Source organism: Camelus ferus, chromosome 4, assembly GCF_009834535.1.
Source record: "Camelus ferus isolate YT-003-E chromosome 4, BCGSAC_Cfer_1.0, whole genome shotgun sequence".
In the NCBI taxonomy this organism is placed as follows: Eukaryota; Metazoa; Chordata; class Mammalia; order Artiodactyla; family Camelidae; genus Camelus; species Camelus ferus.
Genome location: NC_045699.1, coordinates 72,585,887 through 72,707,782, shown reverse-complemented (window position 1 = coordinate 72,707,782; position 121,896 = coordinate 72,585,887). Strand labels below are relative to the sequence as shown.

General features: G+C 58.9%; 5 protein-coding genes and 1 long non-coding RNA gene across 31 annotated transcripts; 4 read left to right on the top strand and 2 right to left on the bottom strand.

Annotated features, from left to right (window-relative positions):
- Window positions 1-4,414: 4,414 nt before the first annotated feature.
- Window positions 4,415-51,717, top strand: CCDC187 (coiled-coil domain containing 187). 18 transcript variants are annotated; one of them, XM_032478773.1, is made up of 23 exons: window positions 4,415-4,650; window positions 10,933-11,438; window positions 12,714-12,812; window positions 15,116-15,211; window positions 19,429-20,588; window positions 20,816-20,910; window positions 23,928-24,493; window positions 24,853-24,940; window positions 29,174-29,286; window positions 34,488-34,540; window positions 34,924-35,037; window positions 36,197-36,321; window positions 36,427-36,521; window positions 40,506-40,591; window positions 40,918-41,387; window positions 42,283-42,370; window positions 43,509-43,655; window positions 44,597-44,769; window positions 48,791-48,879; window positions 49,073-49,148; window positions 49,579-49,666; window positions 50,545-50,681; window positions 51,032-51,141. In XM_032478773.1, the coding sequence occupies exons 2-22, from the start codon at window positions 10,973-10,975 to the stop codon at window positions 50,596-50,598; spliced, it is 4,341 nt and encodes a 1,446-aa protein (XP_032334664.1). In that variant the 5' UTR covers window positions 4,415-4,650; window positions 10,933-10,972; the 3' UTR covers window positions 50,599-50,681; window positions 51,032-51,141. The 18 variants fall into 18 exon arrangements, with proteins under 18 accessions (XP_032334664.1, XP_032334673.1, XP_032334674.1 ...); XM_032478782.1 differs by lacking the exon at window positions 10,933-11,438 and having other exon boundaries at window positions 4,416-4,650; XM_032478768.1 differs by lacking the exon at window positions 4,415-4,650 and having other exon boundaries at window positions 10,827-11,438; window positions 36,200-36,321.
- Window positions 8,010-11,623, bottom strand: LOC116663303. 7 transcript variants are annotated; one of them, XR_004319542.1, is made up of 6 exons: window positions 11,414-11,623; window positions 10,455-10,809; window positions 9,966-10,063; window positions 9,373-9,644; window positions 8,798-9,188; window positions 8,010-8,135 (listed from the first exon to the last, which is right to left on the bottom strand). XR_004319542.1 is itself a non-coding variant. In XM_032478785.1 (6 exons), exons 2-6 carry the CDS (start codon window positions 10,560-10,562, stop codon window positions 8,030-8,032), a joined length of 717 nt encoding a protein of 238 aa, XP_032334676.1. In that variant the 5' UTR covers window positions 10,563-10,809; window positions 11,414-11,623; the 3' UTR covers window positions 8,015-8,029. The 7 variants fall into 7 exon arrangements, 3 of the variants coding, with proteins under 3 accessions (XP_032334676.1, XP_032334677.1, XP_032334678.1); XR_004319543.1 differs by having other exon boundaries at window positions 8,798-8,955; XR_004319544.1 differs by having other exon boundaries at window positions 8,798-8,955; window positions 9,503-9,644.
- Window positions 22,627-31,489, bottom strand: LOC116663304. Its single transcript, XR_004319546.1, has 3 exons — window positions 31,479-31,489; window positions 26,295-26,300; window positions 22,627-22,771 (listed from the first exon to the last, which is right to left on the bottom strand). It is a non-coding gene; the product is annotated as an uncharacterized LOC116663304 (long non-coding RNA).
- A 651-nt stretch (window positions 51,718-52,368) lies between the features above and the next one.
- Window positions 52,369-56,989, top strand: LOC116663376 (rho GTPase-activating protein 33; the record flags this gene model as incomplete). Its single annotated transcript, XM_032479143.1, has 1 exon — window positions 52,369-56,989. A coding segment is annotated over one exon (1,551 nt), but the record flags the coding sequence as incomplete, so codon positions are not given.
- A 5,408-nt stretch (window positions 56,990-62,397) lies between these two features.
- QSOX2 (quiescin sulfhydryl oxidase 2) lies at window positions 62,398-88,946 on the top strand. The gene is given in 14 exon segments (XM_032478784.1): window positions 62,398-62,759; window positions 71,862-71,962; window positions 73,434-73,482; window positions 74,122-74,227; window positions 74,368-74,458; window positions 75,546-75,691; window positions 76,546-76,680; window positions 76,870-76,999; window positions 79,145-79,267; window positions 80,442-80,592; window positions 83,848-84,036; window positions 86,228-86,493; window positions 86,495-86,619; window positions 86,621-88,946. Coding segments are annotated over 14 exon segments (2,094 nt in total). The 5' UTR covers window positions 62,398-62,425; the 3' UTR covers window positions 86,769-88,946.
- A 1,326-nt stretch (window positions 88,947-90,272) lies between these two features.
- LHX3 (LIM homeobox 3) lies at window positions 90,273-98,224 on the top strand. Of its 3 annotated transcripts, none has more exons than XM_032477371.1 (6): window positions 90,273-90,360; window positions 94,606-94,777; window positions 95,414-95,616; window positions 96,338-96,489; window positions 96,587-96,758; window positions 97,757-98,175. In XM_032477371.1, the coding sequence occupies exons 1-6, from the start codon at window positions 90,273-90,275 to the stop codon at window positions 98,173-98,175; spliced, it is 1,206 nt and encodes a 401-aa protein (XP_032333262.1). The 3 variants fall into 3 exon arrangements, with proteins under 3 accessions (XP_032333262.1, XP_032333261.1, XP_032333263.1); XM_032477370.1 differs by lacking the exon at window positions 90,273-90,360 and adding an exon at window positions 92,252-92,428 and having other exon boundaries at window positions 97,757-98,224; XM_032477372.1 differs by lacking the exon at window positions 90,273-90,360 and adding an exon at window positions 93,146-93,286.
- Window positions 98,225-121,896: the final 23,672 nt, after the last annotated feature.

The window sequence follows — 121,896 nt, the reverse complement described above, 5'->3', positions numbered from 1 at the left end:
GCCTCAGACACTGGCACCCCTAGCTAGGCCCAAGCAGCCAGGCAGACTGGAGGGGGACTGTGCCAGCCCCAAGTCTGAGGCCAGGGCTGCAGGAGTGCCGAGCAGTGTCCAGGGAGAGCAGAGGATGCTCAGGGGATGTGTGGCTGCTTCAGGGGAAGGACTAGGGCAGGGGACAGGGAAGGCAACGGGCAGGGGACCCTGTTCAGGTCTGCCTGGCACTGAGAAGTGGTGTGGGGAGGGCTGGGGGGCACAGGACTCCGGGCAGAGCGGGGAGGTGGCCAGCTGCTCAGGGCACAGCAGGATCTGGAAGCTTCACCACAGGAGGGCTCGAGAGGCGCTAGTCACCCCTCCCCCTTCGCCGCGTCTCAAGGTCCCCCCTAGACCTGCCAGCCAGGTGGGGCTGAGCCCTGAGACAGGCACGCAGCAGCAGAAAGAGATGCCTGCCCCAGAGGGGTCCCCAAGCAATGTCCATCTGTCTGTCCGGCAGCAAGGAAGCGGAAGGAAAGCAGGAGAGTGGGACCGTGCCCCCTACGGACCTTTGCTCACACAAAGTCTCTTCCTTGAGCCTCGGCCCAGTAGTTCCCAGCCTAGGCAGCTGAGAGTTGCCATGGAAACCCCGCATCCTCCAGGGCGCCCTCTCCTGGCCCTTGCTGCTCAGCCAGTGGCCTCCTCTCCTAGGCCCGTGCGGCGCTGGGCGCTGGCTGAGCAGGGCAGGTCCGCAGATGACATTCCTTGTTGGTTAATCCTGCTCTGGGACAAGGATAGCAGGTCTTTTCCCTAATTTCTGAGTCATCTGGGAATGCTGGGCTCTGGGGTTTTCAGGTTGTTCTTGGTGTGGGGTCTCTGTGTCTGTGGCCCTAATTAGTCCAGGGGCAATGGTTGAGGTGTACGGGAGCAGCAACCTTAGTGGAGCAAAGCGAGGGGCCACGTGAGACCCTAGGGAGTCCCTCGTCTGGAGAGAGTCTGAGTCCTACTCTTCCTACCTGTGGTTAGCGCTGCCCTCCTTCTGACTGCAAATCTCCCAGAATAGGGTATTTCCCAAAAGAGCTGTGTCTGGCCCTGGACAGCTTGAGGGGAAGCTGTAAGGAGGAAGGAGAGGTGGGAGTTGGGGCCTCCCTCCCCAGACACAGGACCCCAGGGCCAGGGTCCGTCCCTCTCCCTGCAGGACTGGTCAAAGCTCAGAGCCAGATTCACCAGGAATTAGGGAAAGAAGCTACTGTGAACCATCAAAAGCCCCCTTGGGCCCTGGTGGCCAACTGGACCCAGCTCGTGATGGACAGTCCTTGGCACGTCATGCTTGGTATCTGTCCAGGCATCCGTCTCAGGGCCCAGTAGCACTCCAGGACTTATTCAACAGGCATGTGTCTCAGTCAGGTCAAGCTGCATAACAAAACACCACAGACTGGAGAGCTTAAACACAGACATTTATTTCTCACAGTCCTGGGGGCTGGACGTCCAAGGTCAAGGCACCAGCCTGATTCGGACCTTCTGGCTTGCAGACAGCTACCTTCTCATCATGTCCTCTCGTGGTCTTTCCTCTACCCATGAACAGTGGCGGGGAGAGAAAGTGAGCTCTCTCGTGTCTCGTCTGGTCAGGACACCTATCCTATCAGGTCAGCCCTCTCCCCCATGACCTCATTTAAACTGAATTACTTCCTCACTCCAAATACAGCCACGCTGGGCCTTAGGGCTCCATGTATAGATTTGGGGAGGACACCAACATTTGGACCCTAGCAGGTTGAAACTCTCTTCCTCAGATGGCGAGGCCTCCGTGCAGAGTGAGGCGCCAGGAACGCCCCTTTCCCCTGGCCCTGTAGCACCTTCACAGATGCAGCAGGCTTTGGACTCTTTCCGGGGCCTGGCCATTGCCTCTGCTGCTGCCCGAGGCCCCGCCTTTAGTGCCCATGCCCCCACTGCGTCTTGTTCTGCCAGCCTAGCAACACTGCGCCACTGATGAGATGGATGGATGGATGGGTGCCTGTGACTCAGGGCTGAGGGGTGAAACAGCCTTGGGCAGACCTGCACAAAGGCCTCCCACAAAGAGAAGATCGTCTACAGAGAGGATGAGTAACCCACACCGTGGGGCCTCATGTCCCCGGGGCCACGGCACCCTGCCCCAGAGACTGGCCGGCTCTCTGGTCTGGAGTCACCCTCCAGGATTTAGTCTCTTCTGGCAGAGACTGGACTGGAGAATGAGGTAGAGAGGTGCTGGGGACCAGCCCCCTGCCTCCTTCAGCTGCTCCAGGCAGGCACCCGTCTCTCCGTCTCCCTCCCCGGGAGGTGACGTCGTGTTTGCTTTACTCTCTTGGCCACAGGAAGCGGGGAAGCTTCACAGAATCCCCTTGACCTTCCCATGATGATCACGACGCTAGCTCTGACCCCCCAGAACAAGTAGGGGTGTGTCATTTACACCTCCACAGACTGGGAAGTGACCGCTGGGTGGGACTGGACCCAGTGGACCCACTGTAAGCTGGACTTTGGGCAGAACCCTGTTAGTTGCCTCTCTGATGGGAGTCGCTGGGCATCAGTGTCAACCCTGGCCCTGTGGCTTGTGGTCATCCCAGCACACTTACTCTAGGTCCCCTGGAGAAAGGACTCTCACATTTGTCAGAGGAAATTGAGGACGAAGGGCTGAGAAGTAGAACATGGTTGCCCAGTGAAAAGCCACGACCCCTGGCTTGGTGGTTTTGGCCAGGAGCCGGTTCTCAGACCTGGGACCCACGGACTGAAGAGGTGGCCCGTCAGCTGGGAGAGTTGCTTCAAAGGGTCTGCATTGGCTCATTTCCTTTTAACAAAGAAAATAAATTAATTTGTTTTCAATTGTGGTGCTCTTTGGATCTGAAGTCTCCACCTCAGAATTCCAGTTTGAGATGCTCCTGGCCCTTCACGCTGCACAGGCTGGTGTGGTCGCCTGGGACAGCGACCGGGCCGAGGCACCCGGCACCCACGGGGCAGTGCCAGGCGCCGGGGGGCAGGGAAGGCTGAATCTGGACGGCGGATGCACTGTCACCGCCCCCTGGGGGTGCTGGGATTGTTTTCGGCCAGCTTGCGGTGGGGGTGGTGGTCCAGAAAGTCTCAGGGAGGAACTCCAGCCCCCTGCAGGCTCCAGCCTCCACATTCAGCCCTCAGACCAGGTGGACGTCTCCCTGCATCTCTGAACATGATGGACAAAGCCAACCTGGGTGCACGCCCTGAGGCCGTCCATCTTTTGGTGATGGATGCCTCCTGGCTCGAGGTGGCGGAGGCAGACCTGGGCAGGTGTGCCGAGTACCGACACCACACCTGCCGACCGTGGAGGTGGGCCCCCTTTGGACCCTCTGGCCCTTGAGCATTGTCTTACTTGGAGGGCCCAGCTTTGGTCTGAGGTCTCTAGGTGTCCGGCTCTCCTGGGATGATGTCCAACAACTTCCCAGGGGCTGAGGGGCTGCTGCCCCACCATTCGGCCTCCAGGGGGCAGATATACCTCTCAGTATTTAAGAGCCCAGGCTGCTCCAAGTCTCTGTCCCCGAATCCCAATTTCCTGAATGCTAAGAACGGTTTCCTGGCAAAAGATGGTTTTTCTAGTTTTTTGGGGGAGGGGACAGAACTCTGGAGATAGGGTGGTGGCAGAAACAGCAGAGGCTTATGGGACCCCCTCAGCTTCCCTTTGTGGGGCTGGCTCCCCAGCCATGACGGGGAGAGGGCGCCACCTGCCGGCGTTGCCCCCGTGGTTGGTTGGCAGGACCGGATCTTTGTGGGGCCAGCTGCCTGCCCCCAGGACTCCTGGGCCCCCAGCCTGCCCGCTGAGCCGGTGGCTGGTGCTGGGCAGGGAGTGGAGGCAGCACGCTCTCCCCTGTACACTCACCAGCATTTCTTGTTGGAAAACTAGCTGAGAGCCACGGGGAAGCGTGCAGATCCCAAGCCCAGCACCCCAAGACCTCCCTGCGAACTCCAGCGAGGCCGCCCCACCGGCCCCGAGGAAGCACGCGAGGGGCTTCACCAGAGGGAGTTTGGTGTGACCGAACCTTGCAGCGCTTTGTGCCTGCCTTCCCCCGACCTCCGCCTGCCCAGAGGGCTACTCTGGAGGCGTGAGCTGTCCCAGTGACCTGTGCTTCACACCGTGTCAGAACAGCCGGACGGCACCCATCTGCCTCCAGCCCCCTGGCTCCGAGCCACCACAGCCCCGGGTGGGAGGGTCTCTGGGGAGGAGGGTGAATTCAGGGGGCAGCAGCTAGAGGGGCCCAGAGGCCCACGAGGACACGAGGGCTGGGCTCTGGATGCCCTGGAGACCCTCCCCTTCACCTTCTCTGCCGAGTGCGCATCTGCCCGCTCCGGCTGGGGCGGGGTTCTGGGCCGTGCCCGGGGCCAGTGGGGAGGAGTGCCCCAGGTGTGCGCCTCCCCCAAGGCGGGGCGCCTGTGCAGGTGAGGGCCCTGGTGCCTGGCCCTGGTCCCCTAGGCTCTGAGCAGGCCTGGGGGAGGAGCCCACACGATTGGACGCCCTGGTTTCTCTGGCAACGTAGGGCGGGCCTCCCTCCTGGCTGCTGGCCGACCTCCCGTGGACCTGGAGGAGCAGGTACCCCAGTCCCTGTGCTCTGTTTCCCGCTGGCCTTTGAGCCACGACTCCTGCCTGGCGTCCTCCCATGGAGAGGGAGGCCTGGAGCCTTCCAGCTGGTGAGCACTCTGGGGCCTCTACCTGAGCCCCGCCTGGCCTGCCCCAGGCACCTGGGGGCTGGGGAGGGGCCTGTGAACAGGGTGGGGGTGCAGGCAGATTGGAGAGGGGGTTGTAGCCCTTCCTTCTTCCGTGGACTTGGTTGAGTGCAGGCCAGCCGTCCCTACTCTGTCCTGCACTCCTGGGGAGGGATCTCCCTGTCTGGGGGCTCTCTCTGAGGACTTGAGACTTCCTGAGTGCCCTCTGGCCCTACCCACTGGGCAACCCCGCCTCTGGGCTCAGGTCCCACTGTGGGGCTGGCATCAGACTATAATCTAATAAACGGTCCCTCTGTTTCCACATCTGTAAAGTGGGGATAAACACTTGGGCCCCAAATGGGGCTGATGGATTGTTCTGAATTTGGTCCCGCCTGGTAAGTCCATTATCCAACAATGGGACCGGCTCTGCATGGACCCCTGCCTGTGAACTCTCCGTGGGCCCCCTGGGCCGTCCCGTCCTGCTGGAAGTCTCCCATCCAGGAGGGTGGTGAGCTAGGAGGGAGGAGACCCACTGCCCTGCTCCCCTAAAGCCCTGGCCCCAGTGACTCTGAGCCCTGAGGATGGCTGTGCTTCCCAGGGCAGGGATGTCAGATCTACAGGCTCCTTTCCCAGGGCCACCGGGCTCAGTGGCTTCATCTCTGCTACGGGCGCTCCCAGTTTGGGGGAGGTGGTGCCAAGGGTGTGTCTGTGCTCTGCGTTGTGTGACCTTGGGCAAGGTGACAGCGCTTCCTCCTGGGCTGTGTTGTGGAGGCTGGGTCACCCTGGGGAACACGCTGGGCGCAGGGCCTGGCCCCTGGCAGGTGCCCAAGGCAACGGCTGGTGCTGGATGCTGGGTGGCCTGGCCCAGCGGCCGGGACTAACTTTGGTCTGGCAGGAGGCTGACCAGGCCTGGGGGTGGGGGAGCGCCCCGCTGGCCTCTCCCTGTTGGTGTGGCCATGGGTCTCTCCTTGGCAGAAGTGCACGGTGTCCCCAGGGTGTCCTGAGCAGGAGAGACTGGGCTGCGACATCATGGCGCCCGGCTGCTTAGAGGGCGTTTGCCGAGCTGGGGCCCAGGCACGGGGCCAGCTGTGCTTCCATCCGTCCCTGCACCCCTCTGACTATAGAGTCCCCTGTCCCACAGCCCCATCTTCTGTCCGTCGCGCATCAGCACCTCCCAGACAGCACCGCCGAGCCTCCTCCAGCCGCCTTCCCAGATCGCTGCCTGTTGTGGCACCAGGTTCCTGACCCTGACCTTGCCCCTTCTGTTTGGCTCCCAGTGCCCTTGGGACCCAACCAGCCTGAGAAGTCGATTGGCTCCCCTGGGAAGTGGCTGGTGGAGCACAGAGGGAGGTAGAGGCTGAGGGCGCCGCCCTGGCCAGACACCCGCACGGAGCCTGTGGGCAGCTTGAGCCGGACTGCCCTGCTTGCCCCTGCTCGGCAGACCCTGGCGGTGTGCGTGTGTGTGCATGTGTGTGCTGTGTGTCTGTGTGTCGTGTGTGTGTTTCTGTGTGTGGTGTGCCTGTGTGTGTGTGGTGTCTCTGTGTGCAGCATGTGTCAGAGGGGAGGTGCTTCTGAGCAGCAGGGTGCAGGTGCCCAGGGGCCCTTGTCATCTTCATGTCACTTCCCGATGTGACCTGAGCCTGGAACAACCTCCGGACAGCTTCCTCTGGACTCTCAGCCCCTGTGCCCCCTCTGGGGCCCCGGCTGCCTGGTGGCTTCTGGGCACTGCCTGATCCCCTGAGGACTCTCATCAGGGCGCCAGGCCAGTGTGGGTGTGTCCACTGTGGGGACTGCTGCTCCCCGCAGGGCTGGGGCTGGCAGGTGGCTGTCGGTACCATGCCCATGTCTAGGCCTGTGCCAGCCGTTGTCACTGCTGACTCCTCTGTGGTCTCTGAGCCTGGGGCCCCGGCTGCTGTGGGTGTGGGGGTCTAACTCTGTCCCCGAGCCTGCTCAGGCCTGCCCAGGGCTCACTGTCCTGGGGCACGGCAGGGAGGAGTAAACAGTGTGGCTGATTAGAGCAGAGCTGGGGCAGCTTCCAGAAGGAAGTCCCTCCCCACTCCGCTGCCCCCAACCCACCCGCCAGCCAGCCGGAGTTCTTATGGGGCAGCAAGCTGCGGGTGTGGTCAGTGGGCGTGCCTGGCCCCTGGCAACGAGGGACAGAAACAACCACCCTGGTAGGTCATCCATCTCTGGCCTCACTGTTGGGGTGTGTCGTGGAAACAGGCATGGCCAAGGCCTGAGTTGGGTGGGGACGGAGGTGCCTGGCTCCCTTTTCTGTGTCTGTGCCCAGCAAGAGGGTGCTGAGTACCGGGGGTCTCTGACCCTCACCAGAACCGCCCACGTTGGGGCTAATGTTGCAATCACTTTCCTGATGAGAAACTGAACTACCTGCCTGAGGGCACCAGCTGGCACCTGGTGTATCTGGAGTTGGGACTGTCCCCTGGTATGTCCACCACAAGCAGGGCAGGGGGACGTGACGCTGTTCAGTTTGCTCTCGGCGCCAGCCCCTCCCAGCCAGGAAGCCCACACCTGGTACCCCTCCCAGCCCTGGACAGGCTTAGCATGGTCTGGGAGACCCATGGGCACTGTCTCCCTGGCCCCGGGGGTGTGACTGGTTGTGGAGACTCGTGGTGTCCGGCTTCTGACCCTGACGGAGCACTGGACACAAGTCTGTGGCTGAGCCTTTGGGACGCAGCTGGACTCCTCCCGTAGGACTGTCGGCAGGACAGTGTGAGATGGAATCACCACGCTTCCATGGGGGGCCGGGCAGTGCTGGGGGCTCCCATAGCCACGAGCATCTGCACACAGGTCCCCCCGGCCCCCAGCCGTCTCCGGCCCTGTGGAGGGGGCACAGATGAACGGGGCCCCACTCACACAGTGCAGGTGACGGGACCTTCCTCAGAGAGAGAGAGGCATTGGGCAGGCCCGAGCCAGGGAGGGGGTCGGGGGGGCTGCCTGAGCCTCACCAGCCGGGGGAGGCTTGGGTCCACATGGGGCAAAACTCCGGCTGGGCCTGCAGCTCCAGGCTTAGCTGAGATGCTGCAGGGTGGCCGAGCGCTGGCCTGACGTGCATGGGGGAGGCTCCTCACCCCTGGGCTGGGGCCTCTGCCCAGCAGCAGTCTTCTCAGAGCCTGGAGAAGTGCGACCCAGCAGGAGCCGACTGGCGCAGTGCACAGCGGGGTGGCCACCCAGGCAGAGAGAGGGCGAAGGAGCAGAGGGTCCGGGCGGGAGCGGCCTAAGTGGGCGGCGAGGAGAGAGAAGGACGTTCTCAGGCTGTCCCAGTTCCCAGTGCCATGTCGTCAAGGCCGCTGGGTTTGTTTTCAAGTTCACCACACACCACACGCTTGTATCCATGATTTTGCTTTTATCGCCCGTGGAGCGTTTGAACTGGCGGCCCCGTCATACTTAGGGCGCCGGCTCTTCCTGGAGAAGTCGGTCTCCGCTGACTGCTGGTGGCAGCTTCGGACCTGCTGAGGGGAGAAAAGGGCCACCAGGCCCATCTGTTAGGAGAAACTTCTGGTTGCTAGGTTCCTGCCACTTCTGCTCAGAATGACTCTTTCCCTCTGCCCTTAGGGGAGGAGGGCTGGAGAGTCTGGGAGGACACTGGGAGAAAGCCCCCCACCGAACCCCAACTGATGGGGAAGCCCGAGGGCCTGGCGGAGGTGGGGGGTGGCCCATCAGTAAAGGGGCCAGGCCTCTGCTTGGGTGACCCCTGGGGCTGCAGAGAAGGTGGGGTCCTCCCGCAGGGTTGTGGGGATGGGCTTCCGTCTTGTCTAGGCCGCAGAGGGATTCTGACCTGGTCTGGGGGGCTCTCTTTGGGAACTAAGGAGGTGGAGCTGTCTTTGAGCCTCCCCTCAGCTGTCCAGACCCTGAGAGTTGTGTGGGGGACCCCATGGTCATCCCATGTGATGTCCCCCAGAGCTCGCTGCCACGTCCCAAGACCCACCACCCCAGTGCAGTGGAAACTGTCTGCAGGCCGGGTGTGCTCCCAGGACACTGCAGGAGGGTGCTTAGCCTGTGCCTCTGCTGGAAGGGCCCGCCTGCCAAGCCTGAGCTCCCCTGTGCTGCCCCGGGTCAGCTCCCTCGGACGCCCACTGATTGCAAGTGTCCTAAAGAGACACACGGATGGGACCTGCTTCATTTCAGCCTCGCCTGGTGATGTCCCCAGTGCAGTGGGTGGGACTCCGGCCAGGCAGAGGTACGTCATCTGTCTGGGCCACCAGATGTGGTCGAGGGCCCCAGGGCTGGAGGCTGGACGTGGGCGTCGGCTGGCTTTGCGCATGTCCTACCCTGGTCCCAAATACAGGGGATGCTGAGTGGGGTGGAGAGTGGAGGGGACGCCACCTCGTATTTCAGGCAGGGTCGTCTGTCCTGGGGCAATCCCCCTCCTGCTGGCAGCTAACTGTGACCAGAGCCCCGCCCTGCAACCTGCCCAGACAGCAGTGTCTCCAGGTGTCTCTGGTTTTCCAGGACAGGTCCTTTTGAAGGAGCCTTGAGGACAGCTCTCCATTCTCCACACCTGTCTGGAATTAGGGGGTCTTTTGCTGCAAACTTCCCTTTCTCCGGGGCCACTCTGGCAGGAATGCCTTTAGGGCAGTTCCTAAAACTAATAAATACTCATAACCATCTCAGCCACCCCCTGGCTGCTGGTGAATGCCAGCCGCCCTACAGTGCCCTCCCGTGGGAGTGAAATCACCAGATGCTCACAATACCCAGAGGTAGGGTGGGGTGGGGTCTCTGGTTGCCCAAGGTTACACCGCTGGCTAGGGCGGAGCCAGGATTTGAACCAGCTCTCCTTGGGGGACCATGCTGAGCCCAGGGCCAGTTGACTGCAGACCCCGTGTCCTTCCCACCGCGCTGCCCTGCCAGGGTCATCGAAAAGGTGACAGGAAGCCCACTGCAGGCTGCTCAGGCTGCGGTGCTCTTCTGGAGCTCGGGTCCTGGGGCTCCTGGAGCTCAGGCCTCTCTGGCTGTGATTCCTGTGGTCGGAAGGGGCCCTGAGCTCGTGCCAGGGGTTGCCAAGAGGCCAGCACCTGCTTCCCCTGGCCACCCTGAGGCCGGAAGGGTGAGGGCCAGAGTGCTTATCCCCTGGGCCAGCCATTGGACGTGCCCCCAACAGGCTCCTCACTCCTGTGCCCGGAACCCCAGGCTGACCCCACCGGGAACTGGGCCGTGACCCCGACACCAGCTGGGGACTGAGCCCACCCCTGCCCCTGCTCACCCCTGCCCCTGGCCCCTCACCTTGTCCCCACTCTGGCCCAGGTGAAGCCTGACCCCCCAGCCCTGGCCAGCTCACTCACCATGCATGGCAGCCACTGGCCCCAGCGCCCTGGGAGGACTGGGGTGGGGGGTGCTGCCCACAGCCCCCGCAGGAGCTGCAGAACCCGGTTTTCTGTTGCTGAGTGACACAGCGTTATTATGCTGTCATGGAGCCACCCGGAATTCTCACCCCGCGGAGAGGCAGCTCCTGTTGCCAGCCCGGGGCTGGGCAGCCCACTGTGCCTGCCCAGTTTCCATGACCATCCTGAGGGTTTCCATCATGGGCCAGGGGACCAGGACAGGCTGGCATCTGGAGCTGGGCAGCGGCCAGCTTGCCTTGAGAGGGGATGATGCTGGGGTGCAGACCTCGAGGCTTCCCATTGAAAACACCATCTGACCCCAGGGCAGGTGGTGACGGAGTGGGGGAGGCTCACCAGCTCCATCCTCAGTCCCCGCCCTACCACCAAGCCAAGTCATCCTTGGCCATGGGGATGCCGCCCACCTGCCTGGGGGAAAGGACCCAGCCTCACCCCAGAGATAGCCAGAGGCAGGGCGCCCGCTCCCTTGGGCAAGGACCAGCCGTCAGGAAGGCCCGTGCCAAGCCCAGGCAGCGTCTGTGCTGACTTAGGTGCACGCATCAGCACGCGGGGGTGGAGGCACTGCGGGGGAGACGGCCGGGCTCCCCACCGAGGGCAGCGAGCTGGTGCGGGAGCCAGGACGGGGGCCCGAGGGCGTCTGCCATGAGCCTCCTCCCGGGTCTGTTTCCTCACATCCTGTGGGGGGCCTGTAGAGCCCACCTTGAAGGGGGCGGTCTGGATCCAGAGAGAGCATCACAGCACTGCCACCAACGGGGTATTTTCTTGGCCGCCTTGCACTTTTCTCCGTCTGAGAGAGGAAAACGGGGAGCGGCAGGGGTGCCGGAGGCAGCGGGGGTGCGGCGTCAGATGCTCTGCTCAGCACCACCTGGTTTCCGCACCTTATGGGCTGTGTCTGCCTCTCTCTCCCAAGGAAAGACAGGCCCCTCCCACCCGCGGCCACGGATGGCGTCATGGCTGCCCTGAGGCGGCCCGGGCCCGCCCAGCAGGCGGGCGCCCTGCGGGGATCCCCCCACGTGGCCTGGTCTCACGACATCGAGGAGCCCCACCCCCGGAGGAGGGCCTGCGGCCGCCCGGCATGGTCAGCAGACAAGGAGGCCAAGGATGGGGACAGCTCGGTGTCGTCGGGACCCCTCTCTGGCTCCTCAGGGGGCCATGAGTCGTGTACACCTCCCCACGGGCCCTGGAGGGAGAGGGGCCCCCGCGCGCTGGGGCCCCCGCGGCGGCCCAGGGAGAGCAGCCCCCGGCTGGAGCTGCTGAGGGACAAGATCCGAGCCCAGGCGTGGCGGCAGGCAAGCTGCGCCTCCCTGGGCACCTCTACCCGCTCCAGCACCTCGCGCCTCTACAAAGCCCCCACGCCAGCCCCCCGGAGAAAGGCCCGAAAGCACACAAACCCCTCTCCAGCCCCGGCCTCCGCAGGTCAGTGTGGGAGGCAGGGAGCGCGGGCGAGATCAGGCTGCTGGAGGCCGGGCCTGCCGGGCACGGGGGTGGCCCTGCCTGGGCTGGTGGCCAACTGGGGAAGGCGGAGCAATGCGCCCCGCGGCCCCTTTGTGCCTGGGAAGCCGAGGAGGAGCCGGGATGGAGTCTTCCCAGGGGTGCCTCCCCGCCGGGCTTGGGAACGAAGAAGAATTGACTCATCAGTGGGTGGGCTGGTGGAACAGCAGGATGGTGTCTGGAGGGGACGGTCACAGAGGCCGGGGGACTGGTCCCCTGGGTGGGGAGGCTGCAGCCTCAGAGAAGGGGTCTGGGGTGGGGTAGGCAGGTAAGGGGCACAGCCAGGTGTGGGGACTCAGTCAGGGACACCTTGAAGAGCCCGCAGGGGATTATGTCCTCAAAGGAAAGGACCTGGGGCAGCGGCCCAAGGCCAGGGCAAGGGTGGGAATGTAAAGAATTCAGCCTCTCTGTTGAGCCAAGAGGCGGGCCTGCAGTCCTTTCTCACTGTGTGGGTGAGACAGGGAAGATGGTTTCTTTTTTGTTATTTTTAAGATAATACTTCCTGTTATTTTAAACTGCAGTGGAAGAACACAACATAAAATTTGCTCTCATGATCACTTTAAGTGCACAGCTCAGTGGCACTAAATACACTCACAGGGTTGTGCAATCATCACCACATCCTTCTCCAGAACATTCTCATCTTCCCAAATTGAAACTCTGTCCTCCCTAAACCCTCACTCCCCTCCCCACCCCAGCGCCTGGCCCCTAGCACCTCCTTTCTGTCTTTCTGGACCTGACTCCTCTAAGGCCTCTTGCAACATGAGTAGAATGCTGCAAGATTAGGCCTTTTGTGACTTTTTTCTTAAAGTCTGTCTGTTTATGGCAGCACATCTGGAAAGCACAAAGAATGAAATAGAAACAGCCACTATTCCTCGAAGGCCTCCCTCCCTTCAGTTGCCCTAATTGACACTTTGGGGTGCGTCCCTGTAAGTCATCACTTCTCTTTGAGAAAACAGGACTCTGTGCACGTGCACGTGGTCCAAGCAGCATGCAGGGCCTGCCCGAGGGCACACAGGGCCCTGCTAGTCCTGCTTCATAGCTGAGCACTGGTTCCTGTCCGGCTCGGCCCGTGGGCTGCACTCTCAGGCCTGGGGCAGTGTTTCAAGGCTTTTGAGCGGCTGGCAAATGGGGACCTTTCTCTGGAAATTTCTGCATGGATTCTCTCTCCTCACGATGCACTTTCTTGTCACTCTGCTCCAGGCTCAGGCATCCTGAGTGAGGCTGAAAGTGGAATTGAAGACAAGGCAATCCCTGGCCAGGGGTGTGATCCCTCCCGGGCCTCCCAGCGCCTGGCCTCAGGTGAGTAGCCCTGAGGTTAGCCATTCTGGGACCCCCAGTCGGACACTCAAGCTGAGGTGTGGCCAGCACGGTTCTGGATCCAGAGCTATCCATTCAGCTTCTCTCTCACTCTGTGCGATTGGCTCTATTACGATCCTCACTCACAGATGAAGACACTGAGGGTCAGAGAGGACCTCACCCATGAAGGTGTGAAGCAGGGATTTGAACCCAGCCTGCTACTTTCTGGAGCCCAATTTCTAGCCCTCTGCCTCCTGAGCAGGGAAGGAATCCAGGCAGGCCCCTTAGAGCAGACTAGGGCTCAAGGGGCAGTGGGCCTGGGCAGGGGTGTCTCCTGCACAGAGTAGGTGAGGCCTTTCCTGCAGTGTCACAGGCCAGTTGGGCCTGAGGCCCTCCAGCTCCTGGGCCTGCTGTTCCATATTGCAGGCAAGAGGCACTGCCTGCCTGTCCCACAGGAGATGCTGAAGGGGCGGCAGGGGGTTGGCAGACTTTTGGATGGGTGAGGAAGGGTTGGGGGGCCAAGGGAACCACTAGGTTTTGGCTCACTCATCCATCAGCAAAGAGGAGGGTGAGGATGGGAAGGCAGACAGGGGCCACTCCTGGGGGCTGGAGGGCAGCAGCGTTAAGGAACCTCGGTGTCCCCGGCAGCGGGATCGGTTGGAGGGTTTTAAGTGGAGAGCCAGGCAGGGTTTGCTCGGTTTGCAGGGTGGGCCACATATGGAGGAGGCTGTCTCCACAGTCTAGCACGATTTCGGAGACCCCAGAATGGGGGATGGAGAAGGGCCTGGGAGCAGAGGTCAGGCTGCCCTAGAGCCCCAAGGTTTTCGGGGTCTCCAGCCAGGAGAACAGTGTGGGTTTTCCACGGGGCTGTTGGTGGAGGATGAGGTGAGAGTCAGATCCTTAAGGGACAGTCGTCATCCACCCAGGTGGCGCTGTGGTGGCCAGGATAGGACGAAGGTTGGTGGATGCTTGAGTTGAGTGGCAGCCACAGACATGTTTCCAGGTATGTGAGCCAAGCACAGTCCTAGGTGGGGTCTGAGGGACTGGCCTGAGGGAAGCCAAGGGGCAGAACCCTGTCCCTGAGCCCAGCTCTGGTTTAACCATGGCAACAGCAGCTCCGCGGAGAGCCCCCCGTCTCTCTCCTATTCCATCCACAAGGACCCCAATGGCCTTAGCTGGTCCAGCAGGCCATTCTCCCCGCCCCCACTCCACTGAGGCCACTGAGGCCCATCCGCCAAATTCAGGACTTGGCCTTGGTCACTCGGGGACATCACCCAGTGTCATCAGTCACAGCTCCTTCCAGTCTTAGAACCCTCTGGAAGCAGGGTGTGGGGCAGGGCCTGGTCTTTTTTTTTCTTTTTAATTGTGGTAAAATACACATAACATAAAATTGACCATTTTATCTGTGTTCAAGTGCACAGTTGCTTTCTGTCTCTATGGTTTCGACTCCTCTAGAGGCGTCCTGTGAGTGGAATCCTCTAGGCTTTGTCCTTTCGTGTGGGCCTGGGTCTCGAGGGCCCCCACCAGGGGGGTCGGGTGCTGAGGAGGCAGGGATGAGCGGAGTCTGGGACCCAGCTGCTCCGCGCAGGCCTGGAGAGTCCTTCCGGCCAGTCTTTCCGGGTGCTTCCCGGCCCCACGGGGACACGACGGGCTAGGCCCAGTGCTCGTGCACTCTTGGCCAGTTGGCTTTTTGGTGCTTCATGGACGCAGCACCCACCAACCAGTGAACAGAGACGAATGAGGCCAAATGGCACAGGGAAAGTGGCCACACTGGCCCATGGGAAGCCGGTCCACCCCAGTCGACCTCTGTGCTTGCCGTGGGACTTGGACAGCCTCCCCGCCTTGGGATCTCATATCCCCAGCTGTCCAGCCAGGATCCCGCCATGCGAAGGCCCCTCTGGGCCTAGCTCTCACCCCGCTTCTCCCTGTGGAGCTGATGTTCTGTCTGTCTGGCTGCCACGCCATGGGTTCACTTGGGGGCCCATTCGGTCATTTATTCATTCAACAAACATGAGTACTGTGGGCTGGCCCTGAGACGGTTGTGGGAGACCGAGATGGGAGGCCGTGGCTGTGCTTGGGGGCTCTTGGAATTTGTGCGCATTTGTGCACAGTTAGCGCTGAGAGGGAGGGCAAGGTGAGACCAGGCCTGCCACTGGTGGGGAGGGTCCCAGGGGTGGCCCCACAAAGAAGGCCAAGAAAGGACGGACAGTCGGGTATGCCCGCCGGCTGGTGAGCAGGCTAATTCATGTGTTGTGTTGCTACTCAACCCTCTCTCCCTTCCTTCCCTCTGTCTCCTCTTGCTGAAGTTCTGCAGGAAAAAAACAAAAGGATGAAAAGTAGTTCTTGCAAAAGAGAGAAGGCCCCCAAGCCATCCACCCCTAGGAGACCTGCCAAAGACACAGGTAGGGCTGGCCCACTTGGGGCTTGGCAGGGCGTGGGGACAGGCGGTTATGGTCCAGGCTCAGGAGGTGAGCGCCTGGCTTGTGTCCGGAGCCAGGACGGCTGGTGCAGCACTGGCTGCTCCCTGGAAAGGCGGGCGTGAACCGAGTGGCTCATGATGTGCTGGTGGACAGACAAGCTTGCTTTCCTGTGACTTGCTATCCCTTGACGAGCTGTGGCCGTTTTGCTGCCTTCAAGGTGGGAAGTGTGATTCATTTCCCAGTCGGCTTGGTTTAAGATTTAGACTCTAGGCTGCAAGCGTGGGATGGCTGCTTCCCTGGGCACCTGGTGCTGGGAAAGGCTGGGCAGTGTCCGCCTCCTGGGAACACTTGGTGGCGTGCCGCTGTCTGCGTGTGACGGTGTTTCACAAACGCGACCCGGGAGGGTTCTGTTCAGAGGTCTTAGTGGTGCTGGGCCGCGGTAACAGAGGGATTCCCGACTCAGGTGTCTCTCCCCTGAGGGCTGGGCAGGGCTGGTCACCCAGCAAAGACCCAGCTGCCCAGCCTGGGTAGGTCTGTTGGGCTTGTGGGGTGAATGGAGGGGGCTGCCTCCCTCTGGGGCTTTCCTTCAGAACATTCTGGGCCAGGGTGGCATGGTCTCGCTCAGTCCTGGGCTCCGTGAGTACCACTCACTCAAGCGACATCAGCCCAGGAGATCCTCACATCTCTCCCTGGAGGAAGGCGGCCTGCTCCCATTCTGTAGATGAGGAAACTGAGGCTCAGAGAGATTCAACAGCCTGCCCAGGGTTACATAGGCAAGCCAGGGTTGGGCCCTGACCCATCTAGCTCCAGGGTGGTTCTCCCCACCTGAAGGCACCCAGCTGTGTGTACCTGGGACCACACCTGGGCATCTGCTTAAGGCCCACCTTCAGGGCCTGGGCTCGGAGACCGCTGTACCATGGGCTTTGGGGACACCAGCGAGAGCCCCACAGGTGGGGAGAACTCTACCCGCCTGGAGCTGAGTCTGCTCTGTGGGACCCTGGTAAGGGTGCTGGGGGGCAACTTTCCAGCTGTTCCTGAGCATCTCTGTGCCTCAGTTTCCCCAGGGCATGAGATCACAGTCCTGGACGGGAGTGGGCCGGGGGTGGTCTGCCCACATCATCAGACACCCGCCTCCGCTGCTTGCAGACAGACCCGTGGTTCCAGCGCTTTGAGTAACTGTTTTCCTCCTCTGTGCCTCACTGGAGGTGGGCCCTGAGCCAGGTGGGGATGCACAGGGAAAACCTCTGGAACCGGAGAGTGAGGGATGCTGGGAGACACAGAGAAGTTTCTAGAAGTCCACTGAAAAAGCACAAATTATAACAATTCTCTGCATCATGTCTACTGCTCCCCACCCCCGACTTCTTGGTTTGTTTTATTTTAATGGCTCACTTGAAAAATGACCTGCCTTCTGCCTGTCACTGGGTCGAAAGGGCGTGCCACGGGCCGCATTCATCACCGTAACCGCTGTGTCACCCTAACGGAGCTGACCATTAGTTTCTGTCAGTGACGAAGTCACAGCTGGGCTAAGGAGAGATGAGTCTGGGTTCAGAGGTCAGAGCCACAGGACTTGGGAATTGGGTGAATTAGAAATTTGCTGTAGTTAACAAAAAATTAAATCACAATAGTTATAAAATATTCATCCATCCAGGCAGAAGGAAAATGAAGCCCGGTATTTAATTTCAGATTATGTCACCTCACTTTGCATTTTTTATCATAGATTAGGTCGGCCCTGGAACTCTGACAGGGCACTTGGGGACTTCATCCATTTCCACAGATTAAAAATCCTCTCGTAAAAAAATTAATTGCCATTAAACTGCTCCGCGGTAGAAAAAATGTGCCCATCAGGGCCCATTTATTGACCTAGACCCCTCTGGCGGACTAACGGGGAAGCCGGTGATGGAGGGGCCAGAGGGTGGGGGCGCTGAGAGGGGCCTGACCAGCAGGCGGCCCCTCGGCACCTGCAGCGGTCTCTGCCCTCCCTCCCCCACCAAGGGAGGTGACCATTTTTGTGTAGTGCAGCAACTATGAGGCCAGGAAACAGGACCCTCGCCTGTGAGCCCAGTCCCACAGGTCCCACGCTCAAGGCTCACATGTGGCCCCGGGGGCCGTCCCAGACTCAGCCCTGATCAGCAGAATCCTGAGCCTTTGGGGCAGCTCCTGTAGTGAGAGAGACCGCTTCTGCATCCTTGTGGCCCTGTGGGGAGGTGCTTACAGATGGGGAAACTGAAGCGCGGGGAAGTTAAGTCACTTGCCCAAGGCCAATGGCGAGTGATCCAAAAAGCCAGGACTTAACCCAAGGCTGAGACTCCTGAGACCGCGCTGTTAGCCGCGGGAGTCCCCAGGGCCCTGGGGGTGGAGGGCGTGGCTTCAGGGAGGGGCGCGGCTTACAGGTGGCACGGTCAAAGAGATGGCCGCAGGGTCCTTTCCGGGGGTGTGGTGTCAAGGAAAGGCATGGTCTAGAGGGCTGTCCCAGGGGTGCGGCTTACGGGGGGCGTGGCCAAAGCGCAGTCTCAGGGCCCTCCTGGGGGCGTGGCGTAGGGAGGGCGTGGCTCTGTGTCCTTCCCCTTCCTGGAGCCGCACCTTCAGGCCCGTGGCTGATGTCTCAGGTCTGGGCGGGGGAGGGCGCCATGTACGGGCTGGGTGCAGTGCGTGCTAGGTGACTGTCTCTATTGCCATTCACTCTCGCTTGGCAGAAATGCCCCCTCCCCAGGGGCCCCATCTTGGCCTGAGTGGTAATGTTTACTGTGGTGCTGCCTGGGCTGCACTCCCACCCCATGCCGCGTGTGTGTCGACGTGCGTGTGTCTGTGTTCTCTGCATGTGTGCATGTGTGTGTGTGTCACGTGAGCGCAAGGCCTGCCGCCGCTTCCTGCCTCTGCCAGGGCCCTTGTGGACAGGTTTGTAATGATAATGGCATTTGGTGGGCATAACTTGGGATTATGAAGTAAAACTTTTATTAAAGACAACATTTATTAAAGAAAACTCGTTTGTGTTTGCGGTGCAGTGGTTGTCTATTTGCACCCTCTCTGGGACCCTGGTCAGCCTGGGTGTCTTCTGGGAGCCCCCACCTTCTATTCCTACCGAGTCTCACCGGTTTAAAAACAAATTAATCTCCTCTGGCTCAGGGCAAGTGGCCAGCTATAACATTACTACCCCTCTCGCCCTGTGTGAGCCCAGCCTGTGCTGGTGACTGTCTTTATTACTGGCCAGCCTTTCCTGAGTGTGTGCCCGGGCCAGGGTTGAATGTTTTACAGACAAATCCATAGGGAGCAGGTTTTATTACCCTCAAGGGTCAGAGAAGTCAGGTCACATTTCAAGGTCAGCTGGGACTCAGACTTGCCTCTTGCTAGCTAGTGGCTGAGGGTGCCGCCCAGCCCCAGGGAGGTCTGGACACGAGGGATTTCACACTGTCCCCTCCAGGAACATGTGAATTGATCTCTGGAATCTGTGGGAGCCTCCAGCCTCCCTGTCTGGGTCAGCATTCAGAGGGCCCCGGGCATCTGGCTGTGTGTGTGTTTTCTGTTTAAGATTCTGAGTTGGTTGGTGTTTACACCTGGAGAAAAAGACGAACTCTGGTGACAAACTCTGCTTGGGCCCCTCCTGCCCTCCCCAGGCTCCAGAGCAAGGCGCCCTTTAGAGACCGGACCCCTGCCGCAGAGCTGGTTACCTTGTGCCTCCGTCCCAGCTCTGCTCTGCCCTGAGGCATCTGGCAGGTGGGCACGGAGGGAGGTGCCCAGGAAGCCGTGGAGTCAGGGTGTGGGAGCAGCACCTCTCTCTCAGCAACCCGTCAAACGCCCTGCAAACCTACCACCAGATGGGGCCTTTGAGGGGTTGCTATGTTTAAAAGCCTAAGGAAAGGATTTCTGTCGCTGAGAGGCACCCTTTTGGCTCACAGAAGGCAGAGCATGAATGGCCTCTGGGCTTTCCCAACTCAAGGACTGCAGGATGGGAGCCCCAGCAGCTCCCAGCAGACGTGTTACCTCACCCCCGTGCTCAGTTTTCACAACGTTCAGAGCAGATGGCTCTGTGCCAGGTGCCCAGACACAGCCTTGAATCACCCAGATGTGGCACCTGCCCCCAGAGGGCTTCTGCAAGTGGATGATGAGTGCAGAGCTAAGAGGGGGCCTTGGGATGGTGGGCTGGCTTGGCCCTCCCGGAGCCCCACAGCTCCCACCACCCCGGTGACTGCCTGTCTTTGCAGGACACACCAAGAAGGTTGGAGTGAGTGAGAGCTCCCCTGTCCGCCCCCGGACACCTAGTCCAGCCTCTGTCCACAGTGACCCGCAGGTGTCTGCCAACACACCCAACCTGCCTTCCTGCCGTCCGCCCGTGGACATCCAGGCTGCTATGGCCATCCTTCGAGACCTCCGCCAGCAAATCCAGGTCGGGCTGGAGCTGGCCCGGGACCGCCACCCATGGCGAGGGCTGGAGCTGCGGAACCTGAGGGGCAGAAGGCGGCAGGGCCCCTGGAGCTCCCCAGATGTACGGGGGTCTTTCACTAAGAGCCCTCGGGCCACGACGGGGGGGATACCCACCTCAGAGAGGGCTGGGAGCCTCCCCACTGGGCAGTGCTGGAGCACCGTGGCCAGGCGGGAGTCCTATCCGCAGAGGGCCTGGGCGGCCCACGGACGGGACCTCTCCTTCCAGAGGCCTGGGAGCCCCACTGAAAGGCTGAACTCCTTCCCCCAGAGGCCCTGGAGCGTCTTGGCCAGGCAGGCCTCTGGTCTACAGAGGGCCTGGGCAGCCCATGGACAGGATCGCTCCTTTCAGAGGCCTGGGAGCCCCCATGAGAGGTTGGGCCCCTTTCCGCAGCGGCCCTGGAGCGCCTCGGCCGGGCAGGCCTCTGGTCCGCAGAGGGCCTGGGCCACTTGTGAAGGCCTGGAGGCCCCTACCCGAAGACCATGGAACTCTTTGGAAAGGCTGAGCCCTCCCACCTGGCGGCCCTGGAGCACCTCCTTCACGCAGGAGGCCAGCCCCCTGTGCAGGGCCAGAGGCTCCCTGCTGCCCTCCTCGGGGGCGAAGCTGGCCTGGCCAAGGCCTAGCCAGGGTGCCGTTTGGAACACACCTGGGAAAGAGAAAGAGGGGCGGCCACCCCCGCCCTGCCCAAAGCCCCGGGGGCCCCTGGGCCCTCCCCACAGCTCTGAATCCCTGCGAGAGTTCATGCGCCAGAAGACGGTGGCCTGGCGGCGGCAAGCCCTGGAGGAGAAGGCTTCGGCCATGCGTGCACTGGAGCTGAGAAACCAGAGGCTGCAGGACATCTACAGGAAGCAGAGGGAGGCTGTTCTGTGCAAAGCGGTCCCTGTGGTCTCCCAGACAACCCCTGGCATCGTGACCTTTGTCCCTCATTCTGCACAGTCCAGGGTATGTGCCACTGGCCAGCTCAGCCACCAAGCTCCCCCAAAGCCTGAGACACCTTCCTCCCTGGCTATGACAGCTCTGGAGGGACCCCCATTGCCAACAAAGAGGGGACCCTGGGATGTCCAGCCTGAGACCCTCATGGAGGCCAAGGCTGGCTCTGAGGCTGAGAGACAGGGTCTGGGGTCTTCTGGCATGGGGCGGGGCTCTGACTGCATCCTCCTCTGCTTTAGGGCCTGGAAGCCTCCGAGAGCCCAGGGTCGCCTGTGCTGGAGTGGAGCAAGGTGACTTCCGGCATGGTGCTGGGGGACCAGGAGGCCCCAGGCAGGTGGGTATGCAGGTGCCGGGGCTGCACTTCCTGGGCGGGGCTCTTCTGGGCAGGGGGTCAGTTCCCTGGGTCCATGGCTGCACAGAGCCTGTGATTACAGCTGCGTCTGTTTTCATCGAGGTGAAATTCATGTCACATAAAGTTTACCTTTATAAAGTGAGCGATTCAGTGGCATTTAGCATGTTCACAATATTGTGGAACCACCACCTTCATCTAGTTCCCAAACATGTCCTCACCCTGAAAGGAAACCCTGTACCCATTGCAGTCACTCCCTCATCCTCCCCCAGCCCCTAGCAGCCCCCAGTCTGCTCTCCATCTCGATGGAATCTCCTGTTCGGAATGTTTCATATCAGTGGAATCCTACAGCACGTGCCTGGCTTCTTCCACTGGGCAGGATTTCTTGGTTCATCCATGTTGCAGCCTGTGTCAGGACTTCCTTTTTATGGCTGAATAATCCATCATGTAAGAGCCCAAATTTTGCTTATCCACGGGGCAGTGGATTGACACATGGGCTCTTCCCCCTTTCGGCTGCTATGAGTGAAACATCCGAGTACCCGTTTTCACCTCTCTCGTGTGCGTACCTCGGAGTGGAATCGCTGAGCCGTACGGTAACTCCAGGTTTAACTTGCGGACAACTGCCAGACTATTTTTGGCAGCAGCTACACCAATTTGCATTCCCAACAGCAGGGTGGGAGAAATTCGGGTTCTCCCTGTCCTTGCCAACACCTATTTTCTGGGGTGTTTTTTTTTTTCACCCTTGCTTCTGTTTCTGTTTCGTTTTCATTTTACCAGGGCAACTGTCCAGAAGATCCCTTCCCTGGCAGCATCTTGAAGTGCAGGATGGGAGACATTACCCCACTTTGCTTAGGGGATGAAGCAGCCCCTCTCACTAGAGGCTGGCCTTCCCCATGCTTGCCTCCACTGGGGAGGGGCTGGAAGAGGGCCCCGGGGGCTTCAGGCCAGCGCCAGCCACTTCCTGGCCACCTGCTCAACAAAGAAGGGAGGGCGGTGTGACAAGAAACTCACAACCAGGCTCCCTGAGCATGATGCACTTGTGGGAGGAGGGAGGAGCTGGCCCAGAGGCTAAGAACGAGGTCCCCACAAGGTGCCGCCCACCAGGAGCTTCCTGCCCTGGGCTGGCTCTGAACCTGGCTTCTGGGCTTGTCTTTGGCAGCCCGTGTTCTGGGAGGAGGCTATGGGCTTATGGGCTGAACCCCTCAGTGCCCAGCACCCACCCCTCTTTGCAGCCCCACAGTGGGATGGACACCCTCCCCTGGCCCCTGGCTCCTGGAAGTTTCTCTCTTTGCCCCCCTTTTGTTTCACTTGTTTTAAAAGTGCCCATTCCTGGGCCGCTCCCCAAGATTCTGGGTCCTCAAGGCAGCCCAGGTGTCTGCATTTTTTTTTAACTTTTTAAAGTTGACATTAGGTAACATCCAGGCAAAGACACAGGTCCTAGGTGTACAGCTCTATGAACGTTCACACACTGAGCACACATGTCACCTGCACCGGAACCAAGAATCTGATCACACCCCAGAGGGCAGCCTCCCACTGCCCCATCAGAAAGGCGGGCAGAGGCATCCTGTCTGTCAGCTCCTTTTGCTGGACACGACGCTGGGGGATTTGTCCCCACGGGTATGGAGGCTGCAGGTCCTTCATCCTGCTTCATTGTGTTCTTTTTTCACTTAAAAAATTGTGGAAAATACACATGACATAAAATTACCATCTTAACCGTTAAGTGTGCAGTTCCGCGGCACTGAAGTACATTCATTTTGTTGTGCAAACATCCCTACCATCCATCTCCAGAACTTTCTCATCTTCCCAAATTTAACCTCTGTCCCCATTCAACACTCACTCCCATCCCCTCCCCCAGCCCCTGGCTCCACCATCCACTTCCTGTCTCTGAACCTGAGTCCTCTAGGACCCTCGTATGAATGGAATCATATAGGATTTGTCCTTTTGTGACTGGCTGATTTCACTCAGCATAATGTCGTCAAGATTCTTCCTTGTTGTAGCAGGCATCAGTTTCCCTCTTTTTTATAGCTGAATAATATTCCATTATATGGATGGACATTTTATTTATTCCTTCATCTGTCGATGGACACTGGGGTTGCTTCTAACTTTTAAGTGGTGAGTGGTATTTCTGGGAACATGGGTGTACAAATATCTCTTCAAGTCCCTGCTTTCAAGTTTTTGTGATATATACTCCGAAGTAGACTTGCTGGGTCATAGGGGAATCTTAGCTTTTGAGGGAATTCCTTACTGTTTTCCATAGCAGCTGCACCATCTCACATTCCACCAACAATGCACAAGGGTTCCAATTTCTCCAAATCCTTATCAACACTTGTTTTCTTCCTTCTTTCCTTCCTTCCTTCCTCTCTTCCTCTCTTCCTTTCTTTCCTTCTTTGTTTTAACAGTAGCCATCCTAATGGGTGTAAGGTGGTATCTCACTGTGGATTTGACTGCATTTCCCTGATGATCAGTAATGTTCAGCATCTTTTCACGTGTATGTCTTTGGAGAAATGTCTATTCAAGTTCTTTGCCCGTTTTTCAATCAGGTTATTTGGGCTTCTTTGTTGCTGTTGTTGTTGTTGTTGTTGTTGTTGTTGTTGTTGTTGAGCTGTAGGAGGTCTTTGAATATTAAGGAGAGTGATGCCCAGTCAGACCTGTGGCTTGTAAACGCTTCCTCATATTCTGTAGGTCGCCTTTTCATTCTGCTGACCGTGACTTTTCATGTATATACGCCTTTAATTTTGAAGTAGCCCAATTTGTCTATTTTCCTTCGTTACCAGTGCCGTAGATATCACATACAAGAAATCACTGCCAATTGTCCTCCGTCCTTCCAACAGCCACGTGCGGTCTGTTGTACGGACGCCCGGGAACCACCCCCGGGTCATAAACAGACCAGCTGGGTCTGTTGCAGACACTGCCGCCACGGGCACCCCTGCACATGCGTGTTTCACATGTGGGGCTGGAGACGGCTAACCCAGGGCTGACCCTCTTCCCCTCTCTCCCTGCAGCTTCTGCCTGTGTTTGAACAGAGCCTTGAACCCTGCCGAGACTCGAAAGTCAAGAGGCCCCAGAGCTGGCTGGGAGGGCGCCCCCCTGCTCATGTCCGCCCGGTCCTCCCAGGGCCCCCTGAAGCTCCAGGACCTGACCACCCCCTGCCCGCGCCCAGGGCTGTGTATCTACCTGGACCCCGAGGAGTCCGAGCGCCTGGGCATGGCGGGCCCCCTGCACTTCCGGTACAAGGAGGCCCGACTGCAGGCCCTGGAGACCATGGCCAACATCCTGAAGCAGCGGATTGACATCCTGACTGACAAGCTGCGTAGGTCCGAGGCCGTGGACACTCTGGGGGACGCGGTCCCGGACCCGCACCCCTGGAGCTCCAGCACCCCCGCCTGCCCCGGAGCCTTGGTGGCCAACGTGGGCGGAGGGGCGCCCTGGGACTGGACGAGCACGCAGGCCAGGCCTCTTCTCTCCACCACCTCCTTCCCGGACGGTGAGACGCCGTCCTGGAGCCCTGGCTGGGAGCAGCAGCAGCAGGACGTGAGCCCAAGGGGCCACCATGCCAGCAGGCCCCGAGGTAGGGCTGGCACCTGGGCCTTGGGTGACCACCGGCCCCGCCAGTGGCCAGGGGACCCTACTCCCTCCCTGACACTGGTTTCTCCTCCTGAAAGGGGGGTACAATGACAGTACCGTAGCTGTCCCTCTGCAGCTATTGTCACCATCTTGCCTCTGGCCAGAAGAGGGATGGGGCCTGGTCTGGAAGCTAATGTGCCCACCGCCTCCCTGCCCTGCCTCCCTAAGAGGGGCCATGGAGCAGGACCATGGTCCTTCCTGCTGCGGGGGTGGGGGACCCCGTCCTCACTCCCCACAAACCAGCAGCTCCTCCCCTCCTGCCGACTTGTGAGAAGTGAAGTTCCGGTGCCGGTCTCTCCAAAGGTTTCGTGGAGGATGGACGTTTGGACCTGGGCAAGAAGCTGGCAAGAAACATGGCTCCCTTCCAGGCCCTCAGCCCCCTCGCAGGGAGGTAAGCCTGCGTGTGCCTGCTCTCAAGAGCCTCGTGCCCCTGGTGCGCAGCCCATGCTGGCCAAGGCCAGGAGTCTGGGTGCAGCCAGGGCTGGCAGGGCAGTGACACAGCTCCTGACCCATCTGGGGTGAGGTGCTCGGACTTGGACCGGGCGGTGCTGGCTCTCTGATGGGGCCGTGTGCGGTAGGCCGAGTGGGGACACTGCTGGCCAGGCCCCCCTGTGTAGCTGGCGGTCTGATCGTGTCCAGGGGACACCGACACAGGCAGTCCTTATTCCAGGTCCCCCCACCGCCAGGTCCAAGTTCTCACCTGTCCGCAGACCCTGGCACCTCCTTGTGACTCCATCAGCAGCACTGGCTGTGGCCTTCTCTGGGGCCCCTTCACACAGGTCCCTTTGTACAAGTCCACCTACAGACAAATAACTGGCCTATGGGCACTGGGGGCCCTTGGCAGCCCCACTGCCCACCTGGCCAGCCCAGCCTTGGCCTGGGATGTGGCCTGAGCAGCCACCAGTCCTCCAGCTCATTTGCCCCCAGTATGCAGGGTCCCTGCTCTGTGCCCCAGGGCACTCTTAGCCCTGACTCCTCCTCCCAGGAGGGGCGTCCTTCCTGCCCCGGCCCAGCCCTGTGGCCCCACTAATTGGGCATCTCTGGTCCACGAGGGTCCCTGCAGGTCAGTCTGCACAGGGGAACTGCTTCTTTGCCGATATCTGACCTTTACTGAGCAGCTGTGGCCTCCAGTCTTCCTAGGGTTCTGTCTCTTCCTGCAAGGACCTCCCTTCCCCACCCCAAGAACTGTTCCTTCAGCCCCATCCCCTGCCCCGCTGCCTGGCGGCTCCTGCTGATGCCAGAGCAGGCACGGGTCCCTGTCTAGTCTTCCTCCCGGTCCCCAGCCCCACCCATGTCCTTCCCTGACACCCCAGCCCCCTCACCTCTCTGTCCTGGGACTGAAGCACCTGAGGCAACCTTTCCCTAGGCTGCTCTCTCACCTTGGGTGGCCACACGTCCGCCGGGACCCCAGGCTTGATAGAGCCAAGGGTGTGGGACCTTCCAGAGGGGGTCAGGCCAGTGGTGGTCTCCAGGGGCCTGGACGCACCTGTTGCCAGAGCCCACCCAGGAGATATGCCAGGGGATCCTGACCACCTACTTCTCCCGGTCTGTTCTGGGCTTGGTGCCCAGTTTGGAGGGCCTCGGGGGTCCGGCTGGAGGGTGTAGAGCTCATTAACAGGGTGAAACGGAGGGTGGAGACTGCGGTCAGGGTAGCTTGGAGCCAGGAGTCCCTCCCAGCCTCAGAGTCCTCCCTAGGAGATGGGGGGTGGCTGTATCCACCTCGATTCCCTGCAACACTGCCTCACCCTCCCCTACTCCTTCGCCAGCCTCAATCCAGTTGCTGGAACTGAATTGTTGCCACCAGTAGGGGTCAGCATTGGGCTGGGCTGCCCGTCTTCCATACCTGTGGCTCTCTCCAGTGCCCCCTCTAGACCTTGAGAAGGGGAGGGGAATGCGAGAATTCTTGAGAGGTTAATTTTGGTGCCCCAGGCTCCAAGGGGAACATCTTATATCTGTGTGTCCTGCTGCCGGATGGCCAGCAAGATCCTGTGGGCCCAGACCCAGAAAGTCTCCGGGCCGAGGGGCGGAGGGCACATGGCCTCTGGGGCGTTCCTGCCTGTGGCACCCCACCAATGCGGCCTTCCCAGGGCACTGAGTCCCCCTCCCCACCACAGCCCTGACCAGGCAAGGAGAGAGGGGCAGAGATAGGCCATCCCAGAGACGCACCCTGGACGGCCCAGCGCCCTTGGAGCCGGGGCCTCAGGGCCCAGGGCCTTGCTGGGCCTCTCGGACTGCTAGGCGAGGTGCTCGGCTTGCCCTTCTAACACAGTGGTCCATGGCGCTGCTTTGCGGCCGTGCCTCTGGTCACCTCCCTCACTGCCTGAGTGAGTTCAAGGCTGAAGGTCACACGTCCCCTCTCCAGGGCCTGGCCTGTCCCACGCCTCTGAGGCCAGTTTCTGAGCTGGGTGGGTCTCCATCCCACCCTTTCCCTGCTGGGACCACAGCACTCAGGGGCCCAGTGGGGGCCGAGCTGAGCTTGTCACCAGCATCATGCGGTGAGGACACCAGGTCTCCCTGCCCCCAAGCAGGTTTGGGCCCCGGGTGTCCAGTCTGTCTGGAAGGAAGAGCAGTGGAGTGTGTGCCCCTGCCACGTGCCCGCCGTCACCCTGCAGGCCTTCCCACACCTCACACAGTGTGCACAGCAACCCTAAGGGATGTGTTCTCATCCCCATTTTACAGATGGTAAGGCTGAGGCTCAGAGAGGAGTCCTGACTTTGCTCAGGGTCCCATAGCCTGTGGGAGAACAAGCCACGATTCAGACCCACGGCTTGGACTTCAGAGCCCACGGTTTTTCCACTATGCTCTTTCCATGGTCCAGTGGTTCTCAAACGGCTCCCTGGGATCCTGTTAGAAATGCAGAGTTCCTGGCTCACTCCAGCCCTCCTGAATCTGATATGCTGGGGATGGGCCCAGTGCTTAGATGATTCTGGTGCACACCAAAGTTTAAGAACCACTGCTCCAGAAAACCTAGACTGGTGGTCAGCAAGCTACAGACCCTGAGACACACTGCCTGTATTTGTAAATAAAGCTTTATAGGCACACAGCCACGCTTATCATTTCCATAATGGGCATGGCTGCTCTCATGCTGCCGAGGCAGAGTTGAGTGGTTTCCGCGGAGATAGAGACCACGCGGCCTGCAGAACCTAAACATCAGCCCTCCATCCGTCTGTGGGGAACGTGTGCCGACTCTGCTCTGGTAACTGAGGCAGACGGGGGCTTGTCAACTGGTGGCATTTCCTTTAAGGGAGACTTGGAGGGCGTAGCTCCTGCCTGCTGCTTGTTGAGGCGGGGGTTACAGCATCCTAAGTTCCGGGCTGGGAAGGAGGGAGTGAGAGAGCTTGGAGAAGACCCTGCAGCGACGGCTTCCCCCCTCCCTCCATGGCCACGCATTCCTGGAGCAGCCTCTGCCCACCGTGTCCTCCAGGAACCCTCCCCCGCCCATCGCTCCTGCCCTGGCATCTCTGGGGTCGCCCTGGGGTCAGCCCCTGGGCCTGCCCAACGCCACCTCAGCATCCCTTGTCTCAGCCCCAGGGCTGCTCCCTTTTTCTGGAATAGTTTTTACACCATCTCCCCTGCAGGACTGTGGGCTGCGGGGGAAGGGCTGGGCAGTGGGTGACCCACACCTGCCCGCACAGCACCCAGCAAGCACGGCCGGTGCTCAGCAGACACCCGTGCCATGGGTTGGAGCGGGGACCGACTCCAGGGCCCATGGGTGTGGCCAGCGTCTTTAATCACTCCAGGGGGTCCTGGTCCCTGGGTGTGAGGGCAGACAGTCATGTGCGCTGATGAGACATGAAGTGAGGCAATTTGGGCACACTGCTCGTCCAAGCTTGGCACACGCACCTCCTTGCCCCAGGGCCTCCAGTCTGGGCAGCAGCTGCCCATCTGTGCTGGGCGGCTCTCCCGCCCCACCTGGGCTGCTGCCTTCTCGGGGGGGGGCCCAGTACCATGCCCTCCTCCTCCCCCGGGCGGGCATGCTGGCCAGCCTTGGTGGGAGCTGAGCTCGCCCCGACGAGGGCAGTTTTCTGAGTCCGACTGGACCAGCTTGACTCCTGCCTTCCCGGTCACCCGGCTGGCTCAGGCCCTTCTGTGGAACAGGGTGGCAGGGCCAGCCGTGAGAAGAGGTGGTGAGCGTCAGAGCTCAGGTGTGGGCCCTGCTCCACTCTGGGCCTGGTGGGCAGTCCCCCTTAGCAGATGGCAGAGGGGACAGGGAGGAAGGCCGTGCCCCATGCCTGTCACACCAGAGCAGCCGTTTTGCAGGAGCAGACCCAGGGCAGTTGGGGGCTTTCAGGCAAAGGGCTCTCTGACCCCGGCCCAGCCCCCAACGCTGATCATGGAGGCTGCCAGGAGCTGGTCCCCCAGGGTCCGAGCGCAGAGCCCTGAGCCGCTGCGTCGCAGACCAGACCCTGGCAAGCTGGGGAATACACAGGTGGCGGCATCTGCGGGCCCACCTGCTCACCACTGCCCTCCTGAACCTCTAGTCACAAGCTCATCCCCGCTTTGGCCTGTGGGTCTCCCTGGACACTAGGTCTGAGAGCTGCTTTGGGTTGCTCCCACCCCAGCCCCCCAGCTGCCTCCTGCCTCACAGATACTCGTTGCTCATAATATGTTTGTGTGTCTCCAGCTCACGAGGGGCGCCAGCCATGCCAGATCCCTGCTGTGGCTCCCAGAGGCTGGAGGAGATGCGGTCAGCCAGAGGGGTGGGCTTGGTCACGCCCTGGACCACCCGGAGCTGCGGTAAGGGCGAGCCTGTGGACAGGCCCTGGGCTGGCTGGTCGGGTGGCCAGGGAGGTCCACTGGGGACTCCCTCCACTGCCTGACGCCCCGCGACGTTCTGCGGGTGCAGAGAGATCCTTTTCTATGTGGAGTGCATCTGCGCATCAGTATTAAAGTTTTTTGGAGGCTTTTGGGACCAGCTGCTTGCTATGTGCTCTTGCCCCACCTCTGTCGTGACTGACACTTGCTCCCAAGAGGGTTGATGGCTGGTTTCATCAGCAGCTCCACTCCTGGGGCTGCTCCGAGGTGCACTTCCTCAGAGCCTCTGTCAGCCCAGCACTCTGCCTTCTCTGATGCTGCTGGAGGGTTTCTGTTCCCGGGTTACAGCTGAGGAGACGACCAGGGCCACAGAGCTGGTGCATAGGAGGGGGCGTGGGGATAGTGCCCCCGTCTGGTGCCCTCTGGGGTTCGGGGCCTTGGTCCAGGCAGCAGGCCGGCCCGAGCTCCCGGGGCATGTGGCAGGGGGCAAGGGCTGGACCGTGGGGATGCTCTGCTCAGTGCGGGCTCACGGAGGGGTTCTGGCGCGGCACTGGGAACTGAGCGCTGCTCTGAGAGGCCTGGGATGCCTGTTCGCTGTTAATCTTTGTGCTTCAGCTGATTTTCTTCAAACGTTTTAAGAATGTGAATAAAACATGCTCACGTCTGGCCGTAGGAGAACTGTGCACTGCAGGTGCATTCAGAGTGAACCCCCAACCCCTGCTCCCAGTCGCCTCCAGCAGCCCTGATAAATCCTGTACCTTCTTACAGAGCCAGATGGAGTTGCCCGTGTCACGAGGAGGGGCAGTGAGACCTGAGGGGTCCAGTGGCCTATGAAAGGCCGGGGGGCAGTTAGCTGCCCTGGTTTTCTCCTGGTGCCTGGGCTCTGGAATCCCATAGACCTGAGCTCAGAGCAGCCCCTACAGGGCCAGCGCGGTTGGGGGTGGGTGTGTGATGGACCCCTCATGGATGAGCAGCTTCCCAAGGGGCTGACCAGCAGCAGCCTCCCAGACAGACACCTGCCCTCCCTGGCAGACAGAGGGCCCTCGAGCCAGATGGGACAAGGGACTGGGGACCAGAGCCCTCAGGCTGCAAAACACTCCTGCAGAGAGGCTCCTCAAGCCCACCGGGATGGGGCGTGTATGAGCTACTTGACGTGTGTGTGTGTGTGTGTGTGTGTGCGTGCGCGTGTACACAAACACATGTGTAGACGGGGCCTCGGGCCTCTGAGGCAGGAGGGCTCTGTGCCTCCCTACCCTGATGCTCTGGGAGACCCTCCCAGCCTGGGAAGGGGGCTGCTGGGGCGCCCGACGTGGCTCTGCCTCTCCCAGCCTCCCGAGGCGCTGAGAGCCCCAGCTGCCCACTAGACCCTTCTTCATCCCTCCCTCTGCTCACTCAGCGCCGACGCACTGAGCCCCTGCTGAGCCTGGCACTGACCGGGGACTGGACCGTGCCCCCTAGGCGCCTGCCTTTGGTTGAGGGGGCGGTCAGAAGGTGCACAAGTGACACACACAGTATGTCAGGTCCCGGGTGAGAAGTGCCAAGGGGTCGACTCTACACAGAAGTGGGTAGATGTTTCTGGCCCTTCCTCTCCCAGGAGGGGCAATGAGCTGCCTGGGACGGGGTGCGGGTGCCCAGGAATGACGGGCTGGGACCACGGCCTGGACTCGGAAGCCAGCTCTCTGCCCACCCCTCGCCATGCTTCCGGCTTTGAGCAGGCTCGGGGAACCTGGGCGCAGCTGCATGTTCCAGAAAGCCAGGACAGCTCAGGTGGCCCTGTCTCTCTGGGCCATCGGCTGCCCCCAGTCTGGGGTGACGTGGGGACTAGGGAGTTCGGGCAAAGGAAGTTGCCCAAGGGTACCACCGCAGTGCTGTTAGCTTTCAATGCTGCTGGTCACCAACGCCTGGCCACTCTGTCCTCCAGGGACACACAGCCCCAGTGCGCCCTGTACCTGTGTCTGCCCATGCAGGTTGGGCAAGTGACGCCCAAGGGGGTGGCAGGGAGGTGGTATGGCGTCTTGGGGGACAGCCAGCCCCACCTGGAGCCCACGGTGAGGGCAGAGAAGGGCACCCTCTTGGCACCTCAGGGAGGAAACCGTCATTGCTGGTAGAAAGGAGAAGTCACTTGGACTGCGGACCACGAGTCGGGCTGTGGCGGGTGCGAGCCTTCCCACTACTCTCTCCCTGGGGGAGCACTCCGTGGACAGCCTGCGTGCCAGGGCGAGGGCAAGCACACTGACGTCAGCAGCCCCTTCGTGCAGATCTGTCCCTTCCCCGGGGTGCATCTCAGCCACACAAGGGGCTGGGCCATAGACCTCCTGAGAAAGGGGACCCAACCCAGCCTGCCATGGGGCCCACCCACACCTGCCAGGCCTTCCAGGGGAAAGAGACAGAGCAGAGGGCTCCCTCCCCATCCCTGCCCTCTTCCCTGAGAACATCCTCCCAGAGCCTCTGAGGTCTGGTGTGGGTGGAGCTGTTGGCCAGGCTCCCCCCAACCCCCCACCCCTGGCAGCTTCCATGGGCTGTACCCCAGCAGGCCAGGTGCCAGGTCTTCCAGAAAAACCCACTCCTGTCCCAGCTCTGCCTCCAGGCTTCCTCTCCAGGACGTAGGGAGCAGGTTGGGCAGTGGGGTGGGGGCACACCCCAAATTCTCAGCCCCTCCTGCATGAAAGGGCTGAGTCCCCAGCTGCCCTGACACTCCTTCAGATAGGGCTGGGCAGGGCCACCTCTCAGTGCATTTGGGGACTGAAATTCCCTGCCAGGATCTCTTTATCCTGAGGCTGTGGGCAGTCCCAAAGAGTCAGCTGAAACCTGAGCTGCTCCTGCTTGGTGGCCAGAAACCCAACAGTGAGCACAACCCAGAGTGCCTGTGCTGGGCTCCCATCAGATGCCTCCTCCAGGAAGCCTCCCAGATGACACTTGGGCTGGATCAGGTGCCGCTGTTCACCCAGTGACACCTGCTCAGTGGGAGTGAAACTCATGTTTGTGCATCTCTCTGTGGCCACAGGAACTTGAGGGCCTGGCTCTGGTTGCAACCCAGGCCCCTAGAACAGCCCCTGCCACATGTGGGGGCTTGGTGAATGTCTGCTGACAGCATGAATGAACTCCTGAGGGCCCCAGGTGCCTCTGGGCCAGGCACTGCACATCACACACGGCGTCTCATCGATCTCACCCTACCTCAGGGCAGGTCCCATCCCCATGACTCTGTTTACAGAGGAGGAACCCGATGTTCAGAGAGGCACCTATCACCTCCAACCAGTGAACAGCAGAGCGGGGATTCCAGCCCAGCTCTCGGCCGCTGGCAGCAGTGCAGTCCAATCGAAACTTCTAGACAAACGTCTAGACCAGCATCCAGTGGCACTTTGAAGACGCAAACATCTAGCCCAGTGTCGTCCGATACAACTTCCTTCGAAGGATGAAGCAACTGTTCTAAATTCTGGGCTGTCCAATGTGGCAGCCACCAACCACAGGCCACTGTCAGGCAGTTGGAATGTGGCTACTGAGACCAAAGAGTGGACTTTTACATTCTGTTTCCTTTTCATTTGAGTTTAAATGTAAGTGGCACGTGTGGCTGCCAGCTGCCATTAGACAGTGAAACCGCGGCTCTCAGACCCGGCGGCCTCCCCCTGGGGCGGGTCCCCCATCGGCTTCACTCCGGTTTGAGGCCACAGGTCCCCAGTCCCAGCCCTGTCACCGAAAACACACCTGGTCACCGTCATCCTCACCATGATCGGCAACAGGGAACAGCTGCCACGTGCTGAGCGGGTGTTAACCCTTGCAAATGCCAGGCGCTTTGGGGTGCAGGCATGTTGGGTTCTTGGGGATCCTCCCTGATTGTCATCAGAGGAGTTGGGGAGCAAGGCCAGTGCCACCCTCTGCTCAGCAGGGTGACCGTCAGCTGCTTGGCCAGCCAGGGCCACGCCCACCTTGCTTTCTCCCAGGGCTCAGAGCTCAGGGCACCGTGTCTCCCTGGCGACCTGCCGGGGTGCTGGCCTGGTTGCAGATGACCAGGAAGGCCCCTCCTCAAGCCGCGGGGCTGGGGGCTTGGGTCTCTGAAGCCCCCAGGCCCCTGCAGGAGGGCCAGTCTCTCTCCAGGGCCACAAACCAAAGCAGGGGTGGACTGTTCCTTTCTAGAGGGAACTTCAGATCACAACAGACACCGTAAACCAGTTCCTCGAAGCGTCTGCATTTCCCGCGGTGGCCAGTCAGCTGGGAGGAGTGGGGAGCGCCCCAGGCATCACCCCACGTGCTCAGCACTCCACATGCTCAGTAGGCGGCCAGAGCCCTCGTCTTCCCCCAGGCTTACTGCTTCCGAGGTTTCTCCATGGCTGTAGGAATGCCAGGAGGAGATTTAGCCATTGTTCACAGCTCTATGCTCGCTCTAACCATGGGAAGCTGAACGCTCTGTTCTGGGAAGGAGGGCACAGTCAGAAGGATGTCATCCTCTCTGCACACTCACCAGTGATGACAGAGGAGCTCGTCCAAGAGCCACAGGGGGGCTCCACCATCCACAGACCCGGGGCCTGTGCCCGGGAGGGAGCGGCCCCCTACGGCTCTCACAGGCTCTGGCCAAGAAGACGAACGCTCGAGTGAGGAAGGAGCGTACCAGCCGCACCTCCTTCGGACCACAGAGTCACCGCCTGCCCCCCACCCAGGCATCCTCCGAGGGGCCCAGTGCGCCAACAGGGTGCAGAGCCCAGGCTGGGTCTTTGGGGCCAGAAAAGGAAAGAGAAGCCCCTTGGCTGCCTTCGAGGAGGGGCTGAGGTTTCTGTGCTCCCACTCTGGAAAAGTCCCAGTGTCCCTCTGCCTGTGTCACTGAGCAGCCACCAGGCCATGATCATCACTAGTGCACCATAACGGCCGCCACCCGTTGAGCGTGTGTCAGATATTTCACCGCCCCGACGTCCCCGCCGAGGCTCCGATGGGCTAGTGATTTGTTCCAGGGCACCCTGCGAACGCGTGACGAGTGGAGGTCTGTCTGGCAGCAAAGCCCATGTTCTTGGCCCCGGTCATGTGTCTGCCGACTCGGGTCACTGCCCCTGGGGGACCGCTGTCCCCCCCTGCACCCGCCCCTGCAGCCTGCAGCCCCTCCTGGCCCTTCCCCTGAGGGTCTTCCTGCAGGCTGGGCGACGTGGACACTGAGCGAGGGGAGGCCACTCACCTGCCCTTCTCCGTGGTTTCCGCAGGTCTGCTGTCTGACATCCAGCAGAAGTCCCTGAGCTTCCTCGAGTCACTGAAGGTGAGCCACCTTTATTTCTCTTCTGATCGGGAGTCAGCTGGGAGCAGCCTCAGTCCCCGAGGCTGAGCAGAAGAGGCCCAGAGGCAGGGAACTGTAGACTTGAGAGCTGGACAGATCCTCAGCCTGGCCGGAGGGAGGGAGGGGAGCCTGGACTGGGGAGAAAGCCACTGGACTGGCCCAGACAGAGGCGAGGCTGCAGGCAGGGGATAAAGTTGGTGGGCTGGGGGGGGGTGTTTCCTATGGGGTGGGGGAACCCTCGGAAAAGGACCCTGTTCTTGGAGGTGGCACTGCCTGCCCTCTCAGGCTGAGGGCTTGCCAGGGAGCCATGGGGGGGCAGCAGGCCGGGTCCCTGGGGAATCTTGAGGCTTGGGCCCTCCCTGCAGCTGGACCAGCAGAAGCAGGAGCAGGCACTGGCCCTTCTGCGCCGACAGGCGGAGCTGGAGGTCTGGGAGACGCAGAAGGCCCTGGAGGATCTGCTCTTCAAACATCGGCTGGAGGTCAGCTGGTGACCCTCCCAGGGCTGCCACAAGCATGCCCCACTCCTCCTGCCGGCCCAGCCCCATCCTGTGGCCCATCTGTGGCCAAGTGGGGAACCACCTGCCTTTTCGGAACTGGTAGAAAGCATGGGTCAGGCTGGGGCAGGATCGTGGGCCCCAGCTATGTCAAGAAGAGCAGAGCGCAGCTGCCCGCTGGGCTGGCTGGCTGATCTTTTTAGACAGAAACAGGATGTTTTTTCTGCTAGTGTGCTGGGGGCCCCTGGCTGGGGTGACAGCCTGTGCCTCCCACCTGCCCGTGACTCGGGCTTGTGGGCACCTGAGCTAGGGGTTCTCCATTGAGCTCAGGAGCTGAGGTGTGAGGGCACCCATGCCATGGGGGGTCTGCCCTGGAAGGGAGGGGGCCACATCGCTGAGCCCACCTCCACCCAGCGCCCTGGGCCAGCATCCTTCAGCCCCACCAGATAGGCTGCACTTGCCGGTCAGGGCGGCCCAGCAGCGCCTGGTGAAGGGGAAGGTGGTCCTCAGCCCCGGCAAGGACAGGAGGCTATGTCTGTGGTCTGGCTGCACGTGGTGAGCCTTCTCGAAGTGACTATTTCTCCCCTGGGTCCTGGTCCCGGGGACTGCTGATGGGCTGCGCTCACTCACAGTACTTTTAGGGATGCCTTCCCGGGAGAGGAACCGAACCTGAGGCAGCATGTATGCCTGTGTGTTCACGTGTGTCTACGTGGGTACACACGTGCACAACGGCACAGACACACCTGGCCCCCCGTCTCCCTTTCTCTCTTCCCCTTCTGCCAGTTTCCAGCATCGCATTGCTAAGTAATTGTGGCCTCTGCAGCCAGAACGCAGAGCTGCGGTTTCCTCCCCAGGTGTCCTTCGTGCAGCTGCCCCGGGCATCCCATCCCCTACAGGATGCTCTGGCCCTGGCCGTGCTCCGTCCACTGGGAACCTGCCACTCTCCCTGGACCTCTGCCGTGTCCAGCCCTCTCTAGGGGGCAGATAGGGGGTACTGGCCCCCCTTGAAGGATGGACAAATGAGGTCCCTGAGGTTGGAGGCTTGTCGGGCCTTGGGCTCCTCCCTGGGACCTGGCCTGGCCCCCCGGTTGTGCAGCTGCCCCGTTCACCCTCCACGACGCACACTGCCTTCCTGTGCTCCCAGCAGCGGCTGATGGAGAAACACTCGACCCAGGCCAGGCCAGAAGTGGCTTTGGAGCTGGAGCGGCCGCAGGTGCATGTGGACCTGGAGCTGATGACCTCTCAGAGCACCATGACAGCCAGACCCAGGTGTGGCCTGCGGCTGGGGCCCAGTGTAGGAGAGGGTGGGGTGGGGGTCTTGGACAGGCACTGTTGGTTGCCGGAGCTGGGTCTGCAGCGCTCTCTCCCCTGCAGCTCACACCCACACCTGGGCGGAGATGCTGCCACTGTGGCCTCCCCGAGTCCCAAGAGGGGACAGAAGACTCAGGGAGACGAGTCAGCAGACGCAGGTGAGGGTCCACAGAACTAGCTACACAGCAGCCGGCCCAGCACGACCCCCTGTGGGCCCGGAGCGGTGGCAGAGTCAGGCACCCAACAGAGAGGCCCAGTGATGGAGCGACCTGCCCCTGGGCCACACGGAGAGGGTGGAACTTGGATTTGAAACTAAGTGTGTCTGACGCCAGGACTGTGTGGTTGACCATAAGGCCACACTGCCTCCTGCTTGTAGGGGGGAGCAGGGCATCCAGTGAGCCAGTAGGTGGACACACGGGCCACCATCCCCACGCACGCAAACCTGGGAGCAGTAAGTCCAGATTACAGCAAGAAAGCTTTCAGTTAGATGAAAGTGAAACAGCCCAACAGTGGGGGCCGTGGCCAAGCAAGGAAGAGTGAGGGTGGGCCGCGCAAGCCTGTCTGCCCTGCTCTGGGTCAGACGGGGTCTCAACTGCTCCGGGAGGACTGCAGGGTGGCCATCACCAACTCCCCAGAGTCCTGGTTACAGCTCGTCTCTGCCCCTTTGGGAATGGGGGACCCCACACTCTTTCCGGGTTTGCCCACGTGCCCACCTGAGTCCCTCAGAGTGGTTTTCCCTGAGGCCTCGTAAGTGCTGGCCCGTGAGAATCTGGCCAAGTCCCCTCGCTGTGCTGTGTGCTGGAAATAGGGGTCGCTTATCTGCAGGCTGCAGGGACAGCCCGCCCAGCTTCCCAGAATTTGAGCCCTGGCTGAGCTGGTGTGTGAGCGCACTCCCAGCCTACGTGTGTGAAGACGCGGGTCTGTCTTGGCACATATCTCATGTGCCCTTGAAAAGAAACTCTGGTGTGAGGCACGTCAGCGTCCAGGATTATGATGAGCTCTTGGTGACTGGACGCCTTTCTGATTCTGCCGTTATGGGATAGCCCCCTTTGTGCTCAGGGACCCGCTCCGCTCTGAGTCTGCTTTGTCTGATGTGGATCCAGCCTTCCTGGAACTGGTGTCAGCCCGGCCCACTCCTCTCATCCTCTCACTCTTAACCCACGTGTGCTTGCATCTCAAGCGTGTTTCTCAGAGGCAGCGTGTGGTTGGATCTTGCTTTTTTTTTTTTTTTCCTCTTCGAAGCTGGAAACCTCTGCCTTTAAACTGGAAAGCTTACACTGTGTCTCCATTTCACAGGATTATCAATGTCATTAGGTTCTCTCTCTTTGTTATTTACCCCTGTCCGAACTGGCCTTTTCCCCTCTCTCTTTTTCCTGCCTTCCTTTGCATTAAACCAGTGTTTGATAATGAGTCCTTTTTATCTCTGCTGTTGGCGTATGAGCTCTGACTTACACCCGTGGTCACTTTAGAAGGTACGGTCACGTGTGTGGGCTGCCTTTGCGTGGCACCCTGCCTGCACCTGCAGTAGGCGGCCCGGCCAGCCCTCCTTTTCTTGGTTTTATGCCACTGCTGTTATGCATTTTGCAACTCCACAGTACACTGTTATGATTTTAAACAGTCAACAATCTTATAAAATGTATATATATTTTATATACATATATATACACACACATACACACGCACGTATATGCATATGTGTATGTACGTGTATATATGTATATTTTTTCCCCATTTCCAGTGTCCTTCATTCCTTGTGTTCACCCAGATTTCCATCTCAGCATCATTTTCCTTCCTCCTGAAGGACCTCCTGAAACATTTCTGGCAGAGCTGGTCTGCTGGAGACAGGTCCTTTTAGCCTTCACGTGTCTAAGGACATCTTCGTGCCATCTTTGTTTCTGAGATACTCCACTGCATGCAGAATTCTAGGTGGACGGTCTTCTCTTTTCGTGCTTTAGAGACACGGCTCCACTGGCCTTTCGCTCACGTTTTGGGTAAGAAACCTCATCCTTCTCTTTCTTCATTTGTGCAGGATGTGTCATTTTCCTCTGGCAGTTTTTTTTTTATTTTAATTTTTGGAGAGGGAGGCAATTAGGTTTATTTTTATTTATTTAATAGAGGAACTGGGGGTTGAACTCAGGACCTCATGCATGCTGGGCATGTGCCCTGCCACTGAGGTATATGATGCCCCGACTAGCAGCTTCCAAGTTTTTTTGTTACTAGTTTTGAGCTATTTAATTATGATGTGCTTTGGCATAATTTTTCTTCATCTTTTTTATTCTTGCAGTTTGTTGAAATTCTTGGACCTGTGGGTTTGTTTTCTTCAAGTCTGGAAGTTTTCCAGCCACTGTCTCCTGGGAGAACTTCCCTGCCCACGTCCCCCCTCCTCCAGGGCCCCCAGTTCCCCGTGTGTTAGAACATTTGAAGTTGGCAGCTCACGAAGCTCTGGTCTTCCTTTCTCTCTCTTTCCCCCTTTTCTTCCTTTGTCCTTTGGGTTCATTCTTCTCTGTGTTTCCTCCCAGATCGTTTCTATGGCTGTGTCTCCAGGTTCATCAAGTTTTTCTTCTGCGATGTCTAATCTGCCATTAATCCCATCCAGTGTCTTTTCAATCTCAGGTGTTTTCGGCCTTCATCTCTAAAAGATCCATATGAATTAAAAAATATATATATCTTCTATGATTTTATTTAACTTAAAGAATTTTTTAAAATTTTGTTAATGGAGGACCTGGGGATTGAACCTAGGACCTCACACGTGCTAAGCACGCAGCCTACCACTGAGCTATTACCCACCTCCCTTACTGGTCTTTCTATTTTTATTTAATTATTTTTAATGGAGGCACTGGGGATTGAACCTAAGACCTCGTGCATGCTAGGCATGTGCTCTACCACTGAGCTATTCCCCATCTCCTTTACTTACCTTTTTAAACATACGGAATATGGGTATAAAACCTTCAAATGCCCTTCTCTAATTGACAATTTTCATCAGGGCTTTTTTTTTCCCCCCTGCTTCTCTGCATTCCAATGGAGGTTGTAAATTTTACCTCGTTGGGTGCTAGGCATTTGTGTGTTCCCATGCACAGCTGTAAGCTTGCTTCTGGAATGCTCTTACCGGGAAGCATTTTGATCCTTTCAGGTCTTGCCATGAATCATGAGGTTTTCCAGCCTGGCTCGTGGAGACAGGCAGAATTCCTAGCCTTCTGGTCCTTCGAGATGCTTCTTTCCCGGGCTGAGCTGGGAAGTTTCCTCACGTGCATTCACAGATGAGCTCTCCACTGAAGGCTCCCGGGGACACCGCCCAGACCCCTGGGGCTCTCCCCATGTGGCTCTCTCCTCTCGGGTACTCAGTCCCACAAGCCCTGGGTGCCCTGGTCTCTCCAGACTCTCAGCTTCATCTCAGGGGGATCTCTGCCTCGGTTTCCCCTCCCTGCTCTACAGTTCAGAAACACTCTCAAGGCAGTAAGCTGTGGCAGAGGTCTCACCCCATTTGTTTTTTCTCAGGGATCACTGTGCTATGTTGCCTGACGTCCAGTGTCTGGAAAACCATTCTTGCGTGTGTGTGTGTGAATATTTATATATGTATACATACATATGTAACTTTTTGGTCCTTTTTTGAAGTTTCTTTTTTTTTTTTAAGTGGGACAATGAACCCACAATCCTATCCCTTCTACCTTCTCTTGGCGGGAAGTGCAAGTCCTCAAATGAGCCTTTGAAAAGCACAGAGTTCCTTTCCCCTCACACCCAGCATCGAAGGGCAGCTGGCAGAGGTCAGTGGCAAGATAGCTGTTTAGGCTGGGAATTTAGGCTCTGCTGTCCCCCATCTGCTTGGTGCTGGACCTCAAACAGGTCATTCCCTCTCTCTCTCTCCGGCCCTCCCGCGGTGGAAGTGGAGCAGTGGGTGCAGTCATCCTTGAGCCCCTCTATCTCAGGTCTGGTCTTCTGCTTCATCAGTGGGGTCACGGGGGTTCCCACACCAGGAAAAAGGAGACAGAGGACCCCTTCTGGCGTGGCCTCGTGTGATCTGATGAGAAGCTGTGTGTGTGTGTGGGGGGGGGCATTAAGCTTCCTAGACATTCTAGCTTTGGGAGAGCCTGTAAAGGACCCTGGAACCCCTACATAACCCAACCATGCTTGCTTTCTGTCCTCAGAGCCTGTGCAGGAAGGAAGACCAGGCCAGACCCCCTCCCAGCTGCCCCCGGCCAGGCTCTACTCTTGGGACGTCCCTATCCTCCAGGTACAGGAGAGGTCCGCAGGGGAGATGCTGGTGGTGGCATCAGACCCCATCCTCTCTCAGCTGCCTGGGGCCATCACGTGTTGGGGCCTCGCTCTCCTAGGGTCTGTACCAAAGGGCCTCCACAGCAGGTCCTGGGCTGAGGGGGGGGCTCTCCCTGCCACGGGCACCACCCACCCTTCCAACTGACATCTGCCTAAGCCCCTTCCTCATGCCTAGGGTGGCAGGTGAGGGTAGGCATTTCAACAGGGTGTTTTGGGGAGGACTGGCTGGGTGCTGTGGGTGGTACATTTCAGGGTGGGTGGCCTGGCCTTTCCTGAACCCTCTAGGATCACAGACAATTGCCCGGCTTAAATCTGGGCAGGGCGCCAGGCCAAGCTGATGGGGACCCCGCCCTGACTTCGGGAGCCAACAGTCGGGGTGGGCCTACCCTGCCCCGGGAAGGGGAGCACAGCAAGAGGAAGAGTGGGGCGGCCAGTCCGGGAAGGCACCCTGGAGGCGGTGGCCTTCTCCCCGGGGCTAAGTGCTACTCCCACTCGGTGAGGCTGGTCCCCGGGAGGCCTGGAAACTCAGCGGCGGTGACGCGGCCTGGTCGGTCTGCTCCACCGCAGTGGAGCCGGACGGGGGCCCGCAGCGTCGTGCCTGGAGCCTTCATCCGCTTCACGCTGCAGATGCTTGAGCAGAACATGCGGGAAGAGGAGCTGCGCGCTCAGCACCAGGCCGCGCTGCTGAGCCTGCGCGAGAAGGCGCTCGAAGAGAAGATGCGCGCAGAGCTGGCCTGGCTGGAGCATCAGCGAGGGTGAGAGCGCGCATGCGCGCCGCGCTGGCCCGCCCCATCCCCGCCCCCGGTCCTGACCGCAGTACAGGGACCAAAGTGCCCATGCAAGTAGTAAAGGCGTTTCGAGAAATTTAGATGAGAGGTAAAGTACGAAAAAGTGACTACAGAGACATTAAAACCACCCTTAGTCCCGCCTCTCCGAGATAGTCCCTGCCCATTTTCTCGGTCTGTCTTGCCAGCGCTTGATGGAGACGCACATACGGCTATTTAAACAGCATCCGAAATAGACTACACATACAGTTTGTAACTTGAGTTACCTTTACTTGAGGAAACCTTTCCGTGTCCCTGCGTAAACACTACGACACACAGGGCACCCAACACAATGACGATGCAGTCCCGTTAACCAGCCCTGCTGCGGGACATCCGTGTCTCCAACTTTGTGTCATGAGAAATGAACATCCCAGAGACAACCTCCTTAAGGTAACTTACTAGAAGTACAGTTGCCATCAGTGGGAATGCACTTTTTAAGCTTCTTGCTATTCCCATATTGGTCTCTAAAAAGGTTATTCCAGTTAAGATCATGGGCAGTTTACAATCGTGCCATGATGACCCCACCCCCACCCCCAACCCGCCTTCCTCTGGCTGGGCTCCAGGGTGGGAGGCACTGCCCTCCCTTTCTCTCTCAGGCCCAAAAGTGGTCGTGAGAGGTGGGAAGAGTGACGGCCTGTGCTGGGGCCATCGGACCACCGGGGCTCCCCCAGCCTGCCCACCTCCCTGTGGGGTGCCTCTTCCCTGTGCCCTGCTGCTGCAGAGGGCATGCCAGGTCCCCCTGACTGGCCAGGGCTGGCCATGCCTGGGGTTTTTCACACCTACTTGCTGGACCTGAGGTTGGCAGTTGATCTGTTTCCTCTCCCAGGTATCTGGGCAGCACGGGCAGCTATGCAGCGCTGGTGGCCTTGGCGGAGAAGCAGCACCAGGCCCTCAGCAACCTTGAGCGGGAGCAGGTAAGAAGTTTCTTCTCCAGGGCTCCACCTGGGTCGACACAGAGATGGTGCTGCTGCCCAGGGCTGGAATGTGAGCATCACCACACCATTGCTCAAGAAGTCCCCAGCCCCTACCACCTTCCAGGGCCGCTCAGGACCCTGCGGTGCACAGGGAACCTCCAGTGCTGGAGAGGCAGCGTGGCCTGGGTGGAGTGTGGCCCCATTGTCCTGGCTCCTGTAGCCTCTGAGCAGTGGTGGGCCTCTCGGAGCATCATTGAGGGAAAACCGCAGCAGTGTATGTTTCATGGGATTGCCGGAGGGTTTAGCGCAGCCGGCGCTGACCAGGGCTGCGTGTGCGCCACCTCAGAGGGGATTCCCGCCTGCTCTGAACCCAGTGTCTTTGTCTGGAAGACGGCATCAGGGGCCACTGTGCTGGTGTCCTTTCATCTTAGTGCCCTGACACTGCGGGGTGGGGGCTGCTGGTAACGCTCTTCATACAGATGGAGGAGCTGAGGCTGAGGGTGGGGGCTGCCTAGCTTGGGGACCTTCAGCTGGGAAGTGAGGGGTGGTGCTGGACTGGGGGCAAGCCCAGGCTCCTAACCTCCATCCTAGGTGGCCTGTGTGGACCGGGGAAGTGAGGTGGCGGGCGGGGGGCATTCCAGGCAGAGGAGGCAACAGGAGGAGGCCCAGACACTCCTGTAGGGCACGCCCTGGCCAGTGAACTGTGAAGAGGGCTCAGGAGGGGTCAGTTATTACATGGCATGAGGCGCTGAACCTAGGGTCCTGTGCTGTGGGTGGGGACCCTGGTGGACTCTGGGGTCTGGGCCCCCGACCACTGTGGTGAGGGACCCTGCTCTCCTCTGACCTGTAAAGACCCAGTGGGGGTGTTCTCCCAGCAAGGTGGCTCTGCCGAGGGGCGTGCTGTCAGGGAGGGACACGGCCCAGGACCTGGAGAGAGGGAGGGCTGCCTGGGGGGTGGCAGGGGTGGCCCGGCCTCACTTGGGGATGCCCAGGGAACAAGCACTGCACCTTCCCTCCTGCCTCCTGCTGGGCGTCCCCCCAGGCACCCCTCCTGTTCACCATGTGCATTTCTCTTCAGTGTGTGCCTCTGTGCGGGGCTGGGGGCTTGTGCTGACGTTCTCCCCTCTGGCTGCTTCAGAGGGAAATACGGTACCTGCGGAACACCCACCTGTTCTCGCACCAAGAGCGGAAACTGCTCCTGCAACATCAGAAGGACATCCTCGCTCTGCAGATGTCCACCGCCCTCCTGCAGCAGGAGCTTCAGGCCCAGAGCAGGCTGCCTCAGGTGGGTACTTTCACCTGGGCTGAAGGCTAGGCCTGTGGCCAGAAACGCTTGTCACCCAGCTGCTTCGTGGGGATGTGCAGGTCCCCGGTAAAAACACGGGAGACCCAGGGTGGAGAGGGACCCGGTGAGGTGCAGATTCAGGGTGGGAGGGGCAGCATCTGCTGGGGGGCCAAGGAGGTTTCCCGGACTAGGTGGACCTGGCCAAGCCCTGGAGGAGAAACCAGACCCCCAGGGGTAGAGGAAGGCGCTCTGGGCCCGGAGGTGGGGGGCCCAGCTGGAAGGGGGATGAGGCTAGAGTTGTGGGGGGCAGGGCTTTACTCAGTGCCTGGGGGCAGTGGTGGAGGAGGGGGCCATGCAGGGCTGGTAGGGGGCCAAGGCGGAAAGGAGAGCATGGCCTGTGCTCCTCAGAGAGGCCAGCCCTTTGGGGACCCTGAGCAGTGAGGGTGTCCCTGCTCCAGCTCCCTGTCCCCACCCAGCGTCACATGAAGGGGGCTGTGTGGACACGGGTTGGGCACCAATCCCCAGGCTGAGGGGTGCCGACGGTCTCACCGGGTGGGGTGGGGATGGGTGGAACCAGGTCCTAGGAAGCAGCTGGTACATGTGTGCAGCCACACTGTGGGTGACTGCCAGCGCAGGTGAGCTGCCTGCCCCAGGCCAGGCTGCAGGAGAGGGACCCAGGGCTGCCTGACCCCACAGCACTGCCTCTGGCTCCAGCGGGGACCTGGGCAGCCTCAGGTAAGGACTCTCCGCTCTGGGCCTGCTGTCTGCACCTGTCGAGGACTGTGAGCACAGGGATTCAGGGCTCCTGTGAGGACAGGACCACCTGTTTCCACCTGGTACTTGCCTGCAGGAGCACGCTGTACACTGTGTCGCCAGCCCCGTGCTGTGGCTGCCGCCTGCTGTTCTCAAGAGATGGACCAACTCACTCTGTTCTTTCTCAGAATTCCAGCCTCGAAGTCAAGGCCACTTGGGCAGAGGGTGCTGAGACAAGCCAGCAGCCAGGGGGGCCTGCACAGGGCTCCTCGTGCCCCCCTTCCCCCACAACACCACACAGGTCTGGCATCCCCGCCAGCCACCGCCCCTGGAGGAGCCCTGAGAAGCCACAGGTCCCACAGTGAGTTGTCACAGGGCGGCCCTGGCCCTGGTGCTCGCCATTAAATGTCTTTCCTGCGCCGAGTGGCTGTTGTGTCACAGCTGCTGGGCCTGGCATCACCTCGCCCTGCCAGGGGAGGAGGGGCAGGGCACTGGGGGCACCTAGAGGCCCCTGCTCCAGCTGGCCGGCCCTTGGGATTGTGGGCAGAGGCCAGAGCTGCCCTGGCGCAGCGGGAGGAGCACAGGCAGGTGCAGCGCATTCCCCGCTGTGCCGCTGGCCAGGTGTGTCCACCCCACTCTGAGCCCGTTTCCTCGTCTGTTAAATGGGAACGGGGTGGCACCGTCCCCAGGCTGCTGTAGGGCACAGTGACACAGAGCAGATAGAGAGGCCTGGCTCGAGGACAGCGGGAGGTGGGTGTGCACCTCGCTGGGCACCCCACTCCGAGGCCAGCATGGGCTGTTCTCCAGGCCAGGACGCTTGGCCTTCTCCCTCAGGCCTGGTCACAGGGCTCCTTTGCAGCAAAAAAGCCTCTCGAAGCAGATGAGAGGGCCCCACCCAGGCTGAGTCACGTTGTGGGGAAGGGGTCCTGGCCGTGGGAGGGAGCGGACCTGCTTTTCCCGTGAGCTTCCTGACCACCCGCACTGGGATCGCCTCCTTCCCTTCTGTCCTAATTAAAATGGCCCTGATACCCCGGGAGGCCCTTTTCCTCTGAGCTTCCTCCCCCAAGGCTGGCCACCTGCCAGACTCTAATCGCAGCACCCCCACCCTGCAGCAGCAACCTGGGGTCAGGACTAAGAGGGAGGCCCCCACGCTGTCCCCCTAGGAGCAGGCTTCTCAAGGACCCCTGCCTGCCCTTAGGGGCACCACTGCCATCCAGCGTCGGGGTGGGGAGGGCCCGATTTCATGCTTCCCCTAGGAAGGGGAGTCATCGCCCACTCAGCCGCCAGCCCGAGCTGCACTCTGCTCCCCTCTGAGAGCGCTTCTCATGGACTGATCTGCAGTTCACGTTGCTACTGACCGCCAGCCCCAGGAATCTCTGAAAAGGCTTCCAGGCTGACCCAGGAGCTTGTTTATAGCACTGCAGCGGCCGGCCTGACCCCACAGTCCGGGGCCTGGGGCGGGGGGGTTCCGCCGCTGGGAGACGGCTCCTTCCTGTTCCCGTCACGCCAGTGATGCAGGCCAGAGAACAGAAAAGCCATGTTTACAAGGAGGCGTCGGGGCTCCTATCATGAGAGGGGTTTGAGAGGATGACTTTACGTTTCTGGGAGGTCGTGGCACCTGGAGAAACAGGTGTACTTCATTCTTTTCTCCTTTTAAGAGAAGCTCAGCGGAGCTCCAAGAGGGTCAGGGTCAGGAGCATCCCTAAACCAGGGTCGGTGGGCCCCTTCCCACGCTCAGCCCTCCAGGGTGCCGTGGGCTCCCAGTCCGAGACCCTAGTGCCTGCTGGGAGGTTTTGGGGGAGGTATGATGAGCCTTTAAAAGGGCATGGGGTGGGGGAGGGTATAGCTCAGTGATAGAGCACGTGCTTAGCAGTGCGCAAGGTCCTGGTTCAATCCCCAGTACCTCCATTAACCAAAAAACAAAATGGTCGTGGGCGCAGGGCCTCCCATTCTGGTTCTGTTCAGCCTGGTTCTGTGCCCGGGCTCAGCTCCTTTCCTGTCCTCTGCGTCCTTGCTTCCGGGGCCAGCCGGGGACCTGCACCCAGACACACTGGTGCCGAGAGGTGCCCTCCAGGTCCTGCCCCAGCAGGTCAGAGCTCCAGCCCCTGAGTCGTCTCCTCCTTCAAAGGCCTGAGAGGATCCCAGCTCCTAGGCTGAGGATGGCTCTCTGACCCAACCCCCCATTCACACATCCAGGGGAGAGGCTCAGACCACCCTGGGGGGAGCAATGTGCTGTGCCCCTTTGTGGCAAGTGCCTGGGGAGAAAAGGAACAGGGCATCAAGCTGCCCCCGAGAGAGCTGTGGAATGTTCCAGAGTGGGCCTCCCTGCAGGCACTGGCCTTAGCCCCAGGCGGAGTGAGGACACCCGGCAGGCAGCGTCGCCCGAGGCTGCGACGGGAGCAGTTCCTTGCTGCCGGTCCAGTGCCCGGAGCTGGGCCGCAGTCTGGGCATGTGTCTCCCAGAGCTCAGGTGGGGCCAGCACGCACACACGGGGCTGCCCCGGGGACCGGCGCTCAGTCTCCACGCAGACGTCTTGACAGCGCAGATGCAGACAGACGTCTCCCTCCCACCACACCCTGTGTGGTGCTTTGTCACCCCCAGCAATGACCCCATGTGGGGGTGTGGGCCCTGCTTAGGGAGCTGCTGGGCAGGGAGGGGCCGGGACCCATCTTCCTTCACCCCAGGCTGACCGCTTGGCCACAGACCACAGCTGTCCCCTGGATGTGACTTGTTGCTCTACATTTAGCATGTTCTGGTCAGGGCTGGTTACCCTGGGAGGGTGCAGCCTGGGGGAATAGTCACCACCGCTCTACACTGCTTTGCAGCCTACTCACCGAGCAGCAGGACAGCACAGCCCCCCAGGTGGCTTTAGGCTGGGGACGGTCACCTGCAACCTCCGAGGCTGGCGTGGGGAGAGGACGCACCCTCAGCCAGCTGCTGGCCTGATGTGGGAGACCGGCTGGGGGAGAGCGGAGGCCTTACGGGCCAAGGTAACCGGGCGGGCAGCAGCAGTGGCAGCGGAGGGCAGACGGTCACCCCTCAGGGCAGCAACAGACTCGAGGTCAGACAGGCCTGCGTCCCGCGTGCCTGGCCCGAGCTGTGCGATGGGGGCGGCCCTGGCCTCTCTGTCGCTGTGTCTGAGCGCACGGTGGTCCCGGGGGAGGGCCACCCGAGTGCATCTCAGCCAACATTTCCAGACAATGGGGGCGGGATGGCAGGCCCCCTCGGTCTCTCCTCCTGTACAACGAGCGGGGTGCTCACTTTCTGAGGCCACCGGACAGGTTACCACATGCCGGGCCGTTAAAAGGACAGAACTTCGCTGTCTCCCAGTTCTGGAGGGCAGGAGGCTGAAGTCCAGGTGCAGGGAGGCTGGCGCTCCCTCTGGAGGCTCCGTGGGAGCGTCCTTCCTTGTCTGTCCCAGCTCCTGGGGCTCCAGGTGTTCCTTGGCTTGTGGCCACGTCGCGCCAGTCTCCACTCCATCCTCACGTAGCTTCTCTGTGTGTCTCAAGTCTTCCTCTTTGCTTCTCTTGTAAGGCACCAGGCATTGGATTTAGGGCGCACCCTAATCCAGGATGATCATATCTTGAGATCCCAAAGTAGTTTCACCTGCAAAAATGAAAAAAAAAATCTGGAAAATGTGATCTTGTTTTCCAATAAGGTCACATTTGCTGGTTCTGAGGGTTAAGACTTGGACCTGCCTTGGGGAGGGTATTGTACCTCCATAAAATAGATAAATAAACCTAATTAACACACTGCTACAAAAAAAAAAAAAGACTTGGATCTGCCTTTAAAAGGGACAAGGCTCCCTCCATTTCATCCCCTAAGGAGCTCTGGTGCTGGAAGCCCTACCCAGGCAGGTGGGTTCAGAAAAAACTCGCCCCTTCTGGCCAGCACAGGTTTTCCAATTTCTCAGCCACACAAATGTAAAGGAAGCTTCTGTAGCAGGTAAGAAGGGGCGTTCGGGTGATGGAGTGTAGAAGGGCCCCAGGTCTGTGCTCGCTCAACTCCTCCAGCCCCCCAGTGTAACCTGGGGAGATGTCTCAAACCCCAGGAGTCCCTGGGACACAGTCTGTGAAGCACTGGGTGGAGTTCTGAGGGGCCTATGGAAGCACAGAACCTCTGGGCGACTGGGAGGAGAGGAGGGTATAGAGAAGGGGTTAGGAGTGCAGCACTGGGGTCCCAGGGAAACGGGGCAGGCCTGGGGTGCATGGAGGACTGAGCTCTGAAGAGGGAGGGGCAGGAGGACGTGATGGTCTGCGAGAACCTTCCCCAGAGTTCAGCTCTGCTTCTGCAGACCTGGGGGCTCCCCAAGCTCTGGAGTATGGGGGGCTCCCCCAGATGGCTGGTCCGAGCCAGAATACTCCGGTCTGTGTGTCTTTCAGAGCCGGAGGAGCAGCCTCATGTCCCTCTGCCCGGTCTTCAGCAGGCAGCCTCCCTGGGTATGGGACAGCCGCTGGACCCAGCCTTTCCTGTAAGCGAACGCCTAGAAAGTCCTTTCACCCGTTTACCCACTTGAGGGGCCCCTCCCTGCTCTGCCAGCCTGCATCTGATCTTGGTGGGACCTTGGGTGCCAGCGCACCCTTAGTTCCTGGGCTGGTGAGGGTCCTCAGCACCTCCCCCCCGGGGACTCCCGCAGAACGGCTGTCTTTCCTCCCCTCTTGCAGACACAGGCGGGCGAGGCGGAAGGGAGCTTCTCTGCCGCTCAGCTCCAGTTCCAGCTGGTGAAGGAGCCGCCCCCGGGTAAGTCCCTGCAAACAGCTCACAGGCCCCCCACCTTTACCGTGTGGGCCTTACCAGAAGCTCCCTCAGTCCTGTGGGCTTCCTCCAAGGCTGTGCTAGCTGCCAGAGCAGGACGGGGAGGCAGCCCTCAAAGCCTGGTCACAACTTCGTTTACCTGGAATGGATTTTTAAGTGGCATGGAAACCAGAGTTGCCCGAAGTGTCTTTATTAGCTAACGAGAGAGTTTTCCACATACTAAATCCCGGGTGGGAGGAGACTCATTCCTGGCTCTGGGGAGCCCCGGTGGCATGTTGGGGACAGTGGGATGGACAGCCAGGGGAGTCATGTGGCCCCGCCTTGTCTCAGTGCCCGAGATGCCATCTCAGAGCCTGCCCTCCGGCCGTGTGTCCAAGCCTTGTGTTCAGAAGCCCCTCTCAACGTTTACCCTCAGGAGCGGGAAGGAGATGGTTCAGACCAGCCAATCTGCGGGACTGGGGGCTCCCTGCAGTCGGGGCCTGGGAGAGTGGACCTCGGGATGGGTCAGTGCAGATGGGAAGGGGCTGGAACTGCTCCGGGGCATCGGGGCTGCGCTGAGGGCTTGCGATAGGGTGGTCCAGGATTGGCGCAGCGTCTCTCTGACCAGGCACTGGCTGCCCTCTGCTCAGGACACCATGCCTGCAAGGGCACCCTGGGTGATGCTCTCTGGGGGGGACTCCCCATCATGGTCACCAGGAAGCTTGGGGTCCTTCTGCTTGACCAATAACACCTTGGCTTTCACTGAGGGCCGTGGACAAGAGGGCGGTGTTCCTGTTGGTGGAGGTTCCACAAATCTGGACTTTGGCCAAATAGTTCCAGTCCCTCAGGCTGGTGGCCTTAGGACCGACCCAGACCCCTGGGCCTTGCTGTCTCGCCCCCTGCCAGGTCGCAGGGTGGGATGAAGGTGTGGGAAGATGACAGTGTAGAGGTGACAGTCCCCGGGAAGACCCCACTGCAGCTCCCTCCAGGCCCTCCCTGTCTGCCCTTGGCTGACCGTCCAGCTGACGCGGCTAAGGCCGGCCCCCACCCTGCTAGCACAGGCCTGGACAGTGGACACTGAGGGGAAAGAACAGCTGTGGCAAAGGGTTTAGCAAGTCCCATGTGGGAGTTTTACCCAAAAAACTAACCTAAAGCGGCCTCTACATTTTCCATGGTGTTTGTAGTTTCGCTCTGGGTCCTCGTATCAGTAACTATCCAACATTGGGATAATTTTAGCAGGTAACCACGTATTTTTCTGTCCTCACTCTAAATGAACACAAGTAGGTGTTGTGGCTCCTTTGAACTTTAAGGCTATTCTCGCCTGGCTTCAGAATTCCCGGACCCCGTGCCCTGTGTCCCGCGTTCTGTGCCCGTCAGTGCTGACAGTCCCTTTGTCTCACAGGAGACCCCCAGACCAACCCCAGCCCCTGGTCAGCAGAGGAGGAGACGGCTCTGATGGAAAGCCACGCACCGAGCTCCCGGGACAGAAGCCAGCACTCCCCAGGCGCAGGGAGTCCCCGTGGCCCCTGTGAAGCCAGCGTTAGTCGAGGCTTGGCCCTGTACCCTCTGCAGGCTGAGGGGGTGCCTGGCCTTTCTCTGTTGGGTCCTCTGTGTGGCCGTGGGTGGGTGGGGGGGGTCACCTCGTCCATCCGATGGAGGTGTTGACGCAATGGGGCCTCCGTCCCTTCCCACATGGATTTGTCCATTGTGGGTCTTTGGAGCCCACTGGGAGGTGAATGTCTGATGAGTAGGGATCTCCATGGCCCTCGTTACGGGGATGGCCCTTGTTCCTCAGCGTGGTCGCAGAAGCCCAGGGGCTCTGTCCACAGCTCAGGACCATGCGCAGCAGAGGTGGCTGCACCCTGACTGGCATTCCTCTGTGTTTCCAGCAGGTGGCTGAAGGCAGCAGGAGCCCAGTGGGGTCAGAATCAGGGCTGGATTTTGCCAGCAGCCCCGTGGGGGAGCCCCACGCAATGGAAAGCTGGTCAAGGGAGCAGAGGTGTGGGGCCTGGGGGTGCTGTGCAGACCGGTGGGACCCCTGGGCAGGGGCTGGGGCCCTGGGACATAGAGATGGCTTGGCCAACTCCTCTTCCTGTGGAATCACTCCCTCCCAGTGCCCCTTGTCCTGGCCTGGGCCCTCTGTGCATCCAGCCCACCCCCGTGCCCTCCTGAGTCTGACCCCCCTTTGTGGAGACAAAGATGTCACCTGGTGAATTGGCCTGAGATCCCGGGGGCGGGGGCAGCATGAAGGGCCCCTCCAGGGAGCACATGCCTCTAAGTCGCTCAGATGGCGACCCCCCCACCAGCTACCTGATCCAGTGAGGACTGAGACCAGAACCCCCTAACCAGGGTAACTCACCCTCACTTGGGAGCCCTGGCCTCTGCCGCTCACCTCCCACTGGGGGCAGACTGCTGGCAGGTGTGGTTTTCAAGCGCCTGCCATAGCTGAAGGCCCCCTGTGGAGACTCTGAGCCCTGGGGAGGAGGCTGGAAGACAGGCCCCCTCCTGGGGCACCCCAGGACTTCATGCTGTGCTTCCAGGGTAGAGACCTGCTGGCAGGAGGACCCCCTTGGCCCCTTCTCCTGGCAGGAGGCTTCCCAGCTGACTGCCTCTCCAGGTGATGCCTCTGCCCCTTCGGCGTCCCTCCCTCTTGCATGAGGACCAGTCTCTACATGAGGGGACCAGCTTCTAAGTCAGAGCCAGCCCACTCCTACAGCCCCTGCCCTCCCCATTGCTTGGACACTTCTCCTACCCGTCTGAGGATTTCCGGTTTTGATCACTGGCTTAGGGACCATGGGGTGTGGGTTCTGCTCTTCCCAGTGCTGGGGGGACGTCCTTTGTGTAAAAGGCGTTGGCATCGTCCCTAAACTCTCCTCTCTCTGCAGCAGCAGCAGCAGCTGAGGCAGTGGCACCACCTGCCCAACCTGAGGGCAGCCCCCTGGCCCAGATCTCGGACCCCCTGGACCTGAGCTCCGAATCCGAGGCTGCTCCCAGGACCTGCTCCGGGTCTTCGGCACGGTCCCCTACCTCCCCCTCCGGGAGTAGCCTGTCCTGCCCCTCTCTCCAGGAGTTTCAGAAGGCATCCGCCATCCTGATCCAGCTTTCTGAGAGCTCTGTGTCCCTGTCGGACTGGGAAGCAGGGGACACTCGGGACGCAGACTTCGGCTAGTCTGGGGGCTTCTCTGCTCTAGACTCCTGGGGGTTCCACCAGGGCGGAGGGCAGTGACCTGGGAGGGACTGGAGGGCAGTGGGGCCCATTCTGAGCGCAGGGTCCTACACTGTGGCCGGTGGCGCAGCGCCAGCAGGCCTCCTGAGGGCGGACTGGCTGCTGCCTCTCCTCCATGCCCCCTCTCCAAGGTCAGGGTCACAGCTGTCAGAGGCATCCAGAGAGGTCTGGGACCTGGAGAGCCTGCAGGAACCTGGCCCTGGTGTGGAGCCAGTCCCGGGGCACTCCTCCCTTGCAGGGGGCTCGTCCAGCCCGGAACCCAGTCTCTACCCAGCTCCGTTCCTGGGCCCTGGGGAGGGGCAGGAAGATTCTGGAACCAATAGGAGCCTGACCAGTGGATCAAACACAGGAAAAACCAAACGGAAATTCCCAGAGGCTGCCTGCACTGCACTCCCACCCCAAACCTCTTCCTCTGGTGACTTATGCTCATCTCTTTCTTTTCTCTCAGGGACCTCAGCCTCCGAAGGGGGGGATTTTGGCAGAGGAAGAGAGACTGGGCCTCTGCAGGTCTTGGCTGGCCATCCAGAGGAGCCCTGGGGTGTTGACCCGAGTCCATCTGCTGACAGGAAACCCCTAGAGGCCTCTCCAGAGCCTGACCCCAGGAGCCCACAGGCTCCTCCTGGGGACCCCAGCGGGCTGGCAGCCCCAAGAGCCGAGAGCCAGGCACCTAGGTTTGTGGGGAGCAGAGCCCCCCCTGCCCTGGAGGAAGTCTGCCCTCCCGTGGCTGGTGGGGTCTTGCCAGAGGTCCTGTCCCCCACTGATGAGGTGCTGTCCTATGGTAGTGCCACCCTCCCGCCCTCCACCCACAGGGACACCTGCCTCCCTCCTCTGCCTCCCAACGTCCTAGCGGAGCGTGAGGCCGACCCTGCCCATCCCCACTCAGAAGGCTTCCCTTCCCTGCCTGAAGACACCTGGTCTCCTTGGGGCGCACTGGGTGCCCCAGGGGAAGATGCCTCCATCCTCACCGGAGAGTTGCCTTCCTTGTCGGAGGAGGGACTGCCTGCGGCACTGTCCCTGGGGCCCCAGGAGTCAGGGCTCTGCCTGGGGGTGGCTGGACAGGGCAGAAACTGTGGGGACGAACTGGGAGAATCAAGTTCTATTGGAGGTCACCAGGCCATGGGTGGCCAGTGGGCCGAACCAGTTGGCTGGCTAGGGTCCCCTTTGTGTGGGGGAGCAGGTGATACCCCAGTGGGGCTCCCAAGGCTCTCAGTGCAGCCCCCAACCCTGTCCAGCGTGGGCTGTGTGACTGGGGAGAGTCTGCCCACGCTACTGGCAGCTGGCGACACAGGGCTGTATGGCTCCAGGCTGGGGCACCCAGCCCCTACTTTGGGCTCAGGCCCTTGCACTGACACCCCTGGTATGGAGAGAGCCGAGGTGGTAGATTTGGTCTCTACCCAGCTCACCAGAAGGATCCTGTGCGACTCACTAGCTGTGCTCTCAGAGCCAGCCCCTCCAGGCAGCCTGGGGACAGAGGAGCCGGCGGGTGCCAGCCGTGTCACCCAGTCTCACACAGCGGCCACTGGGCAGTCGTGGGGAAGACGGGACTCCTGAGGAGACGAAGGAGGGACTGTGGTGACACACAGACACATATGATACCCTCATGTGACTGTATGCAAGAGGCTTCAGGAAGCCTGGACCTGCCCCGGGCCGGGCTGCCACACGGAGGAGTCCCCTGGGGGTGGGCACCGGACGCAGGGCCGAGAACTGGACGTCAACTGCGGATTGCCTCTGTCTGCATTTCTCTGGACGTTGGGTCCACTGCTTCTCTCAGGCTCCTGAGGAGCCCCCGGAGGCCCCGACCCAAAGAGGTTAAGGTGAGAGGATGTGCGGGGCGTGTGCAGAGCTGGCTGGTCAGGAGGAGGAGCGGAGGCCATGGACTTGAGGGAGTCAGTCCCCAGGAGCCAGGACCAGGAGCAGCTCCCGGGGTGAACTCGGAGACCACGTGCCAGGAAGGAGTGCCGTGGGCCTCAGCACAGGCCAAGAGGAAAAGAGAGAGCGGCTTGCTGGGGGTGGTGAGGCCAGGAGCTGAGGCTGGGCGTCACACCTGCACTGACGCCACTCAGCTTTGACTAATTAGGATATCATCTGCCCCCACTTCTGACTTCTAAAGGCAGGGACCTGGGTGCCTTCATGTGTCCAGCCGACTGCTTGTGGCTGGGAGATGGGCGTGTGTGTCCCCCGTGGGCCCAAGTTGTGCAGATTAGGGGAGGTGGCAGCTCAGGCCAGAAGGTCACTTTGCCTCAGCCAGCCAACCCTCCAGCCTGTCCTCTGGGGGTGGGTGGGCCACAGCTTCCCTGTATGTGCTCAGGTCCCCTCCCAGAAGAAATGAGAGCCCATTTCCTGGTGGGCCATCCACTAGTGAAGGAGCCCTTGACGACACAGCAAGGGCCACAGCCCCTGCACCATGCACTTCTGCAGGGGCGACCAGAGGGCCACACAGGCCTCCAGGTGTCCCGTTACATGAGCGCCTGCTTCTCTCAGAACCCGAAGCCAGGTGGGCATCCAGGAAGTCAGTGCTGATTCAAGCGTAAAGAGGACTTCCCGTGAGACGTGAGGATGAAGTGAGGCTGCCAGATGCAGGCCCTCGGGGACGGGGACTCAGCAGGCTGGGCAGGGTGGCCCTGGGGCCAGCTCAGTGTGAACTGGGACAGCTGGCCTTCGAGGGCCTGAAGGACAGGGCACTGCAGCAGTGACCTCTACCCGCAGCAGCCACCCTGCAAGCCAAAATGGGCTCTGACTGGGTCCCTGCAGCCCACCCTTCCCCCAGAGCAGCCCTGCAGCCACAGCCACCACCCTGGGAGAGCACAGACTCGGATGGCGGCAGGCCCCCGTGTCCGGTCTGCCCGCTCCCAAGCTCTGTCTGGGGGCCACAGTGGGCACGTGAGCCCCGTCTTCCCCAGGATGGTCAGAAAGCTGGGCGGCGTGTGTGTGTTGGTTTCAACACGAGAGCACGTCTGAGCTCGTGCTCCAGGGCGCCCACTAGACACCGTTGCAGCTTCTTCTCAATGTACTTGCTTTGCACAGCAGACGTCTCCAGATTGGGGTAGGGTATGTGTGTGTGTCACTGCGATACTTTCAATATTTTTGTCCTGCACTTGGAGAAGTAGCTTTTAAATGAGGGCAACAGTCAGTTCTTTTATAAAGGAAAGCAGCTTTCAAATCTGCTTCTAATGTGGCTAGGGTTTCTGAGATGGGGCTCACTTATACTGTGCTTGGATCTCTCGGAAATTCCTTTCCAAATCCCACAGTCATACTTACCTATCTATCGTCTGTCTAGTCCTCTCTCATCCATCTGTAGCATCTATTTATCATTTAGATCATCTATCAATCATCTGTCTACATCAACTGTCTATAATCCACCCACCCATCCATCTCCAATTCCCTCTCAAATTGGAAAATACCTGCTTGACATGTTGTCCAGAATTGAGTGAACAGACTGTTGGCCTTAGAAGGTCGGTGTCCTGGTGCTGATCCCTCCGGGACTCAGCTTCTCCAGCTTTAAGAGAGGAACTCTTCATTTAACTACATTTATGGATCCTTAGGGACACCCAGACTTTCACACGATTGTCGTTTAGAGTGGGAGGCGTCTCCAGAGCTGGCCTGGCAAAGCCCCATGGTGCTACCTGTGCCCCGTACCCTTTGGCTCTGGTAAGGGACCCCTCAGACCCCTCAGAACACTGCAGAGCCCCACATGCAGGCAGGAGCCCCCTCTGCCGCCCTTCACCAGACTCCAGCCTCTGGGGCAGTCGCTCAGGTCCACGTGGACCCGCTCACCATCCTGGCCTCCATCACACCCCAACTAATCGTGAACAGGGTCACGGTTCAGGGAAGCACCGGCTGAGACAATTCAAATTGATTTTACACCTGACATTTCCAAACCCAGCTCAGAGTGCAAAGAGGTGTGGCTCTGTGGGGGGAAGATGTGTTCCTTCCCCATGTACACAATTTCAAGACAAATTTTGAGCTACAGCTTTCTTATTGATTTCCTCCTGGATTTCTGAACAAATTAGTCTGCAATTTTTTATTTTTTTCCTACTTATTGCTGCCCCTTTGGGATTTACGAGGCCGTGGGAGAGGAATTATGTGTTTTACACACACGCGTTTGGCATGGTAATAAATCTCCCACATCGAAACCCTGCAGATTTGCCGCAGATCCTATGGTGTCCAGGCCAGTGCTCTCTGGGGGTGGATGCCGGTGGCTCTGTGTAACGTGCGGCCATGCCTGTGGCCGGGACCAGGGCCTCCCCGGGTGAACTTCCCCGGCGCCCAGCTTGCCACGGTGTCCCTGGAGTTGTTTCTCGGCCTGTGGCCCCTCGCCCCTGAAGGGAAGCTGGTCAGGAGAACTAATGGAAACCCTGGCCTCACCTCTTGTGACAGCTGGATCTGAGGGAGCCTGGGGCTATGAGATGGCCCGAGGAGGCAGAGTGTGTCCCCGGAGGTAATGGGCACGTTTCATCTCAGCCAGCATCACATGAGTGGAGCTGAGGGCTTTGGCATTCAGATATATTGACCTGGGGCAAGACTTCAATTTCAAGATTACTCCCTCCAAGGTCTCCCCGCGCTTGCCTTGGCTCCAATCCCTGTAACCTCTTGGGCCAATAAATCTCGATACCAGCCTCCAGAGAAGTCATTATCTTTCATAAAAAATGATTATTTCTCGGTTAAACCCCACGTCGAGTTTTCCTGTGATCTGTCTCCTTCGGGCTCCCCGCTTAGCTGTTCCCTCCGGTATAAAATGCCCACAAACCCACCTCCAGCGCGTTAAATCCCAAACCATCAGACGAGCTTTATGAGATCTTTTGGTGCCTTACCCTGCGCGGCTGTAACAGCCGCTCTATAAAATAGAAATGAAGACCGTGGGAGCGGTGGGGGCAGGGCATGGGGGGTGGCGGCCGCACCCCCCCCCGAACCACAGCAGCATCCTTTCAGATGGTACCCTCCTGTGCCATGCCCGAGGCGTCTGGCCTCTGTGAGGTGGGCAGTGAGTAAATGCGCTGGCCCTCCAGGTGGAGCTGGGGCCCCGCTGGGTCAGGGTCGCCTGCAGCGGGGACAAGGCTGTCCAGTGAGCGCCCAAAAAAGCCGGCTCAGGGAGTCCAGTTCCACGCTGGCTCCCCAGGCAGCATCCAGGTCCCAGAAGGTCTGCGAGTTCCACATCTGTTCCCCAGTCCCTTGTCCTATCTGCTCAACCTGTGCCAGCCCTCAAACGCCAAACTGCTTCTCTGCATTTGTCCCTTAACCCATGTCTCCTTTGCCCCAAGCAAAGGCTCCTCTCTAATGCCCTGTGAGCACAGCTGGGAGCAGGAGTGAGGTTTGCAAATCTGGACTGCAGGCTGGGGAGAAGGACAGAATCTCACACACACACGCACACCCCACATCCCTGGCCCTGCCTCGGGGGTTCTTTGGGCCCCACCCCTGCCTGTCACTCACCTGTAGGGGCCTTTCCCTCGGCCATGTCCATCCAGATTGTAAAGATGCTAGGAGCCCACATCCCAAGTCCCGCTCTACCCCTTACTGGGGGTGCAGCCAGGATGCCCGTCCCTCCGTGTCTATAGTCACTGCCCTCCTCACAGTGTCACTGTGAGGACACAGAGGATCGTCCCCGCCAGGCTCCGACCCCAGCACGTGGCAGGCACTCAGGAATAATCCTCCTTGTAAGTTTTCCAGGGAACGGCTGGCGTCCTGAACCAGCTGAGCCTGAACATCAAACGCTGGCTGAATGGGTGTGACATGGAAGGCAGGGCCGGTTCTGGGGCCAGGCTGCAGTGGGAGTTCATCTGCCCCATGGGAGGGAGTCTCAGAGAAGGGACAGCTGGCCCTGCCCTCCAGGGCTCACGTCCATCCAGCCGGATACCAGCTGCCATGACTGGGGCAACTACTGGAACGGCAGGAGCCTCCGAGCTGGGAGGGGGGTTCTGCTTCTGTCTGGGACTCAGGCGTCAGAACAGGCCCTCCTGGGTGTTGAGGGCACCTGGGTTTGCCGTCCCTCTGTCACAAAGGTGCCATGTTCCCTTGACCACGGTACTAGGCCCTTGGCCCTTGGCCCTCTGAGCCTCAGTTTCCCCTCTATGAAACAGGAACACCAAGACTTCAACTCATCAGCACTGAGGTGCGCATCTTCCTGACGTTTTAATCCCTTTGAAATCAGCGTCCATCTTTCATTTTTCTAAGTGGAGGTTCTGGGGATTGAACTCAGGACCTTGTGCACGCTAAGCACGCGCTCTACCACTGACCTGTACCCTCCCTCTGTCCCCCACCAAAACGGAGTGCGTCTTTCTATCTGAGAATTACCTGTGCTACAAGCCTTCCTCCTACCACATGCACACGGGCAGTTTTTCTTACAATTGCCTGCTGGGTCTTAGCACCAGAAGTGCAGAAGCCTCTCCCGCGGGGAGGAGGACCAGCTTTGAGGAGGGTGCCAGGGTGGGCACCCCGAGCTTCAAGCAGGGAAGCAGGTTCTGGCATGGACACATGGAAGCTTTCACTATTCTGAGACTTCCCCTGCCCCCGGCTGCCCCACCCCGCCTGGTTTTAATGTTTCTGCATTTGGCTGCATTTTACAATCGATGCGTGCTTTTCCTAAAAATTCTGTGCTGTGGGGCCAGCAGCACTTCGGCTTTGAGAAACTTTGGCGTTGTTTTTTGGATGCAGCCTCTCAGTGCTGGGCTGAGCCAGCACATATGTCCACTGGCTGCCCCAGAGAGCAGGAGTCCCAGAGACCTCCCCTCCAACCCCCTCGGCGCCTGGAAGTGGAACACAGAAGCCCTAAGGGAAGAGCTGTGAGTGGCAGTGGGACTTGAACCTGGGCTGGGGAAGGGGCACAGTCCTTTCAAGTGGCTTTGGGTGTTTGCTAAGGCCTGAGCTGTGTTCCCCAAGAATCCATACATTGAAGGCCTCACCTCCAATAGGACAGTGTTAGGAGGTACCTTTGGGAGGTGATCCGGGTTTGATGAGGTCATGAGGGTGGGGCCCCCACAATGGGGTCAGCGACCTTGTGAGAAGAGACACCAAGGGCTCCGGCTCCCTCTCTCCACACGCACGCACAGAGGTGGGTGAGCAGAGGGCGGGAAGGCAGCTGGCCGCCTGCAAGCCAGGAAGCGAGTCCTCCCCAGAACCTGGCCATGCCCACCCCTGGTCTTGGACATCCAGCCTCGGGAGTGTGAGAAATAAATAAACGTCTGTTGTTTAAGCCACCCAGTCTGTGGTGTCTTGCTGGGGTGGCCCGAGCAGACTAAGACGGCGTTCGAAAGCTAAATCCCCCCAGAAGAGTCAAGGCGGTGCGCGATGTGGCCAAGAACCCTTCCGCGTGCCCCAATTCTGTCTGCTCAACAATCATCACCGGGCTTTGTGGCCATGCCCCCCGGCTGAAGCCTAGGGCCAGTGTTTTGGGGGGCTGGGGAGAGACGAGTCTGGGCTCGACCTCGAGGGCAGGAGGGGCTCCCTTGGGCACCCAGCCTGGCAGGAGGCACCAGGAAGCACAGAGCCTGAGGGCTCTGGAGGGCTGGCTGGAGGCAGGGGCCTCACAGTGGAGAGAGACCAAGAGAGGCCGCGCTGGGCAGGCGAGGGGCACAGGGACCCTTCTCTGTCCATCACCGCTTTCAGGCTGGGGTGCTGCCCAGGCAGCTGGATCTCATCTTCTCTCCTTGTCCATGCACCCTGAGCACTGCCCCGGCCCTCTCCATCCTGACCCGCAGTCCCCACTTCATCTCTTTGCTCCCCTTTTAGCAGAACTGGGAAGCATCACCAGCCCCTGGGCCTCTTCCCTCTCTCCTCATTCTTTCTGCAAACACTTCTGGTCACCCTTTGTCCCCTGCATCTACTCAGAGCGCCGTAGTCAAGCCACCAGTGAGCCACCCCTCCAGACCCAATCCATTAGGTCTGTTCTCACCCTTGTCTCTCAGATCTCCATTCTCATATGTCCTTCTGCCTCCTCCCACTGTCCTCCCACCTCCCTGCGGCTCCTTCTGGTCCCCTCCCCTCCTCAGCCCTGCAGCTGCAGCCCAGGGCTCAGCGTGTGGCCAGCCCCCTCCTGTCCTTGCAGCCGTGGGGACCTCAACCAGCCCTGGCCTACGCTCTGAGCTCCAGACTCACATAGCCAACCAGTGGCCTGACACCAACTGCAGATGTTGGAAAGGTCTCTCGAATTTGAATTCACAGGTACAAGCCAACTCTGATCTCCACCCTCATCCCTAGGTTGCCCTTCCGCCCCCTCCTCTGCAGTCTCCCATCTTAGCCAGGAGAGCTTCATTCTTCCAGTTGCTCTGGCCAGACCCCTGCAGGCAGACATGATCTCTCTGTCGCACACCCTGGATTTGATCCATCCTGTGCCCTACCTGAAGTCTGACCTTTCTCATTAGCATTGCCACCCATCTTTTGCCTGAGTCCCATCATCTCTTGGAAGGCTGCCAAGACCCCTTAAGGGTCTCCTGCTTCCCTTCCCACCCCTTCTGCCTGCCAGAACCACAACCCTGATCAAAATCTTCCTGTGGCCACCACCACTTTGGGAACCAGGGCCCTCCTCTGCAGCCAGGCCAGTGAGGCCCTGCGCACAGCCTTGCTCTGGGCTGCTTCTCTAGCTCCCCCTCTCCCGCTGGCTTGCTGTGCTCAAGCCACGCCAGCCTCCTTGCTGTCCTTCCAACAAGCTTGCCCTCTTCTGCCTCAGGGCCTTTGCACGTGCAGCTGCTCTCTCATCTCCTTCACCCGCAAGGTCTCCTTCTCAGAGAGACCTTCCGAATCCCCTGTGAACCAAAGCCCCCTCCCTCCTGCCCTGCTCTACTGTTTTTTATAGCACTTATTGCCACTTTGTTTTGGGTCTCCGTCCCAGAACGCAGACCCAGTTCTGGGATTTCATTCTGGCTTCGTCTCTAGAGATTGGCACGGAGCAGAGTCCCAGCAAATGTTAGTGAAGGAAGGCAGGAACAGCGAATGGGTAGAGGACACAGGTGCCTTGTTCAGGGGCCCTTTGGTTTCCGTCATCTTAGCCAGCATTTTCAAACCTTTCTCAGCAACAAAAACAACAAAATCTTTTTTTCAAACAAAATCTTACACAGAACCCCACAAGGTGAAGAGCAGAGAGGTGATTGCATGAGTACAAATTCAGTTTGTGTTCGAATCCTATCACTTACTTATTTAGCAATTAATCACCCATAAGAGTGAGGAGGCCTGGAACAGGAGAATTTGAATTTCTAGGCAAATGGATGACAGATGCTGACTCATGTCGGCTTCGTGGACCACTTCCTTTCTTTTTTGCTTTGGTCACAAAGTTCAGAGAAAATCTTGATGTGCATAACAATTAGGAATAGCGATTAAAAAAACAAGGTCTCCTGTTAAATTAAGCAAACAACTCATAGGAAGCTTTATATCCTAGGTTTGCAGAGCAATCAGCCTGGACTTCGAAAATTGAGCTCTAGAACACATCTCAGTTTGCTTGGATGTTTTCCTACATTTTCTACGAGTTTAAGTCTCATATTAAAGTCAAGGTCAGGGTTGCAGCCCTCTGAAGCCCCACGTAGAGTTGCCAGCTTAAACAGTAAAATGTGAATTTCACTTAAACAGTGAATCGTTTTTCACGTCTATGTCCCGTTAAATTTGCATTTCAAGTATGGGACATACTTAGACGTAAAAAATGACTCACTGCTTATCTGAAATTCACATTTAACTGGGCACCGTGAACTTACATTTGCTAAATCTGGCGTCCCTACCCAATGCTCGGGTTGGGTGGTCGGGGGATGCCTACGGAGGCGGTGAAGCGGATGGGGTGGGGGAGGGCCCTGGAGGGGCGGGGCCGAGAGGTGGGGCTGGAGGCGGGACCAGGCGCTCGGGGCGGGGCGAGGCGAGACTGGGAGCTCAGGGGCGGGGCTATAGGCGGGACCAGGCGCTTGGGGCGGGACGAGGAGCTTGGGGTCCGGGACCCAAGGGGCGCATGGGAGGCCGGGCCGTCACGTGGGCGGGGCTGGGGGCGGGGCCTGATCCTCGGCTGCGGGGGCGGGGCCGGGTGCGCTCGGCGCACGTGACGGCTGTTGCCAGGGTGAAAGGTCAGGCGCGGCGCGGCACTCCCAACATGGCGGCGACCGGGACGGCGGCCTTGACGGAGCACAGCCCCGGAGCCCTGGCGGGGACGGCAGCCCGAGTCCGGCGCCCGCCCCCGGCACGGCCCGCGCGGCTGCCCCCGCTGCTCGTGCTGCTGGCGGCGGCGGCGGCGGGGCCGGGCGCGGGCGGCGCGGCGCGGCTGTACCGCGCGGGCGAGGACGCCGTGTGGGTGCTGGACAGCGGCAACGTGCGCGGGGCCACGGCCAACAGCTCGGCCGCGTGGCTCGTCCAGTTCTACTCCTCGTGGTGCGGCCATTGCATCGGCTACGCGCCCACCTGGCGGGCCCTGGCCGGGGACGTGCGAGGTGAGGCGCGCCCCCGCGCGGGTCTCGACCCGGGCCGCGTGGCCTGGCTCCTGCGACTCCCGGATTCTTTCCTCTGGCTCGGGGCAGACTCTCAGGCCCTTTCCCCTCGCCCTACGGAGGAACCCCGTTTCCGCCCCTGGCCTGCACCGCAGGGTTTCCCGTATGACCCCCATGAGATCCTGGTGGCTGTCTAGGTCAGAATGACACGAACCCTTCTCCCCCAGTCCTCACTCCATCCCTCACTCCATCCTCCCATCATTTCCTAGCTCTCCAGATGCCTGGTTTTGAGTCCCTAAGAGCTTGATTACCCTCCCAGGCCTTTATTCTAGCACACCCCGTCCTCCGTAATTCCATGTCAGTGCCTGGAATCCTCATTCTTTGAGGACCCTATTCTAATCCACGTCCCTTTCCCTTTAAATCGTTCCTCATCCTCCTCTGGGTTGGATAGCTGAGCATATGGCGGATACTCAAAGTACCCACAACTTAGACGTCCATATATACTGGAGACTTCACCGCAGAAGCAAAAAACACCTTCAGAGCATTTTATTGGTTGGTTCCTTGTTCATAGACACGCAGTGTTTGATAAATCTGTCATCCACCAAACTTCTGGTAATGTTCCCACACTTAATTGACGTTTGGCACTTTAATCATGCTGCACATTGCTAATCAGTCACTAAGTTACTCGCTTGCTCTAAATGGCAGAGTTGTAGCAGGAGGGAGTTTGGCAGCAGCCCTCCTGCAAACTGGCCGTGCTTCACAGGGCAAAGTGAATTTACTCTGCAGTGGGAGCTGGTCCCCAGCAGGAGCGAGGTTTGGCAGGACTCTGTCAGGGGCTGAGCTGACCTCTAATTACATATTTCATTGGGCAGGAGAGTAACAAATTACTGGGCTCTCTTCCCACACCTCAGTTTTACATCCAACCCTGTTGTGACTTCCTCATATCTAAACAGATTGATAAAGAAACTTAAAAAAAAGTCTATATAGGTGTGTGATTGTGAATGATTATCTTTAGCTGCTTCTCATCTTTCCTCAGGGTGTTGGGGCCTCTTGATCCTGAAGGGCTTATTCTTTCGTCTTAAGTTTTCTTAAGTCCCTAGTATTCGGCACTGGTCAGAACTGAAATCAGAGATTGAGAAATGGACAGACAACTCAGGTTTCTTTTTAAGCCTTTGCTTTGACAACAAGTACTTTAATTAAACCCAGAGAACTGTGTTATTTGGTGGCGGAAACACAGATATATAAATTAAAGTGCAGGTAGCTCTGGCAGAACACTTGTCACCTATTTTGTGCATATTTTGATTTTTTTCAGTTTAGTGTCTGAAAATACAGAAGTTATAAACCAGGTTTGAATATTGTAAACCATCTCGTAGTCGAACCAGCATGGAAGGAGCCTTGAGAATTGTCCCTGGAACTCGGAAGGAAAGTTACTTTTGAAACTGAAACTAGTACAATCCATACCTGATGGTGTGATTAACTTAACTATTAACTAAATAAGATTATCTCACAAGAGTTGGATGTCCTCAAAGCAGGAAGAGCAAGTCTGAGATAGAAGGGAGTTGTGGCTGAAAGTGAAAAATAGCTGTGTCCTGAAAGACAGGGGAGGCTGGAGCAGGGGTGGGGAGGAGGGGGCTGTGGGGCGCCTAGGCAGGGGTCTTCAGAGCCAAACTGCCTGGGGGCTCCCTGAGCGCCAGCTCTAACTAGAGGCAGAGCCCTTGGCACTGGAGAGTGTTCCACTCAGGGTGTGCAGAGAGTGCTCACCTGGGGACTTGGTAGAAACGCACTTTGTCGGCCCAGCCCAGGCCTGCTGGATCAGAAGCTCTGGGTATGAGGCCCCACATCCTGTCAGCACAAGCCCCAGAGGTGGAGGATCCCTGTTCTCAGGGGACACTAACCCTGCAGGACACCTGCAGTGAAGGGCCCGTGGCCAAAAGAGACAGGAAACGCAGCATGTGACCTTCCCCTTGCGGTGTCTGCACTGAGAACTCAGTAAAGGAATCCATTACCCAGACGCTTGCCTCCCACGTGACTGACCACAGGGCCCTTCCTGGGCCTCATCTCAGTGAACTCCCTGTGGAGGGCTGAGAAGACCTGCCCTCCGCTCACTGAGGGGGCTGGTGTAGCGCGCTCTGCTCAGTGCCTTGCTCCCCGCCCTGGGCCCCACAGGGAGAGGCTGCCCATCGCCCCCACGCTCCATTCTGGGAGCAGTCCTCACTCCCATTGTCACCACTTTGGTCCTGGTCAGTCACTTGTGAATTGGGATGTCCAGTGACCCCCCCCCGGGGCATGCAGACCTTGGACTGGGCCCCCTTGGGAGCCTCTCCCACCCCTTCTGAAACACAGTGTCCCTCCAGCTTGCCCCGTCTGCCCTCCCAGTCTCTATAGCAGTGCAGCTTCTCCACAGTGGGTGGTTCTGGTACAGCCTCTGCTCCCAGGCTCGAGATGGCCTGGGGGAGGGACACTGAGCTAGAGGAGCATCTGCTTCCCCTGCTGTCCCCCCACCAGTGCCTCCTGACTGGCCTCATCCACTTGCTCAGAATGGGGTGAGAGCCCGAGGCAGCTCTGCAGAGGGTGGGGTTCCTCCCCGCTCAGCGGGGCCTCTCTGTTCACAGCCTAGAGGTACCTTCGTTTTTCTAAAAGATTTGGATTGAATTTTAGCTCTTCATTGACATTTTCAAGATTTTGAAAATGATTGCTTTTCCTTATAAGAAGGTGGCTTAACAAACAAAAACCCTACTGTTGGGTGTGGCCAAATGTCCTTCCAGTGTTTATGTAGCTCTGGCTTAGTCCTGTCACTTCTAAGTCCTTTGCAAAACAAAACCCTGCTGTGTTCCTGAAAATCCTTTTGCCTGGAGCTGTGACATTAGCTTGGTTTGTGACACCACCTCCTCTTGTGGTGGGAGCTGAGACATCTGTGGGCAGAGCCTGTGCCCCACCACCGGGAGATCTCTGAAATATCTGGGGAGACTTTCTCAAGACAAGGAGTCTCCCTGTCAGAGTCCCCGGGCCCTTGGTATCTCTCATTCTCTCTCTTGAAGAAGAGAGCCTCAGGGAAGCAGGGGCAAGTGTCCTCTAATCGGCCCCAGAATTTTTGGTGAGAGACTGAGTGAGCCGCAGACCTGGCAGGCAGGCAGGCACCCGCAGTGCACCCCTTTTCCTCCCTGGCATCCATGCATGGTCACACAGTTGGGCTACAGGCTGGTGGTGCCAGAGCCCGGGTGGCTCTCCCCGGCGTCTGTGAGGGATGGCGGGGTGCCCTATCCCTGCTGCCCGGCACTGTGGACTCAGTCTGGCCTCCCCTCGATCCCCTGCTGGTCTCGCTGTCAGTGTGGCCACAGGCATTGTGGACGTGAACTAGACCACCTGCCTGATGTTCCGCCCGGGTCATTACCTGTTCACTGGAAGGAGGGGACTGGGGAGGTGGGGTGTTGATGGCAGTGGGAGCTCACCTGGACCCTGGAGAAGAAGGCAGAGGGCACGTCCCCCATTATGGGCCAGAGAAGCCTGTGGCGGGCCTCCCCCCACACTGACACTTGTCTTTGAGATGCAGGCTTAGTTGTGACCATGTCTGGAGGGACACCACCACTGCGGGAAGCTCAGCGACACCGAGTGGAGGGACCGGGTCGTCGGTGCCGCCGCCGGCCCCGCCTGGGCTGTGAAGACGAGCTGGAGGCTCAAGAGCTTTCCTGCCTCGTGCCACAGCATGGTGATGCTCAGCCTCCAGCCACAGGGGGTGGTCAGCGTCCCTGGATTTGCCATTACCACTGAGCTCTCTCCAAGCCCATGGGACCACATGCAGCATTAGTTTAACCACACCGGGCGAACGCAGGGGACCCCTGAGGCCAGCTGAGGTGAGGCTGGACAGCGCGCCTGACCCGACGCCAGCCCTGCGTAACTTGTGGACGACACGTGCTCTCCCTGCTCGTTAGTGTGCGGCTGGTTTCTTCCCAGGCCTGTGTGTCCTAGACTGTGACTTGAACTTGGAGCTTACCTAAAAAGACCTTGGCTCAGCCAGGAAGGGGCCTGCGCAGGGGAGAGGACGTCCTCCAGCCACTGGAATGTGGAGTTAGAGACCCCAGCATCGCCCTGACTTCCTGAGGGTGAGGAGGCTGGAGTGGAGCTCAGCACTCAGCTGCATTCTTTTAAACCTGGGAGGTTAATTAACCTTTACAGTAATCATTTTCCAGAACGAATTGATGTTTGACCATAAATCAGACTTTTATAGACACTTTACTAGAACTGGAAAAGTAATGGTGAAAAGTTTAATCCTGTTAGGTTAAATGATATAGTTAATTGGCCAAGAAGCTTGAAATAAATTTTGGTCCACTGTATGTAGAAACTTGATTATTTCACAAGTTTTTTTAAGCTTCTGGTACTAGAAATAGACAGGCTTATGAGCCGGTGTGAGGAGTGGGCACGCGACCTGACTTCTGCTCCCTGTGGGCGCCCCCGGTGGCCTCCCTGCCTCCCAGCTGGCTCTCTCTGCCCCTGTGTTTAGTTGGGGGTGGCCAATGTCCTAAAAGCGGGCGATTGGCATTTGGTTCGGAGCGGTTTTCTCCTTTGTGTGATGGGGTCCAGACAGGTGGGAGAGGCAGGAGGAGGGGAGGGGACAAGCTGAATGAGGCAGATACCCTGAAGCTAAAGCTTTGAAACGGTTTGCTTTTTAGTTGATGAAATACACTGTCTCCCTTTTGTGCTGCACTGAATGCCGTCCATCTGCTGGCGCCTGTGTAACCGAAATTCTCCCTCATCTGCCTCCTTCCCCAGCCTCCCCGCCTCGCCTCGCACAGGCCGGCCGTCTTACAAAGACAGACAAAGGCGGTGTGAGGCGTCCCCGTGCCCTGCACCAGGCTGCCCTGGAGTGGAGCCCTGCGGACTCAGGAATCCCTGGGGGCTGGGAGGGGGCTGGCCCTGTTCGTGCCCCAGTGCCTCTGACTCGTGCTCTGTGTTCATTCGTGCGCGTCTTGGAACGTGTTCTGAGGGCTTCCCTTGCCCACAAGTCCTGGGGTAGGCGTGGAACGAGACGGGGAAGGTCCCCGTCTGCCTGGAGCCTGTACTTCGGAGGGGAGGCACGGACAACGAACGGAAAAACAAGCAACATGAGGCAGTTAACTGGCGGCGATGGGTCCTAGGAAGGCGAGCAGGACGGTTGGATTGGCACCTGGGCAGTGCAGGGAGGGCTCAGGGCCGCTGAGTGCATGCTCACTGCATGGAGGGGCAGCAGGTGCGAAGGCCCAAGACAAGCAGTACTGTCCACATTGGAGGGTGGAAAGGGGCCACAGCTGCTCCAGCTCTGGCGGGGATCAGCGGCTCCAGGCTCTCCAGCCGGTAAGCCGTGCTGCTCCGGACTCACCTCCTGGGGTGGGACAGGTCGGGATCTGTGGTGTCGCTGGCGCGTTGTTTCCAGGGCGTAGCTGCCTTCCTGTTCCGGGCCAGCCCCTGCCCGGCGGGCTGGTTCTCTTCTACACCCAGCTGTAAGAGACACTGTTTAAAACTTGGAGCGGTGGCAGAGAGGTGGCCTTTCAGTGGCACGCTGGGCGTTGTCCCACAGGCTCCCCAAGGGCTTGTTCCCCAGGGGGTGAACCTGTTCAGTCTCTGTGAATTCTGGGCTCGGGCTAGGGCTGCTTTTAACTCACAGACCTCATCCGCCGGGGACGCCGGGCCCGTGATCTGGTGGGAAGAAGGGATAAAATAAAAATGTTGAGAAGACAAGGATAATGTGTTTTTCAAAAAAATTGATTCTCTGTATATTTAAAAAGGCCAAATGTCATGCGGGGGCTTTTTAAGAAGTTGTTTGAGGAAACAGTGGCTTTATTCCACACGTGACCGTCTGAGGGTCGGAGGAGCACACGTTTGGGCTGCGGCGTCGGAGGTGGACTGAGTTTGAAGAGACAAGTGTCTTGGTCCGGAGGCGGCAGGACAAGGGGAGATGCCGTTAAGGCTCGGCCCCCGTGAACGTGCGAGCCGGACCCCCTCCTGCTGGTGTCTGCCCTGCGGGCCCGAACAGTGGACGGTTCCTGAGTCTCCTCGCCCATCGCATCCTGCCCGTTTCACCAGACGGAACCCCACCGCTCGTGCCTTGGTGAGGAAGCTTCGTACGCTTCGGTTTGGAAGCAGGCCTGAGGGGGGCTTTTATGGCTGTTGTGACTGCCTGGGCAGGGGGTCGCGGAGGGGCTCCCTAAGGGGGTGACGTTTATGTGAAATTAAAGAATGCAGCCAAGCATGGGTCGGGGCAGTGTCCACCCAAGGGGTTTGTCCTGTGTGTGCTGGGGACAGGGCCCTTCCAGGTGGGGATGGGGTCATCGGAGCTGGCTGGGGTGGCCAGGGTGGGGGCACGGGTGCCAGGGGCCTGTTTTGAGGCCTAGCCCTGCTGAGTCTGGGGAGCCAGTGCTCTCGTGGACCGTACTGGGCTCTTCAGCACCTGTGGTTCTGTGCTCGGGGCTGTGGGGCCGCCACGGAGCCATTTAACTAGGGCTGACCACACTCCTACCACCACATGTGAAACCAGAGTATTCCTGCTTTGTCCAGCGCTGTGCTGGTTCTAGAGGGTGTGATCCTGGCCTGGGGTCAGAGTCTGGCTTCCAATTCCCCAGCAGCTGTTCTGCTGGGTGCTGTTTGCAGCCTCCTACCTGGGAGCCCCAGGCAGGTGCAGACAGAGAAGCAGGACACATGGCCGGCAGTGCACAGACGCGTGACACATGGTCTCCGCGAGTACCCTCAGGTTCCAGTTTTTTTAAACGTTTATTTTTATAACTAACACACACTAAGAAAAATCTGAAAAAATAGAAGAGTAGGACCAAGTCCCACCATGGAAACCAAGTCCTAGTGGACACCTCTGAGCGTTTTCCTCCGTCTTTTTTCTTTTTCTGGCTGGCCCCCTCGTGTGCCTCCTGTCAGCTCCTAGGTGGTCTTCCCCTTTCTTACGCGCTCTCTGGGCAGTAGAGAGCTGAGAGCCTTCTTAAAGTGTGGAGTGGAAATTCCCAGTAAGCCCTGAACCCCGCATTTGTGAGCAAGGGAACAGGTAGCAAAAGCGCGAGGGGCCTGGGGGTGGGGGGGCCCGCCGGGCGGAGGGGACTGCCCGGGCCGGGAGACGGTGCCACTGCTCACGCCGTGCTCGGCTCTGCACCTGCATCTGCTACACCAACGGGATGAGAGTATTAACTGTTCTTCCCGAGTTCCTGGTAATCTGAGATCCAGGAAGATGAGACCTGTGATTCGGGAGGCTTCTGTGATTTTTTTTTCCATCCATTTAAAATGGCCTCGAGACAGGAGCCGGCTTCCCAGAGGCCGCAGAAGTCATCAGGTGTGAGAGACGGAGCGTCATTGTTGTTCTTTTTTTCACTTGATCCTTTGCATTATATTACTATTGGTAAATACTTTTTATAGTTACAGAGGAAAACAGCATGTGTTTTTAAGTAAAAGTGTTATATTAGTAGGAAAAAAGCAATTCTTACATTGCTGATACATGTAAGCCTTCGTGTCTGTATAGTACTTAATGCTGGTCAGTGTTTTCTCTCTCCTGGAAATGGTTTAACTGTAGCCTCTGTAGTTCTAGGTCACAGCAGTTTGCAGAGAAAACCCTTCTCATGGGATTTATAACTGAATGACTGGCTTGGAGTGGTGGTGTCCTATGGGAACTCCTCAGTCTCAGGGACAGACAGTTGCAGGCTCCCACTCAGGACTCACGGGACTGCAGGGGAAGATGAGCAGGGCTCGCCAGGTCCCTGGCCCTGTTCCCTCAGGCTGGGCCTGCCTGGGGGTCTCTCTGCTCCCTTGTGTGTCTGCAGAGGCGGCCAGCTTGTCCCGCTTCCCCAGCAGGCTGTCCCCTGCAGGCCCAGAGCCAGGGAACGAGTGGGAATCTTACTACCCCAGAGAAACAGAGCAAATCTCTCAGAGGAAATGTCACCAGTTGCTTCCAGAGGCTGCTGGGGTTGCTGTCCCTTTGAAGCCGATGACTGAGAGAGACAGGCCCTGACCCCTGTGTAGCACGTTTCAGGGTCTCCGGCACGCAGGCTCCTCTGTACAGAGGCGCCCCCGCCCACCATCTGGCCTGCAGCCATCGGGACTTAAAGTGCTGGGGGGAGTCATTAAGAAGGGAGGCCGCCTGAGGTCGCCCACCTCCTGGTGGAAGCCCATCACACCACCTGAGAGCACATCTTGAAACCTGGATCTCGGGCCACGTGTCTACAGAAAACCCGGGGCAGGGGTGCAGTTGTGAAATCCAGACAGTGGGAGACCACGGGGTGGAGGACCCACCCAAGGCCCCACCAAGTCGGCCTTGCTTGGACCTGATTCCAACAGAGCAAAAATGGGACAGTCAGGGAGATTTAACTCCTGACCAGGTGTCTGTTGCTGTTGCAGTGTTTGTCTGCCTTGGCGTGGTCACGGCGGTGTGCTTGTGCCCGGGGGGGTGGTCTCACCTGGCAGGGGCCCTGCTGCTGGGCTGTGTGGGAATGACTGGCCATCGGAGGCGGGCTGAGCACAGTTCGGAAGTGGCCGAGGATTTGAATGAAACAAGCTTCCCTGTGAGCTGGTTAACGCTGCTGTTAAAGATGGAAAAATATACTAAAAACTGCTCTTTTCTACTCCCAGGAGTGGCAGCCGTGTTTGAGGGTGTGGGAAGGGTCTCGGAAAGTGCTAGAAACCCTTTCTCAGTGTTTTACACATCTGTGTCTTTGACTTGAAAGTCCAGTGACCAGTTACTGCCTTGCTCATTTGAGTGAACGCTGGGAACATTCAGCTACACAGCCTGGACCACACGTGTCTAGTTGGTCTCGGATGCTGGCTTGGTGTCCCTGACGAAGGGCCAACTTGGGGCCAGTGACAGCCCAACGGCAGCTCCCGGCACTTTCATCCATCGCGAAGTCGTTTAAAAGTTAGGAGCCCGCCACGTGGGGCCTGCGGCATGATTTGCAGAGTCAGCAGACAAGGTTTGCTGTATCGTCGTCAGCCGTGGGAGACGCACCCACCCCAGCAGTGGGAGTTCTGTCTTCTTCCCTGGCCCAACACGGAACGTTCTGCGCGGGGATGGGCTGGATGGATGGCTGGCTGTCAGGGTGGGGCTGGGGGGCCAGGAGCACTGACATTCTCGCTCCTGCTTTTCAGACTGGGCCGCCGCCATCCGTGTTGCCGCCCTGGACTGTGCGGAGGAGAAGAACCACGAGGTGTGCCGCGCCTATGACATCCACTTCTACCCCACCTTCCGGGTGAGCACCCGCCTCTCCGCACGGCTGTCTCTCTGTGGGACACGGACGTACACACACACACACACACACACACACACACACACACACACACACACACACACACACACAGCTCCTGCTCACAGCAACAAGGCAGGAGGTGCGGGAACATCGGGGACCTGCCATGAGAGCCAATGTGAGGCTGTGCTCCCTGCATCGCCACAGGGTGCTGATGGGTCTGGGTCCTGGCACGTGCCTGGCATGGGCTGGCGTGAGCCTGGCATGTGCCCGGCGTGAGCTGTCGTGCCTGCCCCACAGACAGGCATGTACCCATCTCTTCCACTAGGGGGCAGAGGGTCAGCTGGAATCAGAGAAGCCCATCCAGGTCTGAGTGTCTACGTGTGTGCAGCCGTGTGTCTGCACACGAGCGCATCATGGTGACATCACATCTCAGAAAAGAGGCAGGGCCTTTGGAAGTCACCTCTAAGGAAGCTTCGAGACCCCATTCCCTAAAATTGCGTGCTCTGTGTGACAGCATCAGACGCTCATCCCCGCGGTGTCCTAGCCGCAGCCGCGCACCTGTCGCCTGGACAGGCCCCAGCCCCACCGGGTGACCCTCCCTCGAGTCCCTTGTCACTGTCCTCTGGCTTCCTAGTCCGAGAGCTTTATGGCGTTGAGTGTGCTCCTGTTTTGTTTTGTTTGGACGTCACGCACGGGGTGCTGTGCTGGGTGTGCTTGGGCCCCTCTTGTACTTAATAGGACATTGCTGAGAGTCACCGCATGTTGGGTGTTGGTTCCCAAATGGCCCCTGGGTGCTGGCTGCCCAGTCCACTGTCCCTTGCCGTCGCGGGCACCGGGCTTCTGTGTCCTGTGGCGTGTGGTGCAGGCCTGGCGTGCAGCACTGGGCCCTCCCTGCGGACTGGGGACAGGGAGCAACCACGTCTTCCATGTGTCGCCCCCTCTGTGTGTGTCGTTCGTCCTCCGTCCTTTTGGCTTGTTCGTGCTCTGCTCACTGATGTACTGAAGTTCTGCGTCTTCTCGACACTAGTCCTCCTTCGGTTGTGAGCGTTGGGGGTCTTCACCCAGTCTGTGACTTTTTCCACTGTCTTCAGCATGTCTTGTAATGAAGGGTTTTAACTTTCATGTAACATCCTTTCCTTCTGCTCAGAGACACCTGACCGTGGGTTTGTGTCACTTGAGCTGACATACCATCGATGTGTTCAGCACTAGGAGCCATTAGGGGAAGCCCTGCGGGGTCAGAAACTGTGAATGACAGAATTCTGGTTGGTACCAGGCCCCCACTCGTGAATCCGGTGGGAACGCTAGTGTCCACAGGTGCGCAGAAGCACAGGGCTCGCCGTCGGTAGTGTAACCTTCCCGGAGGGAAGTAACTAAACCTCTCCAAGCCTGTGGTCGTTTTGTTCCTTAAAGATTCGGCGTTTGCACAGACACCAGGATTGGCTGTTTCTGATTGGTTCTGTGTTTTTCTTCTTAGTATTTTAAAGCATTTACGAAGGACTTTACAACTGGAGAAAACTTTAAAGGTAAATTCGTAAATGTTGTATTTTACTCGTACATTGCTCCCCTCTGAGATAAATCTGTTACAGTGAGTCTAGGAAACGCTCCCGACGGGACCTGTCCCTCTGGCGTGTCCACCTCAGCACCAGCCTCCGTTCTGTCCTCTAAGGGTTCAAACGCTCATAGTTCCAGTGAGAAATTTTTACTTTGTGCTTTGCCTTCCTTGGCAGATACAGTGGGAAAATTTTCTTTATGTCAACTTTCTCACTGAAAAAAAAAATGTGTGGCAAAGCATACAGATCACAAGTGCCCTGGATGAATTTTTGTGAATGAGCCCCCTTCCCTCCCCCTGGGGCCCCTGCAGCCCACAGGTGATGCCGTTTTACATCAGAGACCAGTCTGCTAGTCTCTGAACTTGGACTAGATGGACATGCGCATGTGGCCTCTGTCCGTGCTGTGTGTTGGGCGGGGGGCTTATCTCAGAGACCACAGGTCCCTGTAGCTCACCCGGTCCCACGCTGGTCGCCCTGAGGTCTCCTGCCACTTGAATCCACTGCCCTGTGCACCACTTGGGACCGACAGGCCCCCAGGGCTCCCTGAGCAGCTCGAGTAACGTGCCGGGTGGGCACAGCACACTTGGCCATGATGGTGGGTGCTCCCCACAGGGCCCGACCGAGAGCTGCAGACAGTGAGACAGACAATGATTGACTTCCTGCAGAACCACACGGATGGAAACAGGCCTCCCGCCTGCCCGTCTCTGGACCCCATTAGGTGTGTAGTTCTGTTTAAAAAAAACCTGGCATGTTAGAAGTTGAATTTAATTTTGTAAAGTGGAAACTTGCAATAAGTGACATGGGTGCTGGCATATGATGGCCTTGAAAGCACTAAAAGCCTCTTTTTCCCTTAAAAAGGCCCAGCGACATTCTCTCCCTCATTGACAACCCCGGCGGCCGTTACGTGGCGGTTCTGTTTGAAGGCAACAGCTCCTACGTCGGACGTGAGGTAGTGTGTCTGCGTCCCTTGCCGCGCCGGCTCTGGAATTGGACTGCCCGTAACGATACCGACACCTTCTTCCATCTGATTTGTTGTGTTCACGTTTTTCGTTCTCATTAATTCTTGGAATCATAGTTTGTGCTACTCAGCGAATTCACTGGTTTGCAGAGGACACTGTTGGAAGGGGGGCTTTCCTCCAGGGGTAAAAGAGAAGCAAGTCCAAGTGTGGCCTCGTCCCAGGTGTGGGGCCGGGAGGTGCTCCCCTCAGACTCCGTCCGTTGGACAGGCCTCATCCTCCTCGTGGGCGTTTTTTATTTCTTGGGCATTATTATCAAGGCTTTTTTCTTTGCTATGTTTGAACTCCCAACTCTTGCCAGATTCAAGAAGCTGTAAAACGTTGTTTTTGTCATGAAACTCCGTTCTGCTGTCCTTTCACGGGTGTGGGTCTGAAGCCTTTGCCTCTGGCAGAGTCCCAGTAAAATCCCGGCACCAGAAGCCAGGCTGGAGGATGGTTCTTACCCACGCTCTTCTCGGGACTTGGCGCAGGGTGCCTGGTCTCTCCTTGTCTCTGCTGCCGGCCTCGCAGCCGTCGTTAGCTCAGGGAGGGCGGGCGGGAACGCATGGGCCCGGTGGGAGCTTTGGCCAGTGCACGCTGGGGCAGGAGGCCTCAGGTGCTGGCGACCCAACCTCTGCACTGTGCTCGCGCCCTCGAGTCTGGTGGAGACATGGAGCCACCTTCTAGGTGGCGTCAGTGCCAAGGGGATCCTCGTAGGGGGCCATAGGAGCCCCCGCAGCGGGGCCCAGGGTCCCCCCCTGCCTTCCCTGAGCTCACTGATGTCGGGAAAATGACCCAGGGCTCCTGCGCACATGGACCGGGTGTGCGATCTAAGTGAGACCGCAGTTTCTGCCCGTGGGCTTCTCATTCAGGTGCCTTAAAGTGAGACAGGAACAAAGATGTGAGAGATGGTCTGGCTTGTAGAGTTGCTGAACTTAGATGTTGTTTCTGGTTTCTGTAAGGAGCTGCTTTTGTCAACGTACTGTTTCTTGAGAACACTGCCGTCCACGGAGAAGATGACCGAACTTTCTCATTATCCAGGTGGCTTTAGACCTGATTCCGTACGAGAATGTCGTGGTGAAGAGAGCGCTGAATTCGGATAGAGCCTTCCTGGGGAAACTTGGTGTTTCTTCTGTTCCCTCCTGTTACTTGATTTACCCAAACGGGTCACACGGACTGGTTACCGTGTAAGTACTGTTTGGCTCCAGGAGCATTTGCGATGCTACCTAGCAGCCCGGACACCCTCGAGTGTGGGCACACACTCCTATCTGTGCTGGCCCCGGGGCTAGCCCCTCCCTCCAGGGTAGGGGTGGACTGGCTCCAGACCTCACGATCCGCTCGCCTTGCTGGGACCAACAGAAATCATCAAAATGCCATTTGCCTCTGTGTGGGGTCCTGTGTACCCCTAAGGTGAGCTCGGTTGAGAAGTACGCTGGTTGAGTGCAGGTTGGGGGACCATCACAGGTGGGAAGGTAAGGGACCTCCTGGAGCCTGAGCTGCCTGCCCTGGTCCCCAGCCTTGCTCCCAGAAGCCCCGGGCCAACTGAGCCTGCGTTCCCAGAGTACTGGTGAGGTGCCACATGTGTGGACCCAGCAGCGAGACGGGTGTTCCATCTGCTTCCCTGGCCCGACTACCAGACGCACATGCAAAGCTGGCAGACAGGACAGAGGCTCTTAGGCACGTTGAGAACCACAGTTTGAGTACAGCTGATGTTGGCAGATACTCACACCAGGCCTTCCTGTCCCCACCGAGCAGCATGATCACAGTGCTTGTCACACCTGTAGCTCAGGGACCTGTGGATTTGTCTCACGTCCTCAGGTTGGGGGCCAGCTCCCTGAGGCCCAGCTTTGCCACGTCCTGCCCTCACTGCCCCAAATACCTGCAGTAAATGCCCACAGGACGGCCAGGCCGGGAGGTGTGGGTCACCCTCCAAGTTACGGAGGGTGGGCTGTTCTGAGCCCTGTGCCAGGAGGTGCCTGAGTGGCAGGCACCAGCCGAAGTGCCCTGGCTCTGAGGCCGCCCCACCCTCCCCTTTCTGCAGTGGGAAGCCGCTCCGATCGTTTTTTTCCTCTTATTTGAAGTCGTTGCCAGATGTGAGGAAAAAATCGCTTTCGCTGCCTGAAAAACCAAGCAAAGAAGAAAACCCTGAAGCCGCGGTTTGGAGGGAATTCGACAGGCAAGTGCTGCTCTTGGCTGAGGCTGTGGGGGATGGCCGTGGGGGCCACAGCTGGTCTGTAGCCCGCCGCCCGACAGCTCAGGGACCCTCCGCGTCTCCATGGGGTCATGCTGGGGTGGGGCAGGGAAGGGGGAATTTATGTGAGGAGAAAGGTGGGTTTTCACCTGACTTTGTAACGTTTCCTCCTAGGTCAAAGCTGTACACGGCGGACCTGGAGTCGGGGCTGCACCAGCTCCTGAGGGTGGAGCTGGCCGCCCACAAGTCCCTGGCTGGGGCTGAGCTGCAGACACTGAAGGATTTTGTCACTGTCCTGTCCAAGGTGCACGGGCATCCACTCTGGTCCGCGGAGGGAGTCTCAGGGATTTTTGCTTCAAGGGTGGGGGACCCAGGCCGACCTGAATGAAATCGGGGCCCTGCTCTGCAACACTACCCCCAGCACTGCAGTCACCGGTTCCTGCCAGGTGCCTTACCCTGCCGCGAGCCCTGGGGACGTGGCAAGCATGGAATCCCTCCCTGCGTGGAGACACTGCGTGGTGGGGGTGTAGGGCCACCAAGCACTCAGAGGTCAGGGGCAGGTACTGCCTGGGGGCTTGGTTCAGAGGGGAGTGGGTGGACGGGGGAGGCCTGAGCGACCAGCAGGATGAGAAAGGGAGTGAGGGGGAAGCAGGGTGTAGGGGGGAGGCCCGTGCACTTGGGGGTGGAGGAGAGGTGGGTGTAGGTGGGTGTTTGGGGCGGGAGACCGCTGTGGCCCCACGTCGGTGTGCTGGGGGCCCCAGACTGGGCCAGCACACACACCTTTAGCAGGTGGAGCAGGTGGCGGTTGGTGTCTAAGCTGAGGTTCAGAGGATAGGGGCTGTCGGGGTTACATTCCTGCTGAGAACTCAGCTCCAGAGCTAAAAGTCCAGGGCTCGTGGTCTTTTTCTTGGCCCAGAACTCCTATGCTGAGAGGAGCTTTGGGAAGCAGGTTGCGTCCCAGGGGACGGACCGAGCCCTTTTCTGTTGGCCCAGCAGCCCCATCTAGCCTTGGCCCTGCTCCCACCTATCGGCCCCCTTTGCTCCTGCTGCTGCCTCGGGGAGAGACTACTGCCAGGGGCCACCCTTTCCTGTACCTCGACCTGAGTTGCTAGTTGCGATCTGGGAGCTGAGAAGGCCTCATTTTGAATGTTTCCCTTGCCGAATGTGCGGTCGCTGACACGGGGATTCCTTGTCAACGCTTTGGCTGGTCAGAGCTCACTTCCACAGCATGGTGTTTGAAAAAGACTAAGGAGATGCAATTTATGTTTAAAGGAATAATGAGTCGCTTCGTGTGTTTCAAATGAATGAATGGAAACCGTTAGACAGCCTTCCCCACCATGCCCCTCAGGGTGCAGAGATCTCCAGCTGTTCTCAGTCCTTTGAAAAGTGCCTGCGGGTCTGCCTGTCACGTGACCCTCGGGCCACGGGCCATTCCTATGCCAGGTCATCCAGCTGTTAGGACATCGGGGTGCGTGATCTCTCTCCGCCCACGTCTTTGTCCTCATTTCAGTGGCGGGTCACGCTGGGGGGCCTCCTTGTGTCGTGGAGCCTGTAAGTCAGATCAGCGTTCAGTTATTCTTAGTAATTTTCCTGAAGTTTACATAAAACTTAAAGTTAAATGCTGGCAAGTTGATGATGGCGCTTTGTGTCCCACGTGGGAAAAAAACAGGTTTTGCGGAGTGGAGAATGTGATGTTTCTGCTCTAGCTGTCCATTTCAGCATCTTTCATAAAGTTTCAGCTCATGTTTCTAAGAGCTTCTTCAGCGACCTTTATTTTACAAAGTGAATTGGTGGCTCCTGATCGAAGTTCTCACAGAAGGACCGCAGCACCGCTGAGATCGGGGGACTGGATGCTTCTAGATGCGTCTCTGAGCCGCTACGGTGCCGCCAGCCACGCAGCTAGAAGTGTCAGTGTGTAGTTAACCAGTAGATTGCACCTTGCTGTGTAGAAGCCTCAGTGGTGCGCGTGCTCTTCTAGATAGTGACACCGAGACGGCGAAGGGGGAGGCCAGGGGGTGTGTCGGCAAAGCGCGGGGTTGGCGTGAGTCACCACAAGGGGCGTGGAGTAAACGGCCAGCGACGTCGGGAAGGACCACGAGGCCCTTAACAACGCGATCAGTAAGGCACCCGCTGGCTGTGTCACTGTCTGTCATTGCGGAGTGGCTGCCCAGCGGGAGGACGCGCTGCCGTGACTGACTGCGTGGGTGGTAGGAGAAGGAAAGGGCGCCACCACGTCTTCCTGGGAAGGGGCAGCCCCCCGGGGCCCCTCACCTGTGTTCTGGAGAAACTCATTCCTCCAGGGACCCCCACTGCCATTCTCCGTTGAGGCCCCAGATGGGTTGGAGCCCCTGCCCCCCTCCCTGGTGGGTCTGTGTCGGGACAGGCCTGGTCTCGGTGTCTGGGTGGCACCTTCCTGAACGTTCCCTGAGTGTGGGTCCTTCTTGCTTAGCTGTTCCCTGGGCGGCCGCCGGTCAGGAAGCTGCTGGAGACGCTGCAGGAGTGGCTGGCCACCCTCCCCCTGGACAGGATCCCCTACAATGCCATCCTGGACCTGGTGAACAACAAGATGCGGGTGAGAGGCCCCTCCTGGAGCTTGGCGCGCCCTGCCACTGCCCGCTTTCCCCTGTCTCTCACGCCCTCCTGGCTCTGCCCATCCAGTGTTCACGGCCACCTCCCGTCGCCCCCGTGCCCTGGGCGGTCCGTTTAAGGACCGGCCACCAGACACGAGCTGAGACTGCCATCTTACAGAGGTGGGAGGTTTACTCGGGCAGAGTAGTGCTAGGGTTGTTTTTTTAATTTTTAGTAAACACTTCTAGATCTTATACCTAAAACACTGGGAAAGATGACACGTTCATCAGGAAGCATGGCTGCGCTGGTCAAGTTGCTGTGCAGGCCGTTCGTGGAGGGGGGGCTCTGGCTGTCATCTGCGGCCACAGACTCAGCAACTCGCTAGATCTGTTCCCCGAGGTCACTCTTGAATCGCATGCTCGCCACGTGGGGGCGTCCTGCCTGATTTTGTCTGCCTTGCGGATCCTCTGTCGTGTGACCCTGAGCTGGAGGTGGTTGCGGTGGACCTGAGCCGGGTGACAGGGAAGGTAGCCGAGAGCGGAGAGCTCAGACCCACAGTGAACAGGCCTGCGCAGTCGGCCTGCGGGGACCGGGCAGCAGGGTTGCCTGAAGTCCTTGCAGCCTCATTAGGCCACTGGCTCTCTGCTCCTCCAGTGAAGGTCCTATTCTTTCCGGCCAAGAGTTGTTTGACAGTCAAAATTTATTATTATTAGACTTCTCCTGTGAATTTCATCATAACTAATTCTAATTTAAAAGGTGGGTGTCGGGGGGAGGGTATAGCTCAGTGGCAGAACGCGTGCTTATCACATTCAGGGTCCTGAGTTCAATTCCCAGCACCTCCATTGAAAAAAAAAAAGAAAAATTTTTTTTAAAAGTGGGTGTTCTTCATGCTTAATGGTGCTAATTCATCAGGATAAAGATGAGCTTTTCCCTTCTTCTCCCTAAAGACTGGAAAAGAACAGGCTACGTTTCCATCTTTTGAGAATTCCTTTCGTAATACAGAGTTCTTTCTCTTTTGTTTGGTATTGGGTCTGGGTTCACATGCGGTGAGATGAAGTTGATGAAGTTTGGGGAAACGTGCTCCCAGCGAAGCCACCACCCAGTCAAGGCAGAGAGCATTCACCAGCTGTTTTTAAGTTTAAGAATTCAGCTCTCTCTTCTTCTTTTCTCCCCCCTAGATCTCTGGAATACTCCTTGCTAGCCGCATAAAGTGGGTCGGATGTCAGGGAAGCTGGCCGGAGCTGAGGGGCTACCCGTGCGCGCTCTGGAAGCTGTTCCACACTTTGACCGTTCAGGCCGGGGCCCACCCAAAAGCGCTGGACGGCACAGGTGAGCTGTCCTCACGCGGCCGCCTGACGCACTGACATGCTGCTGCCTGCCTGCTGAGGGCTGTCGCAGGACGCGCAGAGGTGCATCTTGCTGCGGAGGGTGACGCGTCTTTGGGGGTGCCCCTAGGATCCCCTACTGAGGAGGGTGGAGGTGAGCATGTCTCCTGGAGCTCCGCTCCCCGCCTGCGCCAGCTCTGGGTGCCGAAGCATGGATCCCCACCTTGACCCCAGCACGCGCCTGGCCGGCCTGTGGGCCGTGAGCCACATAGGAGAACGAGGAGATGCTGGCCAGGAGCGTCTCTCGGGGTTCACGCCTTTTTCTTGCTTTAAAGAACTTGAGAAACGTATTTAGAGAGGTATATTATTATCCCTCGTTTCTCACAAATCACCCCAGAACTGGCAGCCTGGAACAGCTCAGGGTCGTTGTCTTGTGGCCTGTGGGCAGGGGCTCGGGTGTGGCCTGACGAGGGCCTTCTGCCTCAGGTTGCCCCCCGAGCCTGCAGGCAGGGCGTCAGCCGGGGCTGGGGTCTTGTCTGAAGGCTCAACTGGGAGAGGACGCCCTCCCCGTGCTCAGTCACCACGCAGGGTGGCTTTGGGGTTCAGGTCTGTGCTGGCTGTTGGCCCAAGGCCACTCTTGTTCCTCGCCTTGTGGCCTCGGAGGCAGCTGGCTTCGTCAGAGCCCTTCCTGGTGTGACGTCCATCACTTCTGCCGTGTTTTGTGTGTGGGAAGGGAGCCACCAGGCCCACAGGGGATGTGAGGGTGAGGGCCACGTTTTATATCCGACACAACAAGCTAAAAAATGTGCTGGACTTGTTGATCCTCTTTGGACTGTGTTGTGTGTACGCCTCCCAATTTAATCAGGGCCCTGGCAGCCATGAGCATGTTGGAGAATATCTTTTAGTTTTGTTTTCTCAATCACTCAGCTTCAGTACTTTAGTAATGTCTGTATAAGTTGAAGGTGGAGTCTTTGGACTCACACGTTCCAATATTCCTTCCAGTGAAATCACAAAATTCTTTTACAGTTATCTTTTGCTCTGTAACAGACTAACCTCAGATGCTATGGCAGGAAATGTCCAGTGTTTTATTTGCTCATGATCCTGGGGCTCAGCTCTTTGGGTGGGCTCCACTGGTGGCAGCAGGCTGGTCTAGACTCAGGTCAGACTCCCACAGGCTGGCCCCTGCCTCCCGCGTGGTGGCACCACATCCAGGAAGGGCCTCTCTGGGCCTCGACCCCAAGAGCACACGGCTCCACTTCCCACCACGTCCTGTTGGTCAGATAGGTCTCGTCAAGCCTGGAGTCCACCTGTCAGGGAGAGAAGCAGCAAGTCCATTGTAAGGGGGCATGTGACATCTTTGGAAATCTGTCCCACCCCCGGCTCTCCTCAAGGTGACATTGCATTTCCACCCTCCAGGGGTCTTGTGGGAGAGAGATGGGCCTTAAAGTGAAAATTCGTTTAATAAGAGTCATACAGGAGAAAGTGGCATATTTTCAGAAGAAACCTCGGGGTCCCTTGAACAGAAAGTGAAATCAGAACGTCGACACTGCCTGATTTAGAGCAACTCAGACTGTTGGAACCCACTTGTGGAACGTGAGCCCCGGGCCTGGGAGCCTTGTGTTTACGTGGGGAGGCTCTGCCGAGAGGAGAGGAGCGCTCGGAGGGCGGTGTGGCGGCAGCAGGGGAGGAGGGCGGCCCAGGGCACGCTGTGGAAACATCGCAGAACTGACGTCGTACAGGCGGCAGAGCGACAGGGCGCGCGGTCAGAGAGGTCTTGAGGCTCTTTCCCTTCGTGGGTGTAAATTGAAGCAATATCCGAGGGGCCTGTCTCACGCTGAGAGAATTGGGTCAGACTGAGACCGCCGGATTATGTCTTGGAAGGTTTTTCCTCTCCTTATTGCATGTTTAAACCCCATCGACTAAAAAGCCTGCCGCGTCCCCTAATCCCCCACAGGTAGAGGTTTATGGTTCTTGTCCACTTTAAAGATTAGGGTGGCCCTGGGTGTGTGGTGGTTTGGTGGAGAAAGAGAAAAGGAGGATTACCGAGCCGAGCGCGGCAGATGTCGGCCGGAGGCAGGGCCGGGCGAGCGGAGCCCCGGCAGCAGCCAGCATGTCCTTAGCGTGGGCACGTGGTCTCCCTGGGTGCCCTCGGCTGCCCGCTGAGAGCCAAGGGGAAGGGGGCGGAATTCGGGGTCTGGGTCTCCCCTGAGCGAAAGAGGCAGGGCCGCCAAGGCGGAGGCCCGATGCGGACTCGCCCTTCGGGGCTGCGCTCCCAGACCACACTGCACACAGACCACTCGGGCTGCTGTTGAGGCGGATTCATCCCCTGGAGCCACGTCTCTCCTTTTTCCAATTATTTTGCTGCATTTCTTTTAATGCTGACACTTAATCTGTTTTAATCTCATGGGTCTCTTATTTGGATGCTCAATCCCCCGTATTAGTTGTCTGGACAGGACTGCCAGTCCAGCCCTGTGCACGTGCCCCCTGCAGTTTGTCAGGGGTTCTCCTTCCAGCGCAGTGCTGGCCGCATCCTTCTGCTGTCGGCTCTGTGTTTCCGTATCGTGGTGTCAACTGTCCATGTGGCTGGTGGGGCTGGAGAGTTTCCTCACACGGAGAGGCCCAGGCTTGCAGAAACAGAGCGGCTTCATCGGCCAGCCGGCCGTCCGTTCTGGGAGGAGCCCTGGAAGCTGACCAGTCCGTGACCAGCACTACCTGGTCTCACAGAAGATCAGCCCAGCACAGGGCTGGCTGGGCGGTGGGCCCAGAGGCACTTCCTAAGGCCATGTTCACCTGTGAGCTTGTGTTTTGCAGGGATTTCAAAGCGGAATGACCACACGTTTAGAATGAGTAGCTGCCCCTCCCCGGCACCAGCCTTTGGGGTTGCTTGTAACCAAGAGAGATCACACCTGGGAGGCGGACCCCGAGGCAGAGCCCTGGTCTCTGGGCCGTGCAGCTGAGGGTTCCTTGCAGTCATGCCACTGGCTCATTTCCCTGAGCGCCAGCACACTTCCCAGAGCGGGTCCTGCAGCTGGACCTGGGTGACCGTCTGTATGATTGGCACAGCGTCTCGACATTAAGCAGCCATCTCCTGGTTGCTATAGGCGTCCAGAAGGTGCTGGTCTCTTTCTGTGTCCTTGTGCAGAGGTGGGGGCCTGTCCCATGTCCCATGTCAGGCACTCAGCCCTTTCCTGGCTCCCAGCGCCCCCCAAGCCTTGTGCTTCTAGCGCAAACAGCCTGACATGCTTGGGTTCCTCTGCAGGTTTTGAAGATGACCCCCAGGCAGTGCTGCAGACCATCAGGAGATACGTCCACCTCTTCTTTGGGTGTAAGGAGTGTGGGAAGCACTTTGAGGAAATGGCCAAAGAATCACTGGATTCCGTGAAAACCCGAGACCAAGCAATTCTCTGGCTTTGGAAGAAACATAACCTGGTCAACAGCCGCCTGGCAGGTGAGCAGAAGCCACACCGAGTGGCCTGAGCCTGGGAGCGGAGGGGCCAGCACATGGTGGGGGAGGCCAGCCGGCCCGAGCTGTGGCCGGCGGGGTCGGCAGCACCGCACACACAGTGACGGTGCTTGAGCTTCACCACTGTAGTCGCTGCCTGCCCGCCACGGACCAGGCTCCCAGCTGGGTCGCCTTCCTTGGTCAGACAGTCATGGCAACCTTGGCCAGGGAGCTGCCGAAGACAGCAGCTGTTCCCAGGCTGCCAGCTTCCCTGGCTTCCAGGCTGTTCTCACTCAGGGCTCCCGGCTGCATGGGACAAATGTGTGTCTCTTTTCTCCCCTTGGTGGCCCACTAGGTGCCAGGGTAAATCTGACCCTGTAAGAGTTGGCAAGTAAGTAATTTTCAGTAAGGAATTTCAGCGTCATTAAAAACTCCCCTAAGACCATAAACCAAATGCCTCAAAGTGGTTTTGTTTAAAAAAACAAAAAACAAAAACTAGGGCGGGTGTATTTTCTCAGAGTTAAGTAATTCAAACTGTTCCTAAATCAGTGGCAGATTAAAATTAGGCTTAAAAATAATCTACTGAGAAATAAATCTTAATAGAGATGAATAGAAAATGCCACTAAACTATTGGTCTTTATTTAATCCACTGTCTTATAAAAACATTACAACTAAAGCACTAAAGAGAATTGGTTTTTCTTTGCTCTCGGAGCTGACGGCTGCAGCTCGGGTCACGTGGTCGAGGCACCTTGTGTCTGCTAGGATTTGTCCCTCGCCTTCAGCTGCAGGCTAAGGCACTTCAGTGGTGGCCCTGGTCCAGAGCTGTCTCCATGTCCAGGGTCCCAGGCCCCTCCCCCACCCCTCCCCCTGCCTCTCCCCACCCCCCGCCTCCTTTGCGCCTCTCAGAGGGCCGCAAGGTTGTCCAGGCCCCGCAGCGCTCTGCCGCAAAGCAGCCTGACGAGACTGCAGGTCTGGGGCTGCTGTTGGCCCTGCGTCGTGCTGCAGCAGAATGCTTCTGCAGCCTGTGTAACTGTCACTCTTGAGGCTCTGAATGGCCCCATCGCCCTCAGCCCCACCTCTAGCCTCTGGATTGAGACCCAAACTCCTTGGAGGCCCCATCACCAGACCTGGACCTCCCCATCCACACAGTGCAACCTCGGGTGCCCCCTGGCAGCTCCACTGTGTCTTGGTGTATGTGTCCAAACCCCCCACCAGACACCAGCCCAGAAGAGGGGCACCCGGGCAGTGGGTGGTCTCCCAGCTCCTGCACGGCCGGAGGAGAGCATCTCTGCTGAGCATGGGTCCCCCAGGAACCTCACAAAGTGATTTCCTTTACGTGTACTTCACCTCCAGGAGCACTTGGAGGGCAGCCAGGTGTCCCCAGGTCAGGTTGGGCTACTCCGGGAGCCACAGTGCTACGTGCCACGTGTGTGTGAGCTGGTGGTCCAGCGGGCTGTCAGAGCATTGCGTGTGTGACAGAAATGCAGCCAAGAGTGTGGGGGCCTTAAGGTCTTGCCCCCAGACATTGGCTGGTGGCCCGGCGTGTGTGCTGACGGAGGGAGGGGAGGAGTGAGCGAAAGTGGGGGCAGGTGGGATCATCGCAGCCTCATATGCCAACAACGGGAGTGTAATTGGACTTTGTGGAGGGCTGATGAGCAGTTATGTATCAAAAACCGTAACGGTGTGGGTCTTCTTGGAATCACACCCCACATTCAGACGTCCTCAGGCAGGTGTGCAAAACTGTGTCCACTGCGGAGCAGGTTCCCCGGCCGTCCTCATCCCTGGCAGGGATCAGTCGTAAGGCAGGTGCACACTCAGCAGAGACGCTGTGGCTGATGGATATTTGTCATGCGGGGCTGTGTCGCCAGCTAACGGCCGGTCCTGTTAAACCCACGGGCCTGCTTGCACGTGTGGGAGAGGCTGGCTCCGACATCTCACAGGCCACCCCAGGGCAGAGCAGGGGAGGTCTGCCTGTCCGCACTAGTGAACCCCTCGCTCCTGGAGTATCATCCAGAGATCCTGAGAGAGCTTGTAGGTGCTGAGGAAACACCTGGACTGTGAGTGCCCAGGGCGATGCTCCGGGGCCTGTGTGGGCCGGGGCCTCAGGCTCACCTTCAGGGGAGGGAGGAGGAGCAGGGATGGGCAGGCAGGTCATCCGAGGCCCCTTCACAGTTGCCCTTCCTCCTCTTTCTCCCAGGCCATCCCAGTGAGGACCCCAAATTTCCAAAGCTCCCATGGCCCACCCCGGACCTCTGCCCGGACTGCCACGAGGAAATTAAGGGCCTGAACACCTGGAACGAAGGCCAGGTCCTCCTGTTCTTGAAGCAGCACTATAGCAGCCACAACCTGGTGGACATGTACGCTGCGGACCTGGGAGACGCCGGCGAAGGTGCCCCAGCCGGGGGCGAGGAGCGGGAGGGGGGCCACGCTTCCCCGGAGCAGCCCCTTGGAGAGCGAGGTGCCTGAGAGTCTCCGCCTACCCAGCGTGCTACCCCCCAGACTCCACCTGTCGGAGGGGTCGCACCAGGGACTGGCCGCGAAGCTGGAGAGTCTGAGCGCGGCCGAGAGCCGTGCAGAGGTGGCCGCAGGCCTTTCTCGGGATGGGCTTCTCCAGCCTGGACATGAGCCTCTGTGTTGTGCTTTACGTGGCCTCGTCCTTGTTTCTGATGGTCATGTACTTTTTCTTCCGGGTGCGGTCCAAGCGGTGGAAAGTCAGGCATCACCACCTGTCCGTGTAGGACTTCGGAGACCACGGAAGCGCCTTCAGAAAAACCCGCAGCTTTACTCTTAAGATCAGGGATTCTATCAGCGTCGGACCCGGTGTCACACTGACAGCACCTTCTGCTTCCATGTCTCACTCTCAGACGCCCTTCCTGCAGGGGTGCACCTGGCACATGGCATGGGGCTGTTGGCATTCCTGTCACCCTCCGTGGGCACCTTTCACAGACCCCAGAGCAAAGACGTCTCTGTTTTTACTCTTCTAGGTTTAAAAATGGAAGTAGAAGTCCAGGCCCCACGAACAGGACTTTTCCCAGCTACCTTCACCTCAAGTCAGTAGACCCCAGGCCTCGCTTTGGGACTTGGAGAAAACCCACTTTCTTTCCCCACCAGGGGCCCTTTCAGACGCCTCCCCTTCCTGGCTGCTCCTTGAAGCCAGTGGTTCTCAGTGATTCACTCGTGTTTGTGCTTTTCAGCTGCTTGGTTGTTCCTGCTCGAAGCGAGAGAACATCTCAGTGGGCGCTGAGGCTGCTCAGGACCAGAGAAGAGGAGACCCTGAGTGGTCTCCGTTCTCTGCAGACATGTAGATGGGAGTGTGAAGGGGAAGGAAGAGCCCATGGGCTTGTGGGACAGGGTGGTGGCCCCTTTCAGTCTGCAGAAGCGCTCCCTTTGTTTGTTAATCTGGTGTCGGGGGAACTATAAGTGAATCCAGTCTTCGGTCCAGGGGGCAGACCTGCCATAGGTGCTGTGACTGAAGGTCTGTCCGTGGGAGGGGGTGTGTGTCGGGGGGTCTGCTTCTTCGGGATCTCTGAAGGGGCCCTTGGTTCTGTGGTGTTCGTCCAAGTCCCTGCAAGGGAGCTCAGTGAGGTGGGAGCCGGCGGCTCCCGGAGGGGCAGACTGTGGTCTTGCTGGTGCCCTTAAGGCCAAACTTCATTTGCCTGAAGCTCTTTTACCAAGAGTCCTGGCACTGGGCCTTGGTCCCCTAGGCTTGGATGATTAACTTTTCTAACACTTAATGGTTTTTAACACATTATTTGTAAAATCCCAAACATTTAGAAGTAAATCTGCCTCTGAAAAGGTAAACAAAGAAACAGACTATGGCTAGGAACATTTCCATTGAGATTCTCTGTGGCTATTGGTTTGTCTCACAAGCTCAGATGTACCCACTCGCCTATGGGTATGTGTGTGTGTGTAAGTGTGCGTGTGTGTGTGTGTGTGTGTGTGTGTGTGTGTGTGACTATGATGGTCCTATATATTGTGTCTCCCATTCTGCCTATTCCATACTCCAGGTGTTTACCAAGTCCAGCTGTCCACATGGAGTATTAAGTGACCGCTGTAATACTGGTGTTACCGTGGCAGCTGGGGGAAAGTGGACAGCTTCATGGTCACCTTCAGTGGGAAGCGTGGCAGTGAGCAGCCTCCGTGGGGGATGTGGCCTGGAGGCCTTCCGGGCAGGGGATTCGCTCCTGAGTCTGCTGCATCACTTCTCTGCCACGAGAGGTCTCTTGTTTGGCATTTTTTTAACCCCTAGAAGCCTGTCTGTCTTAAAGCCCAGGAGCTTGTCTTCATGGCTAAGTTGTGTGCCTGGGTTATTGAAGACACCTGTTGCTTTTCAACTTGAGAAAACCGGGCAGATTTACCAAGTCCAAAGGGAAATACTTAGAATTGTTCATGAAACTGCCTTCTGGTTCATATCGAATGTCTTTTTCTCCCCTAAAGTAAGTTTCTTTCCACATGAGAACTGGGGCAGTGTTGCAGTGTATCTTGTCACTTTACAAAACCCAGTTGAAGGGCGATGTTGGCTTTTGAAGTTTGTGATAGTATTACAGTTTGAGGGGCACGGTTTTCATAGGCTGTTCGTGGTCAGGGAGAGGATGTGCCAAGGTGGCCATGAACCTGTGTTTCTTGTATGACTGTGAGCACAGTCACGCGTGGCCTGCCCAGAACTGGATGCTCCCTCTAGGCAAGGGTTAAGTTCTGTTTGCTAAAGTTGTAAGTATTGAGACTAATGAATATAATAGTTTGGTAATTTAAATGTATATTTATTTTTAATGGAAGGATTTCAATTCGAAAGAGGCTAATTGACATGGAACTGTCAGGGAAATTTGTTAACCTGCAAAGAAAGTGAACATTTTATATTTTAAAGTAAACTATAATGTGCACATTTTAAAAATAAATAAATCTGTTGTTTGAGAAAACTGTAATTCTTTTGAGATGAGAGCTCTACCAGTGATTGGTGTCAGGTGGCGGGGCTGAACGAAGCCTCCTTTCCCTTCTCATGTTTATAGACGGCATATCTGAAATTCTAGAATTTCGTGTATTGACCAGAGGCTTTTTGGAAGACAGCCCAATGGTCAGGTGGAAAGGGAAAGATGGGAAGTCAATGACAGATGATCCTGGGGCTGATCTAGACCGAAAGCTCCGGACAACACCCTTCGTTCTGCCATGGGTGAAGGAAACGTGAATCCTGCGGAGACCGCCCTCCTCAAGTTTAAGGGAACCTCTAAGGACCCCCAGGTGAAGTGGGCCACCAGCCCACACTCAGTTCCAGACATCAGCTTTTACTGGGCGCAGTTCTCCTAGGCCACACCTCTGCCACCAGATCTGACTGCCCCAGTATTGCAGTCGGCTGCCACATGTGCCTTGTGTCTGTGGCTTCACCCTAACAACTGTTTGCTGTAGTTCCTGTGAATTCACCTTCCTAGCTGGGCTGGGTCTAGGCCCCTCCCTCAGAGAGGGCACAGGCAGCCCCTGGTGTGTCAAATGGACAGGGTACTGAGTGACCAGTGGGCACCCTGCCCACCAGCCCCAGTCTGTGTGGTGCTGGTGTTGGTGTGAATCTCACTGTCTGGTAACCCCTGGCATCCAGGGTCTTGGAGCTCATGGCCAAGTTTGTGTAGTTTCTATTGGGATTGCCCCAGGTGCCTGTCCTCCTGGCTGCCCTAGCGGGGTGGGAGAGGGGTTGTGGCCTGAAATCTGGGTGAGGGGGAATGTTGTGTTGGGGAGTTTGTGAATGTAGAAAGTTCCTCAGGCCAGAAGCAAAAGTTAAACGCGGCAGCACCTGGAGCCAGAACCTGGGCTGGAGGCCAGTGGGGCTGGAGAGCCCGTGGCCTGGACGCTGCCTTCTGGGAGGCTGGGAGCAGGAAAGAGCTGGAAAGGCAGGGTGGAGCACCCGCTTGGGGCGAATCCCCAGCCTTAGGGCAAGCCTGGAGCTCAGGGCGGAGCCGCCCGAAGCTGCCCGCCCAGGCGTTAGGGCGGGGAGGTGGGGGGTGGGGAGGTAGCGGGGGAGCTGAGGACGGCGGGCGGGGCGGGGGCGGTGGGCGGCCACGCGCCTTCTTCAGCACCGCGGACAACGCCCGGCACAGAGGCTCCGGCATCTAGCCACGCGGCGCGGACAGGGACACTGGCGGCCCCAACACGACAGGGCCCTCGGGGAGCTCCAAGCCCTCCCGGGGCAGCAGAGGAGGAGGGGTGGGGGGGACGCTGCCCGAGCCACTTGGGCCCTGCCCAGCCCTGCAGCTGCGATGCTGCTGGAAACGGATCTCGAGGGCAACCGCGATCGGCCTGGGGTTCCCGCAGCTGCCGCTGTCTGCACCTTTGGCGAGACTAGGGGTAAGAGCCCCGCGCGCCCTGTAGCCTTCAGCCTGGGCAGGAGGACACCGAGGGGAAAAACGGCAGGGGAGGCAGAGATGAACAGAGGGACAGCTGGAGGAAGGGGTGCAGCGCACACAAGGCAGAGGGGGAATGAGTCTGGAGAGACCTTCAGTGGGACATGAGAGACAGGAACAGGGGCATGGGGAGGCAAGGCTGGCAGATCCCATAGTGGGCACAGGGCCTGGAGCTTCCTGCGGTGGTTCAGGAAGCCTGGACTTGCACTAAAGTGTCTGTGGTTTTTTGTGGAAAACAGAAGGGACCTTGTAGCACTTCTAGTGGGGAGAGGATGGGACAGAGCGAGGTCTGCCGAGTAAATCCAGAGACCCCATGCCCCTCAGCTCCCACACAGCCCAGCTCCAGCCTCCCCAGCCGACCCAACTACACAGCACTGAGACCCCTGGGTTGGGTCTCCTGCTTAAACTGCCCTCCCCAAGGGCCATTTGAGTGCCAGGGACGTTGGGAAATAATGGAGGCATTGTTGGCGGGTCGGCCAGATGCTGAGCGCGTGGGCCCGCCTGCTGCTTCCCCAGTCAGACCACACATGGCTCATTTCGGGAAGGCCTCTGCAGCAGCTGACACTCAACGGCCGGCACCCCAATGCACCCAACACACACTCAGCTCCCGGCTTGTACATCCTTGCCCTATCGTTCTAGGGAACAGGTGTAGTGCAAAGTGAAGGGGCAGGTGCTGGCCTCATGGGCCTTTGCTCCAACTGTGAGACACTGGGTCTGCTTGGAGCTGGGAGGATCTGTGCTTTTCCTGCCCGGGTCCTTCCAGGCTGGCCTCTGAGTTAAAGTGTACAGACCAGGAGACTAAAGGCCAGGCAGAGGCAGGGAGAAGGTGGAGCTTTCCTGCAGGGTCCCTGGTAGAGCAACCTGGAGGATAACCTGCTAGTCTCCCAATACTTCCCGGGGTCCTTGCTCTCGCCTTGCCAGGGGCCCACACTGCTGTGTCCTGAGTGACTGCAGGCAACTGGCGTGGCCTGTGGTCAGGTGCTGTATGCCCTCTGTGGCAAGTACATCTCTACATGCAAGGATGGTGGGTTCCTGCAAGCTCACCTGTTTGGACTGGGGGCAGGGTATGGGAAAATCAGGCATGGGAGCTTCCTCCTGTGCTAGCAGGGGGTGCTGGGCGGGGGGTGGAGGGAAGTAAGAGTTGATCCCGGCTTTCCTAACTACATCCCTCCTGACCTGGAGTCTTGACTGCGTCCTGGAGTCCGAGCCTTGGACAGTGACTCGCCTTCCTTCTCTATGCCCGTTCTGGGCTGCAGTTCCAAGGCTGGGGCCCAGAAGCTGCTCAGAGCTGGAAGGGCTAAGGTCGTGTCCAGCTCCTGGTGGCTTCGCTGTTAGCCCTTGGGCACCACACTCACCCTCTCTGGGTCTCAGTTCGCCCTCGTGCAAATAGACATTGTGACCAAGTCTCCAAGTTCCGGCTCTCGAGCCGGAGCCTCAGCGGCGGCAGGACCCGACTCCCTCCCTGATCCTCTTCCTAGGACCCCAAGCCTACCCGCGCGCGTACACGCCCCGGCTCGGGTCTCAGGCCAAAGCCAGCGCTAGGGCAGAAAGCTTCGGGCCCCAGTCAAGCGCCCGCGGGCAGCTCTGGCCCGGCTCCTCCCCTGCCAGTCTCTGCCCTCGGGCCGGGTACTCGAGGTGGCGTCTGGGGACCGCCGTTCTCTGCGCCAAGGCGCTCAGAGCCGGCGGACACTCCCGGCGCGTCTCGGCGACCCCGGCCCCGCCCCGCCCGCGGCCCCGCCCCCTGGCCGCCCCGCCTCCGCGCGGCCTGAGGCTTCGGGCCCCTGGGCGGCCCGCGGGCGCAGCGCCCAGCAGCCCCGGGAGTCGTTCAGACGCCGATCCGGGGCCATTGAGGCCGTGGTCTTGCCGGGCCCCTAGAAAGTTCAGGGACGGAGAGCCGCGGCGCCGGGCGGCGGGACCCATGGAGGCGCGCGGGGAGCTGGGCCCTGGCCGGGAGTCGGCGGGCGGCGACCTGCTGCTGGCGCTACTGGCGCGGAGGGAGGACCTGCGCCGAGGTGGGTGCCAGGACCGAGCAGCTGCACTCGGGAGGGCGGACACCGTGGAGACCCGGAGGTCCTCGCTCCTTTCCCAGACTGGTCACGGAGGCGGCGGGAGCCAGGAGATGCGGGAGGGAGTGGGTGCAAGGGCGCCAGAGCAGCGCTGGTATCACGCAGGCTGGGAGGGCCCTCCAGGACCCAGGACGGGTTTAGGAAATCCTCTCCAGAAGAAGGTACAGAGAGCAACCATGGGTCCCAGTGACTACGGGGTAGGAGGGCTCCCCAAGAAGGCTACCTGCACCCAGACCCTCCACATTTTTCCAGGGGAAGAGAGTCAGATGCAGGGGCCAGTGTGGAGCTGGACCCTGGCCGTAGATCCCCCCTAGCTGGGGTCTCGGTGTCTGCACTCACATGCACCTGCTCTGTTGGCCCACTCAGGGCTGCTCCTCAGGACCCTTCTACAAGAAAGCCCCCAACTTCCTGGTAGCATCATTCTCGCCCCAGCGCCTTGGCTCCCTGTGAACGGGGACGGTTTTCTGCGGGCTTCCAAGCAGGTGGGACTTACAGGATGGAGATGGAAGTGGCCCTGGAGTTGTGGGGAGCAGCAGGGATGGAGCAGGTGGGAAAGGGGTTACATCCAGGCTGTGGGGTCCCATTCGTCTCCTACTTATTTATTTATTTCCCGACGGTTCCTGGGAGGGGTGGCCACAGGGGCTGGGAGGAAAGGGTGGGAGGGCGGAGAGAGGGAGGGGCGGCGGTCTTGAAGCCACCGGCTCAGGAGAGCCAGCGGGGATCGGAGGGCCAACGGGAGGTTCTGCTGGGCCCCGCCAGCGCTGAGGGTAGGAGACCTCACCAAGGCTGGAGTCGCCATGCAGCGTAAGGCCCGGGTCGCCAGGGCTTCGCGGGAGCGCTAGGGGCTCGGCGGGAGCGGCTTTTGCCCAACGCGGGCTCCGGGGGGTAGCGCGGCCAAGGCGCTGTCCGGGCCGCGGTGCTGAATTCGCGCTGCGCGGACCGTCCAGCCACCAACTCTAAGCCGGGTGTCCTCGCCGCCCTGCCATCGTTGCCCACGATGCGGGTCCAGGGCACTCGGCGAATCCCCAGACTCCGCACCCGGGGCCGAGGTTTTGCCCCATGCGGGATCCTTTCCTTCCCGTGTTTCCCGGGGCTTCGGGAGGGAGGCCGATCCAGTTTCTCTCAGCCTCGGGCTGAAGGAGGTCCCTCTTCCACCCTTCCACCCATTGTCAGGCTGGCCTGGGGCCAGAGGGGTTCGCTGCCAGCGAGGTGAGCACGGTGAGGTGGTGCGATATTTGTGTAGGTTCCAGCTCCTTCTCATGGCTCACTTCTCTCCAGAGTTACCTTTTCTAAATTAACAAGGAGTTCTCACCCCATGAGCATCCTGTAAAGCCCCTCATGGACCTGTGTCTCCTGAAGGCAACCGTTGTTATTTCCCCAGCCTGGTTTCTTTCCCTGGAGTCCTGCAGTCCCAGGGAGCAGAACCAGTGGGAACCCAAGTGTCTCTGTGGGGAGGGCAAACTGCCTACTGTGTGTCCGGGCATCCATGTTTGAGCACGAGGACAGAGGGTCTATGTGTCCAGTCCATTCGCAAGTACTCTCACAGCCGTCCAAACTCAGGGAGGGCATCAGTTTTTACTTTGGTGGCCTGCAGACAGGGCCATGGGACTGGGCAGCCACACCTACAAGGAGTCTCTAGCCACCATGATGCTTAATTGTGCAAGTAATGAGAGCAATTGGGTGGTGGATGCCCCACAACCTGCATGTGCCTGGCCTCCGGTGATGGAAAGGGGCTGTTGTCCACCCCAGCCTCTGAGAGAGCCCCTGGGGGGAAGCGGCTCATTTGAGCTCAACATGCACCCTTCGTGCACTGGAAACATGTTGCAATTGATGGTATCTGGCTTAATGGGGTGGCCTGGGCACCTTCCTGTTCAGGGCCATTTTTCTAAACCTATTTCAGTTGTCCTGAATTTTAGCTGCAGGCCAGGCTGTGGACTTCTGTACCATGCACTTTCCGAACTTGGGGACCTAGGCAGTCAGTGGTTCAAGTCCGCTGAAAAGAAGGTGTGCAGGGAAGGGGGTCTCCTGAGCAGCCCTGGTCCATGGAGCTGGGGTGGGAAGGTGAATTCGAGGCCTCTTGCTCTGTGTGGTTCCCATGACCACGGTGGCTCCTCCGCCTGCAGAGATCCCGCTGTGTGCCGGCTGTGACCAGCACATCCTGGACCGATTCATCCTCAAGGCTCTGGACCGCCACTGGCACAGCAAGTGCCTCAAGTGCAGCGACTGCCACACGCCGCTGGCCGAGCGCTGCTTCAGCCGCGGAGAGAGCGTTTACTGCAAGGACGACTTCTTCAAGTGAGCTGGGCAGCCCAGCTGCCTGGGAGGGAAGGGTCCGCCAGGCGCAAGGGAAGCAGAGAACGGGCTCTCCTGAGGGACTCCCTAGACCCCCACAATAACCCACTCTGGAGCCCTGAAAGCCCCATCTCCTGATCCCCTCCTGTCCTCCAGGCAGGGTACCCTGGAGCCTCTCCGCTGGCAGCTGGGTTGGCACATTAACAGTTTTTTAAGTAATTAATTTTGTGAATTATTGAAGCAGTCGTTAAGAAGATAACCCCAAATTTGTAGAACTCTATTGGACTTACTCCCTCTTCATTTTGGTCTTGTTTTTGTCCTTAATGCTGGGGACAAGGTGCCTCCCCCGGATAGGCTTCTGGGGTCTGAGGGACCTGTACCATGGTCTGGCCGTACCCGTCTGGATTCAGCTTCCCGATCCAGCACAGAGGCCGGCTGTACTCCCCAGGGCCTCCGGATCCCCTTCTCAGTAGTTCGTGTGGCTCTGCTGCGGCTGCCCGGCAGGTGACCAGGGGCAGGGCCAGGCAAGCCTCCCTCCAGGAACCGTTCTGTGCGGCGGCACCGCGCTAGCTGCTCTCCGACCCGCTCGGGGCGAAGGAGCCGAGCGCCGCGCTGAGCCGCGCCCTGTGCGTCCCGCAGGCGCTTCGGGACCAAGTGCGCCGCGTGCCAGCTGGGCATCCCGCCCACGCAGGTGGTGCGCCGCGCCCAGGACTTCGTGTACCACCTGCACTGCTTCGCCTGCGTCGTGTGCAAGCGGCAACTGGCCACGGGCGACGAGTTCTACCTCATGGAGGACAGCCGACTCGTGTGCAAGGCAGACTACGAGACCGCCAAGCAGCGAGGTCAGTGGGAGGAGGCGACGGTCACCGGGGTTGGCCTGGGCAAAGCCCACCCTCCCCTTTCCTCGTCTGCAAAGTGGGGCTAAGGCCAGTCCGGGTCGGGCGCGGAGGGATCCTCACCTCCAGCGCCCTCCGCGAAGTGCTCACTAAGGGGGAGAGAATTTAGCTTCTCCCCTCCTGACTGGGGCGGTGGGGGCAGGCCCACCCCCAGGCGTCGCAGCCGGAGGAGTTGGCAGGGACAAGGAGCAGAGCCGCTTTGGGGAAGTGGGGGTCTGGGGTCTTAGCAGCCGCCTCACTCGGGAGCGCAGGGCGGTCAGTCTGAATTACATGGATTATCACTCGGTTCTGAATTATTGTCCTAAATCCTTGACCGTGAAGATCCATCCCTACCCACACCCTTAGAACGAAGAGGAACCCTGTGGGAGGTGGGGCGGCGCTTGTCAGTGGAGGACCGAGGCTGGCGGCGCCTGAGTCCGGGTCCGGGTCCGCGGGTCTCTATCGAAGGCCGCTGCGGAGCCGCCCCTCGCCGGGCCCGGGCGCTCCCACCGCGTTTTCTCCATCGCTCCCAGCGCCCACGTCCCGCGTCCCGTCTCTGTCCTCCGGGGCCCCCCGGGAGGTCGTTGCGGGGGCGTCATTAGGGGCCCCGACGTCCGTGCCCAGAGAGGGTGGGACCGCTGGGCCGCCGAAGGAGCAGGCCCAGCCTCACGGCTTCCCTGCGGTGCAGAGGCCGAGGCCACGGCCAAGCGGCCGCGCACGACCATCACGGCCAAGCAGCTGGAGACGCTGAAGAGCGCCTACAACACCTCGCCGAAGCCGGCGCGCCACGTGCGCGAGCAGCTGTCGTCCGAGACCGGCCTGGACATGCGCGTCGTGCAGGTCAGGGCCCCGGCGCGCCCGCCCGCCCTGCGAGCTCTGGCCAGCGCGGGCGGTCCCCGTTCCGGAGCGGCGGCCACTCACCCGCCCCCGCCCGCAGGTGTGGTTCCAGAACCGCCGGGCCAAGGAGAAGAGGCTCAAGAAGGACGCCGGCCGGCAGCGCTGGGGCCAGTATTTCCGTAACATGAAGCGCGCCCGTGGCGGCTCTAAGTCGGACAAGGACAGTGTCCAGGAGGAGGGACAGGACAGCGATGCTGAGGTCTCCTTCACTGGTACGGCGGGCGGGGGCGGCCGCCTCACTCTCGTCGCCCTGAGCGGCAGCCCCGGAGTTGGGAGGAACGTTGGGTTGAGCAGTTGCAGGGAGCCTAGAAATCTGCATATCCTAGGTACTGGCCTCTTTAGCTTCACTTATAAAACATTCATTTATAGACCCTGTGGTTTGGCCACTCAGGACCACTGACCTTCTTCTGGATGGGGCCAGAACCCCTGTGACGCGAGGGCCTGTCCCTCAGCAGGCTTTGCCATGGAGGGAGGGTCTGGACCCTGTCTTTGGACACTGGCATCTGCAGAGATTTTTTAGGGAAGTGGCAGCACAGTTTCCAAGTGATGGAAAGTCCTAGATGCTTGGAGCTGGGGAGGCCACACTCCTCTGTGGAACCTGATCATCTCATTCACCCAAACCAGGGGGACCTCACCCCACCTTTTTTTTTTTAACAAACCTTTTCTGTTTATTAAGTATCTGCGTGATCTTGTCTCATCCTCACAATCCGAGAAGGTATATATTTTTATTTATTCATTTATTTAACGGAAGATACTGGGGATTGAACCCAGGATCTTGTGCATGCTAAGCATGTGCTCTACCTCTGAGCTATACCCACCCCTCCATGATGTCCATCCTCAGAGAGTTTGCACAAGAGACTCTTTGGCTGCATTGTGACTTTGGGCTACTCACCCATCCTCTCTGGGTCTCAATTAACTTGTCTGCAACATTGGGGTGATGGTACCTGTGCTAGCCCTCCCAAGGCAGCCTTGGGATCATAGCGGGCTCTGACTGCACCAGGGAAGCCCAGCATTCCTTAGGTATTGGGTGGGGCTGAGCTGAACACACTCAGGGGTGGAGGGGTGAGGGCAGAGGGCAAGTTCTAAGAGCAGAAGAGACTTGGGCTGACCTGTTGTGTGATGTGGGGCAGGTCACCCCTGCAGGGGCACTGTGGGGGGCTAGAGGTAGTGGAGGGTGGGCACTGAGCAGTGCCTTCTGCTTCCACTGCAGATGAGCCATCCATGGCTGAAATGGGCCCTGCCAACGGCCTCTACGGCAGCCTGGGAGAGCCTGCCCCGGCCTTGGGCCGGAACTCCGGGGCCCCGGGCAGCTTCCCGCTGGAGCATGGAGGCCTTGCCGGCCCGGAGCAGTACCGAGAGCTGCGCCCTGGCAGCCCCTATGGCGTCCCCCCATCACCTGCTGCCCTGCAGAGCATCCCTGGCCCCCAGCCCCTCCTCTCCAGCCTGGTATACCCTGATGCCAGCCTGGGGCTCGTGCCAGCGGGAGCCCCAGGTGGGCCCCCACCCATGAGGGTGCTGGCGGGGAACGGACCCAGCTCTGACCTATCCACGGGGAGCAGCGGGGGCTACCCCGACTTCCCTGCCAGCCCCGCCTCCTGGCTAGACGAGGTGGACCACACTCAGTTCTGACTGCACCCCGGCTCCTACGAACACCGGACATGAGGGGTCTGGGCAGCAGTGCTGCCCCTGGCTGGGTGGTCTGGAGCCGAGCTCTCCTCTCCCAAAGCCCTGGACCTCTGAAGGATGTGGTGCCACTGGCGAGGGACAGGATGAGGACTCAGGGAGAGCTCGCGTCTGCGGAGTGTCCAACCGGGCAGCCCCTCCCTCAGGCAGAGGGACCCTCCCGGCTCCGGTCTGTGTGGCTCCTCCTTCTCCGACAGGGGCCGGCCCACCTGGTGTCGGCCCAGCAAGCCTTGTTTCTTAAGCAGATTTCTCCCTTTCTTGACCGATTAACTGAGAGCTTGCTGCTGTTTCCAGACAGGAAATGCTAGGAGGAGGCTAGGCTTCTGCTCTGTTGCTGCTGGGGCCTCTCCCCAGCCCAGACCAGCGCAGCCCTCAGGCTGGGAGATGCTTCAATTTCTAAAATTGAAACTAACACTAATTGTGCTTTCATTTCCCAGGCTCCATATGTCTGATTTCTGCAGCCCCCCACCCCCTGACTTTAGGTCAGAGTTGGGCCTCCTCTGTCCAGGCAGGAGGCAGCAGTGGGGAGGCCACACCTGTCTTTCCCGGCTCTTCCGGGGGCCTCCCTGCCACCACCTCCCACCTTCCCCAGGAGCCTCCTCACCCCTCTCCCCGGGGCTCTTCGCTGCCCTGGGGAGGAGCCGGGCTCTCTAAGCCCATCAGGAGCTCCCTTGCAGCCCAGACGAGGTTTTTGTCCCTGCCCCACCCACCCAGTCACAGCTGCCCCCAGGCCCTCAGCGTCCAGGCTGGGCCCCGCCCACCAATTTCGGTTGCCAAACAGCCTCCAGCTCCCCGTCTCCTAGCAGAGTGGGCTCGGACTGCATGCCGACTGCCCTGCCGAGCTGGAGGGTTGGACGACTTGCTGAAGAAGGCCTGAGCAGGGCTCCTCTGAGCTGCCCTGCCTCCTCTGCAGGGTGCTTTGCTGCGGCAGGCCAGGGACACAAAGGCCGGCTGCGTATGAATCCGAGTTACCCCTCAAGTCTGCATTCCAAGCTACCTGTTGGTTTTGTGAACATTCTGTCTTTTATTTATTCTCTAACCATCGGTTCTTTCCCAGACTTCAATAAATTTGTCAGTTACAGTCGATGGAAGGCCCATGTCTTTCCTGAGGCTGTGGGGGGGGGGGCTGAGGTGGGGGCAGTGCTCTGAAAGCCGGGAGGCCACGTTTGAGTAGCTGTTGGCTCCTTGCCAGGGATGGCACCTGGTGTGAGTTGGGCCCCTCTGTCCCTGGATCTTGGTCAGACTTCTGAGCACTGGAAGGAGATGTGGGAGAACAGCCCGTCCCCCCAGGGCAGAGGGGCTGGGCCTTCCCACTCCATCCCTGAGAGAGGCGGGTGCTGGGGCGGCCAGGTGACATGGCGGAGCAAAACTGCTCACAGCTTGTTACTGGCATCAGCAGGGGGAGGGGGACTGCTGGAGTCAACTGGCCTAGAGATTCATGGAACATGATCACGGGGGTCTCTCCAACTTGGATTCCAGTCCCAGCCATCTGCTAACTTGCTGTGTGACCCTGGGCAAATGACCTGCCCCCTCTGAGCCTTGCTTTCCTCCTGTGAAGTGGAGACAATGGTGACGCTGATGGGAGGTCCTCTCCACCTGAGGTCTACCCTACCCACCTCCTCACTGAGGACCCCTGGCCTCCTGGGGTTCAGGCTTCCGCCCGCTGAGAGTGGACCTGGAAGAGGGAGCCTGGCTTGGGCGGTGGGGAGGCATAAGAGGAGACGCATTTGGGGCCCCCCAGGCCAGCCATGAGGGCTCACCGAGGGCAGAGGCCTGGCTCTCCTGTTCTGCACTGGACAACGGGGCACTGAGGTGGGTGGGAAAACACATCCAGGAGAGAGAGAAGCTGGGTACCCGATAGGAGCAGAGGGTGAAGGATGTATTAAGGGTCCCCTATGTGGGAAAGGAGGAGAGGGAGCTTCCCAGATGTCCCAGGGAAGCCCTAGGGGGTTTGGTCAAGTTGTGCGCCAGCCCTACTGGCCCCAGCAGGGACAGCTCCCGCACAAATGCCTGCTTCTCCCCCCCCCCCCCCCCCGGACTCTGAGCATGTGGCCCCACCAGAAGGAATGTTGCTGGGGTCTCATATCTAATGGGGCAGAGGCATAACAGGTCGAGGAAAGGGGAGGCCCTCAGAAGAAAGGAGGTGGGAGAAGGGCTCCCAGTGCCCTTGTCTGGGGAGCGCCCAGGGAAGAGCTGGCACTTGTGATGAGCAGAAGTGGGGCCGGGTGGCGCAGAGGCCATCGGGACAGGTGGTGAGCAGAGGTGTGGCAAGTTTCCCAGGCTGTCCTGGGGGCTGGTGGTCAAAGGCCTCGGAATGCCAGGGGCGTGGCTGAGCAGCAGGTGGGGCGGGGTCCTAGAGGGAACCGCTTTGGACACTTTGGGGGTGGTGAGGGGCAACAGGCAACCCGGAAGGTAAAGTGTCTGAGCCTGGATCTGATTCAGGATTTGAGGAGGGGGCCGTGGAGGCCGAGGGCAGACGCTGTCTCCTCTGGCAGCCCTGAGGGGGGTGTAAATCCTCTAGTCACGCTCCCCCATCCCCCAGCCTGGAGACCTCCCCCAGGCCGCCTGGGACCTTTCAGGCGCTGACAGGTTAATAAAGTGCTAAGTGTCCCCTTGGGGCCCTCTGCCTGTTTCGAGGTCCCGGCTGCGCTGGCTCCAGCTGGCGGTGCATCAGGCAGCATCCGGGGTCCTAGGCCCAGCCCCCCAGGGCGCGGGGAGGAGAGTGGACCCCGCCAAGGCTTGCTAATGGAGGCTCAGCTGGATCAGACCCTCGGTTATACTGACAGTGCTCGTTTGCCTTCCTTGTGGGCCTCAGTTTCCCCATTTGAGCAGAGTTCCTGCTCTCACATTATTCCCACTGCCCAAGCAGATATGCGGGCTCCCACCTCCAGGTACCGCTCAGCGGGGCGGAAGCCCGAACACCAGGAGGCCAGGGGTCCTCAGTGAGGAGGTGGGCGGGGCAGACCTCAGGTGGAGAGGACCTCGGGCTGCAGGCCATCTGCAGGGGAAGGCAGATGTCCCATCTGTCGGCCCCACCCCAACTTATTTCCCATGATGGACCTTGTTAACTAGACGGGAAGCATCTAGGTGTGTGTCTCAGCCCAGAATGCAGCTTCCCAGCACCCCATCTCCCTGCAAAACCAGGCGGTGGGGGGGGGGGCCCAGCTCCCAGCCCAAGGTCTGGCCCTGGGGTTCCAGCTTCGAAGGGGACCCGCCCACGAGAGGCCTTTGGGCCACGGGTTGGGTCGGGACGCTGTTGGTGAGGAACCGAGCAGGGAAAGGGCACTGTGAAGCCGGTGGGTGAGGGGTGGCGCCTGTCAGCCCAGGTCCCCGAAATTGCCTGAGCAGGAGGGGAACTGTGGGCTCCAGCTGGGAGGCACCCGGCGGGGACATGGGACCCACTGGAGCTTTTTTTGTGGGGGACTAGGGTTAACTTTTTTTTAAAACAGTAACCTCTTTATCATAATAATTAGAACATTCAATTTTAACATAAACAGAATACTTATCTTGACGTATTATCGTGTTCTTGTTAACTTTTGAATGTAAATACCTGAAAAATAAAAATAATAACTTTGACCAATACATTAAAGGACTCTTTCCTTTTAAACATAAAATTTGCACAGGGGATGAAAGCTCAAAGGTCCCTCCCGAATCAGAGATACTTCTCTCTGCCTGAGACCGGGGGACACACTGGCTCCCCTTCCTGCCTCACCTCCCTCCTCACCATCTGCCTGCAGAATGGGTGGGTTTGTCTTGGAGAATGGCCCCTTGGCTGGGGCAGGAGAGGGTTGAGGGTCCCAGTCCCGGGGGCTCGCCTGGTTGAGTAGCAAAACGATAAATCAGTGGCTTTTCAAAGGAATCATTCTGGAGCGCTAAATCCCAGGGGCTGTAATGATCAATTCTTTAAGCCTATAATTGTTCAAATTACTCTGAGCAACATAAAACATTAATTTTAAGAAATTTAATAGAAAAAAGCTCTTTAAATCCGCAACGAGATAAATGACACCCAGCGTCCCGACCTTTTTCCATACCTTGGTGACATTGAATAATCTGAAAGTTATTTACATTTTCATTCTTCGTGGAAAGTGTTGACAAGCTTTTGGCCGTGGGTGAGGTGCACCGTGGTGTGGCGCGCCCCCCTCCCTCCTAATTAATGGGGGAGCAGCGACTTCATAAGCAGAATTTTCATCAGTCTGCCTGGGTGACCTGCGGTGATGGCTCCCACCCTCCCCAGAACTGATGCAACGCGGCTCATTTTTTATCATAAAAATATTCCCTGCTGACCAGCGGCACCCCCTTGGCATTCAAAACCAAGCAGCTGTCGCGGGGGCGTCGCAGGGATGGACTCCAAGGCCAGACCTTAGAGAAAACCACAGCTTCTGCAGAGCGCAGAGCCAGCAAAGCGCCTGCGTGCTGGGCGTGCACGGGTGTGAGTGCGTCCCTGCGGGAGTGCAGGGAGGGGGGTGGCCACGAGCCCCCAGGTGCTCCACTGCCCTCAAACCCTCATTTCTATGTGTTCTGTGTTCCCAAGAGCCCGTCCGGGCCGCCAACCGGGCTGACACCTGCAGAGCTGGGGACGGGCTGGGTCCAGGGAGCGGAGAGACACAGGCTGGGGGTGCCCTGGGCTCCCCACTGAGGCCCACTGACTGGGGGCTCTCCCACCCATGCTACTCACTTGCTGCAGCTCTGTGACCCTGGCTGAGTAGCTCAACCTCTCTGAGCCTGGGATGAAGTGCTCAGCAAACCTTGCAGAGCACCTAGCCTCCTCCCTCAGGTTCTCAGGGCAAATCCCACCGACCTGGAAGAGACAGAACCCTGTCAGACCTGCGCATCCGCAGGACTAGGAAGCCAGCTCTCTGCAGCACGGATGCACACACCCCAGTGACATCGACACTCACTCACGCTTGCCTGTGTGCATGCTCACCCACTCTCTATGTAGCTCAACCCCCGCCATGCTCTCCAAGGGCAAGGCTGTGTGAACCATGGCAGGGACCTCCTGTCCTTTGTCACAGACGTCAAAACGCCCCTTGGCCAAGTTAAATCAGACCTGCCCGAAGTGGGGACATGGACAGGGTGCCCCAGGACTTCCTTTCTAGCTTGTAGGTCCCGGGTGTCTGGGAGGGAAACACGGCTTCCGCACTGAGGCTCTGGAGCCCTGGTGTCCCCTGTGGATGGAGGACATCTCCACACCTCTGGATGGAGCATCTCCACATCTCAACTGAGGTGGGGAACACAGACAGGGTCAGAGATGGGTGGCTCAGGTCCATCAGGTCTGGCCACTGGTGGGCAGGCAGAGGGAAGGCAGGGAATGGCTGGAGGAGGTCCTCAGCCAAAGGAGGTCCTCGGCTGCATGGACCCCAACCCAGGACCTGCGGGCTGGGAGGGAAGCCATCGTCCTTTCCCCTACACTTGTGGGCCACCAGCCATGGGGCTGGGCAGTACCTCAGCGCGGGTTTCCTCATCCATGAAAAGGGCTGATCCTGGCCATGCCGACCAGGAGGAGGTGCTCCCACTCCTAGTCACCAGGGAAATGCTCAGAGATGCCTCTCCATACCCTCAGGATGGCCACAGGCACAGGAAAGACCCAGGAGGGGGACAAATGGGAGCCCTGGGCACTGCTGGTGGGGATGTCCATTGTGCCTCTGCTGAACAAGACAGTTCGGTGGTTCCTCATAGGTGTAAACATATAATTGCCAAGTAGTCCAGCCTTCCCACTCCAAGCTCACTATCCAGAGGATCTGACTACGGGGACCCCAGCAAACAAGAGTACAAGCATGTTCACGGCAGCACTGTTCACAGCGGCCAAAAGGTGGAAACTGGCCAGATGTCCATCAACAAATGTTAAAATGTGGTCCACCTATACCAGGGGCTGGGGTCATAGGGAGGGGGGACGTGGACGTGTGCTACAACGTGGGTGAACCTCGGAAACGTCATGCTGGTGAAAGAAGTCAGACACAAAAGGCCGCACTGCATAATTCAGTTTCTGTTAAACGTCTGGAATAGGCAAATCCGCAAGAGACAGAGAGCAGATCAGCGGTTACAGGGTGGGGTGGGGATAGGAAGGGACTTCTAACGGGTCCAGGCTTCTACTTGGGGGGATGGAAATGTTTCTGGACTGGATCGAGGTGCTGGCTGCACCTCGTATGCTTTAAAATGGTTTATTTTCTGTTCTGTGAATTTCACTTCGGTTTTAAGGGGGCACCACCTACCCTTCCCAGGAAGGCCTGGCTCACAGCCGGTCGGCAAACAGAAAATCACGTGATTGACAATAGCAGGTGGGGCCCTGCACGTATGAGCGCTCATCCTCCGGACTGTGGGGTCAGCATCAGCGACCCGCCCACGTCAAACCCTGTCCCCTCCCCAGAGTGAGCGCTGGGGGCCCCTCCCAGGAGACCCTGCCCCCAGCACGCAGAGGGTCCTCAGCGCTGCTGTCCCGGGACAGGGGGGCAGTGCCTCTGTGCTCGGTGTCCGTGGTCCCCACCTGCAAGGTAGGGGGCCGGCCACAGAGGGACCCTCCCCAGCTAAGTATAGCCGCCTGGTGTCACTGGCTTCCAGCAAGTGACAGGAATGGATGGTAACCACCTGCTGCCCTCCGGGGAGAGGGTTTGTCAGGAGCAGAAGGGAGATAGGAGGCCCCGATGGTTGCTAGTTGGGGGCAGCCCTCGGCACTGCCCACGGCCTCGGGGGCCCGATGGTCATTTATGGAGCGGATCTGTCCTGGCCCCCTGTCAAAAGCTGTACAAGAGGCCCTGACCATTGTCCCCAGGCCAGCCTGCCCTGACCACCAGCCTTGTTTGACCTCCAGAGAGGTCATAGGTGGAGACCTGTGATGTCCTGGGGGGATATGGTGACATGGTGACCCACACCCACTTCACATGCTGCCCTCTCTTCTTTCTTTGCTGGGGGAGCAATGCTGGCTGCACGCGGTGGGGGGGTGCCCTGCCCGGGAGGGCAGCCACTGTGGCCTCCACACTCTGGAGGGGTTCACCATAGCCTCACTGCTGGGTGGGGGACACTGGCCAGCCAGCTGTCACCAGCTCTGAGCTGTAGGGACAGGTCCCTGGGTGATGGCAAGAGGGTGAAGGGAGGGATGACAGAAAGGGAAGGAGACCCTCGAGCCCCCACCCTGTGCTGGCACATGAGGCACACATGGGGCACTGACTCCCTCTGCTCTTAGAAGGGAGCCACAGCGCAGAGGGTTCCTGGCATCCAGGGTGCCTGGGTGGGGAGTGGTGAGAGCTTCCCTCACTATTTCCTCCGCCAGTGGTCCTGGGTCCAGCTTGTCCTGGCGCCAAGTCTCCTACACCTTCCAGAAGATTCCCTTTTGGCCAGTCAGCCAAAAGCCTTTCAGTAATTTGCGACCAAGACCCCCAACAGGCCTTTCCTGGGGGAGGAGGTGGCGGCTCTCACTCCCTGACAAATGCTTTGTTCAGAGCTCTGGCTAATCATTAGAATGACAAGGTTTAAAATTTAATTAGCAAGTTCCTCTTATGCAAACTCTCCTCATTAAACTAAGTGTCCTATTAGTTAAGATGAAGCCCGCTGGAGGTGGGATTTGGACGAATAGCTGAAGCAGAGACGGATAAGCAGGCAGGAAGTTTTACGGTAGCCTTGGCTGCTGCAAGGTGGGTCATAACTTAGGTGGGCGGGATTTCCCCCTAGTCCTTCAGGTGACATTGGGCGTCAGAACCCAGAGGGAGGAGCTGGGTTGGCTGGCGGTGAGGCTGTCAGGGCACGTGGGCTACACCGCAGCCCAGAGACATGATGTCACCAATGGGGAGCACTGAGCCCCCGGCCCACGGGCAGGTGGCTGGTGGGGGCTGCTGGGGCCTCCCTGGGGGACCCCTGGCCACCTGTCCCATCTCCCAGGTCTGGGGCTGGCCTGCTCACCATCACCAGAGTAGGGAGGCCACTCTCAGCGTCTAGACACTACCGTGACTGGCTTGTTTTGCTTATAAAACGTAACATGTGCTCATTGTGAAAAATTGGAGAACATAGGAAAACACAGCCGTGGGCATCTACGTTTTACACTGGTTACGTCTGCACACAGCCGCTTCGGCACGCACTTCTTCTCTTTGGTCGTCTCCTGGGCCACCACGTGCCCCCCCCTCCCCGGGATGTGTCCTGCTGGTGGCCTTACCTGAGGCCCGGCTGGCCATTCAGCCCCTCCCACTGCGTTTACTGGGCTCCCGGCTGCGTCAGCTCCTGCCGTGCGGACCAGCCCAGCCCAGGCAGGACGGGGCAGCTCACGGGGCTGACAGGGCCTGCCTGTCACAGCCTGGCCCTCCCCACGCGTCCTCGAGTCCAGAGCGGTAGGCTCCGTCCCCACAGTGGGGGAGTCAGGGTTGTTCTCTCCAGGGGCGCCTCCCTGACGGTGGGGAACAACCCTCTGCAGCCTCCTCCTCCTTTCTAGATGGTTCCTGTAACAAGGCCACTCATCCTCTGTCCATAACCCTCTCTGTCTCTGACGGGGTTCTGAGCGCAATTTGGGGAGCCCATCGCCATCTTTGGGGTTCCCACCCTGAGCTCTCTTCTCCGGCCCCACAGTCCCTGGCTCGGTAACTTCAGCCAAGGGGCTGCGGCCTGCAGGGGCTCCTGGGTGCTCTGCACAAGTCTTGAAAATTGTGTGTGACGCCAATGTGGTGGCTCGGGCCCAGGGGTGGGTGAAAACGGTTATGGGCCTGGGAAGGATCCGGGGGGCACCCGAGAGGAAGCAAGGGGTCTCTCTCCGGGGGCAACAGGGTGGAATCATCCCTGTCACAGGAGGGTTTAGGTCTGAGGTTAGATGCTGGGTTCTGGTAGCTCTCAGCCAGGCCTCTCCAGAGCACACATGATGGCAGTGATGACTGAGGCTGGAGGAGACGCAGCTGGTGGAGGGGCAGGAGGAGGGGTCCAAACTGGGAGGGGTGGGGGCACAGGACAACCACAAGGCTGTTCTAGCAGCCCAGAACGGCCGCCCGGAGTGTCTCCCACCATAACTGCACAGTCACCCTCACTCAGAGACCGCACCCGCCTTTCCCAGGCTTTGGGGGCCCACATCCCAGGTACCCCACTCTGCGCCATCCTTAACTGGACAGTGAGTCCACCACTGGCTCCTGACCCCTCCTCTGGCCCAGGCACGCAGGCGTGCGGCCAGTGAGCTGGAAGGCACCCACTGGGTCTGGGGGCTGACTCCAAAGGGTGGGCCCCTGGAAAGAGGCCTTTTCAACCCCACACTCACCCCGGGGGCCCTCGTCCCCCACCCCTACATCTGTCCACCTTCTCATCCATCTGGCCCTTTGTGCGTGGGCCACCGGCGGCTGGTGGGTGGGCAGGCGCTCCACGAGGGTCTAGGCAGGCTGGAGCCCCCACCCGCAAGAGGCCTGGCCGGCCCGCCTCCTGCCACCGGCCTTTAACAAACCCCTGAGGAATTTTTCAATGGAGCTGTGTCCTGAGTTCCCAGAGAAGCAGGGCGATGACAGGGGTTAATGGGCCTGGGGTCGCGGGGGCCAACGGCGGGGGTGGGGTGGGGAAGCTGAGGCGGCAGGAGGGGACGCGACTGCCCCTTTCCTCCAGTGCCCAGTGGGACTTCATGTCCCCTGCGCTCTGCCTGTCCTGGTCAATTCCACCTGTGCCAGGCGCCGCCCGGAGTAGGGGGGACGGTGACCAAGGGCAGTGGCCTGAGTGAGGGGGCAGCAGAGCCCAGGACATCTCCTCCTCATCTCCTGGGGAGGAAGCAACTGTAACTCTGGGAAATGCCGAACTAAGTCTGGGAACGGTTCCCCACTTGGGGCTTAAGGAATCTGCTTCTTTGTCTTGGCCCATTAGTAACATGCCCACTTGTGATTCGGACTAATATGTTTAATTAACTGATCGATTTAAACTTTTCCATCAATCTTTCACTAAGTGTGTAAACGGCATTGGAAACATAAGAAGAATTGAGTCTTTCTAAGTTTACTATGTTTTTTAGATTCAGAATGACTTATGCTTTTGGAAATTTTTCTTTGTTGTGTCCAAAAACCAAAGTTATGAACAAGGAGACAAAATAGTGAGGTTGTAAGTGGAGTTTGAATGTTTAAGGGAATTTAATTGAGTTATAAAAGTTCCTTAACGTTGTTCTTAAAATCTGCTAAGCGTCGTTATAAAATCATATCTGTAAACTGAACTTTAAATCTTAGCAAACAACTAGTGTTTTGAGTTAATTGACTATTTGAAAAACCAAAGTAATTACACTGAATAATCTTCACTGTGGGGAAAAAAAAAGAACATTCAAGACTGCAGAATGAATTAATTTTTTGTTGCCCTGCTTCGCACTTGGGTTACTGGGTCCTCTGAGTGTTCTCTGGGTGTAAGGTGACAGAGGTCCCTTCCTCCCTCTCCTGATGTGGGCTGAACCATGTCCCCCAAGAAGAGATGTTCCAGTACCTGTGAATGGAACTGTGTTTAAAAATTGGGTCTTTGTAGATGTGATCAGTTTCAGATTGGAATGAGGGTGGGCCCTGATCCAGGTGTCCTGAGAAGAGGGAAATTTGGACACGGGGACATGGAGACACACGGAAGGTGGCCGTGTGATGACAGAGGCAGAGATGAGGTGATGCTTCTATGAGCTGAGGGAGGCCAGGGACAGCGGGCATCACTACAAGCTGGAGAGGGGCCTGGAGTGAATTTCAGACTTGTGGCCTCCGGGGCTGGGAGGGGCTCATGTCTATCCTGATGCCCCAGGGGATGTGGCTCCCTGCACCCTAGACTCCACCCCAGGTCAGTGACTAGAGGTGACTGGCCCCCAGAAGGTCCACTCGGGACGTGGTGAGGGGAGCTCGGGGCCCTGCTTTGTCCTGGGCTTGGGGTGAGCAGGGCCCCACTGGAGCTGAGTGAGTCAGCTGGATGTGGGGTCTGGCCCAGGACACCTGCAGGGGTCCTCCATCCTTCCCCTGCCTGAGCTGCACCTGGGTGCCTGCCTCCATACTCACACCAGCTGGGCCCATTCCCTTGGGCGCACAGCTTACGTGGGGATCTGCAACTTCAACCTCTGCCCAGCGGTGCCCCTGACCGTTTCAATAGGCAGAGAGGGTGGGAAGTAGCCCCCGGCCACCCCTGCTCTCCCCGAAGGCCCCAGCAATCCTGCCCGGCCCTCCCAAATCTGCCAATATTAGAAAGGATTTGTGTCCCCGATAAATAATGCAAAGTTAAATTACATCCGCTCCGGCTTAAATTTTCATATTCCTACTTCTCATCTCCATAAAGAAATTCTATTCGCGGGCCCCACAGGGTGGCCTCTGCCAGCTGTCAGGGCGCTCCTAATGAAATTACTCCTCCAGGAGGGGCATCAGGCGGGGTGTGGGGGCGGCCCGCCCGCTGGGGGAAAAGGTAAAAGGCTGGAGTTCAAATTATTTATCTCCCTAATAACTAAACAGATCGCATGCATTTGGTGGTAGAGGCTGGCCTGGTGCGGTGGGGGGTGGGCCGTGATGTATGAGGAGGGAGGGGGAGGCGTGACCCCACCGCAAGGGCACAGCAAGGACGTGCCTTAGAAAAGTCAGCAGAGCTGGGGACTCTCCACCCCACCCCACTTCCGGGGAGAGGCGGGGGTCAGCCTGGCCTCCCCGGGCGGGACAAGCAAGTAAGCACTGCCCCCACGTGCCCTTCATAACAGGCGGGACGGGCACAGGCTCCCCTCGGCTCGCCCTAGCTGAGGTCAGGGCTGGCTTCTGCCTGGAGGGGCCTGGCGTCCAGACAGAACCAACTGGAATCCCAGGCAGGACCCACAGAGGCCCTCACGGCTTGTGTCCATGGGAGCACCGGGCGGGGAGGCTGCAGACGTGCCGGGAAGGAAGCCCAGTGGGAGGAGGGGCATGGCCAGTGCGTGGGAAGGACCGCAGGACCACCTCGGAGGCCCCCAGACCAAGACAGGGAACTAGTGAGATTCTGAATCCCTTGTTACAATGAAAACTTCAGGACTGCAGGATCCCCTGGGGAGGGAGCAGGCTGCCCCACCCTCCCCAACCCCTACCCCACCCTACTTCTCCACCTCTGCAGATGGAGTCTCTGTGCCACCCCATCCTCTGCTCCCCCCACCTCCCAAGGGGGCCAGGCCCTTCATGTGGCTGAGCACCAGCTCCTGCCCTGTATCTCAGCCCCGCACCCCACTTTCCCTCCCACCTGGATCTAGCATCTCCGGGGACCCCCCCCCGGGGCCGTCAGGGCCTCTTGGATGGGCAGCACTGCCCTTCTCCAGCCTCCCTCTCTGCCGGCCGCCCCCACGCCTCATATTTACGGCCACTTAATCTGTGTGAGTGGCCAGGCCCCAATACATCTCCACGTATTGATCAGCTTAAGGCTGATAGAAGTTCAAGCTCACGGGGTCCCGCTCTTTGACCCCCAAATAGGGTATGAATCTCAATCGAATAGACTGATATCTGCACGTGGCTTCTACCCGTGCTGGAGGCTCCGGGAAAATCAATGAAGCGTGCTAATGACTCAGGATTTATAGAACACCTGCCATTTTAATATTAGAATAAATGTCATACTGCAGAGGGAGGGGGACGCAGGGGGTCTCAAGGAAAATATTTCTTAGAGAGCCTTTTCTGCTGGAAAATGATGTGCGTGGAATTTTATGAAGTCAAATTTATAGACCTCATTTAGGGTTATAATTTAAAACTCCTTATGAGAAAGACATTAAGGAGAGTGCTGGTAGAGGGGTGGGAGGTGGGGGCTGGACAAGTGGGTGGTCCCAGAGCTAGAGGGAGAGGAACCTCCGTGAAGTGTGGGAGGGTGGCCCAGGGTGCGGCTCTGCAGGGCTGGGGGCAGCTGGCCAGCCGGGCAAGGGACCCTAAGCCATCTCCATCCCAGAGTCTCAGGACTCTGGAATCCCCGGGCATTGGGCCTGGTGAATGCAGGAAGTTTCCAAGCAGGTGAGCTTCCCTGCTGGTGTCCACACTCCTCACACATGGCACTGCTCGCCACGGAGCAGGCACATGTGTGCACGGCCACATCTACCCACTCATGCACACGCCGTATACACGTGCATAGGCGAACGCATGCACGCTCGCACACATGGGCATGTGTGCCCCAATACACATGCCCGCCTGGCACAAATCCCCTGCACATGCATGCACACGTGCATAGGCCCACTCACACCTGCTTCCCCACAGCCTCGCCACCTCCTCCTGCTTCAAAGCCACTTCTCTGATTTCCCTGATGGACGTTCGTGGCACCTAGCATCCCATCCCTAGGGGCCCTCAAAGTCCTACATGTCCTGGGCTGGGCAGAGGGCAAAGGGACACCTTATACATTGTTATTTAGATAAACTCTCAAGAAAAGCACTGTTAGGTGACGGGGCGGGACGGACACCACTGTTTGGTAGAAACAGGCTCAGGCCAAGGACAGAGGTTCACCGTTGCACCTGACATCACGGCAAGAAGCAAACGTGGCCAGCAGACAGGGGCCAGACTGCCCTCCCGCCACAGAGGCAGGCCCTGTGGGGGGTGTGGAGGAGGGCAGGAGGCCAGGTCCAGGGCCTAGACGGTCTCCATGGGAAATCTCCTCTGAGGGTCTATATGTCTGTTGGAGACTTCCGGGGGCTGCCTGTGGGCTCTCAACTTCCCCTGCGGCCGAGTAGATCCCGTCCCCTCTGGGCCTCAGTTTCCCCAGCTGCAGCTGGAGAGGTTGCTGGCCAGACAATGTGAGAGCCCTTGATTGCAGGCCCCCATCTGATTCTGGATCCTCCCCAGAGGTCAGTCAGATCCCACGCTGTCCCTGCCAGGAAACACACCCCATCTCCGGGAGGCCTGGCCTTGGGGAGCGGGCATTTCCGCAGGGGCGGATTAAGGCCGGACAGCACGGGATTAGCTTCTCTCCCAAGGGGGATCATCTTCCCCAGGCAGGAGACCCTCCGGGTCGGGGCTCTTCCCCGAGAGCTGAGGAGATCATTTCCAGGGGTGGAGCAGGCCCAGGGCAGGCAGGAGGCTTGGGGAAGCCCCGGCCCCATGCCCAGCGCCTCCGGGGCCCCGTCCAGGACAGCACCTTCCCTGTCCCAGCTCATGGGCGGTTACCACTTAAATCACACACGTTCGTCACGTCCTGGAGGTCCCCGCTGCGTCTCTCCGTCTCTCCAGAGCGAGGTGCCGAGCAGCCGTAAGTCACTTCCCTCCGTGAACTCATTGGCTGCTGCCCAGCGGCACCGGGAGAGGACGAGCATATTTTACCTTCTCAACTTTATTAAAGGAGTGAGTGTAGCTCGGGAACGTTGCCGTCTCTCTGTGGTCAATTCCACTCCTGGAGGTGATAAATCTCTGGGCCTATGATTTGTGACTCCGCACTTCCAATAAATTAAACCTTTCTTGATGAAAAGGTTGGTGCTCCCAGCTCTGCTTTAGGTCACCGTGTTTGTCCAAAGTAAGCAGTTGAGAAGAGGCACCTGGCGGGGCTCCGCACTCCAACCCTGCCAGCCACCTTCCCAAACCGGGGAGAGGGGAACCAGGAGAAGGCCGGGGAGGCTGGGTGGGGCAGACAGGACATGGTCACGGCAGGGCCGGGTCCCCTGCGATGACTTGCTCCCGACATGTGGCCGATTCCTTCTGATCCTCCGCCACCGGCGGCTGTTTTGGCTCTTGGTCTAAAATTTCTAGTAATTTCTGCAGTAATAAGAGCAAGTTGCTTTCGCCCTTCTCAGAGGCAGGGTTGCAGCTGGACAGGGGCACATGGCCAGGCTCCCTGCTCCCACCCCCGCCAGCCACATTCCCAAACCGGGAGATGGAGGGGCCCTTTAGAGTACTGTCCCGGCCCTGAACTGCAGAGAGACCTTAGGACGAGGCCACGTGTGACCTTTTGGGTGACCTTGGCCGCTAGTGGAGCCATCTGGGGGAGTGGGGCCAAGGCTTAGGGTCGGAGGGCTGGGCTCCCACTGGGCATGGCCGGCGCTGACAGTGGGTGCTCGGCCAACTAACCACGTACTCAGCGAGGACTCCAGATGGCCCTGAATGTTTCAGAACAAAAGAGACTGGACCATGAACACTGAACCCTTGAACAACAGCTTCTAGAACCAGTGAGGAGAGCAGTGTCCCCTCCCCTCCCCTCCAGCCCACTTTGGTCAGGATTGGAGGTGGCACTGAGGACACTGGCCCTGGGCAGGAGGAGGCCGGTGCCCCCTTGGACTGAGAGGGTGGACATGGACTTTCAGCCTCAGGAGGGTCTGAGCTGGCCCTGGTACTGTCCCAGGGGATGACCTTGCCACAAAAGCAATTCACAGAATCATTTAGGACTTTAAACCCCTGCTCCGGGCCCGCTCGCCTAATGTGCCGCAAATCTGTGTCAGAAACCAAAAGGAATGAGGTCTGCATTTTGGAAGAAAAAGATTTATGGCCTCGGTTAAGAGTTGATCTCAGGGAAAGTGCTGGAGAAATTGCTTTGCCGCAGAAGAAAATCCTGCAGAGCTGAGAAAAGCTGAGGCCTTTGCCGGGAGCCAAAGTCAACAGAGCCTCAGGGCGTTGGGTTTCAGGGTGCGACCACGCTGGGCTGGGCCTGCATTCCTGCCCGGAGAAGGGGCTTAGGCCCTGGCACCCGAGACAAAAGCCCTAACCCCTGGCTTCCTCAGACTCGGGCTGCAGAGCCATTATGCTGATGAATCAAATCGTTTCCGAAGCACTCAGGCCTTTTTGGCTGATTGCATTCGGTGAGCCCCCTCCTCTGATGCCCCCTTGGAAGTCCCATCTATTTATTTTATTTAGGTTTTGGTGGGGAGGGGGCGGGGAGCCATCCCTGGGTCACCGGGTGGTGAGGGGAAGGCCGTGGCCTGGCAGGAGAGGAGGCCTGCAATTCTCCAAGGGTCTGAACGATGGTGTCTGTGCTGAGCTCGGGGAGGAAAATGAGGCAGGAAGTGGCCTGGGCAAGGGGCAAGGGCAGGAGGCGTCTTGGGTCCAAAGTCCTGGGGAACTCAGCCCCAGGAAGGAGGTCCATCCTCAGGCCCCATGGGTCAGCCCTGGGGCACATCTGCCTCACTGGATAGACTGGGTGAATCCAGGGTGGGCAGGAAGGCTGGACCAGCCACCTGGGTGGCCGGTGGGGCCTCCTGACCAGGGCTTCCAGCCATCCAGGGGCTGCCCAGAGGGATGACCCGGAAAGGCCCCTCCCCAGGCTTCCTTAAGCATCAATCAGAGCTATTACCTCACTCTACCCCCCACCAGGGCCCACAGGCCTTTTCCGCCCTCAGGGAGCTCAGAGTTGGGAGCCAGTGTCCAGCCAGGGGGCAGCCGCAATATCCCTGCAGCCACCAGATGAGAAAGAGAACTGGACGCTCCCAGGGACGGGCCCTCTTTCCCGTTCTCCACCAGGGCTAGCCACAGCGCTCGCCCCACCCCATCTCCACTCCACCCTCTGTGACCTGACTCCTTTCTGAATCTTCATCCTCAGGACCTTTGCACCTGCTGTGTTCTGTGCCCGGCACACTCTCCACCTGCTCCCTGGGACCCTTTCCCCAGGCCTATGGACATTAGCTCAGCTGCCCACACCGGCCCCTGGGCCCCTTCCAGGTGGCTCAGCCCACTTGGAGTCACTGGTGCATGGTCCAGGCCTGTGCTGTGCACTGGGGACCCTTGGGTTCAAGCGGAAGGGTCTGAGGCCAGGGACACTGGATGAGGGACACAGCAGGAGTTTGTGGACACATTACCCCAAAATATGGCACCTGCATGTAATGAATGTTTTAAGCTGAAGGCATTTGAGGAAATTGTGGAAATGGGAGGAAGATGACTCTGACCTTCCGCCGTCTTCTCCCCTGAAGGGTTGTGTGAGAGGTGCCCTCCCTGCGGCCGGAGGACAGGCGTGTCCTCATCTCCAGAGACAGGGGACACCGGGAGGAGTTCTAACGAGCAGCCCCCCACGTCCCTCCCAGCCCCTCCACCGCTGCCGCTCCCCCCCCCCCCGCGGCACCCCCATCGCGTCTGCGGCTTCACTTTTTCTTTGGGTCTCCACTTCTTACGAAGGTTCAGTGTCATGTAAAACTTTTACAAAACAGATTGTGCACTTTCCTCTGTTCACCCATCCTTGTCGGTCCACTTCTCAGACCCAGCCAGCCAGGGGCCATAAGCGGGGCAGAAAACTGCCCCCCTCACCCCTGCGTAGCTGGGTTCCAGGAGCAATGCCGTGGGCGGGGGGGTGAGGTCACACACACCTGGGGCTGTGAGTCAGTGTCCTCGGGCCACCGTAACTAATGTCCCAGACTAGATGGCTGAAAACAACAGAAACTTATTGGCTCCCGGGTCTGGATGCCAGAAGTCTGAGATCAAGGTGTCACAGGGCCGTGCTCCCTCCGGAGGCTCCAGGGAGGGTCCTTCCTGCCTCCTCCAGCTGCTGGGGCCCCAGGTGTCCCTGGCTTGTGGCCACATCACCCTAGTCTCCGCTGTGTCCTCAGGTGGCTTCTCCTCTGTGTGTGTCTGGGTCTCAAATCTCCCTCTGCTTTTCTCTTATAAGGACACCAGTCACTGGATGTAGGGCCAGGACGATCTCATCTCAAGATCCTTAACCAGTCAGACCTGCACCGACCCTGGGTCTGCCGCTCACCGGCTGAGAACGAGCCCTAGCCGGCCTCCCCGGCCTCCGTGTGCCCTTCTGGAAGATGGACGTGGCTGTCCTCCGTTAGAGGGCTAGGGAAGAGGCCACACTCAGAGGCCTCTAAGAGACTCCCGGCCTCAGGTGCTTGAACACTGGACCCAGAGCAATGCCCCTAACACCCAGGAGGGCACAGGACTCAGAGGTTCAGGGCCCAGCCAACAGCAGTGTTTTCTGCTCTCCCAGGTGAAGGGTTTCCATCTCAAGGATGCCTCCAAACGTCCCCTGCACACCCCAGGGCCCAGCTGGTGGGGAGCCCTTGATGGAGGTGGATGTCTAGCTGTGTTTGCGCTATGAGGCAACTGTTGGGGGTGGACGCCTTTGTGCGTCAGTAGTGAACCCAGTGGGGAGTGCTCGCCGCCTCTCCCGGTCATTGGAGGGGCTCAGGCAGCCTCTGTCTGCGGAAGCCCATGAGCCCTCGCTCTGGCCGCCCACCCGGCTCTCACGTGCTGGGTGTGGGTGGAGGACCAAGGCTGTACTCGGTCCCTGCCGTGCAACCACCACCTCGGGAGGGGCACCGCACACCAGGCCCGGCCCACCTCACACACTCGGCCAGTTCAGAAGCTGAAGCCCCAAGGAGCCACCTGGTCACTAAGGAGCAAGTCCAGGACGATGCAACCTGAGTTGATCTGGGAGTCCTCCCTTCAGCCCTTCCAGCAGTGCCAGTGTGTGTGGGGGTCCCATTCCCATCCCCCAAAGCCTCACCTGCACGAGGGGGCTTCCCACCCCTGACACTGTTACCACCACCACCAGTCACCACTTCTGGCCAAGCAGCCAGATTCTGCCTGGCACCAAATGGAGACCCTGGACATCTTGGCAGGTCCTCGTAACAATCAGGGACATGGGACCACCAGCCCCATGGAAAGGTGAGTAAACCGAGCCTCCTGGAGGTGATGCCACACGCTCGAGTTTACGAGTAGCTGCTGGGGCTGGGGGTCAGGGGTCCAGGTCCTAGGCCATGACCAGCTGACTTCAGAGACTGGCTGCCCCTCCTTGCTCATCTTCCACACCCTCCAGCCCAGCGGGATCCCCCAGCGTGGCCAGCACCTCCCCAGAGGCCCCCCCCCCGCCTCCCCAGTACAGCCTCTAAGACTGCAGTAGAGGGGACAGGAGCCAGGGAACAGCCTGGGGCACCTTGAGCACTGCCTGTGCAAGGAGGGGACCTCCTCACAGCCCAGAGCTCCCCCCTGGCACCCCACCCCATGCCCGACCACCCAACATGCAAGGGGCAGGTGGGGGTGCTGGGTGCGGGCAGGTGAGGTTCCATGTCCCATCGGAGTGGCCCTGCCAAGGACCTTCAGTGCCAGCCCCGGGGGAGGGGAGGACTATCCACGGTTCCAGGAGTGGCATTAAATTGCACAGGAAGGAAACCAGACCCCACGCAGCCTACATCTGAGAAGAGGACATTCTTTGTTTACTCTCTGGGGTAAATTCCAGCCTTCCAGCATCCCCACTGCAATTCGGTCCACTTAATTTGGCTTTTGTCTGGGTGGCCCCCACAGGGGATTACCCAGGGGTCCTGTTACAGTTCCCAAGTCTCGGCCCTGCTGACGAGTTCAGGGGCTGGTGGCGGAGGAGGTGAGCTCACGGCCTGTTTTCATGTCGTCCTGGTAACAACCTGCTGTGTGGCTCCCAGGCTTGGGGAGGCCTCCTGGGTGTGCCTCGGAGCAGGGAAGGCAGTCAGCCCCCAGATGGGCAGCGTCCCTGTGCTTGTAGGGCTGATGGTCCAGCAGAGGGGGGCAAGCAAGCCCACACACCCGGAGATACTGCAAATGGTGACAAGTGCTTTAAAAAAAAAAACCAAGGGTGGGATGAGAGTGCCCAGCGGCCATTTAGATATGGGCAGGAAGGCCCCCCCATGGGCTGGGGGACATCGCCACTGAGGCTTCGGTGACCCAACAGAGCCACCTGTGTGCAGATCAGGGGAGGGGCATTCCAGCCAGGGAACAGCAGTTGTGAAGTTCCAAAGTCACAAGGTGGGTAGAGCCAGGAGTGTCCCAGGAATGGAGCTGAGCACCTGTAGGGGAGGTCAGAGATGAGGTGGTGAGATGGGCTCTGCGGGCGGATGGGCAGACCTGAGTGGGCTCCACTTTACAGAAGAGGAAACCGAGGGTCAGCGACACTCAGAAGCAGTGCCCTGGTAATGCAGCTGACAGGGGCTGAGCGGGGATCAAATGCTGGCCTGGGGATTTCAACCTGCTTTCAGGACCACTCTGACCCGCGCCCATGCTTCTGGGGGTCCCAAACCCGAGCAGGAGACCCCGTCGCAGCTGGGCTCCCAGCCTTGTACACGCCCCCTCCCAAGGCAGTGAGCTTCCGGGAGCGGGCATGGAGGGGTTCTCAGGCCTGGCCTAGCTGTGCCCGCCCCCCACCATGCCCCCCCAGTGTCTGGCTGGCCTCTGCTACCCCCTGGCTGCCACGCTGGCCTCGGCGGCTTGACCCCACCATCTATTACCTGCAGGCTCTGTCTAGGGCCCAATCTGGAATTTTGCAAACAGGTTCGCCAAATTGTCAATTAAGTGAAAATCAATCCTGAGTCATTCATCTCAGGCTGCTTGGGCTGCACACGGGCCTCCATCGATCGGGGCCCCCAGGGAGCGATTGAGGCCAAGTGCAGCCCCACATCTGCTGCATCAGGGCAGCCTCTGCGATCCATCATCCAGAATGGCCACTGACCACCCCCACCCCGGGGCACAAGGCCTGCCTGGGAGGGCAGGTGGAGAGGCACCGGACCCTCTGCCCAGTACCCAGCGGCTCCTCTCTCCGCCCAGCCCCCACAGCCCTGCTCCCTGCACACAGCCTTCCCTGGGGCCCAGGACCGCCGCAGCCCTGCCCTGCATGAGCCACCTCTCTCTGTCCCCGCTGGCCCCCTCTCCCCGGCCCTGGAGGCCCTTTGGGGCATTCCCTCACGAGGGGCCAGAGCCCGGAGGCCACGTCAGGGGCCGGGGAAGTACTTGGAGGAGACTGCCCACACCCAGCCTCAGCCCCCGTCTCTGTCTGGCCTTCCTGCACTGGGCACACTGACCGTCTCTCCCTTGAATATTGTCCTCACTCCCAGTGGGGTGCTGTGACCCAGGCAGCCCCTTAAATGCTCTGAGTTGAGCTCCAGGCCCCACTATAGGGACAGAGTGCAGTGAGGCCCCTGTCTAGGTAGCGGTCAGTCCCCAGACAGCAGCTGGGGTGCTCTCCAGTAGACCAGAGTCTCCTCAACTCCCCAACGACTCCCCGCGCACACCCGGGAAATCTGCAGGTCCGCAAAAGCTCAAGTCATAATTCCTTTATAATGCAACACTCAGGCCATCATTTGTAATGTCAGGAGGAAATAAATAAACCATCTCCACCCCGCCTGCAAACAGCCTGTCCCCAGGCCCCTCTCTCAGGAGCTGCCCCAGCCCAGACTCCTGGACCCTCCTAGCAGGCTTTCAGGGGCTGAAGAGCCAGGACTGGGACCCTATGCATGCAGGTGGCCCATGGGGGCCATATACCCTGCACTATAAGCCGGTGGTGCCTCGGGGGGGGGCCTCTCTGGGCACCCTGGTTGTCCCCCTGGACAGATGAGCATGTGGCGGTAGGGGCGCCCAGCCCCTCCTCCTGGGTTTGAGGTGGAAACCAACAAGGGCTATTCTGTCCAGAGCCCCTCCTCTCTCCACCTCCCACCTCGAGCACAGGGGTCCAGGCTGCACTTGGGGATGGTTCCATGAGGACTCGGGGGGCAACTGGCCAAGTGGGTCAAGGGTCTTACAGATGTCCCTACCCGCTGACCTTCTGGTTGCCGCTTGGGGGTCAATTCACCGCCAGCAGCCCTGCCCACCTAGGGCCAGATGTGCAGCCTGGAGGCAGGCGGGGCGCCCCAGCCCGCGCGGAGCTGAGGCAACCGTAATCAGCCTAAGTAGGAGAAAGGCTTTCTGTTCAAAGGCATGCTTGGAGCATCACTCATTCACTTCTTCATTTATTCACCTGGAACTATTCATTAAACCAGGGGACTTTTGCTTCTAACCACAAAGGAGTAATAGGGCCTGAAATTTCCCTCATGCTGAAAAGAAACAACAGCAAAATATACGAACTATATGAAACAATGGTCGCCTGACATTAGAATGCAGGCAACATAGAACAGTGACCCCCAAGAGACGGGAAGCAGGCAAGGTGACCCCTATGATGGCCTCAGCTTGCTGCAGGGCCTAGCACAGGGAGGGAGACCCTCAGAGGGCAGCGGTCTTGGAGCTGAGGGACAGAATTGAATGGTGAGGCCCCAGTACCGCAGGGGTGAGGGCTGTGTGGAAAGCGGGAGTGTCGCAGAGAGCCCCAGAGGGCGGTGGAGCATCTCCATCGGGTCCCAGTGGACCTGACCAGCACGCATGTCTGTGAGGAGAGCATCCAACACTAGAAAAGAGCCACAGGCAGGAACGCGCAGAGTAATCCTTGGAACTCACACACGCCTGGCAGGGGCTTATGTCCCCACCGGCTGGAGTGAGAAGGCTCCGTGATACGCGGGACGCCAGGCAGGGCCTACAAAGGGCATCACCTCAGGACTGGGGCCCAGGTGTCCCCGAGCTAACGGTGCTCTCGTCTGCCAGAATCAGCGGAGCTCAAAGGCCAGCCTCTGAAGGAGCAAGCCGTTCCCAGGAGTGTAAGCGCACCCGGCACAAGGCCCAGGAGGGTCTGCACACGGGGATGCGAGAACACCCAGCACACAGCAAGGCAGAACTCACAATGCCTGGCATTCAAGCAAAAACTACCAGGCGTGCAAAGAAGCAGGGAAACGGGGCCCAGGATGAGAAGAAAATTCGGTACGATGCCTCAGAAATGACAAATGTGAGAGTCAGGAGACACAGGCGTTAAAGCAGCTGTTACTGACCTTCTCCTGTCTTCCTAGAAGGTAGAGGGGAGACTGAGAAGTCCCAGAGGAACATGGATGATATAAAAAAAGACCGCCATCGAATCTCTAGCCATGAAAAGCACTGGATGGAATTAACAGCGGAGTAAGCACCAGAGAAGGAGAGACGGGCGGTGAACTTGAAGGCATAGCAAGAGAAACTGCCCAAAATGGAACACACAGAGGAGAAAAGAGCAGGAAAAGTGGCACAACCTATGCCATATGTAAAAGTAGGAACAGCAGCACGCAGGCCAGGAGAGGGTGATGGCATCTCCTGTCGTGAGGTTCCTACGCATGCAAGCAGGGGTTTAGCGTCACCTGAAGGTAGATTGTGAGGAGTTCAAGATGTGTGATCTGTAAAGCAAGCAATGAAAACACGGAATCGAGTCATGACTCATAAGCCAACAAAGGTATAGAATGAAATCATGAAAATAATGGAGCAATCCAAAGGAAGGCCCCAAAAGAGGGGAAACGGGCAAAAGCAAATGGGAGAAACAGAAAACAACAGCAGTAATCGCATTACATGTAAATGGCCTAAACACCCAATTAAAAGACAATGATTGTGCTGTTCGGCCATAAAAAGGAAAGACATTCTGGCACCTGCTACAAAGTGCATGAACCTTGAAAACGACACGCTGAGTGAAACAGGCCAGATACAAAAGGCCCCATGTTGTAGGATTCCATTTATACGATGTACCAAGAAGAGACAAATTCAGAGCAACAGAAAGTAGAATGCAGTTACAGGGGCTGGGGGTGGGGCAGGGAGTGAGTGCTCAGTGGGGACAGACTTTGAGGGCAGGGTGATGAAAATGTTTTCGAAATAATAGTGATGGTTGCACAACATAGTGAGTGTAATTAACGCCCCCAACAGTGCACCTAAAGACAGTTAAAACACTAATGTTCATGCTATATGTATTTTAGCACCATTTAGAAAATTAATCATGTAATATAGCAAAATCCATTTACTGTACAATTTAAAGGGGTGAATGGTACAGCATGTGACCTATATCTCAATAAAATTTAAGAGGAAAAGGCAATGATGATCAGAATCGATTTTAAAAATCAACCTTTAGTGAAAAAGAATATGAAGACGAATATATGCGTATCTGCATGACTGGGACACTGTGCTATACACCAGAAATTGACACGTTGTAACTGACTGTGCTTCTGTAAAAATAAGTAAATGAGTAAAAATCACTGTGTGCTGGGCACGC

Excerpts from the sequence above, each read along its gene's own strand:
- LHX3 (XM_032477370.1), top strand. The coding sequence starts at position 92,335 with ATGGAGGCGCGCGGGGAGCTGGGCCCTGGCCGGGAGTCGGCGGGCGGC. Across the intron at positions 94,778-95,413 it reads TGCAAGGACGACTTCTTCAA|GCGCTTCGGGACCAAGTGCG; the intron begins GTGAGCTGGGCA and ends TGCGTCCCGCAG. Across the intron at positions 96,759-97,756 it reads TGCTGAGGTCTCCTTCACTG|ATGAGCCATCCATGGCTGAA; the intron begins GTACGGCGGGCG and ends CTTCCACTGCAG.
- LOC116663303 (XM_032478785.1), bottom strand. The coding sequence starts at position 10,562 with ATGCGTGCACCTAAGTCAGCACAGACGCTGCCTGGGCTTGGCACGGGC. Across the intron at positions 9,645-9,965 it reads GCCAGTGGCTGCCATGCATG|GAATCACAGCCAGAGAGGCC; the intron begins GTGAGTGAGCTG and ends TTCCGACCACAG. Across the intron at positions 8,956-9,377 it reads CCACCCCACCCTACCTCTGG|GGTAGGACATGCGCAAAGCC; the intron begins GTATTGTGAGCA and ends ATTTGGGACCAG.
- CCDC187 (XM_032478766.1), top strand. The coding sequence starts at position 10,904 with ATGGGCTGTGTCTGCCTCTCTCTCCCAAGGAAAGACAGGCCCCTCCCA. Across the intron at positions 42,371-43,508 it reads GCAACCTTGAGCGGGAGCAG|AGGGAAATACGGTACCTGCG; the intron begins GTAAGAAGTTTC and ends TGGCTGCTTCAG. Across the intron at positions 49,667-50,544 it reads GAGAGTGGACCTCGGGATGG|GAGACCCCCAGACCAACCCC; the intron begins GTCAGTGCAGAT and ends TTTGTCTCACAG.